The 144,179-nt window shown below is 47.0% G+C and overlaps 1 protein-coding gene across 2 annotated transcripts; it reads right to left on the bottom strand.

The window, feature by feature from the left end:
* Positions 1-2,448: 2,448 nt before the first annotated feature.
* DCST2 (DC-STAMP domain containing 2) lies at positions 2,449-87,162 on the bottom strand. Of its 2 annotated transcripts, XM_086947375.1 has the most exons (15): positions 86,895-87,162; positions 85,253-85,423; positions 83,354-83,455; positions 77,071-77,265; positions 76,518-76,583; positions 75,239-75,452; positions 74,550-74,707; positions 72,469-72,633; positions 70,599-70,766; positions 66,251-66,351; positions 43,019-43,149; positions 27,631-27,767; positions 19,818-19,911; positions 4,250-4,396; positions 2,449-3,411 (listed from the first exon to the last, which is right to left on the bottom strand). In XM_086947375.1, the coding sequence occupies exons 1-15, from the start codon at positions 87,160-87,162 to the stop codon at positions 2,862-2,864; spliced, it is 2,667 nt and encodes an 888-aa protein (XP_086803501.1). In that variant the 3' UTR covers positions 2,449-2,861. The 2 variants fall into 2 exon arrangements, with proteins under 2 accessions (XP_086803501.1, XP_086803502.1); XM_086947376.1 differs by lacking the exons at positions 72,469-72,633; positions 86,895-87,162 and having other exon boundaries at positions 85,253-85,410.
* Between the last annotated feature and the right edge of the window lie 57,017 nt (positions 87,163-144,179).

Here is a 144,179-nt window from a genome sequence, read left to right on the forward strand (position 1 = left end):
CCCAAGAGGCATGCGGTGTTGGAAGACCGCAGTCCCAGACTAAGGGATGAGAATACCTTCTTGCTGTACTGCTCATACCTCTTGGATTCCCTGTCCGGCGGAGCCGACTGGAATGCGGTCTGGGAATTGCAAGCCTGGATAACCAGACTCTCGGGGGTGGAGTGGGTGGACAGGAAACATGGGTCGCCCGGGGCCGGGCGGTGGCGTCTGGCCACGTTCCTATCTACGGGTGAACCCGTAACGGGCCTGGACCAAGTGCCCAAAAGAACGTCGGTCAAGGCCTCAATAAACGGCAGCAGAGGCTCGGCCGAGCTTGACTGCGGTTTAAGCACCTCAGTGAGGAGGTTAGTCCTCACGGCCGCGACTGGAAGCTCAAGGCCCAAGGCCTTGGCTGCCCTCATCAACACCACACTGTAGGTTGCCCCCTCCTCCGTAGCCACGATAGGAGGCGAGACAAAGCCAGTGTCTGGTGATGTGTCCAGACCATTGGCAGCCCCAAGTCCACCGGTCCAGTTCTCTTGAGACTGACACTCTCGGGTCCGAGGGTCCTCAGACCCCTCCCAATACTCCTCTTCACCCATCCCCTAATAATCAGGGTTGTCAAACGATGAGGCTTGTTCATAGAAGCTAAACTCCCCAAGCGGCGTCGAAAGCGTCGCCCAGCGGCGCCGTTCCGACGTGGGAACCGGAGCGAGGGAGGCATCGGGTGACGGCGCCGCCCGGGGATGGCGCTGGAGGTGACACCTGAGGGACCGGCGCCTGTGAGGTCGTTAGGTCAACCGGGGACGACGCGGATCCAGTGGGGCCCTGCGGCGCCGGGCCCGAAGGTGCCGGCGGCGCTGGCGCCAAAGCACCCGAAGGCGTCGGGCCAAAGCCCCCGACCCGCTAGCGGCCCCAGACTGGTCCGCTGGGCCGGAAGGCGCAGCGGAACCCATCGGGGAAGAGAGGTTCCTCATGGCCATGAGGAAGCGCTCTATCTCCCCCGACGTCGCGTCCTGCCCAGGGACCGGAGATGTGGAGCAGGCCGCGACGACCGCAACTCCGACAGAGCCGCGTGGGCGGTGTCACCCGAATCCCCCGGCCGCGGCACGCGAGCGTCGGGGGGGGGGGGCGGCAGAAGAGCGATGACGTCTCTTCGACTTCTTGTGCTTACCTGACTTCGACCCGGAGGAGTGATACCGAGTCTCCGAGCTGTGATGGCTCCGACTGACGGAGTTCGAGACGCTTGCGGGACCGCTCCCGCCTAGCTTTCGAAGTCGGGGCCCGGCAGTCGGGGCAGGCCTTGTCGTCGTGGTCGACGCCGAGACAGTGGAGACACCGACGGTGAGGGTCGGTGACCGACATCAGTCGGTCGCAATCCTCACAAGGTTTGAAACCAGGCATCCCTATCGGCACCGTCCGGAGTCGCAAGACTCAAGAAAAATGATCAAAAGGGATCAAAAAAGTTTAGTCAAAAAGTGACTACGGTACTGCTTTTTCCAGATCTGCACTGCTGGCACGGAAAAAAGAAGAACTGACGTCAGCACGCAGAGGCTTCGTCTAAGTAATCCGACGACGTCAACACGGCGCCCACTACGCCGACGACTGACGCAGAGCAGCAGACCACGCCTACCGATGCGCAAGGGTACTGTTACGCAAAAATTTCCGGATCCAGTCTGACGCCTGGGGATATTCTAAGGTAAGGAATCTATCACTAACGTGTCTCTTTCAGATAGGGATTTTTGCAGTTACAAAGAGACGTTTGTGGTTTTATTTAGAGTATGAAGGGGATGAAAAAAGAAGTGACAGATTTCCCATCTGCTGTATTTAGATCAATGCATTCTTAATTGGGCAGATTGGACCTCTATCACATTTTGGTGGATGTCCTTTATCAACCAGACTCTAAGCAAGGCTGCAAGTCACTTTGGGGCAGGCCTTCCATATTATAGATTATCCTAAGAATTATATAGGTCAAGCCAGGAGAGGTTCCCTTTTATAATCATCCTCCTAAGTAGCATTCTTTGTTCCAGTTGTGGCCTTCCTTTGAATCCTATCTAACATTTGTTGGAGTGGCTGGCCTCCTAATTTAGGGTTTTAGGACCGGTAGGTCTACCAGCCACTCCGGTAGAAAGTTCCTCTTACTGGTTTCGTGGAGGGAACTTCTCAGAGACCGGAAGAGCTACCGCTCAGAGACAAGACAACTAGTTAGTTTTTGCCAAAGCCAGTTGTAGATCAGCACAAATGTGTCTTGCTCAAACCCGGTTAACTGTCCAGACCAAAACTGCAACTAAGGTTAGGAGTGTCCTTCCCCACTCCCTAATCACTGTTCAACAATAAATGTAGTCTACCATCTGTTTTATATTACTCTGTCAATAAGTACTGATGGCAAAGACATTGCTGTTTGATATGTGTGCATATTTCCCATCTAAATATAGCCCCAAGAAACCAGTGTGATCCGTACAGGAAGTTGGGGTAGGATGAATATTTATTAATAGCATAGCAGTGGTCAACCTGTTGGCTACGTCTACTGCAGAAGCATTATACAACGTTTCCCACTTTATCAAAAACTCACTGCTGTCTTCAATGTTGGGCATTATTCGGACTGACGTTCCGGTCTGCCTTCTGCGGCTCCGTGACAGTGAGAAGACCGGCAGCGAGAGGTCATATCTTACAAAGTGACCCAATCATAGATGATGTATTTGCAACAATATTACTCAGCCGTTTGTGTGCTTGCTCTCTCGACTGCCATATTTTCGGTGGCTAGAAGCCTGAGTAATTTGAGTGTTTTATAAGAACACAAGTTCCATCCGGTTGACTGAAACAGAAGGTAGACTTGCTTAATTTTAGGGAGTCCCAATAAGCCTATAGCTAAATTCACTTTGTCATTCCTCCATCAGAATGACAATGTCAACGGGTTGAATATAAATGAGGTCAGACTCTGAGCTGTCGCTTACAGATGTAGATTCTTCTGGTTCCAAACTGATTTCCTCCTTTTCAGGGCTGTAGTACTTGTGTCTTCGGTCTGCATCTCGTGCCCTCACATACTGGGTCCGGCCCTCCGTTTCCGGGCTGTCATACTCTGTTTCCAAGCTGGTCTCCTCCACTGGTGAGCCGGCGTCTTTCTTTTTCTTCACGGTGTGGTCTTCTGGAAGGCTGGTGTCTTTCCGAATCGGCTTGCTTTCCTTCACCGGACTGCTGGTGCTCTTCACTCTCCGTTTAGTTCTTCCAACTGGAATACTTTTATCCTCTACCCGCATGCTGATGCCTTCCTGGTCTTTCATTTTTGGCTCTTTCCAAAAGTTTTTCAACTGGCTTGGAGTAACCAGTTCATCAAGCTTCTTCGGTGGCGGAACAGTTTGAGGTTCATAGCTGTCGGAAATATCGTCCTCATCACTAGGCTCAGGCCTGTCTTGATATGAAAAATCCAATTCGCTTCAAAGCAAGAAGAAGAGAGATATGTTTATCACAAAGTTGAGCCACAGGCAGAGTTAACTTTACATGTAGGTTAATAGGGAAGACCTGCACAGAAAGGATGCTAGGGATCAGACAACGTTGTCAAGTGTGTAAGGAATGAGAACCCTGGGGAAATTGGTGCAAGCTAGAGGAGTCGTTGACTGATCTGCCACAAGTCAATACCTACCTTCATAGGACATGAAGTTGTTGCAAAGTCTCCAGGCTTCTCTATTGTCTATAGCCAATTTCACATCTTGCTCGGGGTACAGAGCACGCGTCGGAAACTATTGTGCTTTGTCTCCTCTGTGTTTCCCTTCTCAATAGTGGTATTCTGTCACTATTATCAGAGCCCACAAATAACTGGGGGAGCATTTTGCCAAAAACTTTTCTCCCAAGGGTTCAGTAATTCCCCTCCCTACCCAGTGACTATGAATGATAGTTTGTAGGTGATGACTGGAAACACTGGAGTAATCCAAAGACGAGGTAAATATTCTTAGTGCATTCCAGAACCCTGTTTCTAAGCTTTATGCTGTTGTACAGAGATACATACACCTGCTGTGAAAATTAGCCTTGGCTCTGCCTCATCCTCTACCCAGATTCAAATGTGAGGGGATGTTCTTTCTCAGTGCTAGTCTTGGTTTATCACAGACTACAAACAGGGAACAGCTGCTCCCTCTGTGGCACTCAACCAGATGTAAAAAGAAATTGATTTTAGAAAAGCTCTACTCAAGCAAGCCCCCTCACTGGTTCACAAAGCCTGGGAGGTGACGAGGGACTTTGCTATATACTAGGATGTCTTGGTTTACATCACGCTCACCTTTCAGAGCTGTCGCTGCTCATGTCAACTTCTTCGAGTCGCGTCTTCAGGATCTGTTGCATTTTTTTCCGCTTGGTCACCTCCTTCGGTTGCATGGAGTTTGCAGCCTTCACCCAAGTACTGAGCAGTTCGTCATCACTAGAGTCACTGCAGAGACAGATTTTGGAGAAGTCAAGGATTCAGCGTTGGAACATTCCCTGATTATTGTTACTGGTCCTACAGTGGAGATGGGGTGTTGTTGCAGTCCTGGGGTTTGAGGGTGAAAGCTATCAAATCTAGCTGCAAAAATCTGCCTCCTTTATTAGCATTTTAGCTGTAAGTACTTGGTGCAATACAGAAGCTAGAAACAGAGGGGCATATTATCAAGGGCGATATCTACGCTTTAGCAGGACTTTTTCCTGCGAAAGCGGAGATATTTTTATCGAACTATTAGCAAGATGTCGCTAACAGCAGTAAGCAACAGCTTGTAGGCGATAGCTACAGGTTTGGGGCCCGCTTTGCATGTCAGCGATGTTTATCGCTAATGTAATGCAAAGTGGGCGTACCCAACCTGTTAGCGACTGAAAGCAGTCGCTAACACAGCTATCGCCTATTAGCAAGGCTGGCGAAGCGATAATAAAACTCGCGCTAAGCGCGATTATTGCCTGCTCAGACCACTTCTTAACCTGTATATCCAATGGGAGGAGGATATTCAGGTTAAATCCCTATTAGCGATAATGCCTGAATATCGCTGGATTTCCAGCGATATTCACGCATTGAGCCGCTATCGCCGGATATTTTATCGCTTTGGAGATAAACGTTGCTAATAGCACGTTATCCCTGCGATAATATCCGGCAATAAAAAAAAAAATGCGCTAAGCACATTTAGCGATAATATCGCTATTTGTTGCTAATATGCCCCAAAATACTTTCAAGTGGAAGAAAATAGCTGTGTCTGAACTTGCTTGTGTAAGTCTTTCTCTTTTACTTATCTGAAGAGTTTTCTAGTCCAAGCAGCATGATTGCTCACATGAGTCTAATACTTACTCTACTGGGTGAGATGGACATTACCTGGGACCGTCCCTGCCTTGCTCTGGTACCCTTGGCATTGGTTTTTCTACCCCTGGTCTTTTGTGACAAAAGTCAGTGTCAGGAACAGAAACCTAGTGGATCAATTTTGTCTGCAGTTTCAACGTTTTCAATTTACCCTAGCTCCTTGGTAGCAAAGATGAGCCTAGTGATAGGCAAATGGTTGGTCCACGAGCCACCATGTAATGTTGTAGAGAGTCAAACTATGCAAGAAGTCACAAGGCAAATGGTTGGTCCACGAGCCACCCTTAATTGTTGTAGAGTCAAGCTATGCACGAAGTCACAACCGCTACCTTTGGCATTTTGGTGACTTCAGATTTAGTTATGTTGCAATGCATTTCTATGACAGTAAGGCACCACTGTGTATTGAGGCCACAGCGAGGAGCCAATGGTACTCTTAGTAAGAGAACTATTTGTGTATGTGTCTCACCTCATAGCCGCCTCTCTCACATTCAATTTGCGCGTGTGTGTGTATATATATATATATATATATATATATATTTATATATATATATATGTGTGTGTGTATAACTATAACTACCTATTGGCTCTATGGAAGAGAGAAACCCCCCCTCCTCCTCTCTCTGGCTCAGTGGAAATAGATGCCAACTGGCTTGACATCTGGGTTTGCAACAAATCCAATAAACTTGCACTGGCCTCCTCACGCACATCCTGCATAAATAATCCAGCTGGACCCTAGTTCAGACAGTCTCAGGTATGAGAAGAAACATTAAACAGAAGTAAGAACAGCTAATAAAATACACCACTTTGAAGACCGGGTAGAGGAGGCAGGCAATAAATCAAGGGAAATCTTCAGATTTGTTAAAAAATGTGTCCCCGGAGGCTTAAGCCAAAATTTATCAACATACAGCAGAATGGTGAGACCAGCTGGATTTGCCTTTCCAAAATAAGATCACAACCATTCCAGATAGGTTTTCATTGGACACTCAGTTTGTGGAGAGTCTGATGGATATAGTATGCTCCAACACTGCTACAACCACTATGGCTACACTTTCAAACTTCCAGCCTATTCTTTTGGAGGGTGCCCTGGCAGCTATACGAGGCCTCCAATCAAGATCGTTTAAAAAAACGGAGTATGCAGATCCTTAGGAAACCAAAAGTGACTAGGGCTGATTTTGCAGGTGACTGTCTATCAGGAAGAAGGAAAGGGAATTCCTCCTTTCGGATTTAGGGCCTTCACACACCCAGCCAGCTGGGTGTCATGCTTCATCATTGGGCATGCTCCTCGTTGGGTCGGCGCTGCAATACCCGACGGGCACCCTCAGTGGGGGCTCTTTGGCAGAGATCATTTTAATCCTTGCCGTAAGGGTGAGTGCATGTAAGGGGTCCTATAGTGTAGAAGTGTAGTGATGTGTTGTGTGTAAAAGGGAAGTAAAAATAAGGAGAGGGAGGATCAAGGCAACTAATTTAATAATCCTGTCTCCAACCTTGGTTAAAAGAGAAGTGGTGGCGACTGTCCATAGTAATGTTATAGTCAGTTTCTCATAAAAACTCATGTGGTCAACATGTTTCTGGCCTTGTATGTCCCATTCGGGATCAAGCGACAATTCTTCAGGACCTATGACTAGTAAATTATTATGATCTACACTAAATGACTGAAAGTGTGGTAAAGTAACCTGCATATTACCAGTCTTCTTCGCACCTGTGGTGTTCAGTGTCCGTGGGTGCAGTAGACAATATAGGAGAGAGCACAATTGTATAAAAACAGTAGTATAAAAACCCAGTAGTCACTAATGGTCTGACAAACGTGGTCGGGTTGTCACAGCCCCACTAGTCTACATGTATACTCATTCATTTCTTGCACAACACTGTGTTATTATTTGTATGCAAAGAAATTCAATTTATATGTGTAATATAGTATGGAGCTTGTAAGGTGTGATAAGGTAAAAAAAAAAAACACAGCCAAAAATGGTGGCGGTGGGTAGAGGAGTAGCAGAAGTGAGCACTCGCATAAATGAAGTGTAAGATTTGCCCCTTCAGGATTGCGGCAGCAAGTGGACACGTTTGTGTCAAATCAAGATCTCCATCTGATCCTTGTCCTTTGAACCTGCTAGCACTGGGGACCCCACTATTAACCCATTGGTAAAGAGGGTGCTTAATGCTTCATTGTCTGAAACAATAGTCCCTGTTTCATGGAAGCAGGCAAAAATTCAGCCCCTGTTAAAAACAGAAAACCTCTGCGGACCCTAGTGAACATTCAGACTATAGGCCAATTTCCCTACTGCTTCCCTGTCTAAGATACTGGAAAAAATGTAAATCAGCAGTTCTCTCAGTATATTGAAATTAATGAAATGTTCTGATTATGCTCGACTAACCCTGGGCATAATACTACGCTAAGCTAGCGGAGCAATTTGGCCTAAAGACTCCATAGGCCCTTGAGGGAATAGTCCAGAACTTGGGTGTTAAACTTGATAACTCCCTCTCTTTTCAACCACAAATCAAATTAGTGGTTGGTACATGCTTCGGGCTTCTAAATATATTTAGAAATGTTCTTACATTGCTTCTCTTTCTCTGCAAGACAGGCGTTTGTCCAGGCACTCATAACTTCCAGGCTTGATTATGGAGATGCCCTACTTATGGGTCTCCGAGACTATCTGCCCACCAGGCTTCATTTAGTCCAGAAGCCTGGTTAGCAGCCCTCATTCTCCTTAGCCTGACTTCAAGAATATGTGTCCCTGCACCTGTGTGCCCTTCATTGGGACCCGATCATGAAGAGAATTATCTTCAAAACCTTAGTTTTGGTCCTCAAAGCAATACACCATACAGGTGCAGGCTATCTGTGGGTTAGATTCAGTTTTTATGCTCCCTCTAGAAACCTGTGACCAGCCAACAGCCTTCTAGCCAGGATTCCTAAGATTCAACACATGAGAACTAGCGGACGGACCTTCTCCTATCTTGGACCAACGGCATGGAACAAACTTCCTGTTGAGCTAAGCTTAGTGGACGCTACCTGATTGTTCAAGGAAAGGCTGAAAATATGGCTTTTCCAATAAGATTAAATTCTCTGACTGCACTTTGTAGGTGACCGAAAAGCATGTGCATTCTACAAGTCGCATTTCATTCATTCATTCATAGTTTCGTGCTTGTGAAGAAGCTTTCTTCCTTCCTGAAGACCTTGTGTCTCTGAGGATAATCTGAACACCTGTGACCTTTGTATTGACTGGATCCTGTTCAGAAATGTGATCTTGAGCCTCAAAACTAGATATCCCAAAATATGCAATACTGCAAAAACCCAAAAGCCTTTGCAGTGTCAGTGAATGTTTCATGACCTTGCAAAGCTTCTTCTACACGTTTACCAAAAACAGTGAGTCCATCAAAAGGCATATCTAGGATTTTAGATTGGGCGTCAGTACAGAAGGCTGTAGACTTTCACCAGCCTTGCCTTCTTAATACAGTACCTCCTACCGACTGGAAAAAAACCTGTTTTTGAGGAATCAATTACTGCGTCAATAATGGAGGAATAAGTTAGCTCTCCTTCTTTTACGTGAGCCCCTTCCGTTTCCCTCTTATTCTCAGGAATGAGTTTGAGTAATGTAGTGATGCCATGCCACATTTGGTGATGGTAATGACCTAGAATTGCCAGGCCATGAGCTGTCTTATTTGAGGTTGCTGCTATAGACGAAATTCTTCGGCCCAGATCATCAATGCAAGAGGATGGTGCTTCTCTGAGCGACTGAAGAAATGGCTGAATTTGGTTTAGTATGACCAGTGAGGCAAGCTGGAGCTGAATCTGGAGCCTTATATTTTTTCTCCAGACGAGTTATCACTGCTGGAACAGTAGCAAGTATCTTCATTGATTTCAAACCCTCCGAGCAGACATAATCAAGAAAGGGTATGGACGTAACAGATTCCTGAGGTCTAAAGCCATAAAGAAACCATGGTTGATCTAAAGACGTCATTGGTAGGTTGAATTTCTCTGCAGCTCTTTCAATCCTGTGGAATTGGCCAGTCCTCATTTCCACGTGGGACAATGAATTCCCGACCATTATCATATTTTCTGTCCCCATTTGGTAAAACATCCTCCATGTCCTCTCCATGAATAGATACTCTTGGCGATGGAGGAGCAAGAGGTAACAGTGATGGCTGCAGAGGTGGTGAAACCGGTAAAGGAGCAGACTGAGGAGGTGACAGAATGGGTATAGCAGGTAGCCCCATGTAAGGATTAGTAGTTGGCTGCTGTGGTAATAACTTTTTGAAAGTATCCATCATCTGTTGCAACGTCGTTAAAACACAATCAGCACTTGCACTACATATGGTTCTCTATAATATCATGGTAGTTTGGTTTCTTCCACATACCAATTTAAGTACTCTCAGACTTAAATACTCCTGCTGGTAAACATATTCACAGTAAGACTTCTTCTTGTCCATTTCTTCCTTTCCAAAATCTGGGATATATATTACATCTAATTGTGTTGGGCGGGAAGCTGTCAGTGAGGTATAAATAATCACTAGCCCTTTTCTTCTTGACCTGACTGCAATATTTGAGCTGAAGGTGTGGTCACTTTTGAACGGAGTGGCCAATGATGTGGACCGAAATAGGGAGGCTGTAAGCCTTGGTTCAATAATATGGATATTTGAGAAATTGCTGCATCTGAGTCACGGGAGAATGTTGCGTTGAAAGTCACGTTACCCGTGAAGAAGGGAATTATCCCAAAATGCATTGGATAGATTTTAAGTGGCTGCGAGATAATATACCATCAACCCTCTAGTGCTGCAGAAAAAGCCTGGATTGGCACATTTGAAGTATGAAAAGTGGATACAACAAGTTAAATAACTTTGGACTAAAATTAAGAGAATCTTTGTACTAAAAGAATGGAATAAAATGGTGAAAATTGGAAAAAACTTTGGATTCATTTACCTATGTGGCAGTGTATCTTGTTTGGGGACCTGACAAGGCCTCATTTTCTTAAAAAATAATCACTAGCCTTTTTCTTCTTGACCTGACTGCAATATTTGAGCTGAAGGTAAATTTATCATCATTAATGACGAAAAAACATCTCCTGTTTTTTGTCAACTGTGTGGCTCTCAAAGGTGAGGTCGTCGACATTGATATGTTAGTCATCAACTGTCGCCGTCGACTATGTCATAGTTGTCTACAACGGAGTTGATGTTGGCAGTCTCATTATCAACACGGTTTCCTTTGAAGATGAGTCTTTTGAAAATGTCTTTTTTACAAAGGTAAACCCTCTCTATAGCACTTAAAGGCATTTTTATCTGGTTTGTTATCAGAGGCAGTGGCTGCTAGCACTGTACCAAATGAATCCTGCTCAGCGAACTGTACAGTCTCCTCTTATTTGCTTCCTTCATGGAAGTGATTGTAGGGGATGTTTTCATGGATTCCTCCCTTGTGGAGGGGGCATCTTTTTTAGAAGAAGGAAAATTCGCTTTATCCAGAAGGAATAATGCCAACCTCCTTTCTATATCCTTAAGTGTTTTAGTTGAGAAAAACTTACAAATATTGCATTCCGAGGGCTATTAATTGGTTCAAGGCAATAAATGCACAGAGTATGGGTCATCAGTGTAAATCTTCTTGTGTCCGCCAGATGAACAAGGTTTAAAAAGAGATTTCTTCTTTTCGACAGCCGTTGTGGCAGTTGGTTGTTCGATCCAATGGTCTCCAAGGTCCAGATAGTATAATAATCTATCCTAAAAACAACTCACAGTGCCAAAGAATAGGGCTGGTAGACCGATATAGTAACAATTTCAGGTTCACTGAAAGGTTAAGTCAGAGCTCTGAGGGAACTCCCTCACACACGACGTGCAGTAGAAATCTCAGCTATGGTGGCCTCTAGAGGAAGTAGGAGAGCTTATACTTCCACCTTACTGGTTGAAGTTTTGGTTCTTTCAAATGAAGTGGATGTATTGCTAAACATGCTATGTTGTTTCAGCCTATGGCCATTTTACACTATATAATGAATGCTGTATATTTTACACTGTATACTGCTATTTTGATGTACCGGGGATTCTCAGCCTAACAACGGGGACTGATTCAAGCAAGTGATATATATAAAAGATCTAATGTTGGAGTGATCTACACATACACACCAAAAAACATTGTTATTTGCAGTAACATTTTCATTCTGGAATTTACGGTCGAATCACTCATCTGTGATTCACAGATCCTCCACATCCCTGAATTCAAAACAAAATATCCACTCGCCAATGCCGTGAAGCTCTTCTTGTGCATGTAATTTCACCTTTTTTTCAGCAGCAGGGATCACTGCCCTTATCCTCAAATGGCTACTGCAACAACATTTTCTATTGTGTCTTATCAGATTGACCAGATTTGAGAGTAAACTAATGATCTCCACTTCTACATTGGACATGGGGAAAATATGGTTCCTGGTCCAATCAAATTTCTTTTTACATTTTTGATTGACAGATTTACCAAATCCAATACGGCAAATAACTGTTCTTTATTTCTATACATTTCTCTGACCTCATATAAGCCCAAGTTATTGCCTGTTTTGCAGTAAGTAATTGTAACAAAACGGAAAAAAGGGTTGTGATTTGTATGAGACGACTTAGCTTCATCTCCATTTTTTGTGAAAACCTATCTTGTAATTTTTGCTGTTATTGCAACAGTATTTGCCCCTCCAAACCATGAAATTACAATGAACAGGGTGTTCAATACTTTTGCCTCCCCATACCTTTATCTTCATTGACATGTCTTCAAGAAATTCTCCAGGATAAAGTAAATGAGTATTAATATAACCAGGTTTGTCAAACAACAAACAAAATTATAAGATTCATAAGATGCCATTTTATTAAGACAAGGGATTTTATTCAGAAAAAAAGTGATTCCTATTTAAATGAAAAAGATTCAATGTCTGTAAATTTTGAAACAGTGCAAATAGATTTAGTAACTTGTGCAATCAATGCGCAGAAAAACAAATCAGTAACAGCAAACACAGGGATATCTTTTGATCAATATATTCTTCATTTATAATTCAAAATTCATAGGGTACAGTCAACACTGAAGTTGATTTCAATGCATACAAATGACAAAGGTACAGTGCACTTTAACCTATAATTCATAAGTAAAAAGATCCATTCCTAATATAATCCAAAAGAGTGACGTATATCTTCATAAATAAAACAGTCACTTCAAGTACATCAATACTTGAGGAAATGGACAGTACAGTCGACGTTTCGGTCTTCTATTGTGTTAATCCCTCAGACCATCTTCAGGACAACAGAATCTGCATTTAGCAATGACCCTTTTAACAGATGAGTCAATCTATAAGATCTTGTCAGTATTATATGGACTCCAAAGGGACTCAATGGACCATTTTTTCTACCGAGAGGGACTACCACCCGCTGTTTCATCTGCCAGATTTGAATATTGGCTGCAGGAAATATCGAATTAAAAGATCAAGGAGGACGCATTGAAAATTGATACGCCATAAGATTTCGGCATCATTGCTCTGTCAATAAAAACATCAGAGCAAGGCCAGGAGCACCAGTGGGTGCCTTTAGAGTCCATATAATACTGTCAAGATCTTATAGGCCCAGAGAAGGGGGGTTGTGTGCTCCCTCCCTCTTTGACTAATGGCCAGGCCTAGAGGGGTGGGGTCCCCAGAGAAGAAACGGGCCTGGGGAGGGTGGAAAAGAAGGCGCCCTCCCCATTAATTGTGTAGGTCCCGGGAGATGGGGTGGCCCAGAAATCGTCCTGGAGTGGAGTGGCAGCATGCCCCAACCCTAATTAAAATATAACCAGGCCCCGGGAGATTGGGGTCCCCGGGTTTGAAATTGTTCCACTGAGAGAGGCTAATTGGCCCCTCCTGCATAAATTAAGCACTAGGCCCTGGGGGATGGGGTCCACGGGGATGAAATCGGCATGGGGAGTGGAGCATCGTAGCACCCCTCCCCCATTAATAATTGTATAGGCCCCGGGGGATGGAGTCCCTGGGCCAAGAAATCGTCCGGGATTGGGGGGGGGGCGCTGCGTGCCTCCCCACCCCCCCATTAAAATATGGCCATGCCTCAGGAGGGCCAAGGGGCCAAAATCAGCCAGGGAGAGGGGCTGTGTGTACCTCTCCCCCAGAAATTAAGTGGTGGGCCCTTGGGGGATGGGGACGGCCTGGGAAGGGTGGTCATATACCCCCTTCACTTAAAAAAAGTGGTGGGGGGCTGCATGTTTCCCTACCGGGTTGGCTGCCAGGCCCTGTGTCCAACCCCCTGCAGCGCATGCCAATTTGATAATAACATTGGCGCCAACTGACAAATCTGCATTAGATGTAGCAGAGTTTCGCCCATGGTCAAATGTATCCGTTTCAGATTCCATGCAGGTTTATAAAGGAAGATCAAAGTTATAAAGAGTAATCTAATAGTAGCATTTCCCATTTTAAGACACATTACATTTATTCATTCTTGCTACACTAAATCGAGCTGAATGGATTTGCATCAAACTTGGGATGAAGGAACAAGTTACTTCCCTTCGGTAACGATATATCTGTAAGAAACAGTAGTTAGTATTAGATTCCTTACCTTAGAATATCCCCAGGCGTCAGACTGGATCCGGAAATTTTTGCGTAGCAGTACCCTTGCACGTCGGCAGGTGTTGTCTGCGGCTCCGCGTACATCGTCGTTGGCGCCGTGATGACGTCGTCGGGAGTACTTAGAAGCCGCCTCCGCGCGCTGACGTCAGTTCTTAGACACAGCTTTTCCGCACCAGAAAGCAGAGCCATGTTAAAAACGAACACTAGTGCCATTGAAACTAGGGCCCTGAAAGGGGATGACCTTAACCCAAGATATCGGTTCGCAGAACTGGGAGGATGGGTGGGGCGGTAAGGAATCTAATACTAACTACTGTTTCTTACAGATATATTGTTACCGAAGGTAAGTAACTTGTTCATCTGAAAGTAACAGGTTAGTATTAAATTCCTTACCTTAGAATAGATACCCCAGCAATACCAACCCCGGTGGTGGGTCTGCGAACCAATAATCACACCAGAAAGTCCTGGAGGACGGAACGCCCAAAGAAGCCATCCCTCCGGACTTGACTGTCTAGGCAGTAGTGTCTTGCTAACGTGTGCAGCGAGGCCCACGTAGCTGCCTGACAAATGTCCTGCAAGGGGACTCTCTGACCCAGGGCAGTAGTAGCCGCCGTGGCCCGGGTGGAATGGGCCCTCAGCCCAATAGGAGGTTCCTTCTTAGACAAGGAGTAGCATGCCTTGATACACAACACAACCCACCGAGAGATGGTCTGCTTGTGTACCGCCCGTCCCTTCTTAGCACCCACGTAACCAACAAAGAGTTGGTCATCCACCCGGAACTGGCGAGTGCAATCGAGATAAAACGAGAGCGCACATTTTGGGTCCAGACGGTGGAGCCACTCTTCCTCTTTTGAGGGATGCAGAGGCGGAAAGAAGGTGGGCAAGGAGATAGACTGCCCGATGTGGAAGGCCGTGACAACCTTGGGCAGGAAAGAGGGTCTAGTCCGCAACACAACCTTGTCCGGATGGACAGAAAGGAAAGGAGGTTTGGAGGAAAGAGCCTGGAGCTCACTCACTCTCCTGGCAGAGGTGATGGCAACCAGGAAAGCAGTCTTCAGAGTAAGAAGGCGGAGAGGACAGTTGTGAAGTGGCTCAAAGGGAGCGCACATCAGATAAGTAAGAACCAGGTTCAAGTCCCACTGAGGCATCACAAATGGAACAGGTGGAAACGTGTGTGTGATGCCCTTCAGAAAACGAGTTACAATAGGGGACTTGAACAAAGATGGTTGATCAAGCAGCCTTAGAAAGGCTGAAAGGGCAGAAAGGTAGCCCTTGATAGTGCCCAGAGCAGAGCCCTGCTGGGCAAGAGAAAGAAGGAAGAGAAGAACCTCAGAAAGAGGGGCAGAGAGAGGATCCACAGCCTTTGCTGTGCACCATGCCACAAATCTGTTCCACCTGCAGGCGTATACCGACTTTGTGGAGGGCCGCCTGGCCGCCAGAATGATATTATAGACTTCAGGAGGCAAGTCAAATGGCCTCAACTGTCGCTGCTCAATCTCCAAGCATGAAGGTGGAGACTGGACAGGTTCGGGTGGAGGACCATCCCCTGCTGCTGCGACTGAAGGTCCTCCTGAAGAGGCAGACTAATTGGGGGATCGACTGACATGCTGAGTAGCTCGGGATACCAGTATCTTCATGCCCAGTCCGGAGCCACAAGGATGACTTGGGCCTAGTCGCGTTTGATCTTCTTCAGCACTCTGGGCAGGAGTGGTATAGGCGGAAAGGCGTACAACAGACCGCAACTCCACTCGCGTCAAAAAGCGTCTCCAAACGAGTGCCGCCTTGGAAATTCCAACGCGCAGAACTGATGGCATTGCGCGTTCTCTTCGGTGGCGAATAGATCTAACCAAGGCTCTCCCCACTGCAGAAAGAGACCTTGCGCCACGTCCGAGTTCAGACGCCATGCGTGATCCATCATGCACCGGCGGCTGAGTTTGTCTGCCCTGGCGTTCAGAGAACCTGCCAGGTGTTGAACCATCAGGGTTACGCCCTGATGTTCCAGCCACTGCCAGAGGCGCAGAGCCTCCTGGCAGAGGGTCCACGACCCCACCCCGCCCTGTTTGTTGCAGTACCACATGGCGGTGGTGTTGTCCGTGAACACCTGCACTGCACTCCCTCGGACAGAGGGGAGGAATGCCTTCAGTGCAAGACGAATCGCCCGCAGCTCCAAAAGGTTGATATGGAGCCGGGACTCCGCCGGAGACCAGAGGCCTCTGATCTCCGCCTCTGCCATGTGGCCTCCCCAGCCCTGGAGGAACGCGTGCGTCACAACTACGTGCTCCGGTTGGGGAAGGGAGAGGGATCTGCCGCTGACCCAATCGCGGTCCGTGAGCCACCACTGCAGCTGTCTCACAGTGCCCTCTGAAATCAGGACATGGTTGGACAGGTTGCCCTGATGCTGGGTCCACTGAAACTTCAGGTCCCACTGCAGAGCCCGCATTCGCCAACGGGTGTGATGCACCAGAAGGATGCAAGAAGCCATCAGACCCAGAAGCTGCAGCGTCAACTTGACCGAGACTCGGGATAAAGGCTGAAAGATCGGAATCAGAGCCTGAATATCCCGAACCCGCTGCTTGGGGGGATAAACCTGAAACTGCGCTGAGTCGAGAACCGCTCCGATGAAGAGGAGCTTTTGAGAGGGACACAGGTGTGACTTCGGCACGTTGATGGAGAACCCCAGCAGGTGCAGGAGGTCCGCCGTCGTCTGGAGGTGGCTGACGACTGTCTGGGGCGAGCCCGCCTTCAACAACCAGTCGTCGAGGTAGGGGAAGACTGAAACCCCTAACCTGCGCAGATGAGCTGCGACCACCGCCATCACTTTCGTGAACACCTGTGGGGCGCTAGTATGGCCGAAGGGGAGCACAGTAAACTGAAAGTGCTTGAGGCCTTCCGCGAACCGCAGGTAGCGCTGGTGGGCCGGCAGGACGGGTATGTGGAAATAAGCGTCCTGCAAGTCCAACGCTACCATCCAGTCTCCTGGGTCCAAGGCAGCCAAGACCTGAGCCAGTGTCAGCATTTTGAACTTCTCCTTCCGGAGGAAGCCGTTGATGTTCTGTATATCCAAGATAGGGCGTAGGCCCCCTTTGCCCTTCTTGGGTACCAGGAAGTAGTGGGAGTAGCAACCACACCCTACTTCTGGCCCAGGAACGCGCTCGATGGCCCCCTTGGCCAAGACGGCTGTAACTTCCTCCTGCAGAAGCCGCAAATGATCCCCCAAAACGCAGTGGTATTTTGGTGGCATGGCTGGAGGGGTCGTCTCGAAGGGGAGGGAGTAGCCCCTTCGGACGATTTGCAGCACCCACCTGTCCGATTTGACAGTGCGCCAGTGGGAGTGGTGATGGCAAACCCTGCCCCCCACTGGCGTCACTTGGGCCTGAAAGCACGGACTAGGAAGGTTTTGAGGCGGATGCTGAGGGAGAAGGTGTGGACTGGCCTCGCCGTTGTCCCCGACCGCCTCTACGGCGGTTTCCACGGCCGCCACCGTGTTGGATGTTAGTCTTCGGTGCGTGGCTGGCAGCACGTGTAGGAGCGCCCCTTCCTTGGCCACGAAAGGAGCGAAAGGCACCCATTTGCTGGCGCGGGGGCGAGAGGCCCAAGGACTTGGCCGTAGCCCTGGAGTCCTTAAAGCGCTCAAGCGAATGGTCTGCCTTGTTGCCGAAAAGGCGACGGCCATCAAACGGCATGTCCATGAGTGTATTCTGGACATCCGCAGAAAAGTTGGCGTACCTCAACCAGGCATGGCGACAAATCGCCACCGTCGTTGCCATCGCTCTGCCCAGTGAGTCGGTGGTATCCAGTCGACACCGGATGGAAAAACGTGCCACATCTCGACCCTCCGCAAGGGCATAGGCGAGTTTAGCCTTGACCTCCGCCGGGCATTGTAGCAGCACGTCCGCGACCGTGTCCTACAGGGAGTGGGTGTAGCGGCCCAAGAGGCATGCGGTGTTGGAAGACCGCAGTCCCAAACTAAGGGTGGAGAATATTTTCTTCCAATAATTCTCATACCTCTTGGATTCCCGATCAGGCGGAGCCGACGGGAATGCGGTCTGGGAGTTAGAGGCCTGGATGACCAGGCTCTCTGGGGTGGGGTGGGGTGGGGTGGGGTGGACAGGAAAGCAGGGTCGCCCGGGGCCGGGCTGTGGGTTCTGGCCACGTTCCTATCTACAGGCTGTCCTGTAGCGGGCCTGGACTAAGTGCCCAAAAGAACGTCAGTTAAGGCCTCATTAAACGGCAGCAGAGGCTCAGCTGAGCTTGACTGCGGTTTAAGGACCTCAGTGAGGAGGTTAGTCCTCATGGCCGCGACGGGGAGATCAAGGGCCAAGGCCTTGGCCACCTGCGTCAACACCACACTGAATGATGCCCCCTCCTCCGTAGCCACGGTAGGAGGTGAAACAAAACCAGTGTCTGGCGAAGTGTCCAGACCACTGGCATCCCCAAGACCAGTCCAGTCCTCCTGGGACTGACACTCACGTGTCAGAGGGTCCTCAGACCCCTCCCAATACTCATCACCCATCCCTTGATAATCGGGGTTGTCAAATGATGGGGCCGGTTCATTGAAGTAAAACTCCCCAAGCGGCGTCGAGAGCGGCGCCGCTCCGGAACCGTGTCGATAGGAGGTATCGGGGACGGCGCTGCCTGAGGACGGCGCTGGAGGTGACACCTGAGGGACCGGCGCCGGTGAGGTCATCAGGTCGACCGGTGACTATACGGATCCAGAAGCGGATCCAGTGGGGCCCTGCAGCGCCGGGCCCGAGGGTGCCAGCTGCATCGTGGCCGAAGCACCTACCGGCGTCGGAGCCGAAGCACCCAAACCGCTAGGGCCCCCAGACGGGTCCGCTGGGCCCGGAGGCGCCGCGGAGCCCACCGGAGGAGTGAGGGACCTCATGGCCATGAGGAAACACTCGACCTCCTCCGGCGTCGCTTGCTGCCCAGGGACCGGAGGGTATGGGGCAGGTCGCGACGCCCACGACTCTGACGGAGCCGCGTGGGCTGTGTCACCCGAACCCCCGGCTGTGTCGCGCGAGCATCGGGGGGGAGTCAGAAGAGCGATGAAGTCTCTTCGACTTCCGGTGCTTACCTGACGACTTAGAACCTGAGGAGTGATGGCGACCCCCGGAGCTATGATGGCTTCAACCCCGCGACCTGTCCCCCGGACCGGGACCTCTCGTGGCGCGGGCCGACTGCCGGAGTTCGAGCCGCTTGCGGGACCGCTCCCGCCTAGCTTTTGAAGTCAGGGCCCGGCAGTCGGAGCAGGTCTTGTCGTCGTGATCGACGCTGAGACAGTGGAGGCACCGGCGGTGAGGGTCGGTGACCGACATCAGTCGGTCGCAGTCCCCACAGGGCTTGAAACCTGGCATCCCTACCGGCACTGTTCTGAGTCGAAGACTCGAAAAAAAAAAGATCAAAAGAGATCACAAAAAAGTTTAGTCAAAAAGTTACTAAGGTAACACTTTTTCCGGATCTGCGCTGCTGCCGCGGAAAAAAGAAAAACTGACCTCAGCGCGTGGAGGCGGCGTCTAAGTACTCCGATGACGTCATCACGGCGCCCACAACGTTGACGACGGACGCGGAGCCGCAGACGATGCCTGCCGACGCGCAAGGGTACTGCTACGCAAAAATTTCCGGATCCAGTCTGACGCCTAGGGATATTCTACGGTAAGGAATCTAATACTAACCTGTTTCTTTCAGATGCTGCCCTTTACTTGTGTCTTGGGGTAAATCTGTTCAGTAGTTTTTTGCATATTTGTCCCCTCGCATTATTCCTCTGAAGACTTTTGTTCTTTAATTTCTAAAAGATGTAAGGGTGTGGCATAGAGTGTAAACTTGCTTCTGTTCAATTGTCCTTTCATAGGAACAGCCTTCCATAAAAACTCGTCATCTCATTATAGACCAGACCACCTCTGCACATTACGCACAGATGAACTCCCCCCTCGATCAAGAATGGACTCACTCATCACCACTGCTATCTTAACGTCACTTACATCTCCATGTCCGCCATGTTGTCATAGGTCAATGGGCCGAGACAGAGGCTGCAAACGTTGCCCAGTTGGCTGAAGCAGTCCTTGCAGTAGAACCCTGCAGAGATCAGAAGAGACAGTAGTTGGCAACGCTCTTGAAAAGCTCAAAGATTATCAGGGCAACTTTCTGACTTGGCACAGCTGGCCAAACACTTCAAAGCACAGGGCAACTACTGAGTAACCATCATACATGCCACCAATGAGTACTCTAATAACATTTCAAAGACAATACACCAGGCAGTGCAGTGCAGTATACTAACACTAAGCCTAGCCAGTTGGAACCTGGACAATATTACATTTTTAATATTACGTTTCATACGGTTGCTGAAAAAAGCGTAACAAATACTTTATTAGTTAATGTGAATAGTTCAATGATTATATCAATTACATTACATAATTCGATACATTTATTCGGCTAGTTAAGAACAGCCATAAAAGTATGGCTTTAATGCTCAGAAAGCAGTAAAAATTCTCAGAACTCACTGGAAGCATAGGAAGCTCCCAGGCTGCATTGCAAACACACAGTCTAACAAGACTGAAAAGCTAACCTGTAGCTGAATAGCAAAAAACTGACACTGTGCCTTTAAGGCACTCATGACCCCCTGTATCCCATCATGCCCCAGGAGTGGCAGTTAGGTCAGTTGTTCTTTTCGGAGACTGAAAAACAAACCCAATAACACATAGGTTAACAATATCTCCTTATTAAAGAGTATCCTTTGCCCGGGGAGGCGGGAGGGTTGCTTATGACTTTGATGAGGATACCCCTGGAAGAGAACTAGGATTACAGGTAAGTAACTAATCCTTCTCTTCCAGGGGATCCTCATCAATAGTCATAAGCATTAGAATAGAATAGCGAGCCTCTCCTCATCCCTGCGGGCAAAGGAAAGATAAGACAGAAATCTCATCAATAAGCCTGAGTAGACAAACCGACTACCCAAACAGATTCCTCAAGGAGGCTTGCCCTACTTGAGTATCGGTCCTGGAATCAGAGTCGAGGCAGTAATGCCTCGTAAAGGTATGCACTGATTTCCAGGTCGCAGCCTTGCATATTTCCGACATGGGAACGTCATGCAAGAAAGCCACTGTAACCGCCTTCCCTCTAGTGGAATGCGCTTTAGGAGACATCAACAAAGGTTTTCCTGCTAGTTGATAGGCCAACTTAATGCAAGAGACAATCCACCTGGAAATGGACCTCTTTGCTGCTGGAAAGCCAGTCCTCATTGCACCATAGTTCACAAACAGTTGGTCCGTTTTCCTAATCCCTTTAGTCTTTTCCAAATAAAACTTAAGCACTCTTTTAAGATCTAAGGAGTGAAGTGACCGCTCGGCCGGGGTCGTAGGATTTGGAAAAAAGGAAGGGAGGGAAATAGACTGATTTATATGAAAATCAGAGATGACCTTAGGCAAGAAGGATGGGTGAGCCCTTAGTACTACCCTGTTATGGTGGAATACAGTATAAGGTTCCTTTGCACAGAACGCTTGTATCTCACTGACTCTGCGTGCAGAGGTAATTGCCACCAAAAAAGCTGCCTTCCAAGAGAGATGTTGTAAGGAAGCCTTGTGGATGGGCTCGAAAGGTGGAGACATTAACCTTGATAGAACTAGGTTTAATTCCCACGGAGGAGAAGGATTTCGCACAGGGGGATACACTTTCTTCAATCCCTGGAGGAAATCCTTGACCACTGGAACCTGAAAAAAAGACACCTGGTCAGGTGACTTCCTATAAGCCACAATAGCTGACAAATGCACTCTAATGGAAGCGTACTTCAAACCAGCTGTTGCGAGGGAAAGGAGGTATGGTAAGATGACGTCCTCCTGCCCCTTAATCGGATCCAAATGATGATCCCTACACCACAAGTAAAACCTTTTCCACTTGAAGGCATAGGATGCTCTCGTGGAAGGCCTCTTAGCCTCCTTCAAAATGCTCATGCAGTCTGGAGGCAGGTTCAAATGTCCGTATTGCAGGACCTCAGGAGCCATGCTGTTAGGTTCAATGATGGGAGGTTGGGATGCATTATCCTCCCGTTCATTTTGCTCAACAGGTCCGGTCTGCAAGGGAGTCGTTTGTGTGGACACACAGACAGATGTAGAAGGTCCGGATACCACAACTGCCGAGGCCAGTCCGGAGCAATCAGGATCATCTCCATGTTCGTCCTGAGGAGCTTGGAAACCACTCTCGGAATCAGAGCCAGGGGAGGAAACGCGTATGCGAACATCCCTGCCCAATCCAACAGAAGAGCGTTCCCCTGCGTCCCTGGTCTGTGGAACCTGGACGCGAAGGCGTGGCACTTGGTGTTTTCGTCGTCTGCAAACAAGTCTATGGATGGACGTCCCCAGCAACGAAAAAGCTCTTCTACTACTTCGTCGTTTAGCACCCAGTCTGGCTGATCTTCGAAGTGCCTGCTGAGTGCGTCTGCTTTGACGTTCAACTCGCCCGGAAGATGCACCGCCACTACTGTGAGACCTCGAGCGAGAATCCAATGCCATATTGCCTGAGCCTCTCGAGACAGTGGGCGAGATTTTGTGCCTCCTTGCTTGTTCAGATAGAACATGGTTGTCATATTGTCCGCCTGAACCAGGACTGAGTTGGATGTGATCGCTGGCAGGAACGCTTTGAGAGCCAGGAATACCGCTCTGAGTTCCAGCATGTTGATGTGGTATGTCTGCTCCTGCGCAGACCACCGGCCTTGAATCTGAAGCGGACCCATGTGTGCTCCCCAGCCGTGCAGGGAGGCATCTGTCACTATAGATTGGGACGGAATGGGCTGGTGAAACGGCACTCCCACCATCACATTGTGTCTCCGAGTCCACCATCTGATGGACTCTTTTGTCGCCTGGGAAAGATGGATTCGATCCTCCCAACGTCCTGTTGCCTGGTCCCACTGATCCTCCAGAGCCTGTTGCAGAGGACGCATTCTCAGCCTGGCGTTTGGGATGAGAAAGATGCAGGACGCCATGGACCCCAGTAGAGACGCCACTTGTCATGCCTTTGGGGGCCGAGACTCTAGCAGAATCCCGCATTTCAGGTTCATGGAAGAAAGTCTCTCCGCCGAAGGAAACGATTTTCCCACGCTTGTGTCCAGAACGGAGCCTAGGTAGTGGATGGATTGCGTAGGCCGCTGGACTGATTTCTCCAGGTTCACATGGAGGCCGAGTCTGTGAAGCTGTTGCAGGTACAGAAGCATATCTTGCGCTACCCGTCCCGGAGATGGACCCTTTAGGAGCCAGTCGTCCAGATATGGGTAAACGAAGAGACCCTTCTTGTGAAGAAAAGCCGCCACCACTGCCATGCATTTGGTGAAGACTCGTGGTGCGGACTTGAGACCGAAGGGTAACACCTTGAAATTGGTAGTGTTTGCTTCCCACAACAAACCTCAGGTACTTGCGATGTTGTTGCGCAATAGGGATGTGAAAGTACGCATCTTGTAGATCCACCGAACACATCCAATCTCCGGCTTGTAGATGAGGACATATTTGGTGAAGCGCCAACATGCGGAACTTTTCCTTGACGATAACCTTGTTTAGGAGTCGTAGGTCGAGTATGGGCCTGAACTTGTCCTCCTGGTCTTTTTTGGGGACAAGGAAATACCTGGAGTAAACTCCTTTTCCTCTCTGAGCGATAGGAACTTCCTCTATCGCTCTTTTTTGCAGCAGGATTTTTACCTTTCGTCGGAGCAAGCTTAGTTGGTGAGGGCAAGAGCTCTTCGGAGGGATGCTCTTTGGGAGAGCACGGAAACGTATCCTGTATCCATTGCGCAGTATATTCAGCACCCACTGATCTCTTGTGATGCTGACCCACTCTGCCAGGTGTTGTGAAGCACTTCCTCCCACTGGAGTGGGCAACGGCGTCAGAGGAAGCCACTGTTCAGGCCTTACCTCCTCTCGTGGTGTTGGAGGACTGCTGGTGGCCTCCCCTGCCCCTGCTGGGCTTGCCACGAAACTGGGGTTTCCCTTGAGTTTTGTTCTGGGACCACTGAGGGGTTTGAACCCTCTGTTGGGCCCCTCTCCCCCTGTTGGATTTGAAGCGGCGCTTGAATTCCTTTTTCTTTTCCAAGCCCACCGCCTTCACCGTGTCCAGCTCAGTCTTCATTCGGGTCATCTCTTCGTCCGCGTGTTCCCCGAAGAGAGCGGAACCCGAAAAGGGGAGATTTAGAATCCGATGCTGAGCATCCGGTTTTAGACCTGTAAGGCGCAACCAGGCCGATCTTCTGGCACAAACTCCATGGGAATAGGAATGAGCCGAAAGCACCGCCCCATCCGCGGCCGTGCTGATCATCTGGTTTGCCAACCAGACACCCCTCCGTAACAGTTTCCTCAAAGTCTTGCTGGTCCTCTTTCGGTAGCTTGACTTTGAATCTTTCCATCGAGTCCCATAAGGCTCTGTCATACCGACCCAGGAGCGCAGCTGCACTGGTGACCTTAAGAGTGGAAGCAGCAGAGTTGCAAACCTTCCGACCCCAGGAGTCTTGGGTCTTGCTGTCCTTATCTGGCGGGACTGAAGATGAACCAGCAACCGCATGTGTCTTCCTCGCCGCTGCCACGATGACAGAGTCTGCCGGAGGGTCAGACTTCACAAACACCGGGTCAGAAGCCGCCGGTTTGTACTTCTTCTGAATGCGTGCCGGTACTGCTCTGATTGCTGCTGGGGTTAGGAAAACCTCCTTGACAGGGTCCATAATCCCCGGAACCAAAGGCAGCAGAGGTCTGGAGATGGCCTTCTTGTGTAAGGTTTCAAAAATGACTGTCGTCGTTACTTGAGGGACAGACATTTCGATGTTCAGTTTAAGCGCACCTCTCTGCAGAACATCCAGATACGTGCCAATATCATCCACTAGGGAGGACCTGGACGTTGGACTGTCCGTCAAAGTCGGTGAGTAGTCCCTCTTGGACGATCTGGTAGACGAAGTGGAGGAGGTAGACGGAGTACGTCTATGTCGATGGTGAGAACTACGACTTCGCTCCCGCGACCTCCTTGAGCGCTCCTCTCGTCTAGGGGAGCGAGATCTGACCCGATCTCTTGTCCGATGTTCCCTTCTAGGGGATCGGGACGCCCTGGGGGATCTGGCTGGCGACCGCACGGGAGATCTGCCCCGGGGAGATCGAGACCTCTTCCGACCTTCTAGTCTAGGTTCCCTTGTAGGAGATCTAGATCTTCTCCGACCTTCCAGTCTAGGTTCCCTTGTAGGCGAACGGGACCTTCTTGGCGCTTTGGTGGGTAGCGTCAGAGGGGATGTGCGTCTGGGAGGGCTACGCTTGTCCATCTCTTCCACCAGGTTTTGGAGAGGTGACCTGTGGTGTGGGCTGGCATACTCCTGCATACGCTTGGTAGGCCCCTCGTCTCTCCAATGGTCCAAGGACCTGTACCATCTAGGTGACAGCCTGATGCGCCCCGCTGAAGGATCTGGACGACGTTCAGGAGTCCTGTGTATAGGGCTTCTGGACCTTGAATGCCCAGTAGAGGAGCCCGAGGACCGATAAGATGAATGGTGAGAAGCAGATTCTGTCACCATGACCGTATCGGAGTGTCTCGACGTCGAGCGTTCTTTTCTCGCAGCCGAACGCCTTCGAGGAGTCGGAGGATCAAACAATCTCGACCTCGAATGTCCATGAGAGGGTCTGTAGTCTCTCGACGTCGAGCGGCGATGAGCAGCCGCCGACGGCGCTTTCTGCCTCGACTTCGAACGGCGGTGTCCGGTCGCCGACGGGGACCTCTGCCTTGATGCCGAACGACGATGTCCTGTCGTCGACGGAGGCTTCTCTCTCGATGTCGAACGGCCTCGCCCTGTCGTCGACGGAGCTTTCTGCCTCGACGTCGAACGGCGATGGCCAGCCGCCGACGGAGATCCATGTCTCGACGTCAGATGCATGTGCGACGACGGCGGAGGGGTTTTGGGCACCCTCGACGCCGAGCGCTGCTGCCGCACCGACGGAGACCGCGTCCTCGACGCCGATCGACGAGCCACTGTCGATGGCGGAGGAGTCACACTTCTCGACGCCGGTCGTCGCCTGGTTGACGACGGCGAGGTGACGTCCCTCGACGCCGGTCGTCGCCTGGTTGACGACGGCGGAGGAGTAATAGATCTCGACGCCGACCGTCGCCCGGTTGACGGCGGCGGAGTAGCCTTCCTCGACGCCGATCGCCGCCCGGTTGATGACGGCGGAGGGGATTTCGCCGACGGAGCTGGTGCCTTCGACGTCGTCGACGTACCTGGTCTTCGTCTCGACGGCGAGCCCGCCGTCGACGGCAGTTTCGAAGAGGAAAATTCCACCTGTGGATCTTTTCTCAGCGCCGAGCTCGACGCTGAAGTTGAAGGGCATGAAGACTTCTTCTTTGAAGAGGAATGGGTCTTCTTGGAGCCCTTCTTCACTGGAGATCTCCCTCTCGAAGCTCTGTGAGCCAGGCCATAAATTCGAATTCTCTCCCTGTCCTTGAGAGTCCTTCCTGACAGGTTCTCACAATGAGGACAGGTGTCTGGATCATGATCCTCAGGCAGGCAAACGATACAGACGTCGTGGCTGTCTGTCTTGGCCTTCTTGTTGCTACAAGAAGGACATTTATCAAAGAGTGAAGGCATTTTTAGAGAAAAATGCTCTCCAAACTGCTCAAAACAAGCAGTATCTTACTTGACTAGATGTAAGACGTCGAAGTAAGAGCAAAAGTTGTCAAAAAGAAGCAATTTTTCTGTCAAAAACCAGAAAAATAGTGGAGCTGTGTAACCAGGGTCCTTCACTGAAGGAGCCGGAAAGAACAACTGACCTAACTGCCACTCCTGGGGCATGATGGGATACAGGGGGTCATGAGTGCCTTAAAGGCACAGTTTCAGTTTTTTGCTATTCAGCTACAGGTTAGCTTTTCAGTCTTGTTAGACTGTGTGTTTGCAATGCAGCCTGGGAGCATCCTATGCTTCCAGTGAGTTCTGAGAATTTCTACTGCTTTCTGAGCATTAAAACAATTTCTAAACAATCTTTAGTGTTGTTTCTCCTGTTTCTAATGCTTATTATTCATGTATGGTGGAAATTCTTCACAGCATATTTCAGCTCTAATGTGATTTGGCTGCTATTGCTTGTTTTTTATATATATATTATTTATATATATATGTGTATATATATGTGGGGCACATATAATATAGTGTTTCCGGGGTCCCGCACATGGACGGGAATATTCTAATGCTTATGACTATTGATGAGGATCCCCTGGAAGAGAACTAATATTCCCTTCCATGTGGTCTATCCAGAATTGCTAGGGTCGGCTAGACCAATTCCTGCACTCACGCAGGAAAGACCTCCTCTCAAGAGAGATGTTAAATTCCCCAAAATGCAATGATCCTCAGCAGTTTGTGCCCGAATATCAGAGCTACAAACACCTTACACTCTCTTAGGAATGCCATTATACCATGCATAATTTCACTCTCCTTCCTGTGAATTGTCTCATTGTGGATCCTTAATGTGGTGAGTGGACCTGGAAAAATCACATCCTACCCACTATTGCTTTAATAAATGCATCTCACATATTGTTGAGCAGCAGTAGCACACCTAAAACTTTGTTGCATTCTCTAATCCTATTTTATATCTTGCTTTTCCTCTTCTCACATGATCTGGATCATCATACATGGATTTAAACCCATTCCATTATGTCTAGCCTCTTTCTAGCTCAGTTATGGATGTCCCTGCTAATGCAGGTTTACCTCATTTAATATGGTTAGCAATATGTCAGAGGTTTAACTCTAAGCTTAGCTGGTGCTGAGGGTTACTATGTGTCACCATCCCACTTTCTTACCTTTACATCCAGGAGTTATGCAGGGTACGAAAAACTCCCTATTGCTAGGCTCAGAAGCCAGTCCACATGCTAAACAGTACTGCTTCTTGGGCTTTATTAACCGTAGTAACTTCTTCAAGCAGCCGGATCCTTTTAGCCTGCAGAGAACAGGTTTAAGACATAGGTTGGGAAGTGAGACTCATTTGTGCAATCCTCCATTCTGTGTCTGACTGCTACTTGTTCCTCCACACACAGTCAAACTCTTTCCAATATGTAAAGCCAGTTACAGAAGACACATCTACTCAACACATCCCACTATCACTCCAAATAAATAAAAACAGTAGCAGAAGACCTATCTACTAAGCAAATCCCACTTTCACCCCAAATAGATACAAAGTTACAGAAGACTTATCTGCTCAAAACGTCCCACTCTCCCTCCAAACAGATAAAAACAGTTGCAGAAGACACATCTACTAAACAAATCCCACTGTCGCTCCAAATAGATACAAACAGTTACAGAAGACACATCTACTCAACAAAATCCCACTCTCGCTCTAAATAGATAAAAACTGTCGCAGAAGGCACATCTACTAAACAAATCCCACTCCTAATCCAAATAGATAAAAACAGTTGCAGAAGACACATCTACTAAACAAATCTCACTCTTGCTCCAAATAGATAAAAACAGTTGCAGAAGACACATGGAGTAGTTTCTGTCCTGTAACTCCAGTTCTGTAGTAGGGGTATCTCTGTTATAGTCATAATCTAGTGAATAGTCCCGCCCATGTGCGTGGACCCCGGCAATCAAAAATAATCTCTTAAACTGTCTAACAATGCAGTCCTGCACAGACACTTAAGAGAGAATTTAAAGACATATAATGCAGCCTATATCCACAGGCTACACTGTCCAGTACTTCAACTAGACATTCCACCAAAACCACACACAGCACAGCCTGCCAAGTTTTCTCCATAGAGAAACACTTCCCCTTTAAACAGCAAAGCCTTTGGAATGATAGAGAGGAAGGGAAGGACAGACAAGCCCCATAGGCTGCCATTATGTGGCTCAAAAAGGGATACTGTGCCTTTAAGGAAACTTTCCAGAACTTTCTCAGTATCCCAGAATGCCCAGCAGGTCCCATTTACTTTCAGTTCTTTTTGAAGGCGTATAACGCCAGACCTGTAGCATTCCGAACATAAACATCTGTCTCCACCGGGGAGGAGGGAAGGCGCTTATGACTATAACAGAGATACATAACAGTGTGATCAATGGAGCATTGATTACATCCCTTAGGCACTCAATCTGGTGTATTCCTCCTGAATTATTCTTAGAGAAATGAGTACGTTTCAACAGTTTTTATTTTCACTTCAGTAAATGGTATTCATTTCATATCCATTTGCAAAGTTTTTCCAAAAACTTTGCCCACTTCAAAGATATATGTTATTGCATCCAGCTCCAATGCATTTCGGGCAACCGCCCTTCATCGGGGAGCATCTAAAGTAAAGACGATATAGGATAGTAACCATCATGGAAAAAATATAGGCAATGTATAAAGTGAAAAAAGTGAAGAGAAGGTGAAAAAAGTTCCTTGACCCGGTCGGGGCACCAAGATGTTTAATCCCTTCCATGCTCATGACGAGCTCAGCTCGTCATGCAGTACACTGGAGCTGTGCTCATGACAAGGTGGGCTTGTCATGAATAATGAGATCCTGCATTTCTCAGCACACAGTGGGAATTGCCTTAGCAGCCAAGGTGTTAATAGCGTGGTGTGATAGACTCAATATAATCTGACAGATACACAGTGAATAGACTAAGGTGTATAGCGATTCCAAGTATAGCAAGGTGAAGAAAAGTAGCGTGTGGGTAGAATGAGAGGTGAAAGAATAACAAGGCTAAAACCGGTTTGAAGCAAGGTTTAAAGCAGTGTAAAGTCGTACCCGGTTACCGAGTGTGCTATACGAGCGGTGACAGCGCGCAGAATGCGATGCTCTAGGATTGCAATTACTTACGGTGTTAGGAAGTTTCGGGAGGTTCCACGGTCGGCAAATGTTTAACCGGAAGCGTGAGTCTGTGCTTCATAAACAAAAGCCGGGGAGTGTATGGGTCATGTGATCGGAGGGTATAGAGCCAGAAAGAGGACTAGTGTAAGCGTGAAATAAAGGAAGGGAAATCGGAAAGAACTACATGCAAAACTAATAAGTAGTAATAAGAATTAGTCAATATTTAAAAGGAACAAATGTAAAGGAACAAATCATAAGGTAAGGAGATGAATTACATTAATATTCACAGTATACTATTAAAGATGATTAACCACAAGAAGGAGTCAAATCAGAACCATGTTGCACAAAAGTGTGCTGTCATACAAAATTACAGTAAGATTATAAATAACATGAAAACTCAATACGTTCATTTAAACCATGGGGCTTAATTGAATTGAGTTTGTAAATCCAGTGATTCTCTCGTTGTAATAACATCCTGTTATTATCTCTGCCCTCTGTCTTTTTAATGATTTCCAATGCCATGAACTTGAGTTGGGCTATGTTGTGATTAATTTCCATAAAATGTGACACTACTGATGATTTTAGGTTTTTGGTTTGGATGTTAGATTTGTGTTCATTAAGACGGGTCTTTAACTTGCATTCCGTATTTCCGATATAAACCTTACCACACGGGCATTTGAGAAGGTAAATGAGATTGTTGGAATCACACGTAGCCGTGACTTTCAGGTTGATGTTGTAGCCTTTCATGGGATGAGTGAGTTTATTGCCAGGAATTATATTGTGGCAGTTATTGCAGTTGTTGCAGGATCTAGTTCCTTTTGAGATGGAAGGGTGTTCCATGGGTTGTTTTAGAATTTCGCCCAAGTTTTTCCCCCTGGTATGGGCAAATATAGGTCTAGCTTTAAACAGGTCTTAAAAGTCTGTCTCCAACTCTAAGATTGGCCAATGTTTTAGTATGATGTTTTTGAACATCGAACTAACGTTGGAGTATTTAGATACTATGACCATCCGGTCACTCTCCTTTTTCTTTTTAGGTTGTCATAACAAATTGTGTCGATCTAATTCGTCCACCTCATTTATTGCTTGTTTAAGTAAATCTTCTGGATAGTTTCTCTCTTTGAAACGATCTATCATTTCATCCATTCTTATTTTTGCCAAATTAGGATCAGAGGTAATGCGTTTGACTCTAAGTAATTGGGATTTGGGTAGGTGTTTTTTCAGGGATGTCTGGTGGAAGCTGGTATAGAGTAACATATTGTTACGGTCAGTTGATTTTCGAAAAATGTCAGTTAAAATTTGGTCATTTTTTATGCGGACATCCAAGAATGTTATGGTTTTAGAGTCTATGGTCCAGGTAAACTGGATTCGTTGATTGGCTGAATTTAGGGTCGTCAGAGCAAGTTCAAGATTCTCCTGTGTGTCTTTCCAAAGTATGAATAGATCGTCTATGTAACAAACATACATTTTGAGGTGATTTTTCCACATGGGATTAGACCAGATGTTGGCCTGTTCAAATTCTCCCATAAAGATATTAGTGTATACTGGAGCCGCGCTGTTTCCCATGCTAGTGCCCACTAGTTGCAGAAACCAATTGTCTTTGTATGTAAAATAGCTATGATATAGGGTGAACATAACTAATTCCATCAAAAATACTTTCATGGTTTCATCCACATCTAGTTTCAGGATAGCTTGTTCCATAGATTCTATACCTTCCTGGTGCGGAATAGAGGTATATAATGAGCTAACATCAGCAGTGCATAACCATAGTTCTTCGTTTGGGTCTATTTGAATGTCTTCAAGCTTTATCAAGAAATCTTTAGTGTCACGAATGTAGCTGGTCAAAGATTGAACAATGGGTTGGAGATGACGGTCCAGGAACTGGCCTATGGGTTGATGTATACTGCCACAGGTGGATACAATGGGTCGAATAGGTGGGTCCATAAGATCTTTATGGATCTTAGGTACTGCGTATATGTTTGGGCTTCTGGGGTTGGATTTCATCAGAAAGTTCTTAGTTTTTTGATTGATCACACCAAGTGTTAATGCCTTATCAACAATTTCTTGTAGTATCCTCATGTATTCTGTGGTAGGATTGCCTGGTAGTTGTATATAAGTGGTTTCATCTGATAGGTGGTCGCTAAGTTTTTGATGATACATTGTTGAGTTCATAACGACTAGTGCGCCGCCCTTGTCCGCTTTTGTGTAAATTATATCCTGATTGTTAGCAATTTTTTTGAGTGTATCACGGTCTTTTTGTGTGATATTTTTGTACGAGCTTCTCTTAAAATTGATTGATAACAAATATTGTTTGACCAATTCTTTAAATAAATCGATGGTTTTGTGACTCTGAGGGGCTTGGAAAGAGCTAAACGTTTTGAGACCCATTAAGGGATCTGGTACTTTTTCCCCCGAAGGTGGCATTATGTTCGTGAAGAAATGGCGTAGTTTCAACTTTCTAATCAGTTTAAATGTGCTAATTTCAAGCTCTAGTAGATCAGTTCTGGGCGTTGGTACGAAGGAAGTGCCTTTCTGAAGTAATTTGATCTCCTGTTCAGTAAAGGTATATTTAGATATGTTTATGACTAGCTGGCGTTCGGTTTCTTCTTGTTGTCTTTTTTTGGTTGAGTTACACTCCTTGTTTGAGGTGGTCCAGTCTTTTGTTTTGCGCCTCCTGGATCGTCTGATTCTACGACCTGTTCTAAAAAATCGGTATTGAGTGAGCTAGTAGATGTACTTGGTGTTTGTTCATTTGTAACAACTGGTCGTGTCGGAGGTCCTGGTTTTCTTTGGCGGTTTGTGGTGTCGCTATCTGAGGATGAAGTTTCGGTGTTTTGGGTATAGGGGCGATTTCTCCTCTTTTGGGCATACACTTCCTCCCAGGAGTAAACCTCACCCGATTTATAGTCCAAAGTATCACGACGAACTTTTCTCACAACTGTATACAGGACACAATCCACCTCGAAATAGACTGTTTTGAAGTAGCAAGACCTGTCCTGACCGATCCATAGTTGATAAACAATTGGTCTGACCTACGAATATCCTTGGTTTTATCCAGATAAAATTTCAACACCCTCCTGACATCCAGGGAATGAAGAGACCTTTCCGCTGGAGAGGAAGGATTCTGAAAAAACGTAGGTAAAGTTATGGTCTGGTTAACATGGAAATCAGAAATAACCTTAGGAAGAAATTTAGGGTGAGTACGCATAACAACCTTAGCAGTATAAGGTTCTTGGCAACACAACGCCTGAATTTCACTCACCCTGCGGGCCGATGTAATGGCCACGAGGAACGCCGCCTTCCAGGACAGGTGCTGCAACGAAGCCTTATGAATAGGTTCAAAAGGTTCTTTCATCAATCTGGACAGCACCACATTCAATTCCCATGAAGGCGAAGGAAGCCGGACAGGAGGAAACACTTTCTACAAGCCTTCCAAAAAATCCTTGATCACAGGGATCTGGAAGAAGGAGGTCTGTGAAGGGCACTTCCTGTAGGCAGTCAGCGCAGCGAGAGGAACCTTAATGGAATGAAAATTAAGGCCAGACTGCGCCAAATGTAAAAGGTACGGAAGGATGACATCTTCCTTACATGTCGTTGGATCATAGTTCTTGGACTTGCACCAGATGCAAAATCTCTTCCACTTGTACACATAAGAAGTCCTAGTGGAAGGTCTCTTGGCTTCCTTCAGTATGTCCATACAATCTGCAGGGAGATTCAAATGGCCATATTGTACTATCTCAGGAGCCATGCTGCCAAACTCAAAGACGAGAGATTGGGGTGCACCATCTGCCCCCCGAACTTCCTGAGAAGGTCTGGCCGACATGGCAGTCGTAGGTGAGGCTGAAGAGACTGGTGGAGCAGGTCCGTGAACCACCACTGCCTGGGCCATTCCGGAGCAATGAGGATCATCCGCGCCCGAGACTGGTCCAGCTGGATGAGCACCGCCGGAATCAGGGGAATGGGTGAAAAAGCGTACAGGAAGCTGTTCGACCAGTTGATCCATAACGCGTTCCCCAACGTCCCCGGTTGGTAATACCTCGAGGCGAAGTCGCAGCATTTGCTGTTTTCGGCGGTGGGGAACAGATCCACGTCGGGAGTGCCCCACACGGCGAAGATATCTTTGAGCACTTTGTCGTTTATGACCCACTCGTGGTTTTCTTGCAGCAGCCTGCTGAGGGCGTCCGCCTGAACATTCTGTACACCGGGCAGATGAGTCGCCGTTATCGTCAATCCTCTGACTAGCAGCCAGTGCCAGATCGCCTGCGCCTCCTGCGACAGTGTGCGCGATCTCGAGCCTCCCTGCTTGTCGACGTAATACCTAGTGGCCGTATTGTCAGTCTGTACAAGCAAGGAGCTGGGCTGGAAGGACGGAAGAAAGGCCTTCAGTGCCAAGTGAACAGCTCCGAGTTCCAGGAAATTGATGTGATAGGTGGACTCCGCCGGAGACCACGTTCCCTAGATCTATAGATGGTCTGAATGCGCTCCCCAGCCCAGGAGAGACGCATCCGTCACGATAGTCCGAGTCGGATATCCTTGTGGAAAGGAACCCCTCTGAGGATATTCTCTGCCGAGCACCACCATCTCAGGGACTGTTGGGCGTGAAGAGACAACTGAATCCGGTCATCACAACACCCTTTCCTCTGGCTCAACTGGTCCTCCAAACATTCCTGTAGCAGCCTCATGTGTAGGCGTGCGTGCGGAGTGAGGATGATCCAAAAGGCTATCGATCCCAGTAGAGAAGACACCGTCCTCACTGTTGTAGATGGAGCAGCTATGAGAGCCTGAGCCTTCCGAAGGATGAATAAGCGTCTCTCCTCCGAGGTAGACACGCTTCTCGACAACGTATTGATGGAGGCTCCCAAGTACTGCAGGCACTGTACCTGAATCGGGACAGACTTGGACAGATTTATGTGCAACCCCAGAGGGCTCAGCAGGACGGCCGTCCTGTTGAAGTGCAATTGCGCTTCTTGGAAGGTGGAGGCTTTGATCAACCAATCGTCCAGGTACGGGTAAACAAACACCTTGTTCTTTCTCGGGTGCGCTGCTACCACAGTCATGCATTTTGAAAAAGTCCTGGGTGCAGACTTCAGTCCAAACGGTAGTACGGTGTACTGATAGTGATTGGTGCCGATGAGGAAGTGCAGGAACGTCCGATGTTTCGGTGCAATGGGCACCTGGAGGTACGAATCCTGCAGTTCCATAGCGCACAGCCAGTCTCCTTTTTGCAGCTTAGGATAAATCCGGCGCAAAGACAGCAACCATCAGTTTGCTTAACGCAAAACCAGAATGGGCCTGAACTCGTTCTGGTCCTTCTCTCGCACCGAAAGCACTGTGAGTACAGACCCTCTCTTAGAGACCTAGGGACATATTATCTCCCTTCTTCATAACAGGGTAACGGCCTCCGCTCAGAACTCGCACAGCTGGACCTGCGAGCGAACCGGTGGAATTGCTGAGGATGGCTGACAAACGAAGACTGTCTTAGACCCGGCCGGCCTTTGTTTGCCGAGGAGCATCAAGCTCTCCCGCGTATGTGCACAATATACTTGTGAATTATTAAATGGCGGCCCGCGACCACAGACAAATCCTGGGAGGAAAAACGCCGCTGGAAAGGGCGGAAGGCCTTATGCCATTCTCCACGCTTCCACAAACCTACAGCCTTCAAAAGTCTCCGATTCAGACTTCATGCGGACCGCTCACTACCCTCATGGCAGCCCAAGGGTTGCCCAAAGAACGGGAGAGTAGAAGCCCACTGCTGTGCCGCAGGCTGCAGAGATGTCAGACGAATACAAGTATGGTAACGTAGGACAAACCCAAGGCAATACCTGGGGGTCGCCAGGAGAGAAAAACTCCGCTCCAACACCAATGATTAGATCTGAAACTATCAGGCCCTTTAGACTATCTCTTGTAAGGCTTCCCTCCTGTCTCTCGGGAAGGGGAACCACAAATCGGTGAAGAAACACCCCCACACGGGGTTCTTACGACAACGGCCCAGCAACAGCGGGCCACAGCATGCTGTCTGCATGCCGTCACCCCTGTGACCAAGTCAGGAGTACGTTCGAAGCCAGAACTTCCTGGCAGGTGGTAGTGGACAGTAAAGTACCGCCCACCAGTGAACAACCCGCTAGGAGGAACATTTGTAAGAGTAGGAGAGCACCTCCCCGTACTCATGGAAGATGCATCCCTGGCATCAAGGCACGGGGGTTCGCAGACTGAGGGGCCAAAGGCCCCTGAGGTTGTGGGTGGGAGAGGGACCAGAGACGATTCTGAAACAACCTCGGTGGTCACACCAGTGATGGCAGAGCAGAAGGCGACCTAGACGATGAGTAGGTATGCAAATACTCAAAACTAAGCATAAGGACCAACGTCCCTTGCTTACAAGTGGTAAGTAGCCACAGACTCCCCATCAGAAGGGTTCCTCGACGCTGATCAACTGCTCGGCGTCGAGAGTGGACGTTGCCGGGAACACGAAGTCCCCTCCTACGATGAGAGGCTCACCACGGAGCGAGGCCTGGAACAAGACCCAGGCTTCAAGCGCCGGCAATGATTCTGCGGCGGTAACCGATGACGTCGACCTCACTACGATGTCACCATCACCATCACTATGACATTGACTTTGACTGTCTCTACGACATTGACCAACACCTTGACGTCAAGACGTCACTAGGATGTCAAACCCTCTCACTTCGACATCAAGCAGCACTGTACCGAGACGCCTAGCCATCCATGACGGTGACGTCTGGACAGCAGGCTCAATCGACCAAAGCCCCAAAATGAGCATGACTGCCCTTCGACGTCGAGCATGACTGCCCTTCGACGTCGAGCATGACTGCCCTTCGACGTCGAGGCACTCCAGAGGCACTCCATGACGTCGAGGCACTCCATGACGTCGAGGCACTCCATGACGTCGAGGCACTCCATGATGTCGAGGCACTCCATGACGTCGAGGCACTCCATGATCTCCATGACGTCGAGTCTCTCCATGATGTCGAGGCACTCCATGACGTCGAGGCACTCCATGACGTCGAGGCACTCCATGACGTCGATGTTGTTCAACGTCTCGTCGACCTGAGTCCTGGGTTGACAGAGAGTATACCTGCTCTCGACATCGCCGTCCTTGCCGCTGACCGGAACCGCGTCATAGTTCAGAGGCGCTCCTACTGGGGAGAACCCCAGAGGTCACAGCATGGGACTCTGTAGAGGACCTACCATCTCCTTACCCAGAGGCTGAAGATGCCTTCAAACTTCCCTGCTCCAAACCTGGGAGCCGAAGCCTCCTGGAAAAGAAGGTACAGAGAAGACAGGTGTCAAAAGACACAGGCAAGCACAGAATACAAACCCTGTGAGCTTCAGCTTTGGTCTTTAATTCAACTGCAGGCAAGCACTTGTCAGAAAGAAATAGTATAAAGACAAGAAGACTGCCGAAATTCTGCCAAAAAAACACAGCAGAATGTAGATAAAGGCCAAAGACATCGAGTGAAGCTGCCAAAAATCCAGAAATACCAAAAATTGAATTAAAAAAAGCTCAAATTGAAGAGCTAATGCTCCAGGGTCCTGCTAGCAGGAGCCTTCAAAAAGTACTGAAAGTAAATGGGACCTGCTGGGCATTCTGAGATACTGAGAAAGTTCTGGAAAGTTTCCTTAAAGGCACGGTATCCCTTTTTGAGCCACATAATGGCAGCCTATGGGGCTTGTCTGTCTTGCTCTTCCTCTCTATCATTCCAGAGGCTTTGCTGTTTAAAGGGGAAGTTTTTCTCTATGGAGAAAACTTGGCAGGCTGTGCTGTGTGTGGTGCTGTGTGTGGTTTTGGTGGAATGTCTAGTCGAAGTACTGGACAGTGTAGCCTGTGGATATAGGCTGCATCATATGTCTTTAAATTCTCTCTTAAGTGTCTGTGCAGGACTGCATTGTTAAACAGCTTAAGAGATTATTTTTGATTGCTCCGGGGTCCACGCTCACGAGCGGGACTATTCACTAGATTATAACTATACACAGAGATCCCCTACTACTGAACTACTAAACAAATCCCACTGTCGCTCCAAATAGATAAAAACAGTTATAGACGACATATCTACTAAACAAATCCCACTTTCACTCCAAACAGATAAAAATAGTTACAGAAGACATATCTACTCAACAAATCCCACTCTCCCTCCAAAAGGATAAAAACAGTTACAGAAGACACATCTACTAAACAAACCCCACTCTTGCTCCAAATAGATAAAAACAGTTGCAGAAGACATAGCTAGTAAATGATCTAAAGAAAGTCCAACAGTAATATGCATTTTCAGGCAGGGATACTGAACACGCTCATCATTCAACCATCTGGCGACATGGTACCCAGTATATTACTCAAGAAGGAGGTTTGTAATCTAGAAGAAAATGCTGCTCCCCACATTGGCCTTAAACAATCCAAACTGCAAAAGTATAACCTCACAAAGCATTGTTCATATATTTAAATGTGAACACTTACACATTTACAGAGAGAAAGCTTTTTTGCATTAATTTTTTGTTTCTTATCACCTTTCTTTTAACTCATTTAAAGGCTTCCATTATGGAGGGAGACCAACATGTCACCCTCACTTTACATCGTCCCACTCAAGTACACATCCACCCTCTCTACCCACACTTGTCCCAGTTACATATTTTGTAACTTTTTTGCATCCTAAAGTTTTGTACATTTCCCCATTCCGAGTCTGGTTCCGCCTTTCCCTCCTTGCTTATCTTCCTTGGTCAGACATCTGTGTTTTCTGTCTTGCCCATGTTGGACTTCAAATCATTTTTCTAATTATTCAACTTCCTTTACTGATTTTTTTAACTTTTAAACATTTTACTTTACAATTTCTGAACTTTTTAATACATTAAAATTGTAGTGCACTCTATTTTGGCGCATTCAAATTTTTATAAAACATTTGACAATCTTTAATGATTTACTTCTTTTTAAAGCATTCTTAAAATTCTGGTAAATTATGTGGGATCTTTGGGTTTTTAGAGCAAAGTATGGGTTTGCAATTACAGCTGTGCACAGTGGTCTCCTGTGATGTAAGGTCCTCAGAGAACCCCTAACCCGTTTGAGTGTGAGTGGTGTGATGTTATTAGTTGAATCTTTCCTATGGTTGTGTTTTGTAGGTGTGGTTTGTCCTGCAATTGTCTTCTAAACGTCTGAGAAGTTGGTGTGGTGTTGTGTTTAAGTAGTCTATGGGGGTGTATCACAGTGGGTGGGTGTGTCTCTGACCTTTCAGCTAACACATGACTGCTGGGGGGGTGTAGTCTTATTGCGCCTTGTGCTGGCTAGCATGGTTGCTGCACTTTTTAGGCCTAACGTGCATAGATTTGCAGGCTTTCGATATGCTGTGTAACTGATTGATTAGGATTTGGATTCTGGTGGAGTTATAGCAGATTATATTTTCTCTAAATAGAATATAGGCTACTTGTGTTGTCCAACTGGATAGAGGCTCCTCATAAACATGAGACTGGTCCCACAAGAGGTCCATTAACAAAGAAAGAACATTTCTAGTCGAGGAGACAGGCTTGACTGGTTATTATGTTTGCTCTTTGGCTCCTTAGGCATTTGGGATTTGACAATGCCCATCCTTTATGAGGAAGGGGCTTCAGGGAATGAGTGATCTTCATGATGTTGATTCTTCTTTTCAGGTTGCGATTCCAATTATTCCTGAGGGCGATTTTTGTTATTAGTCAAAATGCAAACAGAGAGCGTCAGATAGTCGGATAACTACCCTTCAGGGTCCTGGAATTCATACAGGTACAATACCGAACAAACATGACCTATAATTTTGGGTTTCAGACATTAAAAAAAGACATTATCCTGCAATCTAATGGTCTATTTCAAACTCCATGATGACAGCACCAACTTTCTCGCATTGATTGGACAACTTGTTCTAACTCCTAGAGTTCACAATTTCCATCTCCTCTAAGTTTATGAGATTACTGTGGAAAAGGTTAATGAAAAGTCAAACCCTTGTCAATCTTTCCTTGCTTCCCAAAGGATAGTAAATTACCATTTTACAGTGTTCTTTAAGGTGACTACATTTGCTCCATCTCCACAAAGATTTTATCACATTGCCATCAACACTGCACCTTCCTCTTTGCCGCTGTTTTGATATATATACTTCCAAACTGATAGTGAATAACAAATTTGAGGAATATGTACAAGACATTTACAGAATAGTCTTATTGTGAAGTCCAGTTCTTCAATTGTGGCATCTATGGTTTTTGTCCTATGACCATTCCTCTTAAATAACCATAAACAATTGATAACCCTCAACCCTTATAAATGAAATTCTAGAAGTAGTACAGAAAGTTATAATCACCTAAAGTGAACAGTGAGGAGCTTATTAATTGCTTTACGTAAAGCCATTGTTTGTTAGCCACAATTATCTTCCATGACTGATCAGCAACATTTGATAGTCAAACACTCTGTCCAATTCAACTAAGTTATAGCTCTCAAAATTGCTAGTACACCCATGAAAGGCCTGCCTCGCTAACCTCTCCTTCACAGTCTCAGGTTCTTCACACTGGTCTTTGGTCACCTCTCTTATCGTAGGAGAGATACTCTTTCCGGGTTAGGATAAGAGCAGAACATGAAAATATAAGAACTGAAGGGGGTGACATTTATTAGCAGAAAGAGCAAGCTAATGCTCTGGGAAATCTACTTCAAACAATAGGACTTCTTGGTTCCACCTAGAGAGATGTAAAGGGACAGCATGCAAATGCAACACAACAGGTGACTGATTCTGTGGTTTTTCTGGTGAGCTCACAAAATATATAATACAAACTACTACTGGTTGTCTTCTGCACATTGGGCCTTTAACATATTTTCTCACATGAAATTTGTGGTTTGTTTTGCAACCTCTGCCTGAAGCTCATACTCCTTGGCACACCAATGCCAAAGACACCATGGCGGACTTACTCTTAGTGTTGCACTGTGATAAAAGTAACAGTGGACACAAATTTTTAAATGGCTCATTTTATACCTGTGTAAAAGATTCTTACGGGTGCTGAAATTGCACAATGATTAATTTGTGACATTTGCTAGCTTTACGGTCATAAACATTCAATTAGATCAGACTTTGGCTCGTGACACGACCAGCAACGGCCTCCGATTGTCAGCCAATCTAATGGACATATTTAACATCCTAATTTGGACCAGAACAATATCTTCAATGCTTTAACCATGAAGGTCAAAGCAAGTGGATCAAATAGGCACACAAGTACTGGAATTTCCATATGGTGTTTAGTCCGAATATTGGAAACAAAATATCATGGGACAATATTTTGTGCCAAGAATATCGAGGACAAAGCTATCGCGAAGGTAAATTTCTATAGGTAGGTACGTTTTTCTATATATAACTCCACATATATGTACCGTGACAATATATATATATATATATATCTCCAAGGTACGTAGATGTGGAGTTAAGAATAGTAAATCTATACTTACCTACTTGCACTTACCTTCTCGATATTTTGGTCCTCAATATTTTTGACACAATATTCTGTCCACGCGATATTTTTGATTCCGATATTCTGTCAGTGATCCCTCCATGCAACGGCACTCCTAGTGCTAATAACCAGTCACCATTCATTTTTTTTACAAAGGGATTCATCTGCATTTGTACTGTGGAAGTTGACATTGTGAAGAAATTAACAAAAAACAAGATTGCTTTTTTTAAATTATTCATCAGCTCTAGATAACTCTAAGGAAAAGTGCGAAATATCACTGTACACCCGAGCCTCACTCCACTGGCAATCGGGTCTGAGTGCCCTTCTGTATTTTCCCCTTCCTGATTTCTATGAACCAAACTTTGTTCTTGCTGCTTCATTTCTATTTGTGGTTAGGTCAAGTCATGAAAACTCCTACCCTTCGGCTAAATACACTTGTTTGATTGGTGGAATATCCATGCAGTTTTTAACCGCTCTGAGATCCAACCTTTCGTGGACGACATATGTCAGTGTACACATTTAGCCTTTCATCTGTTCTGGTGAACTAGGTGCCTAGATATGATGTCGTTTAAATTCGTGACTCACAGTTTATTTCCCAGAGCGACCTCAATATAATTGCCTGGACATGGTCCCTAGTGAGTGATCATTCTTGGTAAACTGACTCATTAGTCCCAGCTCTTGCACTGATTCCTTGATTTTTCCAGGACTTTTTTTCTTGGAAAAAGCCCACTTCTACAGAAATCTATATTGTAATCCTGGGTTACCCCTATATCACTGGCATTTCCGGTCTCATATCTGCCTGTGGTTTGTGTGGGGCTGTTGTTTATCGTGTGGGGTGGATGCTGGCTTCCCAGTGGCCCCTGCAGTTGGCGAGTAGCAGTGATACACTTGCATGGGTAGTGGCCCATCTACTGTACGGCATCATTGGCTGTTGGTCATGGTGCAACGCGTTGAGTCTTGCGAAACAGTAACTGATTCCAAAATGGAACGCCTTGTCCGATTTCATGATCATCAATCCACAATACCTCATGCTTGTTTCTGCTCAGGTGACTATACTGAATAGTAAGTAAGGAAACCACTGACACAGGAGCTGCGTAAAGAAAGGCTTCGGTTTCCCATTTTCGAACAGATTCATCATACCTTACGATAAGTTTTTCAACCTTATGTCCTCCTTGACTGCTGTAGTTAGTGTTGTAATCCACATGGTTCTACAGTTCATTCAGGGGGTTTTGCACTTATCAGCTTTTGGCTGTTGAAGGAAGGTCTGTCCTCTGCCGCGTGATTTCTTGGTTCTAATGATCTGATATCTAGATATGGGGAGGTGTATTAATTATTTATTATTACCCCACTACCAGCAGCATCATTTTACTCCTAATACTATCCTATTGTATCTAATAGTGAGCTGGAAACAGCCACCAGGTGAGGACTACATTGGAGGAAAATAGGTCTATGATTTGGTCCATGATGCAATGCCTCATTGCGACTGTGTTGCGTGTAAAAACCTATTTATTGCTACCTGATTAACGGTGTATGAAGTAAATGCCTACCATGTATGTGTTGTTACTGTTTGAAACACCCTATGTGTGTTTTTTTGTTCATGTCAAAACAAAACAAAATTACTCCCAAAACAAAGTGAGTTGAAAAGGTGTCTTCGAGCTACTGCAACCATCCTTTGACAAATGTCCACTGACTGACATTTCTTGAGTTTGACTGAGGGTGCGGGGAGGTAAGCAAGATGTAGACTTTCAATCCGAGCACCCCCATCTCACAGCGGCAGTGTAACATAACCATTTAATACTTAATACTTCATGTAGACAGTCTGGCAAATGACAAAACTCACTCATAGGCTCACATGAGTAGGAGCTACTGGGAGTCCCATCCCACCTCGCCCTGCTGCCCACATGAACGGCGTCCTGCTCTTGTGAGATAAGGAGCTTGAGTGGGAGATACTCACTTGCGACGTATTATTTTCAGAGGGTTGAATGTTGGCTCATCCAGTGAATTCTTTGCAACTTTGGTCACCATGTTATTGGGCACACCCAGTCGTTTCATCGCGATGCTGTTGTACAAGAAGCAAATCCGTTCCTGGGGCAGAATCATATGGAGCTGAGGTTAGCATGGTGAGAGCGGAATATGGAGGGGAACCCTGCCCATGGAGCATGTCAACAGAGGCGGCTCAGAATATGTGTAGGACCAGACACAGTGAGGGGGATGGGATCAGCAAGAGGGGCTAGAATACAGTGAAAAGCAGATACATACCAGAGTCATCCAAGGAGCACCATCATGTTGGCAAACTGTTACAGTGCAGGTTGTCCAAAGAAGCAGTGGACAGGATACAGGGAAACCAGCCTTATGCAGTCAGTAAAAGTGGCTGACCCACAACAAGAACCAAGCACACACAGGGATCAGCACAAGGATGTCAGAATATAAGTAGTGTCAGCCAAGGGTAAGCAGGGATGAGCCTGGCATTAGAGTGAATGGGATACCATGTAGGGAGAGGGTGCATGTGGGGAACGACAATCAAAGGTAGCGCTGATCAGATAGGGAACCTTATATAGAGGAAATCAGAAAAGTTTACCTGGAACATGTTAAGCATGGATAAGCATAATTTGTCCGCCTATCTGAGCATGAATGTAGAGATAACTGGGGACAGAACAGAGTCAGCAGACACAGGCTGGACATTGAGGAGAAGGTGAACGGCAGGGATCAGCAGAGGTGGGTTGGAGTATAGAGAATTGAGACATAGTGTAGATGGGACCGCAGAAACGAGGCAGAATAAAGCTAACTGGACAAATAAAGAGGCCACCAGAAAGAGGGCCATGAGAGAGAGGCCAGGCCATAGAGATCCAACTGGACAAAGAAAGAGGGCCATCAGAGATGGGCCAGACCATAGATAGCCAACTGGACAAAGAAAGAACGCCATCAGAGATAGGCCAGACCATAGAGAGAATTAGATACAAAGCTGAGGACTGGGATGGAGAACAGAGGGTAGTGGACACAGGCAGGCTGCTAGATGAAGTTAGCTAGAATATAGAGAATCGGGCTTAGAGGGCTGCAGGAGAGCAGATGTGCATCAGAAAATAGAGAAAACAGGACACAGAGAGGAGGTCAGCTGATATGTGCCCTAGTAGGGCGAATCTGACACCGAGAAGGGCAATGAAAGATTTTACTCCAATGTAGTGACTTGCTACTTTATCCTTTAAATGTATTCAACACAGACTACATCAGACAGCTCTGACCCACACAATTAAGGCCTGCATTCAAGCCCTAATACTCTGCCAACTGCTTCTACCCCAAGTGGACTTCCCCATGGTTGTATACCTTGAAAACATGCATTGGCATCACACAGAGGATGAAACACTCACACACCACAAGTGCAACACATACCCCTCTTAACACAACACAAAAGATAAACACAAATGCAAAACTAGTCAAATGAAAATTCACTACATTCTCTTTCTTGCTCCATCTTACCATTACCTTGCCTGCCCTTCACAATCCATTCCATATTCCAACAAGCATAATTGGCTAGCACCACATATCCTTTTGCAGCTTTCCATGTCTTCCAAAGTTAACGGAAAAAACTACAGACGGTCAGAGTCTGACTCCTACATCATCACTTTTGTAACCCATTTTTTCATGCACTTTTACTTATTATGGTACTTTTTAGGTCTTCTCTATTCAATCCCGTAGGGATGGTAGGCGAGATTTATAGTAAGCGTTTCGAAAAGTCTACCCACTGCGGATCGAGTACAGTTCATGTGAGCCAGGCGTGTGCACCGGAATTCGCTCCCCCTACCCCTCCCACAAAGCAAGACAAGAACATCAAAGCGACCGCGGCCGCTCTGATTCCATTTGCCACCAGGCACTTCACGCGCTCCTCAGGTCATAAACAGGACCATCTGCTCGTGAATCGGAATGGTGGCATGGTTGCCCAGCCCCCCTCCCAGCGCTGCCTTTCCTCTGCCATTCTATGGTTTCCAATACGTCTTACTAAAAGTGCACTTTCCCTGCTCCCTAACACAGGCTTCTCCACTATAACCCTCTTTTCGTTAATTTTACTCAGCTCTCACCTTTAACCCAGCCCACAGACACACACACACAGACCCCACACACACCCCGCCCCCCCTCTCCGCGCATTTGCCGAGAGCTTCACTGACACTTTCACTTTAAATCGGTTCTGTAAACGCAAAATGCGTTCATTGACTGTAATATGTCAAAGTATTTTAAGGTAAATTTCACACCGTTTTGATTTAAAGTGGAACAATGCATGTGCCTAAATAGTAGAACAGCTTTTTCGGATGAAATTGGCGGCGAAAACTCTCCGTGAGAAAATTAGTCTCAAGAACCAAGAAAAGTTTTGGTGACGTCATTTTGCAGCACTCATCTTAAAAAATCGTAAATCCTACTTGCTACAAATAAATATAACTGAATTTGAGCAGGAATGGTGAAATGTTAAAAGTCACTCTGACAACAACAATGCTTTTGCTAGGTGGAAGTTCAATCTGTCACATCACGGCACGCAAGAAACATTTTTTTTTGGGGGGGGAGGGAATAGTTGTGCAAGCACGAGGTGCCTAATAGACAGCGTGCTCTTCCCCTGTAAACGGAAACATAACATTTTGCAATCCCAAATGTGTAGGAATGTACGGAGTGAGCGCTCGGAGAACAGACGTCACGCGGAATGACAGATGAGAACAGCATGGGGGAAATTCTCCTGCTAACTTAAAAACGGCTCTTGGGATGGCTTCACGGAGGAGGAATGTGCTTAGCCCATATAATTTCATTCTATCGGACCTGAACCAGCGCCAAGTAAATGAAAACAACTTCTTTTAGAGACACCGTGGCCCAACCTCACTTACGCTCACACCCTCACTCACCCTCACACCCTCATACCTTCACCCCTCACCCTCACACACCCTCACACACCAACACCCTCACACCCCCTCATCCTCACACCCCCTCACCCTCAGATCCCCTCACCCTCACACCCTTACTCCCCCTCTCACCCACCCTCTCACCCTCACACACCCTCTCACCCTCACATCCTCACCCACCCTCTCACCCTGACCCACCCTGTCACCCCCTCACCCTCACACCCCTCACCCTCACCCCCCTCACCCCCACACCCCCTCATCCTCAAGCCCTCACCCCCCTCACTCACACCCCCTCACCCTCACACCCCTCACCCTCTATCACCCTCACACACCCTCTCACCCTCACACCCCCTCACCCTCAAACCCCCTCACCCTCACCATCACACACCCTCACACCCCCTCAAACACTTTCTCACACTCACACCACCTCACCCTCACACCCACTCACCCTCACACTCACACCCACACCCCTACCCCTCACCCTCACACCCCCTCACCCTCACCCACCCTCCCCCCTGTCACCCTCATTCCCATCACCCTCACCCCCATCAACCACCCTCACCCCTGTCACCCTCACTCCCATCACCCTCACCCCATCACCCTCCCTCACCATCACACCCCCTCACCCACACACTCACAATCCGACAACCTCACCCTCACACCCACTCACCCTCACAACCCCACACCCCACACTCTCACCCTCACACAGCCCCTCACCCTCACACCCCCTCACCCTCACTCACCCTCACACCCCCTCACACCCCCTCACCCTCACCCCCTCACCCCCTCACCCTCACACCCCCTCACCCTCACAACCCTCTCACCCTCACACACCCTCACCCTTACCCTCACACACCCTCATCACACCCCTCACCCTCACACCCCCTCACCCTCACATCCCCTCACCCTCACACACCCCTCACCCTCACACACCCTCTCACCCTCACTCACCCTCTCACCCTCACAGACCCTCTCACCCTCACCCACTCTCTCACCCTCACCCTCTCTCTCCCCCTCACCCACCCTCACCCTCGCACCCCCTCACCCTCACACCCCCTCACCCGCACCCCACCTCACCCGTACACCCACTCACCCCCACACCCCTCACCCCCTCACCCTCACCCCCTCACTCTCCCTCACTCTCACACCCCTTCACCCTCACACACCCTCACCCTCACACACTCTCACACACCCTCACCAGCATAGCATAACAAAACATAGCATAGCATAACAAAACACAGCATAGCATACCATAACAAAACAGCATAGGATAGCAAAACATAGCATAGAATAGGAAAACAAAGGATAGGATAGCAAAATAAAACATAGCATAAAACAAAACATAGCTTAGCAAAACACAACAAAGCATAGCATAGCATAACAAAACACAACAAAACATAGCATAGCATAACAAAACATAGCATAGCAAACCATAACAAAAAAGCATAGGATAGCAAAACATAGCATAGAATAGGAAAACAAAGCATAGTAGAGCAAAACAAAACATAGCATAACAAAAGAAAACATAGCATTGTATAACAAAACACCTCTCACCCTCAAACCCCCTCACTCTCACACCCTCACTCTCACACACCCTCGCCCTCACCACCCCCACACACCCTCTCACTCCCACACCCCCTCACCCTAACACCCTCACACCCCCTCACCCTAACACCCTCCCTCACCCTCACACACTCTCACACAGCCTCACCAGCATAGCATAACAAAACATTGCATAGCATAGCATAACAAAACACAGCATAGCATACCATAACAAACAAGCATAGGATAGCAAAACATAGCATAGAATAGGAAAACAAACCATAGGATAGCTAAACAAAACATAGCATAACAAAACAAAACATAGCTTAGCAAAACACAACAAAGCATAGCATAGCATAACAAAACACAACAAAACATAGCATAGCATAACAAAACATAGCATAACGAAACAAAGCATAGCAAGACAAAACATAGCATTGTATAACAAAACACCCCCTCACCCTCACACCCCCTCACCCTCTATCACCCTCACATACCCTCTCACCCTCACACCCCCTCTCCCTCAAACCCCCTCACCCTCACACCCACTCACCCTCACACTCACACCCACACCCCTACCTCTCACTCTCACACCCCCTCACCCTCACCCACCCTCACCCCTGTCACCCTCATTCCCATCACCCTCACCCCCATCACCCACCCTCACCCCTGTCACCCTCACTCCCATCACCCTCACCCCATCACCCTCCCTCACCATCACACCCCCTCGCCCACACCCTCACAACCCCACAACCTCACCCTCACACCCACTCACCCTCACAACCCCACACTCTCACCCTCACACAGCCCCTCACCCTCACACCCCCTCACCCTAACTCACCCTCACACCCCCTCACCCTCACACCCCCTCACCCCCTCACCCCCTCACCCTCACACCCCCTCACCCTCACAACCCTCTCACCCTCACTCACCCTCACCCTTACCCTCACACACCCTCATCACACCCCTCACCCTCACACCCCCTCACATCCCCTCACCCTCACACACCCCTCACCCTCACACACGCTCTCACCCTCACTCACCCTCTCACCCTCACAGACCCTCTCACCCTCACACACTCTCTCACCCTCCCCCTCTCTCTCCCCCTCACCCACCCTCACCCTCGCACCCCCTCACCCTCACACCCCCTCACCCGCACCCCACCTCACCCGTACACACACTCACCCCCACACCCCTCACCCTCACCCCCCTCACCCTCACCCCCTCACCCTCACCCCCTCACTCTCCCTCACTCTCACACCCCTTCACCCTCACACACCCTCACCCTCACACACCCTCACCAGCATAGCATAACAAAACATAGCATAACAAAACACAGCATAGCATACCATAACAAAACAGCATAGGATAGCAAAACATAGCATAGAATAGGAAAACAAAGGATAGGATAGCAAAACAAAACATAGCATAAAACAAAACATAGCTTAGCAAAACACAACAAAGAATAGCATAGCATAACAAAACACAACAAAACATAGCATAGCATAACAAAACATAGCATAGCATACCATAACAAAAAAGCATAGGATAGCAAAACATAGCATAGAATAGGAAAACAAAACAAAGCATAGTAGAGCAAAACAAAACATAGCATAACAAAAGAAAACATAGCATTGTATAACAAAACACCTCTCACCCTCAAACCCCCTCACTCTCACACCCTCACTCTCACACACCCTCGCCCTCACCACCACCACACACCCTCTCACTCCCACACCCCCTCACCCTAACACCCTCACCCTCACACCCCCTCACCCTAACACCCTCCCTCACCCTCACACACTCTCACACAGCCTCACCAGCATAGCATAACAAAACATTGCATAGCATAGCATAACAAAACACAGCATAGCATACCATAACAAAAAAGCATAGGATAGCAAAACATAGCATAGAATAGGAAAACAAAGCATAGGATAGCTAAACAAAACATAGCATAACAAAACAAAACATAGCTTAGCAAAACACAACATAGCATAACAAAACACAACAAAACATAGCATAGCATAACAAAACATAGCATAACGAAACAAAGCATAGCAAAACAAAACATAGCATCGTATAACAAAACACCCCCTCACCCTCTATCACCCTCACACACCCTCTCACCCTCACACCCCCTCACCCTCAAACCCCCTCACCCTCACCATCACACACCCTCACACCCCCTCAAACACTTTCTCACACTCACACCCCCTCACCCTCAAACCCACTCACCCTCACACTCACACCCACACCCCTACCCCTCACCCTCACACCCCCTCACCCTCACCCACCCTCACCCCTGTCACCCTCATTCCCATCACCCTCACCCCCATCACCCACCCTCACCCCTGTCACCCTCACTCCCATCACCCTCACCCCATCACCCTCCCTCACCATCACACCCCCTCGCCCACACCCTCACAACCCCACAACCTCACCCTCACACCCACTCACCCTCACAACCCCACACCCCCACACTCTCACCCTCACACAGCCCCTCACCCTCACACCCCCTCACCCTAACTCACCCTCACACCCTCACACCCCCTCACCCTCACCCCCTCACCCTCACACCCCCTCACCCTCACAACCCTCTCACCCTCACACACCCTCACTCACCCTCACCCTTACCCTCACACACCCTCATCACACCCCTCAACCTCACACCCCCTCACCCTCACATCCCCTCACCCTCACACACCCCTCACCCTCACACACCCTCTCACCCTCACTCACCCTCTCACCCTCACAGACCCTATCACCCTCACACACTCTCTCACCCTCACCCTCTCTCTCCCCCTCACCCACCCTCACCCTCGCACCCCCTCACCCTCACACCCCCTCACCCGCACCCCACCTCACCCGTACACCCACTCACCCCCACACCCCTCACCCCCCTCACCCTCACCCTCACCCCCTCACTCTCACTCACTCTCACACCCCTTCACCCTCACACACCCTCACCCTCACACACCCTCACCAGCATAGCATAACAAAACATAGCATAGCATAACAAAACACAGCATAGCACACCATAACAAAACAGCATAGGATAGCAAAACATAGCATAGAATAGGAAAACAAAGGATAGGATAGCAAAACAAAACATAGCATAAAACAAAACATAGCTTAGCAAAACACAACAAAGCATAGCATAGCATAACAAAACACAACAAAACATAGCATAGCATAACAAAACATAGCATAGCATACCATAACAAAAAAGCATAGGATAGCAAAACATAGCATAGAATAGGAAAACAAAGCATAGTAGAGCAAAACAAAACATAGCATAACAAAAGAAAACATAGCATTGTATAACAAAACACCTCTCACCCTCAAACCCCCTCACTCTCACACCCTCACTCTCACACACCCTCACCCTCACACACCCTCACCCTCACCACCCCCACACACCCTCTCACTCCCACACCCCCTCACCCTAACACCCTCACCCTCACACCCCCTCACCCTAACACCCTCACCCTCACACCCCCTCACCCTCACACACTCTCACACAGCCTCACCAGCATAGCATAACAAAACATTGCATAGCATAACAATACACAGCATAGCATACCATAACAAAAAAGCATAGGATAGCAAAACATAGCATAGAATAGGAAAACAAAGCATAGGATAGCAAAACAAAACATAGCATAACAAAACAAACCATAGCTTAGCAAAACACAACAAAGCATAGCATAGCATAACAAAACATAGCATAACGAAACAAAGCATAGCAAAACAAAACATAGCATCGTATAACAAAACACCTCTCACCCTCACACCCCCTCACCCCCCTCACTCTCACACCCTCACTCTCACACACACCCTCACCCTCACACACCCTCTCACCCTCACACCCCCTCACCCTCATACCCCCCACACACCCTCTCACCCTCACAGCCCCTCACCCTCGTCACCTCCTCACCCTCACACATCCTCACTCACCCTCACACTCCCCCTCACCCTCACACCCCCTCACCTTCACAACCCCTTACCCTCACAACCCCACGCCCTCACACACCCTCACCCTCACACCCCCTCACCTTCACACACACCCTCACCCCCCTTCACCCTCACTCCCCCTCACCCTCACTCCCCCTCACCCCCCTCACCCTCACACCTCCGCACCCTCACACCTCCTCACCCTCACACCTCCTCACCCTCACACATCCTCACTCACCCTCACACTCCCTCACCCTCGCAACCCTCTCGCCCTCACACACCCTCATCCCCCTCACCCTCACACACCCTCACCCTCACACCCCCTCACCCTCACACACCCTCACCCTCACACCCCTCACCCTCACACACCCTCACCCTCACACTCTCACCCTCACCCCCCTCACCCTCACACACCCTTACTCTCACACCTGCTCATCCTCACTACCCTCACACACCCTCACCCTCACACCCCTTCACCCTCACTCACCCTCACACAGTCCCTTGCTCACTTTGCCACTGGATTCAAGCAAGCCTGGCTGAAGACGGCTGTAATGCCAGAAACTGGTTCTAGGAAGCTTGTTTCCGGTTCAGGGAAGGCATGGCTTGGCAGTTCGGGCTGGACTGTTCCTATGAGGCACAAGGTCAAACTGTTTTGCCTATGGCCATGTCTGAACTGGGTGGCAGAGTGGGCTAAAGAACGGTGATGGATTAAACCCAGATCTGTTGACTGGGTGTGAGTGTTTGATTGGTTCAGATGCTCCATCCATCACCACCCCCTTTTGTACCGCTTTAGACCATCGGCATCTACTTCAGATTTTCTTTACCCTTGACATCCAAAATCCACCCTGTAGACTCTTCCCAACCATCACCATCCTACCCATAAATCCCCTATCTTTTGTCAGTTTCTTTGCCTTTTCAGCATTGTTTGACTTCAACGAACAAGTTATTTACCCTTTTGCAACGCCTTATCTGGTAGAGACTCCAACTAACTACAGATTCCTTACCGTAGAAATATCCTCAGGCGTCGAACAGGGTCTGGAAATTTTTGCTCCCAAGCTGTATCCATTGCGCCAGTAGGCGGCATTGCTCAGCTACGGGTGGCGTAGTTGGCGTCGTCTAAGTGACATTTGCACTGCCTATATAGGTGCCCACCAGGCGAGCTGACGTCCATAACTTTTAGCCACCATCCATGCCAGCAGCCCGGAGCCATGAAGTACACTGACCACTGGTATGCAAAACTAGGGTCCTGAAAGGGGAAACGCACTGTCCCTAGAAATACGGTCGCAGAGTGGGGAGAATGGGTGGGTCAGTAAGGAATCTGTGGCTATATAGCGTCTCTACTGGATAACGCATTACTGAAGATAAGTAAATTGCTCATCTGATTGAGACTTCTAACCACAGATTCCTTACCTTAGAACAGATTCCCAAACAATACCTCTTCAGAGGTGGGTCTGTGGACCAATTTCACAGGAGGAAGTTCTGCAGGACCGAATGGGCAAAATGCCATCCCTGAGAACCTGACTGTCCAGGCAGTAGTGCTTTGTAAACGTGTGGAGGGAAGCCAACGTTGCTGCCTGGCAGATATCCAGAACCAGAACTCTGCGTGCCAAAGAAGTAGTCACAGATTTGGCTCTGCTGGAATGAGCACGCAAACACTCGGGTTGCTTTTTAGCTAATGAGCAGCAGATCTTAATACAGAGGATGAACCTTCTGGAAATAGTAAGTTTCTGCATGGCCAGACCATTCTTTGTCCCAACATACCCCATGAAGAGTTGGTCGTCCACCTGGAACTCTTGTGTACGAGCAAGGTAAAGCGCCAATACTCTTTTTAGATCCAGGTGGTGGAGTCACTCTTTTTCTTTAGAGGGATATGGGGGAGTGTAAACAGTAGGAAAGGTGATGGATTGGCTTACGTGAAATGAAGTGACCACTTTCGGAAGAAAGGAGGCACTTGTGCAAAGCACTAGTTTGTCAGGAAAGATGGAGAGGTATGGAGGCTTATATGAAAAGGCCTATAGCTCACTGATCCTCCAGGCTGATGTTATCACCATGAGGCAGGCTGCCTTGATGGTAAGGAGCCTGAGAGGGCAATTATGAAGTGGCCCAAAGGGAGCGCACATGAGAACTGTGAAAAGAAGATTCAGATCCCATTATGGCTTAAAAAAAGGGTGAAGGAGGGAACATCTGTTGAAGACCTTTTGAGAATCTATTTAGGAGATTTAAAAAGCGATTACTTATCAGACAACTGCAAAAAAGCAGAGCTAGCAGAGAGACAGCACTTCAGAGTGCCCAGAGCACAGCCCTGCCGGGCAAGTGAAATAATAAAAAGAAGCAGAACATGAGAAAGGGTGGCAAAAAGGGGTTCAGTGTGACCTTCTGCACACCATGACACAAATCTGTTCCAATGCAGTTGTAAACCATTCTTGAGGATGAGGAACGCCTGGTTGCCAAGAAAACGTCCCAGACTTCCGAAAGGAGGTTAAAAGCTGTGAACTGCCGCTGCTAAATTTACATGCAAGAAGGCGAAGAGCTAACAGGTTCTCCTCTGCGGCTGTGACAGAAGATCCTCCTGAAGGGGCAGCCTCATCGGAGGACTGAAGTCCGTGCTCAATAGCTTGGGATACCGGACTCTCCATGTCCAGTCTGGAGCCACAAGGATTACTTGGGACCAGTTGTTCCTGATCTTCTTGAGAACTCTGGGCACGGGTGGAAAGGTGTACAGGAGACCAGACCTCTACTGAAGATGAGAAGTGTCTCAGCGTGAGAGCCACCTTGGAAATTCCAGAGTGCACAACTCCTGGCATTGCTCGTTCTCGGCAGTGGCAAACAGATCTAACCAAGGCTCTCCCTTCTGTTCAAAGAGACCTTGTACCACCTCTGGATGGATACACCATTGGTGATCCTCTGGGCATCTTCAGATGAGTTAGTCCACTCTGGCATTCAGAGAGCCCGCCAGGTGTTGAACAACCAGGGATAAGCACTTATGTTTCCGCCATGTCCAAAGACACATGGCCTCTTGACAAAGGGTCCACTACCCCACCACAAGCTGTTTGTTGCAGTACCACATGACGATGGTGTTGTCTGTGAATATCTGCACCACCCTTCCATTGATGGAGGGTAGAATGCCTTTCAATGCCAATCTGATTGCTCAGAGGTCCAGCAGATTTATGTGGAGTTGGGGGCGGAGCTAGCCAGCGTCGATGGCGGACGCGTGAGCCTTTGGCTCCTTGCCTTAGCCCCGGAAAAATCCTGCTAATTTATCCTTCGAAGTGTCCAATCTTCCATATTCGGCTCTACTACGCTCACTGACACCCCAAGGCAACAATGGGTGGCTTCCAGACCCTGGCTGGCGAGTTCCTCCGAGTGGATTGAGGCGAGGATCTTTGGCGATCTGGCGGCGGCGGACTGGGCCTGAAGCCGCGGACTATCCTGGAAAGCAGGCCGAGCGACGTCACCTGACGTGCGGCCGCGGAGCACGGTAGAGGCGGTGTGGTGACCGGCCAGGCCGAAATCAAGCGTTTACCTGTCCGGAGCGCCCCCCCTTCTTGGCTGCCACCCCCCTTCGTGAACATTTGCCCTCGAACGAAGTGGGTCCTTGGTGGTGAGGAAACTGTGCATTTGAACTACGTAGTGGCGCCTCCGCAGCCACGGAGTGATCGCAGGCGCATATCAGCTCCGATGTGTCCTGGAGTCCCCACGGCCCTCCACTACACCTGAGTGGTAGGTCCGGCGCCGAGCCTTTTGCACTGATAGCACCCGGTGCCGAGTGCGGATCCTGCTAGAGTGGTTGGAGACTGTTGGACCAAACTAACGGGCGCCATCTTGGGTGCCTCGCGCCGCCAACACAGGCCCAGAGACCTCGCCGTCAGGAGAGACTCACACGCTACCCTTGCCGACTGGAGGCAGCGAGGTGCCCATTGTTTCTGCGTTCGCCTGCTGCCAGAGAAGAACATGGGGAAGAACGACGCCACACAGGCAAAACTCTCCTTTGATCGGTGTCGACCGAAGGGAACGGATGCTACGGCCCCGGAGGCATCCCCGAAGGGGGCCACTGCGACTGGCCCGGCGTGCACAGAGCTCCTGGACATGTTGGCTGCTATGGAAAAGGGCATACAGGACAGTATCGCGTCTGTTGGCTCTAAAATTGACGCACTGTCGTACCGCATGGACCGCATGGCGGAACGAGTCGACAAGCACGCGGAGCGCCTGGACATGGCGGAACGGCATCTCACGGAGGCAGAGGAGGCGCAGACCGAATGGGACAAGGACAGAAAACAATTCGGTAGACTCCTTCAGGTAATTCGAGATAAGGCAGAGGATTTGGAGGCGCGCTCGCGCAGGTCCAATATCCGCATCACGGGAGTTGCGGAGACCACTCAGACCGGCAAAATGGAACTCTATGTAGAGAAACTGTTGAAGATTTTGCTCGGAGAGGAAGCCTTTTCCCCCATGTTTATCATGGAACGGGCACACCGCACGCTGGGCCCACAACCGCAGCCGGGCGCGCCTCCTCGTCCCATCATTGCGAAGCTTCTCAATTACCGCGATAGGGACACTGCTTTGCGCCTGGCGAGAGACAAGGGTAAGCTGCAACATGAGGGCATGGACATCTCCCTTTACCCAGATTTCACGGCTAAAGTCCAGGAGGAACGGAGACAATTTGCGCCGTACAAAAAACAACTACGTATGCTGGGCCTGGACTACACGATGCTGTACCCCGCCAAACTCCACATCAATACAGGGGGGCACTCCTACTTTTTCACGGATCCCAGAGACCTCCAGAAGTCCTTGAAGGAATGGACTCGGGAGCGCAAGGAGGCTCGGAAGAACCAGGAAGACGATGCTGGTTCAGTCTCGCACATGGACGGGCAAGACTAGATGGGTCCTAATGGAGTATTTAGCTCTCCTCAACGTGGAGGGGATGCTATTTCTCAAATGGAGGAGCTGAACCACCTCCTTGGGGGGCGGTAAGTCTGGATAGCACTATGACTGTCAGTACTGTTTGATGGTGCAGCATACGAATCGAGTAGATTTGCGCTATGGCGGTTGTTGAAAAGGGGGGAAGCCACCGCTGCTTGGGAGTATGCACAGTCCAGTGTACAATGATTGGGGGGTTGGTGGGATTGGGGAGCGCATTGGTGTGATTTACTATGGACACTGAACAAATAGCGGGGCCGGGCTGGAGAGCCGAACTGACTTTATGCGATTGAGCAGTTGGTGGTGCGGTTCCTTACAGGCGTGCTCTGCCCTGGTGCCTTTGGCTGAGTGACTCCCTGGGGAGTAGAGTTTCGAAACGACCTACAAATTGCTATTTTTGGGTTGATGGGGGTAGTTCTTGGGGCCTGTCTGACCTGGTTGGGGGTGGTCGGCTGTGGGTGGGTGGGGGAGCGGGTGGTGGGGTTGGGGGAGGCTACTGACGGAGGTTCTTGTTTCAATGGGTTTGGGGAGTTTGCAATTGCATTTAGTGGACTGCTCTGTGGAACTGTACCCGAATTGAAATGCCGGCTGGCTACAACGGGGAAATGTGTACTGCTGCGTTTTGTTCTCGCCATCCCTGGTGATACCATGGTTCAAATGTCCTTGCTATGTCGAATGCTACTTTGAATGTTCCCACACATTCCCCACACACTCTGAAAATGATGACATGGAACGCGCGGGCCTGAACGATTACCGCAAGTTGAGGAAGGTCCTTAGCTACCTACACCGACATCATGTTGATTTGGCCCTATTGCAGGAAACCCATTTGCCTATCAACAGTAGGATGTTACAGTCTCGTGGGTTGGCGGGACATATCGTAGCGGCTGGCTTCACAACACATTCTCGGGGAGTATTAATCTGGGTCAGCCCTTCCTCACAATTGAAATTGATCCCGGTAATGGCAGATACGGAGGGTCGATATGTCCTGGCTAGGTGTGGGTAAGGGACTTGACCTGTTGATAGTTAATGTTTACGGCCCCAATTATGATAACCCTGAATTCTATGCTGCCCTGTCCGCACACTGTAGGTCTTATGCACAACCTGGGATGTTATAGGGAGGGGATTTTAATTTTGTCTTTGACCCTGAGAGGGATCGCTCTGCGGGCCCTGCTCGGCGCCCGGTGGCCTCCGCCGCCTACATGAGAGCCGAGCTGGTTAAGCTCGACCTGATAGATGTCTGGAGGGACAAACACCCCTCGAAGGGCGGCTTTACACACTATTCGGCCTACCATAACGTCCACACTAGAATAGATTATTAGTTGGCGACTCCTCTGGTCCTGAGCAGTATTGTCACTTGCGAGGTTCTCCCACGCACCCTCTCGGACCACTCCCCCATTCTGTTGCATCTTTCCACTGCTAGGAAGGGTATACCGGCCTTCACCTGGAGGTTCCCCCCCTTCGCCCTGTTGGATGATGTCTTTCGGGGCGAACTGGCGGAAGATATTGAAAAAATTTTTGCTACTAATCTGGGCTCTGTTGATTACTTTTTCACGGTCTGGGAGACATTCAAGGTTTTTATTAGAGGCATGGCTATGTCAAAACACTCCAGTATGCTGCACACCATTAGGCGGGAGCTGACCGCATTAGAAGCTCAGCTGGCGGACCTGGAGAGCCGCCACCTACTGGATCCTGGCACTGACAATGGCTCGGCGCTCACCCCTTTACTGTCAGAGTATCAGTCACTAGCAGACAGGGAGATTCTCTATATGGGTAAATACGCCACTGCCCGGGTCTACGGGGAGGGAGATAGGCCGGGCGCCCTTCTGGCTCGTATTGTTAAGGGCTCTCGGAGACCTCTAGTGATAGATGAGTTGAGATCCCCGGAGGGCGACGTGGTCGCGGATGAGGAACAAATTCTATCGACTTTCAGACGCTACTATGCCGAACTTTATCAGTCCAAAACACAGGGCGTTGAGAGCGAAATTGACGATTACCTGGACCATATCGCCATGCCTTTCCTGCGGAATTCGGACAGGGAATTTTTGATGGCCCCCTTTCATGGGGACGAAATTTTGGAGGCCCTTGCCGGCATGAGAGCAGGTAGTGCACCGGGTTCCGACGGGCTCACGGTAGGCTTCTATAAGGCCTACAAAGACATCTTGCTCCCACACCTGATCACCCTCTTCGACACGATCTGTGAGGACGGTGAGATGCCCCTCACCATGCGTGAGGCGTTGCTGGTCACTATACCGAAGCCGGGGAAACCCCCGGACCTCTGCAGTTCGTACAGGCCTCTTAGTCTGCTAAATGTGGACGCAAAGATTTACGCCAAAGTACTTGCCAATCGACTGGCTCTCTTGGTCCCGGAGCTGGTTGCGCCTGAACAGTCAGGATTCGTTCCGTGCAGAAATTTAACTTACAACATACGTACGGTGCTGGGTACGATGCAACATGTCCGACAGGAGAACCGGGCGCTAGCGATATTCCTGGACATGGAGAAGGCATTTGACTCTGTCGAATGGCCTTTCATGATCAGAGTGCTACGGAAGCTGGGCTTGGGCGAACCGTTTCTGCAGAGGATTGGGGCGCTGTACCACCGCCCGTCAGCCAGACTGAAATTGGGAGACAGGGTGTCGGAACCGATTTATATTGGTAGGGGGACTAGGCAGGGCTGCCCCCTATCGCCTTTACTCTATGCGCTGGTGGCGGAACCCCTAGCTTGTGCCATACGGGAGTACCACAGTCTGGAGGGGATAAGCTTTCCCACCTACAAAATAGGGATATCGACGTACGCGGATGACACCTTGCTATATGTCCGAAACCCGGAGTCGAATCTGACCGCAGTTCTCTGGGTGGTGGTCCGCTTTGGCTCACTCTCAGGTCTACGGGTGAATTGGGACAAATCCATCGCTTTCCCTCTCACTCCAGTGACACGTCCCTTCGACATGGAGTACCCTCTGAAGTGGTCCACTGACTCAGTCAGGTACTTGGGCATTCGACTGCATACTGACCCGGAGGTCTTGGTCCGGGATAACTATGGCGTAGCCTTCAATAAATTAGTCGATGATGTGGACACTTGGTGTAAACTCCCGCTATCCCTCCTAGGCAGGATCGCCATCATGAAAATGATCGTGCTGCCCAGGTTCCTGTTCCTTTTCATAAATATTCCAGTGGTGCTGTCGAAGTCCTTTTTTAGACAGCTCACACAAGTCTTGATCCGACTGGCCTGGGGCGGCAAACAAACTAGAGTACAGTGGGCGACACTTATTCTCCCCTGTGAGATGGGGGGTCTTGGTGCCCCGGACTTGGAGCGCTACTACCGAGTGGCGCAAGCTGCTCATCTGCACTCGTTGGTCCACGGCGACGCACGCACGCCGCATCTCATCCTAGAAAAACTGTTTGCGGACCCGCTCCCCTTGCCTGCCACGATCTGCCTTCCGGTGGATCGCTCTGTCGGGCGGATGGATTCCCTTAAGGCAACCAACCATGCATGGCATGCCCTGGCGCGGGCTCGTGGCTGTACTATATTGTACTCCCCACTGATGCCGATAGACTGGGCGCTCTGGCTGGACCCCCTGGGTGAAAAGGGCGTTGTCGAGGCTCTTCGCTCTCTCGGAATCGCGAAAATGGAGGACTTGTTCACCGAGAGTACACTAAAAACCTGGGATCAGCTCACACCCACGGCATCGGGCCCCTCATTGCTTCAGAAATTCCAGTTTCACAGGCTCCGCTCGGCGTTCCGGGAGGTTCTGGGCTCTGCTATGGAGGAACCTGAGGAGGTTCCTGAACTGACCTATATCATTAAATCTAAAACACCTGCTAAATTAATCTCGCAAGTCAACAAGTTGGGAGTGGCGCATCAGCGCTTGCTACACTCTAAAGCTAGAGCAGCATGGCAGGACGATCTGCAATCGCCCATTGATGACAATATGTGGCGATACTGCTGCTCCAGCACGCGCAAAATCTCCCTTAATGGCAGGCACAGGTTGGTGCATTTCAAGTTCCTTCAGCGGGTGTATTACACCCCCGAACGATTACATCGATATGGCCTCCGTCCCTCGGCGGAGTGTGAGCGTTGCCGAACGCCGGTTGCCGACTTTTTCCACATGGCATGGCTCTGCCCTGGCGTACATGCTTTTTGGGGGGAGGTATTTACTGAACTCGATCAGATATTGGGGGAGACACTGCCCCGCTCACCAGAACTGGCGCTCCTAGGTTACTCTAAGCCACTCCCCCATCTCTGCGTCGTCTGGTCGATATGGCGTTGTTGATAGCCAGGAGAGTGGTGGCGGCCTGTTGGATGCGAGGGCCTCTTCCTGCCAAGACAAGGTGGACAAGGGATCTACAGTATTGCTGTACTCAAACAGAGCTGTACAGCGAATTGCTTCCGCCTAGGAGCAGACCGAAAAACTTTTGGGACCTCTACAAAGAACACTTACAAAAGGGAGAGGAAGTCGGTTCGGAAACCTCGGAGGTGGTAGACCTCCAGGACCAAGTATTGGAGTAGTGGGTTGGACATACATGGGTTTCTCCCCATGGGGCAAGGAGGGGAGGGGGCGATGGGGTGGGTGTGGGTAGACTTGGAGTCCGGGGTCTCACGGGGGCGTGGTGGGGTGGCTACAGGGGGAACAATCATAAGGGGGTTGGGGTTAGGACAGGGCGCACTGCAGACACACCATGTTTTACTCACGATTGGGAGGGTGTAGAAATTCCACAGACACACTCACGGGAGGGAGGGGGGAGTTGGGATGGGAGTTTGGGTAGTTTTCTTTGACCTTTTCCTCAACATAAGACCTTGCAACCAAGTTTACATCAGGAGATGGCCAGTTGTCGCACTGCACCACACGCTACCTCCAGAGAGGTATCACTATTGGTTATACTGGATCAGGGCCACTACACCACGCCGCCGGGCCCCCGGGATACCGGCTACTATGGCTGTGTACAGTTTTTATTTTCTCTTTGGCCACAATGTTATTGTGATATGTACTTCCATGCAATGTGAATTTGTAAGTGCCTCAGTGACGACAATGGCTTTGCTGTTAATAAAGGTCTTAAAAAAAAATAAAAAAATAAAGATTTATGTGGAGTTCGGAATTCGCCGGAGAGGAGTGCCCTCTGATCTCCACTTCTCCCAGATGGCCATCCCACCCAACAAGTGACGCATCTATCATTTCTGTATGATCTGGGTGGGGAAGACAGAGGGTTCTGCCCCTGACCCAATCGCGGTTTGTGAGCCACCGCTGCAGGTCTTTTGCAGTTTCCTCTGAGATGTAGACCATGTCGGAGAGATTCCCCTGATTCTGCGCCCACTGGAACTTCAGGTCCTACTGCAGAGACCACTTTTGCCTTCTGGCATGTGGCACTAGCAAGATGCAGGATGCCATGAGGCCAGCAGCCTCAGTCAGTCTCCAGGATAGAGGCTGAAACATTGGTATCATACCTTGAATATCCTGAACTCGCCATTCAGGAGGATCGGCCCAAAACTGCACTGTGTCCAGAACAGTTCTGATGTAAGCGAGCGTCTGAGTGGGAGTCAGGTGTGGCTTCTGCATGTTGATAGTGAACCCCAGCGAGTGCAGAAGGTCTGCCGTAGTCTGGAGGTGGGAGAAGACTGCCATCACCTTGGTGGACACCCGAGAGATGCTGGTAAGGCCAAAGGGAAGCACAGTGAACTGAAAGTGCTCATGGCCAACAGTGAACTGCACGGGAATGTGGTAGTATGAGTCCTGTAAGTCCAATGATACCATCCAGTCTCCTGGGTCCTGGGCAGACAGGACCTGAGCCAAGGTGAGAATTTTGAACTTCTCCTTCTTGAGGAAGTAATTGAGAGGGTGAAGGTCTAGGATAGGATGAAGGCCTCCGCCCTTTTTTGGTACCAAGAAATAGCGGGAATAGCAACCATGGCCTACTTCTGGCGTGGGCACCCTCACTATGGCTTCTTTCGGCCAAGAGAGCCACAACTTCCTGGTGGAGATACAGAGATGATTTTCCATCAGCTAGTTGTGAGATGGTGACATGGGGGAGGGACAGTCATGAAGGGGAGGGAGTAGCCCCTTCGGACAATATGCAAAACACACCTGTCTGAGGTTATGGACCGCCAGCGTGGCAGGTGGTGGCGGCGAATCCTGCCGCCAACTGCGTCCCCATGATGGTACAAGGGCAGATGAAGAGTGTTTGGAGGTTGTGACTGCCATTTGATTGGGTGAACTAGCTACTCGACCCACGGGTTTATGGGTACCATGCCTTCGGCCACGCAGAGGCTGGGGAGCATGAGTGGCGCAATGGCTGACAGAGTAGAGGAGCGGTTGGAAGCCCCATTCGTAGCAACAAAAGGAGGATTGTGGTGGGCAAGGGCTATAGATAAGCCCAAAACCCTGGTCATAGCCCTACTGTCCTTAAAATGATCCAGTGCTGAATCCGCCTTGTCTCCGTAGAGATGAGAGTCATCAAAGAGCATGGCTATAAGAGATGATTGAACATCCCAAGAAAAAACAGTCTTTCTCAACCAGGCACAGTACCGTAAGTGCACCATCGACCAAACCGTTCTGTCTAGAGAGTTGATGGTGTCCAATCCACATCTTATTGTGAACATTGCTGCATCTCTCCCATTGGCAACAGAACAGGAGAGTATGGCCCGGGACCGATGGCAGCACCTGCACAACCGTATCTCAAAAGGCATGCAGTGTTCACAGACCGCAGTGCCAAGCTGGTAGAAGAAAACATCTTCTTCCCCAAAGCATCCAGCCTCTTGGATTCTCTATCTGGAGGTGCCGTAGGGTGTGTGCCAGAGTTTACAGGGGACGTAGAGGCTTGGAACACCAAGGTCTCCGGGCTAGGGTGTTGGGTGAGGTAGTTTGGGTCCCCTGGTGAGGGGCAGTGGTGGGCAACTGTCCCATTCACAGGAGCCCTAGTGCTGGACTTGGACGAGGTACCAGAAGTGTCCAGTCCACTGACTACACCCAGATCCTCACACAGTCCATGTTTGCATTGTAAAGGCTGGCATTCTTCATGGACCAGCGACCCCTCCCATTCCTCCCCACGTCCCAGGCCAATAAGAATAGGGCTCAGGCTCCGGCCGGGAAGGCATGTCTCCAGTCAGCAGCAGAGTTGGCATTGGGCGACACCCCTCTTGGTCCATATCAGAGTTGGAAATTTGAAAGGAGATAATGCCGCCCATGGGTGCCATTGGCACTGGAAGCGTTGTCTTCGGGACCGGCGCTGAGAAAGGTCGAGATAGTACGACTGGTGCTGGTCTTGATTCATTTGTTAATCCCTGGAGCCCGACTGGCACTGAGGTCCGAGCTGCTGGAGAGGATCCAGCTGGGGCTCCTTCCGAACCACAGGGCACAACGGTACACCAGAGGAAATGAGCCCCCCAAACCTGGGTGGCGCCTATATAGGCATCACAAATGTCACTTCCGGCACGGACGACGCAGAGCCAAACTACACCACCTACCAGCACACAGGGGTACTGCTCACAAAAACATTTCTGACGCCTGGGTATAATTCTAAAGTAAGGAATCTGTGGCTAGAAGTATTTATCAGATAACATGAGATTTCACCCTGGATACTGCTTGGCACTCGCCAAATAACTTCAGTGGCCAAATCGCTGCTGCATAGCAGTACATTCGTCTCCCATTCTTGTTCGCATAACCTGATTTTTTTGTTGATTTACCATGAACTATGGTCACTCTCCGCACACTACTTCTTTCTTTCAATTAATTTGAATGTTACCACAAGAAATGTTTAGTCCACTAATCTTTTCGGTCATTCACTATTTACACAGACTTTGCTGACATATCTTATCTTGTAAATTGCTGAAAAAAGCTTGTGCAAGTGTGGAATGTGTTGCTTTTAACAATTTCTCCCATTATACTGTGTTTATAAGGTCTAACAGCACATGATCGTTCATATGTACGTCTGTATCCCACTGAATTTGCACTTTGCCTACATAAGCAACACAACTACCACTGCTCTTGTGAACCCCTGATTTTGTGAAACATTGTATCATTCCAAGACACTGTTGGACCAATCCATTCCACTGATTATCTCAATACAGTATTTCTAGCCCCCACTTACCATGCTTCTGTCCCTCCGATTCAGGTAAAACATATGCACACCATGGTACCAAAACAACATAGTTAAAGTCTTTCGACGAGTTGTCGCTCTAGCCTAGGAGGTACTTGGTACACTTTAAAACTATCCCCCATATTACTCATGGCAATATAATTTCCTTGGACTAGGCAATAAATCGAAGACGGGGGATATGTCAATGAACAATTCCAGCAAATATAATATTTCTTAAATGATGTAGCAAATAACAGTAAAATGATGAAAAGGAAGTCACAGTTATCCTATAGGGGCATGGACTACATGAAACAAATATATATACACCCCAATATGGGTCATGGCTACCCTGCAGTGTGTACACTGGAGTAGGCTGTACACCGCCTCTAAGTAGGTGGTGTGGCAATAGTAGGCAAACAGACTTGTCCCTGCCCTGGCTTGCAAATGGAACATAAGTATTCTGTGCAGTAGGCCATGTGGTGTCGCAAACTTAAGGTTCTTTACCAATATAGTGCAGGTCTGTGTTATTAGTGGAAGGTTGAACAAAGTACTTCATGCAAACCGAACTGTCCATCAAAACCTGCCCCTACGTTCAAGCATCTGTCCTCTTCCAAGCGTCACCTCTCCGGGATGAAACTGCTTATTACAACATGTGATGATGTTATGCAAAGGGCAGAGCAGTCACACATGACAAACGGAAATGCATCACCAGATAAATAAAAGTGGGATGCTTTTGAACCTTCCAGAAAATAGAGAGTATTGCACATGGACACAGGTTAGACAAAAGGTGGGGAGAATCAGATGCAGAGGAGAAAGCAGAAAGCAGAGGCGTCTGGGAGGTTGGAGAGAGAACTGGCCAAAGAGTGGGCGGCAGTGGAAGTGAATACAGGGTACTGGAATCAGAACTGTGGGTCAGAAAATGACAGCCAGACACAACAGCGAAGTTAGAGGAGGCGGGCTGTAGTGTAGATGGAAACAAAGACTCAAAGCCTGGGTCAGAGGAGGTGCGCTGTGGTGTTGATGGAAACAAAGACACAAAGCTTGGGTCAGAGGAGGTGCGCTGTGGTGTTGATGGAAACAAAGACACAAAGCCTGGGTCAGAGGAGGTGCGCTGTAGTGTAGATGGAAACAAAGACACAAAGCCTTGGTCAGAGGAGGTGCGCTGTGGTGTAGATGGAAACAAAGACACAAAGCCTGGGTCAGAGGAGGTGCGCTGTGGTGTAGATGGAAACAAAGAAGGTGCGCTGTGGTGTAGATGGAAACAAAGACACAAAGCCTGGGTCAGAGGAGGTGTGCTGTGGTGTAGATGGAAACAAAGACACAAAGCCTTGGTCAGAGGAGGTGCGCTGTGGTGTAGATGGAAACAAAGACACAAAGCCTGGGTCAGAGGAGGTGCGCTGTGGTGTAGATGGAAACAAAGAAGGTGCGCTGTGGTGTAGATGGAAACAAAGACACAAAGCCTGGGTCAGAGGAGGTGTGCTGTGGTGTAGATGGAAACAAAGACACAAAGCCTGGGTCAGAGGAGGTGTGCTGTGGTGTAGATGGAAACAAAGACACAAAGCCTGGGTCAGAGGAGTGAGGGCTTCAATATGGCGTGAAGGAGACCAGGTTGTGGTTCAGCAAAGGTGGGCTGCGGTTCTGAAGAGCATCCAGTGTCTACTGCTCACTGGCCATGTGTCAAAGCCATCTGCCCCCACGCTGTGCAGCGGCTGTTTCCACATTTTCTGTGGCTGGATTTTATTCAGCCCACCTAGTCCAACATAGGTACCCCCTGCTCCCAGTCTAGGGAATGAGCAGAACAGACTGCCCCGCTGTGGGCTACTCACCAGCTCCCTGTCTGGGTAGTATGCAGCACAGACTACCCTCTGCAGTCTGTAGACATAGGCTCCAAACAAGGCCACAAAGAAAGAGACTCCATACAAGAGACCTGGATGCAGGGAAAGAAACAATAATACATTTTAGAACACTGGAATGTAGGAAACACCGCTAAAGACAATTTATTATCTCTGAAGGCAACATTTGAAATCTTCGGTTCCCTAACTCATGGACCCCGAGTGGCCCTCAGTATTGGAGAGCCCTGTACACATCCCTAGGAATGCGCGCCTACGCCAAATACAATACTACATTATACAGAGAGCATACCTGACACCTGGAAATTTGAACCTATATTCTGGCTGGGTGGACGCCACCTGTCCCCGTTGCTCCCTCATAGACGCCTATTTACTGCATGTGTTTTGTTGGGATGCTCCAACCTGCACAGGTGTTGGACAGAGGTGGCAGACACTCTCACCCAATGTACAGACCGCACCCTTCCATTTGAATAGAAACTGTACATTTTGCATTTATACAGTGGCAGCTCGCATAGGCTGCGGGAGGTGGGGCGGCGGTAGTAAACACGGACATACGACGGAACGTCGGAAAGTAATTATTGCTACCCTCAGCGAACGCCACTGTATAGGGGTACACACTAAAAGAAGAGGCTACTGACCGCCAAAAAGTTGATTTGTGAAAACAGGAAGCGGACATAAATGTGCGGGTCCAATATTGCCCCTTAGACACACAATTGTTTCCCTTACCTGTGTGACAATACAGGAGATACACCATGCAGGAGGACCAGGGAACGCTCTTACTATCACGCAACCACCTATTATGTTTTAAGTTGCCCCTGTTACATTAGTACCCGACTTCCCAGGTCACAGACAGCTACACAGAATCGATATGCAACATACATGCATGCGCTGAGGCACCTACATAAACACCAATGATAAATACTCAAGACATAAGTGCCCATTGCAGCCGCATATACACGGCGCAGTTGGCAATGTGAATCTATTTTGCTTAAAGCTGCCGTGATGTATACTTGATTTTAATGACCCCATCAAATGACCACTATTAAGAGGAATGTTTATTGTGTATTTCGGTCCTGTTTAAGAAAACCTAATAATAAAAACAGATTTTAAAATAAAATAAATAGGAAGGAAAGTTACGTCATGGGTGATTGGTTGAGGATGCAAACGGGGTAGACATTTTGAGATCTTAGGGCGAGTGGATCCGCGTAGCATTGTGAGCAGGTGCCTAAAAGAGAGGCTCACTTTTCTTCAGCTTCCTGAAGTCCCTGTTTTTAGAGGTTAGGAAGCATGGGTGGTTGTCTCCGGTGAGTCGAGCTATATAGGAAGCGTAAGTGAAAACATAGTCTAGTTCTAGACATTGTAGAGAGGATTGCATAAGTCAGTGGGCCACTTGAGGTACATCATCCTTCAAGAGTCTGATGTACCTGCAAAGCTGGAATAATGATGAAGGGCCATGTCGGAATCAGTTCTTTCAGCCTTTCCATTCCTGCTGTTCTTTTGAAAAGTTGTAAATCTACACCCGCAGGTTTGCCACCTTGCATGCCTCCAAACTATAAGCCATTCCCATTCACAAATCTTTCAGAAGTGTGCCATTGGTTGCCAGGCTAACCTCTGACAAACTGTTGTGAATCACTATTGGTGCGAATTCTGAAGTATTTCTGCTTACGTAATTGGACATGTTGCAAAGTTGGTCATGGTGAAAGGGGGCCACTTTTTTCTCCATGGTGGGAATCCGCAACCACAACCACTACTAGACTGTAATGCTGCGCCGTCTATAATTACGCCCTAGGATTCAGCTGGAGTGTTTGGGATGACATACCTCAAACACATTCTTGGTTTGGTAATTGGGTATGAGGGCCAGAGTCTGTGTTGTGTCTGTGTTGAGTTTTCTTACTGTTCTTATTTCAATAACAGGTTTTAACTTGTTCATTTTTTGGATTGCAATCTTAAATACATATATAGTCACGTTAACTACCAAAGTACCCACTGAAGTACTCCTTGAATGGGTGCAAATTTACTACTTTTTGGATTTCAGAAACATTGGTAGTAGTAGTCTTGGAAAGCTGCTCAGTCTCTAGTTTAAAGCATACCACGGCAATCAAATACCCAAAAGGATATGGGATGAATTGTTGGAAATAGTCTAATCAGTGGCAATTGCTCAGGGTAGCATTCCAAGGCATCGTTTTTCATCCATTGTTCTAGGCAAAGGACCACCTGATGCAAATCAGAAGAGAGCCTGTTCCTCGTGGAAACAGCCCCTCCCTTAACCGTGGTCATCTCAACCACCCCACCCTACAGCCCACTGCTTCTTTAGTTGGGAAATTTAAGATTCACACCCTCCAATCTAACTGGCCAAGCTACACTCCCAAGAAGGCTGCACAGAAAGGAGAGGGTGAATGAGGCATGGAATATCAATCACTCAAGCAGTATTTGTAAAGTGCAAAACTGTCCCTCCTAGTGGTGTCTGGGCGTGGTGTCTCTGTTGAAGAGCCAGGTCTTGAGTCTCTCTCTGAAGTCTGCCAGTGAGGGGGTTGTACGGAGCTGGAGGGAAAGGTCGTTCCAGTTCTTGGCAGCGATGTAGGAGAAGGAGCGGCCACCACTTCGGCTGCAATGGGTACAGGGGTTGTGCGAGGGACGAGGAGCGCAGGTGTCTGCAGGGTTGATGTAAGTTGGGTCGATGGTTGATATAGGCAGGTCCTAGGTCATGGAGGGCTTTGTAGGCATGCACGAAGATCTTGAACTGGCACCTTTTCTGGATGGGGAGCGAGTGGAGGTCTTTCAGGTGGGGGGCAATGTGGGTTCGTTTGGGGAGGTCCAGGATGTGGCTGCAGCGAGGACTATGCAACGCGGGAGGGTAGAGGAGTTTGAGGAGAGGAACGCATGAAAGGGAAAGCAGCAGCACACAAAGGAGAAAGCTGTAAAGCATGTGGGGTTTGTATTTGGCCAGTGGGAGGCTCATGAGGAAAAAAGCCGGGAAACACACACACACTCTCCTAGAGTGCTTGACCGAAATAAAAATAAGAAGTTCCTAGAAGTGAGCAATGGAAGTATAAAAGTAAGCCAATCAAAAGGATTATAAAGAGGTTGTGGTCTTGGGTAAGGGCAAACACAAGAAGTGGAGGGAAAGTCATCAAATAAGAAGCAAAGTAAATGAGAAAGACAATAAAAGCCAACCAATGAGAAACATTTGGTGGGCGGTAACAGCCCTCTAAATTCACAATATGTATTCCACAGCCAGATTGCTCTCTGGTAGGTGAGACTTACAAAAGTGACACAGTGCATGATGTTTTTGCTCAGAACCTGCTTCCTGGCTGCGTGTGAGCTTTATGAAAACAACAAACGAACGCCGTCGCACGAATGTGAAAAAAAGAAAAAATTAGTTTACTTTTTGTACGTCACACATAATTTCCATATATGAAATTCAAACCGATGTGTGGAACCTGGTGATTACATTTTTAAACTGGGATTACAGATTAAATAAAATGTGCTTGTTGATATCCGTTTTAAAGAGTTAACAACTTGCTGTTAATGTGTTTCTTTCCTCCATTTGCGCTCTTAAAACATGGAGATGTTATTATTGTGCGGTTAAGAGATCAAAAGGCGACCTGCTCCTGGCACAGAGGGCTTCTGCCAGTGGGATAGAGGGTTGACACACCCTGAGGCAGTGCTTAATTTGTAAAAAAAAAACATATGTTTTGGGGCACTCATCAGGAGGCCACTGCAGCTTACACCACTCATTGCCCCTGCTATGCTGCCAATGACAGTGACAACACAACTACTAACCATTCCACTCCTACAAGTGTGACAATTTGGACTATTCCAGGCCCCGAAAGCTACTAGAATGGCTTGAGAGGCAGGTATAAGTCATTTTTAATCTATATTCAATTAAAAAGTAACTGTTGTAGTGGACATATCTAACTTAGCCATACAGCGCCATCTTGTGGCCCACTGTCAAAAGCGCTGGTGTTGACAATTAAATGCCGGTGCCCAGCCCCGGAAACCACCAGCTCAAATTAAGCACTGCCTTAAGGTCATATTTCGTTAAGTATATTGGAGGCCATACAGTCTTGGAAAATGCGAGCAAACAAAGATGACCCCACAAACACCCCACAGACTCTACCTGGGCATGGGGCTGAGGACGATGGAGCAGGGTCTCTCCATCCTCTCGCGTCCATCTATGACTTGTGCCTTCTCCGTCTCTATCCTTCACATCTGGCACCCTTACCCATGACCTCACTGTTCTTTCCCAGATGCCGCTTGTCCAATTCTGCCATCCCAAACCCCTGATTCCCTGGCTCTCTGCCCTGTTGCCCCACTGTCTCACCTATGATGAGGTATCCTTTGTAGTCCGGCTCTGAAGGCTGCAAGAAGCACTTCTGGGATACAACGCTGATGTTGCTCACCTGGAGCTCATCGAACGACTTCACAATGTCTCTGAAAATGTCGGTGGTATATCCCTCACCCTGGACTTGGACAGAGATGCTGACAGGGGCTGCAGAAGAACACACAGAGAGTTTAGTGACATCAGGGTAGAGCTAACCAATGAACTGGGTCCTATAAAAAGACACCAACATAACCACAATGGGCCTGCAGAGAAACAACTCTATCCAGATGTGCTTTATTCTTGTACCTTCATACCTCAGGTTTTACGTGCCTTGTACATTTATATTTAAGACAGTGGCTCCACCAGGTTCATTTCAGTCCAACATGTATAGTGAAATAAGGCAACACAAATTAGAGTTCAATCTGCAAAGAAAATGCATATTCAAAAGTATACAGCCAACTGGACTGTAGAAAGGAAAGCGATTTCTCAAAAATGGAAGCAGTGTTAATCAGACGTCTGAAAGAGGCGCCATTGCTTCAAGCCCCCACACTTGTGCTGTATCATTTACAGATTACAAAGCACGACTAGGCTGTTTATCAAAAACGTGGCAAATAAAACCACTCATTCCAGCAAACAGTCCTTTCCTCAGTCCTTCTCCTGCTGCTCATTCTTCTGATTTCAGCTCTTTGTCTCCCGCCTTTTCAAACATTCTCACTCTCCATTCTTTCAGTTCTCCTGCCTCCTGGTCGCAGTCCTTCTCTCTTCCTCCTTCTATTTGCAAAAGTCCTTCTTCTCTTTTTTGCCTTCCCTAAGTTTGTATCCCCCTCTTATCTTTCCAAAGCCCTCCCTTCTATTCCATCAGGTCTTTCTCCCATGTTCCCTTTCCTTTGCCCTTCTCCACCAAAGTCACTCCCCTATCCCCTTCATGCCGCCTTTCTCTATCCATCTTTTTCTTTCCTTTAACTTTTCTTCCTTCCTCTCATTTCCTCAACAGGAGTTCTCCTTCTCTTTCCTCAAGCCCCTTCTCCCACATATACTGCTTATTGCACACAAACACATTTGCCCTAGGCTGACTGGACAGGACTTCCAAGCCCCACTGGAGTCCTCCATCCACCATTCCCAGCTGTAGAGAACAACATCTGGGCTGCAGACAGACAGACACTCAGATATATCTAGGCTGACTTTAAATCTTCCCCCTGTAACTAGGGAAATGACTGTCCCTATCTTCTACCCAGGTGGACCTGTTATGATACTCCCACCTCTTGGGCTGCAGGAGGGTGGAAGACCTCTCTCCCTTCACCCTCTTGTGGCCTGGCACAGCCTAAAAAATCCATTACAACTCAACCTATTCTTGTTCCTTTCTATGTAATCTCAAACTTCTCCCTCAGGCCCACCTTTCTCCCCCTTCTCCTGTGATGTCCACATGAAACCGTTCTCAAGCCTTTCCACGTAAGGCTTGCAATGTACCCAGTCTTTCGCCACCTGTCTCTGGCCATCCGTCTATCGTTGTCCATATGGAAATGCAACCTCCAGAGATGGTCACAAAACTACATGAGGCCTTTGGATGTGGAATCAATACTCACCAAGAGGCCCCAGAAGGCTCTTGGAAGTTGAACGATCCCTTCAGAGGAGGCCTCAAGATCTGAACACAATAATCCAGATTATACTGGGCTCTGTAAACTCTCATTTCTTTTGATTGACCCTTCTGTTTCTACCCAAGCTATACAAAATGGAATGAAGCTATACTCTATTTTGGAATCTAAGGCGAGTCTTTATCAGATTCAGGATGCAAGAGGGTGGTCAACGTGACGAGAAAGCATACACAGGAGAAAAAATAAAGATTACGACAGGCCAAGGCCGGGTGTCTCACCTTTGGCAACGATCTCTCGCTGCAAATGGAAGCGCACCATATCGAGGATCCAGTAAATAATGTAGTCCATAATCACAAAGAAGAGGACGATGATCATTTGTCGTAGGACTTTGGTGATGGCGAGTGTGTAGAGTCTCTTTTCCTTCAGGGTCATGAAGCATGAGCCTGGATAGGATGAGGAAGGAAAGAACCAAAAGTAAGGTCAAGGAGAAGAAACCTAGGATACATGAACTAAGAAATATGAATCAGGCCTGTTGACATCTAAGCGTCAAACATTGGCCGATCCTTCAAAAATATGGTTAAGCAACTTTTGGAAGAGGTTTCACCTAAAAAAATTTGGAACACCTTGGGCATGGTAGGGTAACGGCTGCTTTTTCCAAACTGAGGAATGGGGGGGTTGTTGTTGAATCAGCTTTGATCTGTACTATTTAAATCCTATCATCCCGTCTACGAGGTAGGACATTAGAGCCACAAGTAGAAGCGTACACAGGCCTGAGGCCTCATGGTCAATCTTCTATGTCTCCAAAGCATTATATTTTGCCCTGACATGAAAATCAGAGTGCTGGACAACGTGGGATTACTAGTGGGTGATCCCCAATTGTTCCCAGCGGCAGTTGAGGGATTTTGGTAGTGTAAATACTTGGATAGCTGGAAAGCAGGGTCTAGGGGAAAGAGTTAGCACTATTTATTCACTTGAATTCACATTTGAAGTGAGCAACTCTAACTGGAGCTCGGACAGGATGCAGGACACAGCGAGAACCATCCGATTATTTTTTGCATTTGACAGTATGAGGCCTTAGCAGGATGGTCGTTACTCAGACACAAACATGGAAGTCGAAGTTGAGGGAGGCTACATACATACTTCAATTGTCATAGTGGTTAGTGAAATAAACCAATTCTCTAGTCACCTATTTCTTCGGCATTCCTTTTTGTGTTTTTTTAACCAGTAGGGATCTGGAGAACAAGAACATGCGTCTAGGAAGGACCAGTCCTGGTACTGATGGGTATTAGCAAACACAACAAGATAATGAACCGAGTGCTGAAACTTTTCAACCTCTCACCCCACTCACAGATCTGGGTATAATCCATTGTTCTTTTGTTCTCTATGCCACCCCAGTTTGGACCCAGCCATATGCAAATCAGTCTTAACCCTGTTCGCCATGGGAACAGTCCAGACGAACTGCCAGGTCAGGTCCTCCCTGGACCGGAAACAAGCATCTTGGGACCGGATTCGGGGTATTACCCCTCATCAGCTAGACTAGCTTGAATCCAGTGACAAAGCGAGCAAGGGAACCACGTCTGATGGGTATTAGCCATTCGTACTGGCCAATACAGAAAGAACAGGTTTATTGCTCACTTGGATTGAGATTTTCACAGTCTGAGGAAACTCATGACCAAAAGACAGGAAATCTCTGAGGACCTCCATGCCTAACACTTGCAGATTACATCTAAAATTCATGACTTGTCAGGAACAGCAGAAGAAATTTGCCAATGTTACGTTCACCAGTGATACAGAACAAAGTGGAGAGCCCTTTGGACTGGAAGGCTGGTGACTCAAAATACTTCAATATGGCTGGCTACGGGGACTGATTGACAGAATGAGCTAATTGCAAAAGGTTACTGACTGGCTCAGATGTAATGTATGGTGTTATTAGATGATTCACTTCACATCAGTCAAGTCCATGTTTGACCGCCTCTTGTTATCTGGCCAAGACAATATCTGGAGACAGCCCATCTGCAAATGATGACTCAGAGTTATGACGCCAGTTCTATTGAATATGGACGTGTTGTCAGGATGTACAACGTACCTTGCTCAGAGAAATATTTAAGCAGCCTTAAAGAAACCACCCTCCTAAGAACCACTGTTAAGGAAATAACGTTGGCCTACTGTCAAAGATTCACCCTTAAATTAAAAAAAATTTAATTCATTCCAAACGTCTGCCTGGTGAAGACCAAGCAGGCTGGTGGCAAAAGTGGAATGGAAACTCTACTTCTACCAGTCTGACCCTTGCTACCAAGGATGTTGCAGCCAATCAGCTCTTCCATGGGGCACGTGCAAATGGAGCACTGCGTTAACTTACCGGGTCGGAGATATTTTCGACTCTCTGATGACAGCAAAGGCAGGATGGTGCTCCGGCCATGCCGAGCCCTCATGAAATCAATTTCCAGGAAGGCTCTGGTTATGTAGATATTGTCAAAGTTATCATCATACAGATAATACTTGCGGTAGAGCAGCGCCCTAAGAGGGAGAAGACAACCAGTCAGGGATGAGGTAACTAGGAAGCAATATACTAAGCACATTCTCTAGAAGTCCCAATCCCTTTGCGTTTGAAGTGTTTAGAGGTTGCAGTCTTTACAGAGGTGTAGTTAGCAAAGGTGTGCACTCTTGGGTCCTATGCAGCCCCTCCCCCACTCGTTAGACCACTTCTTCTCAAGCCACATCTCATCACTGCGATATATAGAAAAATGATGAAAACACTGGCATGACAGGGGTGGAACCTCCATAGTTATGGAAAACCAGGCTTGAAAATCATGTTGAGGTAAACAGACCAACAGCTCGGCAGACAGTCACAGACAGACAACCACAGATGCATACACACACACACACCTGCCCATTCCATTGATCACTGTCCTGTGGAGGGAAATCATACAATTGACTGACATGATGCTTCTCTAAAAGATCAGCGCTGCTGAGACACCTGGTCAGTTTGCTTTTTTTTCAATCCTCAAGACCTCACCTCATTCATGCAGTAGCCTTCCCCACACGCACCTGTAATAGATGTAGACGGTAATGATGGAGGCCACAGAGGCGAACACGGTGATGAACTCCTTGTAAGGGCGCATCCGTTCATTGACGTCCGCCATGATGTCTGCGGCTATCTGTGAGAGAGACTTGCTTGCGCTGAAGTCGATGTCGAACTTGTGGGTGATGGTGATATTGAAGTCAAACTGTCTCCTGATGAACGCGATGACCTTCATGATGGCTGCGCCGGATAGCAGTGCAGACGAAAGAGCGGTAGAGGTCAGAAGCTTGTAAAGCATTGGGACACTTATGAGTTGGTCCATTGAGCATGAAGGGCCTACTCATGGCAGGAGAGTGTTTATCCTCACACAAACCCCACACAAAGGAGACTACCCAAACTTGATGAAATATATGTCTTTAAACAGTAATCCTCATCTTCTCCTCCTCTAAGGGTGATCTACTCAGTGCTTTAAATATCCTACAGCCTCTGGCTACATCATAGTTTGCTAGTAGTTAGACCCTCGCTTAGCTCCAACTGACTTTCAGTTGGAGCTAAGCGAGGGTCTCCTGACTCTGTGAAATAGCATGCTGGGGACACTGTGAACTTCAACTGGGCCATGTAATGATATTGTGAGAGTACGTGAATGCATCTTGGGAGCCTTGTAATAGTCTTTTCAGAGCTACATGTGGTTTTTTGGTGTCTTTGGGAGGCTCTTCTGGTCATACGTGACCGTAGATTGCAAGCTGCACGTGGACCTATTTCGATCTATGTAAGGATCTCCTAAAAGTAGTGTGAGGATCAATTAAAAGTTTAGCTCTATGAGAGGGATTACTGTGAGTTATAACATGGTGTGCAGGAGGTCAGAGTTCCTCCCCAACTACAAATACAGCTGCAAGACATTCTTCTTCTCTACCTTGGCATTAATCTGTCCTCTATATTTACTAGAAATCTTTAGGCTTCCTTTTTTAACACTCTCCTGTGTGGGATCTGGTAGGATCTAGTGGTAACCTCATCTGCAGTAAAATCTGAGCTGTAACCTTGGTTTTCACTGTGCAGCCCAACTCTTGCCTTGCTGATGAGGCCATGTCCACCTGAACAATCAGGCTTTGGGCTGTATTTTATGCCTTTCTATTGTATCTAGGGCTCATACCTGCCATCCACTTACCACACCATTCTCACACACCATTCATAGGCTACGCCTTCTCAGAGGAACCCTCCCAACATCTCCACATGGCCAGCGTGTCTCTGGACAGCAGTCCAAACCTTAATTGTAGAGATTAAGATAATATTTTTTATTCTACTTACGTTCTCCAACTTTCCTCCTGATAAAGCCCTGAATGATGTGTGGAATGATACAGAATAGGAGAAGCACTGTCGGAAATAAAAGCAAATAAAATCATTGTAGCCGAACAACTATGTCAGCTTGGCCAATGTACAAACTCTCCCTTGACCCTTTAAACACAGGCTTGAGTGGGCAGAAAATGTGGATACGATTGCAAGAACTCCTAAAAAACAGATAGCTGCCGGCCCAAAAATGCTTCACCGGCTCTTTTAAATCGAGATAAATTCCAATACAGCTATCGGTCCTAAAATCTTGTTGGGCACAGGGCATACATACCTAAGGGTATAAAACTCGCTAACTCATAATAAGGCCAAGCGGTTAGGTCTTCCTAAAAATTAATTTTCTATTTATATTAGATTTTCTTTTTAACATTGGACGGCACGTTTATCAACAATAAAATAATTTTACAGCCGACTGAGATACCAAGTGACGTTTTGTTCTGTAAATCAGATTCAGAGGAGTAGTTTCCTAAAAGGCACATGGGTACAGTCAATGTACCTGTGGGATTCTACTCACATTTTGCCACCCAGCAAAGCAATTTGAAGAGGAGCACAATATAGCAGAGGAAGAAGAGGAATGGGATGACCCGCATGCAAGAGTCAAAGCCATCATCGAAGATTTTGCAGCACTTGTAGAAGGGTTTCCCCAACTCCTCGTTGCAGATGTCGCCAATCTGCATCAAGAAATACCAGATGTTCCGAAGCGCCCGCACTGTGGAAGCAAAGGAGATCATCAGGAGCAGCAATAAATAGTCAACTACAAGTTCTGTTCTGACTACTCAAAGACACAATCCATAAATGACTAATCTCCCAAACAAATTCTGAGCTCCAAGATTTGGAGACCGAGCCACCTTTTACTCAGAAAAGAAATCTATCCTCCAAGGTTGAAGATATATCTGCCTGGTCTAGATGTAAGAAGATGGGCTCTGAAGTTGTGAAATAAATGCACCTTCTAACACCTCCTCTGCTGTGCCATCCTCAACCAAGTCATTTCATTTCCTTTTTTTAGCTTCTCCGGTTGGTTACAAGGACAGACCATTTGACTCCATCAAAGATGTAAGCTGACCCACTGTGGTGCCCAGAACAGATTTTAGAAACCGTGGTCTAGAAGGAAAAGTTACTTACTTGTAATCCTAGTTCTTTGTCAAGTGTATTCTCTCTCAATTAATAAAATATAGCATACAGAATAGAACCTTTTCAAAAATGTCTATTAATGATACAAAAAACGAACCATGTAAAAGGGGTAACATTTATTGTTTTTTGAGCAATTAGCCAAAATTAGGTACAAACCAGGGTATTCGGCTGAAGACACCACTCTAGCAAGAGTGTAATTCAAGCAAAACAAAAGGAAAGGGTTCCACAATTCAAAACAGACACACATTATGATCTCAAACCTTGCTCCTGTCAGACTCTTGGAAGAATGCACTATCCCATCATGCCTAACAAGTTGTTGTTGGAGCAAAGCAAAGATATAAATCTAAAGAAATAGGGTCAAAGTCTGTAGCTGTACAAGAGGGGAGGTGAGTGGGGCTTTTATGAAGTCATAGAGAATGGACATAAAGAATTACGATTACAAGTAAGTACGTTTTCAATCTTCAACATGGAACTCTCTGCGATATTCATAACAGGCAGAATAGAGCAGCAAGCTAATCCAAACGTAAAGTGCTATTAGCGTAATAAAATAAATGTAACTCTTATTCAATGAGTTATGAGGAGAAGCCTGGTATATGTATTAGGATACAAGCCAGACAAATCTGGCAAAAGTGTGGACTGGTCTCAAAGTTACGACCTTACAAATACAGATATTTCTCATCAAAGCTACAATAGCCACCTTCACCCTAGGGTTTACAAAGAAAAGATCTATTCGCTTTTTCATAACAAGTAAAATATAAGAAACTAGCTACTAAGTTATCACCAAAATTGATAAAGAGCTGTTTGACCATGTGTATTTCTTTAGAGTTGTCCCAATAACATACAGCCCTCCTCCACATTAGACAGTAAATATCTATCAGTCGGTCGGAGATGTTGGATTCAGCAAAAAAGTAGGGAAGCAAACAGCCTGGTTAATGTGAACATCAGAAACAACTTTTTGGAGAACAGAAAGGTAAATGCTAAATGATACTGTATTCTGTTAGAATATTGTTTATGGGTCATCAAGTCACACAGCCTTAAGTTCACTTACCACTAAAAAAAATCAACTTTCCACAAGAGGTGATATAAATCAGCCTTATGCTTTGGGTCAAAGCTGCGACCTATCAATCTAGCTTGCCCTTTATTCAGTTTCCTAGAAGGAGATGGCCTTCCAACTGGAAGAAACTCTATTCTAAGACCCACCAGGAAATCCTCAATCACTGGAATAGTGAAAAAGTATGCCTTAAAGGAGATATAAGGTAAGCAGCAGCAGCAGCATCAGTTAAATATACTCCAATAGGAGGAGCACTGTAAATTAGATTTTGCCAAGTATAGATATTGTAATATCATCTTTTCCTGGAATGTTCTTAGTGCACCTCCTTGCTATGCACTACAAGCCCAACATCTTTCATTTGAGGACATCTGGAGACCTTCTGGAAAGACATTTCACTTCCCTAATGATGGCCATGCAAACACCAGGTAAATACGACATGCCCGTACAGCCAAGCCTCAGGAGCCAGGGAGTCAAGTCAACCAACAGAAAAAGGAGAGCGAAAGATTCTGCCCAACATCCTGAAAAGCAGATCCAACCTGATCGGCAGCCTCTTATGCATTAGAAGGGACCATAGGAGCCAGGTTCACCTAATAATTGGTGGGAACCAGGTCAAATGAGCACTTCCATGGAAAGGTGAGAATCCGAGGATGCCCCACAGGATGCCCTTACTCACACGAAAGAGACCCGGAAAGAAAGAACGAGACCTAAATCAATAGCAATAAATAGGCACTATTTTTATTCGTTTTGCGTAGCACCAACCACAATATGCATTGCAGATTTTCATACATAAACCATATGCAGCGATTTTATCGCTCAGATTGATCATGCAATGTTTTAATGGTGCATTGAGGAAGCCTTTTGCGTGTATGAACACTTTAGCAAATAATAATTCGTTATTTTCCCGATTGGGCATGTGATTAGAATATTTAATTTATTTCACTAACCTAAATCATATGCTGATTTTGCACATAGTGAGGAGTTGACCTTATGAATGGGTCGAAATTACATTTTAAAACAAGGAGTACACTTTCTTGATGACTTTTAAAAGGGCAGTTTTTTAATACATAAAGTAAATGGTATACATTGAAAGTTGTAAATCTTGGTTTCTAAATATCAGAGAGATGTCTTCTAGGTCTCTGACACCCCACCTCAGTCCCATTTAGTAATGCTGATCACTCTTTCACACCTTTTGACTTGTCTTTCTGAAAGCAGGCGCCTGGAAATCCAGGAGTCTCACACATGCTCCGCAAGTAAACAATGAGAAACATTATGGCCTGACATTTGGCGACGTATGATAAATTATTGGTGGGGGACAAGTCGATCAAGCCCTTATAACCTGGTGACTATGAAGGTGAAGAAGGTCTGCATATGAGCAGCGGTGAGGCCAGTCCAAGCGATGAGAATTGTCTTTGCTTTGCTGAGTCTCAACCTGGTAATCAATCTGGGAAGAAGTGGGATTGGAGGAAAAGCACAAAACAATCCTCTGAACTAACTCATTAAAATTAGCAACCTGGAGATGTAAAAGGGGCATTTGCATTCTTGGTTTACAAATAAGTACCCCTCAACAGGAGAAAATGTTTGCCAGCAGGTCATCATTTAGAAACCAGTCTTCTGACCAGTGGCACGCAACTCATCTGCTTTTGTGCTTTGCCACCCTGGTTGATGCATCACCATCAACCAAGTGCCTCCTGTCAACATCCAGGGCCTCATCACCTGAAATTCTTTATTGAGCATCCTAAAGCTTATACTCCAGGTTTGTAAAGATAGTACATATTGTCAGTGTGAAGAAGAAGAGGTCCTGACTGAATCACCAGCAGGAAAGACTTGACAGGAAGCGAATGCCCGATCATACAACTCTATTGGCGGGTAGTGGTTTGGAGAATGTCTTGGGTGCTAGCTCTGGAGGTTCCCCTAGACGCAAAGTGGCTCCTTTTAACGATAACAGGGGAGGAAGTCTGGCCAAAGTATCAGAAGATCTAGCTGGTGGTTGCAGCGGGAGTGGCTAAACGTCATAGTGCGCAGGCCTGGGGCGCAGTGTCTCCCCCTCGAAAAGAAGGCTGGAAGCCTGAGCTAGACTGGTGCCAACAAGCGGAACTAGTGGTCTATCAATGGTAGGGGTTGCCCGCAGAAGTGGGAAAAGTGTGGGGCAGCTGGCGCAACTTTCAAGTGTACCAGGTATGGGGGGGAGGTGGGTTGGAGCCGCAGAGGGAAGGGGTGGCACGGTCATCTAGATGTCTAATACTCTGTGAACTACAAAATGTCACTGGCCATAAAGGCTCCATTTCAAATGTACAATCATGCTCTACTTTTACTACGTGCTGCTTTAACTGAATCGCATACTGAAAGTTCGCTTCCATACATTGCTGTGCTTACTGAATGCTGAGCGATCTTTCAATAAAAAGAGTTTAAAAAAAAAAGTTAGTCAACCTCATTGAAGCACAGTAACAGTAGTCATGCACGCGTCAACACTGAGTCACTGTTCATGCATCATTCACTGTCGTATAAGGTATTATGTACTCAGACATTTTAGAGACCTGTCATCTTAGCACTTCATGGTTTGCTCGATACTTTAAGTTTACACTTCAAATAGTTAAGATGCTAATGGACACCCCTAACCCTGAGGATGTTTTCGATAGCTCAAACTTGCCAATTGTCCTACTGACTCTTTCACAAACCCTTTCGACCACATTTTTTTCCCCCAACTTCAAAGCAAACAGTAGTAAAGGTACACATGACAATCAAAACATTTAATAGAGGACAGGACCTCAGTTACACGCTCAACAACACTGGTTTTGTAAACTCCTTTGGGTTCTTTTAACAAGCCTTGTTCCTAGCACTCATACTCAGCGGCGAACAATATTAGCGTTGTACCAACATTTATAAGCTTGTAACTATATTCCATCATGACAGTACCTGTGACAACAAAAAAAACACAAAAATTGATGGGCGGAGTGCTTGCAAAGGTCTCAATTACTGGCAATCGCTTACCCAGCATTTCAGTCCACCATGGTCATTGATTCCAGACAGGGAGCAACCAAATCAATCTTGGTTCTGCTCCAATGGGAACAGTCCAACTCACACTTTCAGGCCACACTCCCAGTGAGTGAGAACATAAGCAGACTTGTGGACTTCATCGGTGAGGCGCAGCTTGGAAGCTATGCCGCAGAGAGCCCAGGACATTTGACTGGTCAGCCTCACTGCACCATAGGATTCAAGCTACTTTTGCGATTGAATTTTGAAAATAGCCAAAAATATGCACTGATCCACTATCCACGTATACGTGGGCTTGCAACATAACTGTTTGTAATCATCTTGGATATGTCTGACTTTTCAGTTACTTTTTTTTAACAAATCTCTTTATTGATTGTTGTGTTTCATTTCAAATATCGTAAAGGAACAATAACCAAAGTGCACCAAACAGTACATATCTGGGAGTGCTCAAAGCATCAGTACAATTCAGAATCGCAGGCGGCCATCTTCATCTCTCCGCACTTAACCAATGGTGTTCAACGCTACATTTTAATCTACTTGGGGGCTACTCACCTGTGTGCAATTTTACTTTTTTCACCTAGGGACTAAATAAAGATTTGGAATAACAGTAACTAACAGTGGTAATAGTTCAATGTCAGGGAAAATTACCAAAGTAAAGGGTTGGCTTTTGCACAACTGAAAATCACTTGTTTTTAAAAAAAAATTATGAGGACTCTAGCATTTTAATTATGCTTATCATTTTTAGGTCAGGCTTTAGTTCAACCATTGGCTTGATACTTTGCCAATCAAATCTCAGCTCAGCCCAGTGGATTATTCATCTATCACCTAGTGCTATTGGCTGCTACAATGATTTCTTCCACCTCCAATCGAGTGCTTGCTTTGAACTGCAAAAGGGACTACTTATTAGCACATTCATTAACCCCGGATGCATTGGCTTTGGCAGTGATTCTAGTGGGCATGGTTCGCTCAGGAGACCAGCCACTGAAATTGACAGCCATCACTCTGACCTTTAGTTTGTATTGGTTTTTCACACACCACTGAACATAAGAAGGTCTGAAAATTCTGCAAGTCCCAGCCGAGGTCACAGAAAGATGCAGATTCAGTAGAAAAAGTTTTTGGGTGACAAAACAAACCAATACTTCACAGAGAGAAAATGTACCCCAAAAAGACGACTCGACGTAAAGGTATTGTTGAGTGGGTAACAGGGTGCCCAGTTAGTGAAGTAGACCAACTGATGTGCAAGGGAAATTTTATAACATCGAGAAACATCCACGCATGACTATGCTACATTTAACTACAGAAAATGAATGTTGTTTGTAAAAGACTACGGCTATGGCAGAGTACTTGCCAAAGTGGCTCGCCCTAATAGTAGTTTGCCAGACATTTTGGCAGTGATCCTGTCACCAAGAGATGTTTTTTCTTCCAGCAATCTCCCCGGGAAAGGTTTAAGTGATGTCATTCCGCTGAACTCCTTTCGCATATAATATCGCTTTGGTTTCTGGATCAAGTGAACATGGCCAAGTAACTTTACGTTTGCATTCGTGCAGATTTATAGAACCCTGTGAAATATTGTTGGCACTTAGGGATTATGGAAGAAACAGAGAAAGGTTGCAGGAGCCCTTACCGACGTGCTTGATGGCGTTCCCCACTGCCTTGAAGAGCTGCCGTACTCTGTCCGCAACCTTCTTACCCTTAAGCATGAGCGCCTTCAGTTTGTTCAGCACACCTGAGGAGAATGAAGGACCATGCTGTCATTGGAGACCACTATATCCTGATCTATGGATGCAATGATCCATCTTACTGTACTCTTACACACCCAGGCAGGAGTATCCATCATCCACCAAATTCACAACAGAAAGGCCTGTGGTTGTGGTTGACCATGAAGAAGCAGATCCCAGCTAGCTGCACTCAATGACCCCACCTTGCCTCATTTCCTATTTTCCCCTGTAGGTCCCCTTCCTGCTCTTAGCATGACAATCCAGTGGATAAGAGAAATTTGATATTTATTCCAACTAGACTCTTCAGGCTTGGTTCAGAGCTGAATGATAATGGATTGGACTTCAAAGTTAGTCCTCAATACTATGCCTACAATGGAGGAAATTCAACAGTGGATTAGCCTCTGGATTACGCATGCCCTCAAGACATTGGCAAATTTTACTACAACACCCAATTTTAAATGTGAACTTTTGTTTTCTCTTTTCTTTATTTCACACATCCAAAGGTATGCTCAAGTCTTCAAGGTGCACTCTTCAAAAACAATTCCTTGTTTGAAAAACAATGGGCCATATTATCAAGAAAAGGCGATACATTATTGCTGCTTTTATCGGCAGGAAACTGCTGCTAAAGTGGCGATAATGGCCTTGATAATATGCCCTTGTGAATTCCCATAGAAGCACAGGTTAACACCAGAACCTGGGCTTCTATGGGAATTCACAAGGGCATATTATCAAGCCCATTATCACAGCTTTAGGGGCAGTTTCCTGCCGATAAAAGTGGCGATAATGTATCGCCCTTTCTTGATAATATGGCCCAATATCTTTTATTCAATACACAACCAAACACTGTAATATAAATATTAATTCTTTTATCTAGGTGCACAAGTGACAATAAATTATTCCGGTTATTGTTTTAATGTTACAAAAGCCCCAAAGGGCATTAATGGTTTGTTATGTTACGTTAGTTATGCTATGTTACGTATGCTATTGTGTACCCTGCTATACTCTGTTGTCTTATGTTTTGTTAGTGCCATATGGATTGTGTATATTCAGCCACTGGCTTGGACTTGCAGGTCTGGGTACAATTCATTCACAAATGTTGTAAAGCGGATTATAGTCGGATTCTGCTTGTGAGTAGATGTTATAAGCGCTGTGGTTGTGTCTGTTGCTCTCTTGAATGATCTGTGGGTGATATTATTGGGAGTTCTATGAATGAGACCAGAGGGCTAATACATCTTCTAGCTCAGTTGGCATGCAAACTGCCTGGCAGAAGAATATTTATGTGAGATAATTGTTGTTAAAAAGTGATGTTGGATACTATGAAAGCCAGCCAGAGCCATTCTTTGGTGAAGTTGGATGTACATTAGCAGTTCTATCTTGATAGGCTTGATAGGCAACTAACCCTCATACAGCTTCTCAGGCCTGACTAAAGGCATGAGGCACCCTGGAGATGGGAGTCATGCCAGATTGTGTTTTTTCAGTGCCGGCATCATTGCTTGGAACTCATTCCCATCTGCGATAACACTCTCAACTGCTCTGTTAAGCTCCAGAAACATCAGAAGTGCTTCACATTTGGTAAAATAGTTCTTAAGATCATCACCAAAAGGCCCTTGTAAGGTGATGGACACAGCACAGATGGTGTCACAGCCTCAGTTACTGACGTCTGTAAATCCCTCCAACAAATTACGCCTGTATCGATGTCAAGGTTGTGTGCCTAAGTCCATCGTTCATTAGGTTGTAGATTCTTGAGTGACTTTAGTAGACACCCCTCTCTCTGAGTGCAGTAAATGAAAGAGGACCCATCTTACCCATAAGAGGTTGAGTGATTCTGTCCACCAGTTCTTTGGTCTGGTTTAGCGCCACTTCTGCGTTGCATGACACAGAGACAGCAGCGTGGTTGAAGTTCACAAGGATGTTACACAATGGACCTTCCATCGCAAGGGTGAATGCTGCCAACAGGATGAAAGTCTTGCCCTGATCTGGGGTAAACCAGATGAAACACAGGTTATCTTTGTATACCTCCAAGGAGGCATGTCTTCATTCATTTTCAGACTGAATGCCGTTTAAGTCACTCAACCCTAAATGGCATGCGTCGCTTATATTTTTAGCACTAAGAGCGTCTGGCCGGTAAATATGCATAAGGGTTCACTTTTGTTTCTGAGCCTCAATGAGACTTACCACTGATTGTGTGGCACCATAAAAGTGAATAAGTGTGATCTAGGCTAACTGATGGAATGAAACTAAAGTATATTCAAAATCCCATGCATCATGAGGACGTGTGGCTGGCATGAGAAAAAGTTACCTCTAGCCCTAAGACAATCATATTCGGCTTCAAATCCCTGAGAAGTCCATACAATAGTAATGTCTTAATTTTTGAGGCCTTTAGAGGTTTCCTGCAGACCATGGTCACAGGTCTGACATGATTTTACGCAGCCTGTTCCACTCCTGAAGGCATACTGGCACTGAAGGGAGAATGAGAATCTGATAGTGAATGAAAGTTGAACAGTAAGGGGACATATGAGGAGGACAAAGCAGAGTGGTAAAGACAGATGAAAGATTCAGTGAGGTCAACTCAGACAGTTTTGCTGATGATCTTGATTACAGCAGTACTACAAATCAACAAAGGGTTTAAAAAGAGAGACAAACAGGCGGTAGCAGACATCTTCAGATATACAGCTCCAGGAGACGGTTTCAAAATCAACCCGGCTAGGAAGCAGCACACAGCACTAAAGCTGAGGCCTGTCACCACCAATGAGCCCATATGCATTGTGCACGCGAGTGCCGTATCCACTGATGGGAGTGATGGACATAACAGTGGTGTGACTGGAGAGTAAAGGTCAATAGGAACTGAATAGCATGGTAGTGATAAGACACTGATGGATGGAAGTGACTGAAAGCTAGTTCCAGGAGGACAAAAGGAACTTCATGGCCAGATGCTAGTGGGTAAGACTAAAATGCCTGTCTGACTCAGGAGTGATGAACAAGAGATGATTAGTATACATTGATGAGAGGAGCTGAGCAGAAAGGGACAGCTTGGCTGTATGAGTGTGAATCACGTGATGTACAATAGAAACTACATGGCCAGATCTTTGTGGAGAGTTAGGTTTGGACAGCTCAAGAGAGGTGGGTAATAGAGGCTGTAAGACCTGGCGGGATGAATAATAGATGCTGCCAGGATAGGGGCTGGTGGACACTACAGCTTGCATGGTTTGGAAGAGGTGGTCAATAAAGGCTACATCACCTGTGCTTATTGGTCAATACAGACTACTTTCTTCTGTTACATTTTGATATAATGGGCTGCGAGGCCTAGCAGTAATGGACAAATAGGGTTGCGTGGTCTGAGACTGAAGGAATATAGAGACTACCTGTCTTGGGAGTGATTGACAGCACACGCTGAGTGCCTATGTGGGACGGCAAATGATTGGACTTTGATGTCCCACTGTCACCTACCTGAGAAGATCTGGGGTATCATCAGCAGCATGGTGGCCCGCACCTTCACGGAGAAACCCATTCCCAAGCCAACAAAGACACCAATGGTAATGGTAGCGAGCATGCAGTACCAGATGTTGTAGCTCTCCACAAACATGAGGACCAAACCATATATTGTGGTGAAGAGGAGGCCAAAGACGAAACCACCAAAGCTGCGTATGATCTGCTTGAGTCGGGTATCCTCTGGATCTTCGTGCCTCACTCTCCTTATCCTTCCAACTGGCCTCATAGCCATCTTCACTCTTTCTTACCTAGTTTTCTCTCTTCTCCCTCCCTTCATTATAACCAGAGATGGCATAATTCTCTGGCAGCATAGTTGACATTTGATTCCAAAGCTGTGAATCAGGGGTGCAAAATAATTGTCAGAAAATGGGAAATTCTAATAGAAAATTGACTCTTCTTTAAAAATAGAAAAACTTATCAGAGAATAGAAAAAGAAGTAACAAAAAGGGGTCTATTTTTCGTGGAATTAGAAAACATGGAGAAGGATTTCAAACAAAAAGTCACAATTCAAGTAGAAATATGAATATTTCATCCAAAAGCGTAATTATCACATTATTATAGGGAGATTGACATTAGAAAGTTTAATACGGTTCTCAATTTTTCCTGTTATCTTTTCCAACTTTCCTCTTATCAGAAATCTCATGAGATAGGACACTTTTCAAGATTAAGTATATTTAATCAGGAAAGGGGAAACGGTTATCAGGAAGGTAAACTTTTTTATTTTTAATAAAAAGACAGGAAAAGGGAACATCTCACGTTGTGGAAATATTTTTAAAATAAAGAAATCATTTTATTAAAAACAATATTATCAGAAATAAAGTGAAAAGAAGTTTAATTACAGAAACATAGGAGGGCAAATGGGGGATCTGCTCAAACTTCCTTCGGATGAGGAAGCAACTGTACCCTCAGTCGAAGATCCGACTTAGACCCTCAAAGGAAAGCGCCCGCTCACACTCTAAAGGAGAGATAACCACTTTCATCCTGGAGATTGGTCCTCCCCATGACCATTAGAGGAGGGAGCTTGCTTCACTTTCAAGGTGAGTTAGATCCTATTACCAATAAGCAGAGGAAGCTCCTTGCCTTTCTCCATACGCGGGAGATTTAATTTGCACTGCACAGACGCCTCTCGTACTCGTTGCAGGAGGTTTCCCCCTCGATTCAGAGGAGAAACCTTTCTTCATCTCAATGAAGAGGACAGATCCTCACACTCCACAATTGGATGTCCAACTTTCCCTATAGCGAAGAAAGATACCCTCACCAGTTAAAAGAGAACAGTAAGCTCCTTTCAAGGTCTAGAGCATCTAGCTCCCCTGGGATATTCAAGGGAGCATCTTTCATCCTCTGGAACCCAAGGTTCTCCTGGCATATCGGAAGAGGATACTTGCTTTACCTTCTGGAGAAGATTGTTCTCCATACCATTTAAAGGAGAGTAAAGGTAAAGATTTTAAACTGACTTTCTTATTAAATGAAACAATTCCTGGACCTGGATCAAGTGTATCTAACTTACCATGTGAACCAAGTATTGAATAACCTGTTGTAGGAGTCCGTGCCTTAGGGTCTTGGTACATCACACTCCAGGGAAACTATTGACAGTGTCACCTACTTACAGACGGATGTGCCAGAGTTCCGGTGCACTTGTGATGCACTTACCATTCCAGAGTCTGGAGTTCCAGTGTTCTGTAGCATTAAGATTCTGAGAGAGATGCTCACATTGGAAGTGCCCCAGAGGAACAAGAAAGTAAAATAAAATACAATCAGACAACTAGATCCTATTACAATAAACACAACTCAACAATGTGCTTGGAGGTTCCGCCTACACTAATAAAAAACTTCATGATGTAAATGTAATAGTGAATGGGGTGTTACCTTTCCCATAGATGTTCTACTGCTCAGTCTAATGTTGTCATGCAGTTTGGGGTGTTGCCCATGTCAACCAGAGACCTAGGCAGCTAAACACATAAGGAGATAGAGGATAAGCAGTGTGGTACATAGCTAACCACTGATAAGGTGTTTCTACTGTGCTTACCACTTGCCTACCCATTCTATAAAGAACACATTATTTTCTGCAACCTGGGTCTCAACTGTTCCTTGTACTGCTAAAATACATGTGAGGAAGTAACATAGGGATAACCAACACTGGAACCCACTGTTGGTTCAAAGGGGACGTGATCTTTGGTTTCAGTTAGAGTGGAGTCCATGAAAGACCTTACAGCATTCATCCATCTTTGCATGTCTTGACGCTCCCTCCTCCCACTCCAATCAAGAAGACCTTAGAGGCATCCTGCATAAAAACAACACCCACAAGAGCCTCAATTATCAAGCACATTTCCATGCGGTCCTTAACTAGAGTGAATATCAAAAATGTCATTAGTATTGTTCCATATCACACAGACCGCAGGGGTTGCGATACAGACCAGCATCTGTCCCTCATTGTTCTCCTGTCCCGGCCAGCCTGGGCGGTCCAGATTCAGGTCCACTGATCTGTCTGAGTTACTGTTCCAGGGAGCCAAAGAGTGGCCTGGCATATTGAAGCCTCCAGCATCAAAAGGTATTGGGGCTTGGACCAGGCTCCCTCTTTTAATGTTCTTACCCTTATTGTATAAGCAGCCCCTGCCAGAGGGATTGCAGTACCACCAGGCATCTAATAAAGAGCCTGTATGCTGATGTGGCAACACTGAAAAAGGACCACTATCCGAGCACTCAAACAATTCATTTTCCAGCATGAAATCAAGCATGCCATTAAGATGGCAACTCCAAGTTCAGAAGATGTTCATGTGCATTTTAGAGCTTTGTATTAAAGGTTACATGCTATATCTTGATTGGGTGAAATGGCAGGACTCTAAAATAATCAGGGATCATTCCCTACTTGAAACCAAATGACATATTTTAGGAACATCAATGGTTGATTTCTGCACGTGGTTGTAGGTGGTGTCAATGAATCGGGAGGAGTAGGAAAACGCACTATCAAATCTCAGGATCGCCAACGTGTTTCCCTGCTGACATACTGATGACTGATGATAAGATCATCGGGTCTGCCCTCCACCAGGAGGGAAAGTCTCACACCAGAGATAGTTTGGGATCCATGATAAAGAAACTGTGTTGAAAATGACCTCCTACCTCCGAAAACATGTGGCTTTATTAAAAATGGGTTAAAGATGAGGTTATAAGTGAGAAGGAATGTGTGTAGGGAGAGATTAGGTGTCCCGCACAGACCCAATGATGGTGCCATCAGCCAACAGTATGTCAGCGGGGAAACATGCCATGACAGAACATCACTGTTTAGGGTCCCACAACAATTTCCATGGAGATCCTCTGATTTGATACTTTGTTTTCCCACTCCTCTTGATTTATTGATATTACCTGGGAAGCCGAGAGGGACCACAGCAAGCTTCTTCCTCCCCCATTGATTCTTTGAACGGTTGCAGTTGGTGGCCACCAGCATTCGTTTTTGGGGGGCCAGGGTTTATTTTTCATCATCATACCAGAGCAGGAAGGGAAAGGCAGATAAAGGAGACAGACGGTGGAAAAGAAGTAGAGAAAAAGAGAGACAAAGTGAGAAAATAGGAAAGAGCTGTACCTGCAAGAGTAAGAGAAAATAACCAGGCATGAGATGGAATCAAGACTAACCAGCCTGGGTATTTGGCAACCCCTGCATTCAGCATTGTTAACGACGGGCTGGTAAGAAAAACTATGGACCCCTCCACACAAAATTTTGCAAATTAAGCACCAATTACCATGAGAAAATATTGTTTGAATTGCCTTCAGTCCTAAAATGTACTTCAATTCTGTTAGATTCCAAGTTGGCCCTAACCTGACTTCTGTGAATCTACTCTCTACAAAACACAAAACTCAAACTTCAAAGGCCTTGACACCTGCCATTCAGAGCATGTAGAGGAAGAAATGCGTTACTTACCTGTAACTGCAGTTATCCAGTATTGGTATCTTTCATAGATTCACATGCCTGAATCATTCCCCGTCGTCGGGGTGCGAGTCCCCGGTATATAAAATAGTAATGTCCTAAAGACATATATATATACGAATAGGCCAGAGGCCTCACATTAGTAACCTATCTGAGTCCTTTTGTAAAAAAGGACCAAACTTTGGCCAGGAGCCAATCAGCTACTACCACCCTCTAGAACCTTCCTGGAAGGAACCCTAGTCCCTCAGATTTTCATAAGCACCGTGCTAAGTAGTACCTACTGAGAGAACCAAGGTGAGCCCTTCCAGGGGAGGCGGGTGGGTTGCATGTGAATCTATGAAAGATACCAATACTGGATAACTGCAGTTACAGGTAAGTAACGCATTTCTTATCCAGTATTATGGGTATCTTTCATAGATTCACATGCCTGAATCAGAGTAGCGAGTAGTAGGCAGCACATTTCGCATAATATAGTATGTAAGACACCTGATAATAACTTATCAATAGTGCAGCAAAAGAAACTGCAAACAGTAGCAAGATAAGAAATGTGCAATCAGTAAAATTGGAAAGGTGGGATGAAAGGAAGAAGGCTCACCTCTAATGGAATAGATGACGGAGCACCGCCTGTCCCACTGCTGCATACTTCATAAGTTCAGAATCCAAGCAGTAGTGCTTGGTGAACGTATGTGGAGTTTTCCATGTCGCCGCTCTGCAAATGTCGACAATGGGCACCCCAGAAAAAAGCGCCAAGGAGGTGGAAACCGCTCTAGTGGAATGAGCCCGAACCTTGGCTGGCAGAGGATGACCCGCTTGTTAGTGGCAGAAGGCGATAGCTGCAGAGATCCATCTTGAAATGCTCTGCTTTGTCAATGGTAGGCCCTTCCTTGGCCTGCTGAAGGCAATAAACAATTGGTTGGATTTTCGAAATTGTTCTGTTCTATGAAGGTAGAAGTTTAGACATCTCTTTAGATCTAAGGAATGTAGAGATCTTTCTGCTGTAGAGGATGGATTAGGGAAGAAAGATCTCAGGACAATAGGTTCATTCAGATGAAAGGCAGACGGAACCTTTGGTATGAATTTGGGGTTAGTCCGTAGAATGACTCTGTCCTGTTTAAACTGAAGGAACGGGTCCTGAATACAGAAAGCCTGTAGCTCACTCACCCTCCTTACTGACGTGAGAGCCAGCAAGAGAGCTGTTTTCCATGACAAGTATTTGAGATCCGTTTTATGTATCAGCTCGAAGGGGTGCTTCATCAACTGTGCCAGGACAAGATTGAGCTGTCATGTAGGCGGTAAAGGTCTCACTGGAGGATAAGTCCTGAATAAGCCTTTTATAAACTGCTTGATCAGTCTATTGGACCATAGAGAAGCACCAGACGAAGAGCGTCTGAATCGAGATATGGCTGCCAGATGGACTTTGATTGAGGCATGGGCCAGTCCCGAGTTGGCTAGGTGAAGCAGGCAGGGCAGCAGTTGTGCCGGAGATGACGAGAACGGGTGCAGTTTGTTAGCTTTACACCATAAACAGAATCTCTTCCACATAAGGGAATATGTCTTATTGGTACTGTCAGCCCGGGCCCGGGCTAGGACAACCCTGCAGTCCTGAGGGATATCTAAGTCCTGGAACTCTCTGAACTCAGGAGCCAAGCCGATAATCTGAGAGATGTCAGATCTGGATGCTGGACTTGTCCCTGGTTCATGGTGAGGAGATGCGGGTAAGGCCTGAAAGGAATCGGAGGCTCCAGCGATAGAAGGTGGAGTTCTGTAAACCAGTGTTGGCATGGCCACGCTGGGGCTACCAGGATCAAAGTGCAATGCTCTGCTTTCAGTTTCCGAAGGACCCTGGGGATCAGGGGAAATGGTGGAAAAGCATAGGCAAAGACGTTGCACCATGTCATCGAAAATGCATCCCCGAGAGACCCTTTCTGGGGAAGCCAGCTTGCGTAATGTTGGCATTTTGCGTTGATCTTTGTCGCAAACAGATCCAGGGGAGGTCTGCCCCATCTGGAGAACACTGCGTCGAGGGCATGTTGGTCGAGCTCCCACTCATGGCAGATGGAGCGTTGCCTGCTTAGAGAGTCCGCCAGGGTGTTGTCTGCTCCTGGGACGTACTCCGCCCTCAGCGAGATGTTGTGTTGGAGTAGCCACTTCCAAATTCGCTGCGATTCTTGAGACAACGTCATGGATCGAGTTCCCCCTTGCTTGTTTAAGTAGTGCATTGTGGTGGTGTTGTCCGTCCTCACAAGCACTGGGGAGTTCCTGATTCTGGGCAGGAAAGCTCGAAGAGCCAGGTATACTGCCCTCAGCTCTAAAAGATTGATGTGGAGCAGTTTCTCTGCTGGCGACCACTGACCATGTATCCGAAGTTCCTGCAGGAACGCACCCCATCCCTTCAAAGATGCATCTGTTGTTATCACGTGAGGGGAGACTGGAAGCAGGAATAGAAGGCCCTGGTTCAGGTTTTTTATTTGAAGCCACCAGTGCAGGGCGTTCACCATGAACGGGGTGATCCTAAGTCGATCGTCGAAGGATCCCGTACTTTGAATACACTGAGCTGATAATGCTTCCTGTAAGGGACGCATACGAAGGCGGCAGTGTGTAATTAGGAGGATTTTGGAGGACATCATTCCGAGCAGTGACTTGAGAAGTTGCACCTTGATGGTCTTTTTGAGCTGAATGTGTGCTGCCAGCGACCTCAGTTTGGCCTGACGTTCCTGTGATGGAAAGGCCTTCTCTTGATGTGTGTCCAGCATTGCACCCAGGAAAGTGAGGCGTTGAGAGGGCTGTGGTACTGACTTTTCCTGATTGAGTGTAAGTCCTAGACTCTTGAAGAGCTGAAGACAGGCGTTGGAAGACCTGTGCACACCTTCTAGAGTAGGAGACTTGATGAGCCAGTCGTCCAGGTAGGGGAATACCTGGTGATGCTGTTGGCGAAGGTAGGCTGCCACTGGAGATAGGCATTTTGTAAAAATGCGTGGCGCCGACTTCAGGCCGAAAGGCAACACTCTGAACTGGTAATGTCTGCCCGCCACAGTGAATCTTAAGAATTGGCGGTGACTTTTGTGGATGAGTATGTGGAAATAGGCATCCTGGAGGTCTAAGGACACCATGAAATCCCTGGAATTGAGTAGTTGTAACACCTCTTGAATGGATACCATCCGGAACGATTGTTTTTTGAGGTATGTGTTGAGGTTCCTTAGATCCAGTGTAGGTCTCCATTTCTTCTCCTTTTTCCGTATCACGAAGAACCGTGAGTATAATCCTTTCCCCCTCTGACCTCTGGGAACTCTCTCTACGGCTCCTTTTTGAAGCATTAGTGGAGAGTTCCGCTTGAAGAAGATGAAGATTCTTGTGTGGCATGGGACCTGGAGGGTTCGAAGGAGGAGTGTCCACGAACTCCAGAGTATGCCCGAACCGAACCAGTTGGAGAACCCAACGATCCGTAGTTATTTTTTGCCAATTGTGGAGGAAGTTGGAAATTTTTCCTCCAACTACGTAACATGAAGAAGAAGCGGAGGCCTGTTTGAGAAAGCAGTCACTGTCTTCTGGGGGGATCTTTCTTTCCTCCTCTCCCTCGAAAGGAGGACTTATTGTAAGAAGACTGGCCCTGTTGCTGCCTCTGTTGGTTTGAGGTTTGTATTGCTGGGACGAGCCGAAGGTGGATTTGTACCCCTGGTATCCACCTCTTGTTTGCTGGCCTCTTCCTCTGGAGCCTCGAAAGGAAGTATTCTTGTACTGGAGTGTTCCCAGGGATCTTGCGGTCTCTGTATCTTTCTTGATACCCTGGAGCATCTCGTCGATATGCTTCCTGAAGAGAAGTTCGCCGTCGAACGGCATATCCAGTACCTTGGCTTGGACTTCCGGCCGGAAAGATGTAGCTTTTAGCCAGCCTTGGCGCCTAAGGACAGCCGCCCCCGCCAGCTGGCGAAATCCTGTTGAGGCGATATCCATCGCCACATCAATAATCTCCAAGGCGGACCGCTCTCCTTCAAGGAGGATTTTCTTGACTTCTTCTTTCTGCTCCTCTGGCAGTGATCCTAGGTATGGTGCTACATCTGCCCACATCTGGCGATTGTAGGGTCCCAGGAGCGCAAGCGAGTTTGCTGCTCTGACGTTAATGGCCTACATCGAGGAGAACCTCTTCCCGATGTTATCGAGTTTACGGCCTTCCTTGTCCGGAGGCGCAGTCAGTGCAGCAGCCGGATTGTTGGATTTCCGCTGCGCGGCCTGTGTGATCACGGAGTCCGGTTTAGTTTGGCCTGTAAGGCATGCCGGTGCCTTGTCCGGGGCCTTGTATTTCTTATCAAGTCTGGCCGGCACTGGAAGTAGAGATGAGGGTTGCGTGGTCATTTCTATTTTGAACCTTGCTGCTGCACTTTCTATAATATTGTGAAACCCCCCGATGTCCTCTGGAGGGGAGTCCGCCTGTGCCTGGTCTGGGGAAGCGGGATGTGAGATGACGTATTCGTTCCACTCGTCCTCCTGTATTTCTCCCTCTTCCTGTTGACCCTCCTCGTCTTCTTCCACTGCTTCCTCTTCGTCCGAGGATTGTTGCGGAGGCAGAGACACAGGATCTGGGGTAATCACCAGTGGAGGTGGTCTATGGCGAGGAGGAGGGGCAGATGATACAGCCTAAGGTGGCACCACTGGAGGTGGCGGAGCAGGTGGGAACCGCTGTTTGTAGTCCGCTATAAGGAATTTGAGGTCCGTGACAATTGAAGCCGGGAGGCTCACCATAGGCTGTGAAGGAGGCTAACGATATTCCTCTTGATATGGAATGTCTTCCTGATCCATGTCTTCGTTGTCCGAACTCTCATGTACCTTAACAAGTAGCTGTGATGGGCTTGTTGCAGTTGGGAACATGGCACCATCGTCATAGTCCTCAGTCTCCAGTAGATTGGCCAGCGGCAGTGGCTGGACTCTGCTAGGAGACGTCGCTTCTGGCATCATTGTATGCGTTGACATTTTGAAATGTGTATAAACATACTATAGCTTGGGAGAGCCTTCCGTCGACGGGCCCGTCGACGGGGTGGTCGTCGACGGCAAGAAACTGTGGGCCACCGCACACTTCTCTGTTGTTTTCTCCGACGACGATGTCGTAGACGATATTGTCGTCGACGGTGTTTTCTTCGTCGACGGCAGTGTTGGCGTCTTCGTCTACGGTACTGTCGTCGACGGCTTCGTCGACGGTTTCGTCTACGGCTTCATCGACGCTGGTGTCGACGGCTTCGTCGACGCTGGAGTCGACGTCGATGGCTTCGTCGTCGATGGCCTCGTCGACGAGGTGGTCGTCAACGTCGAAGGGAATTTCGTCGACGACGATGGCTTCGGCTTCGTCGACGAAGGAGCTGTCGACGACGGAGGCATGGTCGACGATTTTTTGACTGGAATAACAGATGTTAAAGACCTACCAGACGACGACGAAGTTGAAGTAGATGTCGTCAGGGCGGTGAAGGCAGACGCTGTCGACGTAGAGATGGTGACTGTCGACGCTGTCACAGGCATGGCAGAAGACACTAGCAAAGGCTTTTTGAAGGTAGTTTCCTGAAGAGAAGTCTTCACTGCCATGGTCTTTAGACGACCCTCTGAAGACTTAGGCGTCTTCTTTTGAGGAGGCATATTAGATGGACCTGGAGAAGTCTGTCTCGGCCTTTTAGAAGAGGAGTGTGAGCTCCTAAAGGAACACTCGCTCTCACCTGAGGAGACTGCTTGATCCTTGTCCTTCAGTCTCTGAAGCCACAGAAGCAGGCGTCCCTCTCTGTCTTTAAGAGTCTTGACAGAGAAAGTGCGACAGACTTTACAGTCCTTGGCAGAATGGTCAGGGTAGAGACAGTAGAGGCAGTCTTCATGCTTGTCATCTACATGCAGTCTCAGCTTCTTACACGAGGCGCAAGGTCTAAAGAGCCCTTTTTTAGGAGTGGTAGACATAGCAGACTCTAGCCCTCCTTCACAAGAGTAAATAGCAAGAGAAAAATATGGATAAAATCCAGAAAAACCAGAAACCTGAGCAGAGCTCAGTGGAGACTCCCTTAGCACGACGTGCGGTAGAAAATCTGAGGGACTAGGGCTCCTTCCAGGAAGGTTCTAGAGGGTGGTAGTAGCTGATTGGCTCCTGGCCAAAGTTTGGTCCTTTTTTACATAAGGACTCAGATAAGTTACTAATGTGAGGCCTCTGGCCTATTAGTATATATATATGTCTTTAGGACATTACTATTTTATATACCGGGGACTCCCACCCCGACGACGGGGAATGATTCAGGCATGTGAATCTATGAAAGATACCCATAATACTGGATAATCCTGTCATAGCTGCCCCACAAATCAAGCAAACACATGCTGTAACTCTTCTCACAAGTACCTGTGGTATCAGGTGCCCCTATAGTACAGGTCCTGCACATGCAGCACCCTCTATAGCTGCATGTCCTGCACATCTCAGAATCACTTACTCTGCAAGCCCTGCATCTCCCTCTCTCTTCCTGACCTACTCTGAAGGCGCAATACGTCCCTTGCTTACTAACACGGTATGTTCCTGGTAACCATTGCCACTTATGCTACAGATTATATACAGGTTGCAAATTTCCCATGTCCATTTGAAGACTTATCTACTATACCTGCCTATCGCCTTTACAAATTCCTGCACAGCATGATCTGGTGATCTGAGGCACTGGAATGAGTTGGTCAACAGAGGCAATTCTCAATTTCTAAAATGGAGGTGTTTTTATAGTTTTCTGGGCTTATTCCAGCTCCATCATGGCTGTTGTGAAAAGTCAATAAGGGTTCAGAATTCAATCAAACTGTCAAGTTGATCAGTGTATCACAAATTAGTGTTACCTTTCCTGAACTAGCTCAAGTTGTTCCATAATTCTCATGTTCCATAATTGTTCCATATTTTTTATGTACCTTAGTTCTATTCAGAGGGTGGGAGCATCAGCATTCTTCTCTTGGCTGTTACTGGCAGTTCTTCTTAGCTGGATCCATCTTCTGAACGAAGATTCACATCATTCAAGAGGTGATTCTACTTCGCAAAGGCTAGTTCTGCAGTATTTCTGTATTGAGGTTCAAATGCAACGTGGAAAAGAAGGTATTTAAAGAGCGCAAGATAGAAGGATCTAACTTGGTATAAACATGAAGCCTTAAAGGGCTATTCAGAATACCAGCATATACGCCGTGAAAAAAGCAGAAGAACACATATGGGGCACTAAATGGATGAAACAAATTGACCAGCGAAGTGCAGGAATAATAGGTATCGCAAACATCTTGAAGCTTTTTTGTTTTTAATATCCCCATATAATCTACAATAAATGTCACTTTGGAGAATCAATGGGGATTTTAACCTCTTGTGCTGGATTCCAATATTGCTATAAGGCGATACACATATATCCACCCCAAGTACTCTTTAAACATTTCAGAGCCCATCTGCCCCCCTACCCCAAGTATGTCGGATGGGAGTTAGCCAAACCTGATAATGAAGCAAGCCACCTAGGTTAGGTATGTAACAGTTTGTCCCTATTTTTATGAAGCCCACTCTTTACAATTGACTTCTCAAAGTCTTCACAATTTCTGGGGTTACGATCAAGTACTGACAGGCAATTATAATTCTTTAATATCTTGTTGGAGGACACAATCCTAGGATGGCCAGATCCTCTTGTCCCTTCTTCTTCTTGATAATGGTTTGTATGAACACCAAAAGGCTGTAATGCAACTGGTTTTTAAAAAAATGGGTAGAAAGTGAATGTCATGGCCCACAGACATAACTTCTTAGGAAGGGGTCAATTGTCAGGTGAACCTAATGGAACATCAGTATGTGTTTTAAGGGCTTTAGACTTTATGTTCAATTACAGTTTATTCCACAAATGAATGATTAGGGACAAGTAAGTTAATAAAATATCTAATTTAAAGTTACCAGAACAACGTTTACTGATAGCCGGTCGGGCTCTGAAAGAGAGAGCACAGATACCACCCCAGGCTGACGCGGTGTGCAGGAGTGTCACGGAGATCCAGCGGTGCTGGGTGAGTGAGGGGAACAAAGCCTGTCAGGGCCCATAGCTGTGGCTGGGGACTATCTGCTGCTTGATGTCTGCCGCAGACAATCTGGTGAGCCAGAGGTGAGTCACCGGGAACCACTGAGACTATTGCGGCTGTCATTGCTAAGAAAACACCGCATGAGGCACAGCAGAGCGTTGAGGAGGCAACGCGTGAATGTTTGCTTGATTGGCCCACAATTTCGATGGGCCCCAAAAATAGGGCAGAAATGTAGAGCAAACCAGGAAGGCCTCACAACACCCCCGGGTCTGTAACTCAGCACAGAGGCGATAGCCATTAACAATTAGAGACAGAGGGCAACATTGGAAATCGAGGCGCCTGACCCCAAAATGGCACCTGCAGAAGATCGTCACCAGGGGTCAAAAGCAATCACCTAAAGGGAGGGCCCTTTTGCTTCTTCAGCGTTGAGGCCGCATTACTGATTGAAGTAGCTGCTACAGGCCTCACGGGAAAACCTCGTTTGGCATCTCAAGCAACAGAGAGGGATATTGAGGCGCCTCGCCTGATCCTATTATGGCCGCCGTCTCTCCCCCTGACACCTATAAAACTGAAATTCTCTCCTCCTCAGGAGGCAAGTGGACACTGGCTACGGCCTCAAGCTGCCCCATGGCACAACAAACACCCCCCACCCCCAGCGAAAGATTAAAATGGAACCTGCCGATGTTATCCCCTGGGGCAGAAACCCTTGCCTGACCCCAAGATGGCTGCCACTGTGGTACTTTTTTTTCTTTTATTTTTTACAGAGTTTAATATAGCGTGAATTTGACAGAAGGTATTGGGTATCAGAACGCTTTACATACCACCAGTTGCTTTACATGAGGACACATTCATGTTTGTTAGGCACATGGAGATTAAGTGATTTGCCCAGAATCACAGGATGTTCAGTGTCATTGCTGAGACTCGAACCCGGTTCCCCAGATTCTAGGTCAACCACCCGAGCCGTTAGGCCAACTCCTCTCCCCTACTTACCACTTTAGAATGAAATTGATTGTGCATTCAGACAGAAGTATATGCAGCCAAAGATAGTTTGAATTTATTAGGTTGGCCTCAACAAAATGCTGAAGAAGATAGACTCCATCCAATACAACCAAGATATTGGTTATGAGGATGTAATAGAAGATGAACAAGATGAAGGGTCAAGGTGGGAATATTTATTTTGAATAATCACCTTTAATGCTTTCAACATTAGGTGAAACCCTAAGTGATGATCAATTTGACTTTTTAGCTAGTCTGCACAGGTCTTCATCAGTTAAGTAAGATGGGTAATGAAGCAGAGTACCTTCAGTGGCCATCTGTAGTAAGGACATGAATCAAATATTTCTCTTTAGCTCTTACAATAAAAGGCATACCAAGGTGGCAGGCAAGGGCTCGTTGTGGCACCTACTGCTCTACATCACCAGCTAGATTTACAGTTCTGGGCCATTATTTTAAAGGGTTGACACATATTAGTGATGTCACTATCTAAAACACACTAGTATAGACAAAACATGGCTAGTAGAAGGTCAACATACCTGCATATTGCACAATGCTGCAGCTCCTCATCCAGGCTGTGCAAAATCCTAGAAATATACAAGCACTGGAAATGTCCTGGGCTATGAATGAAAGTGGCTTCTGTGTCACTTATGGGTTTATGCACTCAATAAGTCTTTGTACATGCACTCTGTCACTCATCTTTGGGTACATGAATTCATCCATCCATCCATCGAGTCATCTGACAAAATTGCAATAAAACGCACACAAATGAAAACCTTATGCAATGTAAATTAAAAGAATACAAGTAGAAAAAAAGGAAAATAAACAATGCCCTCTAAATACTTATTATAGCAGCAGGTGTCAAACAAATTACTCACCTTTAGTAACATCTTAGCTGGTAGAGACTCTATCTGGCAGTAGATTCTTTACCCTAGAACTATCCCTAGGCATCAAGACCGGATTTTTTTTATGAACAGTACCCCATAACACATGTAGACTCCACACTGAGTTATTAGCGTCATCCACGACAGAGGGGGTGTTTCCTGTGTTTATAAACTCACCACCCAGCTGCGCTGATGCCAGTAACTTTTCGTGACTTTCCATGTTAGAAGCACAGAGTCACAAAGTAAACTGACCTCTGGTGTGGAAAACTATGGGCCTGAAAGGGGAAAGCCCTGTCCCATGAAATCTGTATACTGAGCTGGGAGGATGTATGGGTCCGTTAAATATATGCAGATAGATAGATTCTCTACAATATAAGGCATTTCAGAAGGTAAGTCACTTGTTCATCTGATAGAGACTTCTAGCTGCAGATTCCTTACCTTAGAATAGACACCCAAGCAATACCTCCCCAGAGGTGGATTTGCGCACCAATTTCACAAGAGGAAGTCCTGCAGGACGGAACAGGCAAAGTGCCCAATCCCTACGGACTTGACTGCCCAGACAGTAGCATTTGGTAAATGTGTGCAGGAAAGCCCATGTTGCTGGCTGGCAGATGTCCAGGACCGGAACTCTGCAAGTTAACGCAGTAGTAGCAGCTTTAGCTCTGGTGGAATAAGCATGCAAACCCTCAGAGGGTTGCTTCTTAACAAATGCATAGCAGAATTTGATGCAGAGAATGATCTATTGTTAGATAATTCTCTTCTGCACCACCTATCCATTCTTCGCTCCGACATACCTCACAAAGAGTTGGTTGTCCATCCAGAACTCTTTCGTACGGTCAAGGTCTTTTTGGGTCAAGACAGTGATGTAGCTCCTGTTCCTTAGATGGATGGGGCAGAGTGTAAAAAGAAGGCAGAGTGATAGATTGGCCTAGGTAAAATCATTGACCACTTTCAGGAGAGAAAAAGCTCTTGTCCAAAACACCAGTTTGTCTGGGTAGATGTAAAAATAAGGGGCTGAAGATCACTGACCATCCGAGCAGATGTTATTGCGATAAGGAAGGCCATCTTGATGGAAAGGAGCCTGACAGGAAATTTATGCAAGGGAAAAAAGAGAGGTCACATCAGGACCAGATTAAGGTCCCAGTAATCCATAAAGAAAGGAATGGGAGGAAACAAATATACCAAACCTTTCCAAAACCTATGTACAATAGGGAATTTGAAAAGGGAAGGTTGGCCAGGCAGTTGAAGGAAAGCAGAGATTGCAGAAAGGTATCCCTTAACAGTGTCTAGAGCACATCCCTGCTGGGTAAGGGAAAGTACAAACAGGAGAACATGAGACTTGCACTAGCCTTCCCTGGATGGAGGGTAGAAAGGCTTTCAAAGCTAATCAGATAGTTCGGCACTCCAACTGGTTGAAGTGGAGTCCAGATTCTGCCAGAGACCAGAGTCCTCTGATCTCCACCTCTCCCAGATGACTGCCTCATCCCAGGAGGGTGGCATCAGTCACCACTGTGAGCTCTGCAAGGGGAAGAGAGATCGGTCCATAAGCCACCACTGTAGGTACTTTGCAGTTCCCTCCGAGATCCGGGCCATGTCGAAGAGATTCCCCTGATACTTCATGTCTGAAAGCAGAGCCCACATATGCCAACGGGCATGTGTCACAAGCATGATGCAGGAGGCCATGAGGCCCATCAGTCTTACCAAAATCCACGAAAGAGGCTGAAATGATGGCATCATAGCCTCGATAAACTGGACTCACCGTTTGAGTGGATAGGCCCGAAACTGCATTGTGTCCAGAACAGCTCAGCCGAAAGGGAGCATCTGAGAGGGAGTCAGGTGTGACTTTGGCACACTGATAGTGAACCTTAGCAAGTGCAATAGGTCCCTCATAGTCTGGAGGTGGGAGACAACAGCCTGGGGCACGCCTGCCTTTAACAGCCAGTTGTTAGGTTGGGGAAGACTGGCACCCCTGATTGCTGCAGTTGAGCCACAACCACAGCCATCACTTTTGTGAACACCTGAGGGGCACTGGCGAGGCACAAGGGAACACGTCGAAATGAAAATGCTTGTTGCCCACCGTGAATCGCAGGTAATGCCTGTAGGCAGACCGGACTGGAATATAAAAATATGCATCTTGCATGTCCAATGCCACCACCCAGACTCCAGGGTCCAGGTCAGGCAGGACCTGAGCAAGAGTGAGTATACTGAAGTACTTCTTCTTGAGGTCGAGGATAGGACAAAGGCCTCCATCCATCTTGAGCACCATAAAGTAGCGGGAATAGGACCCACAATCTATTTCCTGCATCAGCGCTTTCTCTATGGCTCCTTTGGCAAAAGAGCAGTCGCTTCCTGGAGGATAAGAGATAGGTGGTCCCCAGTCAGCATGTAGTAAGTAGGTGGCATGGTAGGAGAGGTAGTCTTGAAGGGGAGGGAGTAACCCCTTCGGACAATCTGCAAAACCCACCTGTCCAATGTAATGGATTGGCAGCGGGGCAGGTGCTGGGGAATCCTGCCAACCACTTGGGGCTCATGATAGTAAATGGTCAGACTAGGAGGGTTTTGAGGCTGAGGCTGCTGGGGAGTTGAGGGACTGACTTGACCACTGGCCATCCGACCCACAGGCTGGTAGGAACCCAATCCGTGGCCACACAGAGGCTGGAAGGCTTGCATATCGCAGTGGCTGGGTGGGTAAGATGTGGCTATATGCCCCTTCTGTGGCCAAGAATGGAGCGAAAGGCGGATTGAGGGTGATGAGTGGCCATAAAAAGGCCCTGGCCGTAGCCCTGCTGTCCTTTAAGCGCTCAAGTGCTGAATCTGCCTCGTCTCTGAAGAGACGCGAACAAAAGAAGGGTCTGTACCTGAGTGAGGAATGGACAGCACAAGAAAAGCCAGTAGTCCGCAACAAAGCATGGCATCACAGGGCCACTTTAAACAAAACCGCTCTGCCTAGTGAGTTGGTGGTGTCTAGTTGACAGCCAATGGTGAACTTAGCTTCATCTTTTCCATCTGCAACAGCCGGGGACAGCACGGCCTGGGCCTATTACAGGACCACTGGCGGCACCTGTACAACCGTATCCCACAGAGCTTAGAAAAGCATCCCAAAAGGCAAGAAATGTTCACGGATTGCAATGCCAGGCTGGTAGAAGAACATATTTCCTTGTCTATAGTTGTCCAACCTCTTGGATTCCCAATCCAGAGGTGCTATTGGGAATGCTCCAGGTTTTTTGTGTGATATGGATGCCCGGACCATCAAGCTCTCAGAAGTGGGGTGTTGGGTGAGGACGTTTGGGTACCGTGTGGCAGTGGCAATGGACAATCGACACTATCACAGGAGTTCTTGTGCTGGGCTAAGTGCCTCTTTGAAAGTAAGAAGCGGTTCTGATGAGGACACTCCTGTCAGAAACACTTGAGTCAAGAAGTTAGTCATGACTGCCAAAGTCTTGACTGCTAAAGTCTTGACTGCCACCGAAGGCAAAATAAGGTCCAGGACTTCAGCTGTCCTCTGCACCACCATTGTGAAGGAAACCCCCTCCTCCGTAGCCACAATAGGGGGAAAAAGAATGCCAGTACCTGGAGAAGTATCCAGTCTACTGGCTTCACCCAGATCCTTACACTACCTCATTTTTTCTTCATAAGGCTGGAATTCTTCAGGCTCCAGCGACCTCTCCTATTCCTACCCGAATCTTAGGCCCTAAAAATAGGGCCCAGGCTCCTACATAGAAGGCATGGCTCCAGTAGGTGTCAGACAACACCCTAGTTGACGTCAGACAACACCCCTCCGGCTCAGTTTCGGAGTCAGATGGTGCCACCGGCAGCCTCTGCCTCGGAATCAGAGAAAGTAGAAGGTGGCATGACCGGTGCTGTTCCCATTACATCTGTGGATCCCTGGGGCCGACTGAAGCTGGAGTCATTGACGTGGATGAAGTAGGAGCCCCTCCCAAACCTGCGGGGCCCGAAGGTTTGACAGAGGGAATGGGCCGCCTAAATTTGAGGTGCATGGCCTCATAGAATTCTTTGAATTGGGCAGGGGTCATTCCGGCTCCCAGAAATTTGAGAAGGTGCAGAGTCGGTCCAGGCACTGACTCAACCGTGGGCCCAGACCTTGAGAGTTGATGCTCCCTCGTCTCATAGGCTGACGGACAAGGAGAAGTTGAAGCACAGTTCGACTTCTTTTTCTTTCTGTTGGGAGTCGACTTACCTAAATGGCTCAAAACCTTTGAGTGCGACGATGAACTCAGACTCCACGACCACTACTGGGACATTCTCCCGACCAGGACCTCAATCAAAACAGCTTCATGCGTCAAATCACAAGAATCTTGAGAGAGCGCTTCCTTGAGACCTTCCGGTTCATGGAAATACAGTCAGAGCAGGCCTTTGGGTCATGGTCCCGTTGGAGGTGATGGAGCGAGGTGGTAAAATCAAAATTTTGTGCACCCCTCTCGAAATCAATGTTCCATAACATTAATATTTCACTAATAGTGTGATGTGATAAGATAATCAACCATAGTATAAAGATGCATACACGAACATATGGGAGTACTAATCTTGCTTGCATGATGCAATAAAATTAACTAATATGTGTTGTTGTGATGTGAACTAATGCACAGCTTAATTATAAACAAACGCAATTTAAATGTGCTTATTATACACGTTTTGTGCCAGAAAATCGTTGGAGATGTAAGTATAAAGCGCATATATGTGGCTTATTTGCTAGGTAACAACTAATAGGGAAATATTAGAATGGTGGGAGGTAAACGGAAGGGTTTCCTTACCACAATTAACATGAATTTGTGTTTGTTTCTATGATAGTTCTAAAATGTGGCCTATGAGGCCTAGTACGAAAATGGCCACTCTGAGTCACTGCGAGCGAGTATTGATTTGCGCATGTACATCCCAGGCCTACCAGCGCGAGTGAGCTGACTGTGCTTGGATGGGAGGTTCAAGGACGCCTTGCCCCGGAACCTAGGATGGGTGCCAGGCATGGACGATGTAATGCTCGGAGCCTGAGAACTTTTCCTTATGTTTCAAGTGAAGGAAGCGCCTAGGCCACAAACTGTCCTAAACGAAGCCCCTTTATTTTTCTGCTGATTCATCGTGAAAAACATACTGTAATGATGAGGAAGTGCTCATCTACCCCAAATTTGTCCAATCAGAACTCGAATTGGTGATGTTAGTTACTTTTAGATAGATTAAGTTAGGAAAATAGTGTATAAAACCCCCTGATTTTGCTTAGAGGTAGTCGCTCTTTCGATTTCCTCTGCAGATGCTGCCGGACTGAAGATCGATTTCTGGATGTAAGACTTTGCTTAGTGACTGTTTATTTTTCTTTGCAAGACTGTTAGGATAAGATGAGGTGTTAGCTAGGTATGTTAGGAGAGAGTGAATTTGGAACTATCTGTTCTTTGCTAAACTTTACTGAACTTTTAAATAAATGTCTATTTCTGAGATTTCAAATAAATGATCATTTTGAAATAAAGTTAAAAGATTCTTATTAAATAAAGAAATAAATAAATGTCTAAATGTTGGACATACTAAAAGTTTGCTTTGAATAAAAATTAGATAAATGGAGAAGTAAAAGCTGGTCTTTGGTTTTCCTACGCCTAGTTTTCGTTCTAGCAGATCCATTGCCATTATGGTGGGTGTGTCTGAATAAAATGGTGTTTAAAATGAAGCCATGGTAAATTGCTTTACATTGCAGGTGTAAATAAAAATAGTTAAATAGGTTTAGACACTCCGCCAATGTTAAAGTAGGACTCCGGGTACGTTGGCCAAATCTGTGAAGCCAAATTAAATGAACAGAGTAAGTGTGCAGTGTAATGGGCCCCACTGTTGAATGAATGTGTGTTCTGAGGATTCGGGAAATGGCCATTATTGATTTAGAATATATTTTTGGAGTCCCGCTGTAGCAGAGGCACCAGAGGCAAACAAGAAGTGAGGTTGTCACCCACATGTGACAGTGACAGGCAAGGTAGGGCTTGAAGCCGGACTTTTGTGATGACATACCTTCCACACCAGGAGGTAAGACCTCAAAAGACTTCAACAAAAAGTTTAAAAAAGCATGATCAAAAAGGGACTAAGGGTTGCACCCATATAGGCACAATGAGCTTAATGTTTAGCGCGGACAACAACACCACGCAGAGCCGAATGACACCATCTACCACTGCTCACAATAAGTTTGCGGATCCAGTCTGATGCCTGAGGAAAATTCAACGGTAAGGAATTTGCGGCTATATGTCTCTATCAGATATTGTTTTATGGTTCCAGTATGGCCACCATGATTAGGACCAATGTGTTAGTCATTTTGAAATGATAAAAAAATGATAAAAAAACAATGATACACTATGGACAACAGAATTCCATAATGGTCACCTGGTTTAGAGGGTGTGGCCACATGGGATGTGGTGGACTGGAGGTGAAATGAGCAGCAAGCAAGTGACCCGTTAACACTGCCTTGGAGTTCTGGGGTAGCCTCCTTTTAAAAGTTTAAATAAAAGAGGAGAAACAAAACATTAAAGAGGAACTATAAAAGGAGACTGGCTTACTGTCTTTGCTGTGACTCTCAATAATAAACAGATCAAACACATGGCATCTTAAATAACTTTTCCTAGTGAACCAATCAGCCGTAATAGCTGCTATCCCTGGCTTCTCATCATAACCAACTCAAGGCATACTGCATTAAGCTTAAGCTATCCCACAAAACAACCATCACACATACAGTCATAAAATGACACCTGTATACAAAATTAAAGCTGGCAAGGCAAAAGATTACCTCTCCTAAGGAGACCTAATAAGAATTCTCACAGTGCAAATCGTGTATACTCACAGTTTGTCAGAGAGGTAACCATCACCAAAACCCTTGTCACTATGGTAATATGTGAGATTGCAAGGAACAAAATACCTATCTGTAGGCGTTAATAAATAGTAATATTCCACCTTTAATTGCACATTGACTTTAACTTTTTCATAATAAACAGCCCTGTGACCTTTATCATTGGTTTGGCTCCATCACCAACTCACACCTACTGTTTTAGGCATAAGAGTTCCTGCAGGATGACTATCAGGCATACAGTCATTAAATTTACAAATGTAGACAAAATTACAGTCAATAAAGCAAAATACTACCACGCCTAAAAAATCCTAATAAGGGATAGCATAGGGCATATTTTTAGTCCCCACACTGGGTCACCAACACCAAAAACATTGCCCACTACAGAAATCTGTGAGATTCCATGTAACTAAACATTAGACTACAGACTTTATCAGAGTGTAATACCAATCTATCCTTAAAAGGCTATTTCTTTTAGAACATGTTTTTCCAGATTCATAGGTCAGACCTACTGGCTTTGCCATAACATCTCATAATAAACATATTAAACCTATGGAATAAGCATGTCTTTTTACAATGAACCGATAAGGCTATAAACATAACCAATGGCTTTACACCTTAACCAACACGGGACTCTTCAAGTGCACATAAATGTCCAACGATCATACATACAGTAATTAAATGTACCAAAAAAGAAAGTTTGCAAAACAATCTACAATCCCTCTCAATAGTGCCTAACAAGTATCATAACAGTGAAATCCCTCAGAGTTTGTGAGGATGGGTGGCCATCACCCAAACCCTTACCTACCATGTTCATTTGTGAGATAACATGTATGTAACAAATCTCCTGTAAGACAATGTGATACCAACCAGCTGTTAAAGACCTATTGCCTTTAACGAATGTGTTTCAGAATAATTAAGCTAGGGCTACTGCCTTTGTGATGAATTTTCACAACAAGCATATCAGACTAATTGTATTAGACAGTTTCCCAGAGCACCACTAAGGCATATAGTTTATCATCATAACCAACTTAGGCTTTCTTTTTCGAGCAAAGGCAACCATCAAACACACAGTCATGCAATTAGAAAGTTATATAAAATTACAGATGACTAAGCAAAATGTTAACTCTCTTAGGGGGGTCGTACAAGGATTCTCACAGAGCAAATCTTGTATATTCACGGTTTGTCACAGGGTGTAATGAATAACAAAACCTGTGCCTACTATTTATTTATTTATTAAGGTCAATTGTGAGATTTCATGTTACAAAATACCCATCTGTAGGCTTTTATATAGAGCTATAACAATCCACTCTGAAATGCCTATTAACTTTAACATTTGCTTTTCATAATAAACTCAAAAGACCTACTACTAATCGTAACATTTCACAATAGACAGATCAGACCTATAGCCGTGATCGTTTGCTTGCCACTATAACCACTCTATCCTGCTCCATTGAGTACAGGCTTTGCCACAAGTCAAAGTGCAATACAAACACCCTTTATAATGGAAGCACACAACTCAAACAGTCCTCTACTCAGGGAAACGAACATGTGAGCCCTTTTTGTTGGTCAAATAAGATCCAGCAACAGCTACCATAAGTGCATATAAATGAGTGTAGCCCATACTGCTCTCAAACACACAGCTGCACTCTGAAGTCTAAAGTTAATGATGAAAGAGGAAGATGATCTGTGATGCTCCCAGAGAAAAAGAAACACAGAATTTTGTTTACTTATTCAAGCCACTTAATTATTATTACAGTGCCATGTGTGTGCCCCCCGAAATTGATACAGGGTCAAAAAAAGATAGAAAGCAAAAAAAGATTAGAGAGGGAGAGGATAGCAAAGGAAGACAGACAAGAAAAAGAAGTATCAACAATGCCTTAGACTCTTCAGGAGGGCTGCGGGAAAAGACTGGCAAAAGACTCTGGACTCACTTGAGGATCCTGGATGGAAAAGCCAATGGGAACCTCAAACCTAACCATGGAATCAAGAGAAGAGAGAGACAACACGCCAAAGGCGAACACAGAGGAGAAAGACAAATAGACCGAAGACCACTGTCCAGAACAGCGGCGGCATAGCCAGGTGGGTGTGTTGCAAAGGGAACAAATCAATACTAAGGGGTAATTAGACAGTATGGAGGGTGATGAGATTAAACAAGACAGAAACTCACCTGCATATGGATTTTGGTAGTGGGAAAGGACAGAAAAAATTACCGCACTAAAACTGAATCCCCTAAAGTACTTGGCAGCATAAAGTGGGGAAGAGATTATATTTATTAATATTTTGGTTTAAGTTATTTTTCTCCCTTTTAATCACCCCAGCGAAATATATGCGAGAGAAATTCTCAAGGGATGCAACCCAGACATCTAATAACAATACACAAGGTTTCCCTTTATTTGTTCTTTTTCAAAAGACAACAAAAAGGATGGCGAAAGAGAGTAAGTAGAGGGATATCAGATAAGAGAACAATTTAATAATTTTCTTTATACCTTTATTTTCAATTTGCTTGTACTTACCTGGCGTTTTGTATCTTTTGCACTTGAAGGGAAATTGGCATACAGGGTAAACTGGAATATAGGCCTAGCAAGGAAGAAGAAAGTCTAGTTTGAAAATACTCCACGACAAACTGTGTAGTCTAGACTGAGAACACTGTTGTAAGAAATTAACAAACCCTACCTACTGTAATGGAGTCCACTAGTATATTTAAATCCATTTCCGACAGGCAGGACATGTAAGCTGCAGTATTTGCTACGTTTGAACACACATACTTGTACTTATCAATCTGCAGAATTGTGGAACAACATTCTCTAAAGTCTAGGAAGGGCCACTTTGGATTTAAAGACCTGAAAAAGAGAGCTGGTGATTGTACTGCAACAGCCAAAGAACAAAAATTCTAAATATTAGACGGCGCCTGAATGCATGCTAACTAACCATTGGTCAAAAATGAAAAATGTGAGAGCCTCCTAGCTAAAAAAGTTGCACAAAAGGCAGCCATACCGTAAAAGTAGAAGTGGTAACCATCCGCCCTTGTTTTACAATCCTCAATATGCAAACAAGTTCATTACTTAAAAACCTTGGGATCTGTTACAGGCACAAGGAGCAGAAATGACTGCATGACAAGAAAATCCTAACACATTTTAACAGCCACTTCCATACCTACCATACCTACCAAGGCTCTAATAAGCTTGAAGCCCTGAAGACGGCATTTCATCTTCAGGATTTTTGCAATCGCAACACCAGACCTCCGTCACTCATGTGAGTTCCAATGCTTTCTCAAGAATCCAACTAGAAAACTGGTTGGGGTGTGCTCCTTTGCAGCAATGAAATGAGAGAGATGTTTAGAAAAACTCTATTTCATTTAATGCTAAAGTGTTATAAAAATCTCGAAATACCTGGTAATGGTTTTTAGTCCACACAGAGCTACAGCGAAGTAGGTGAGTAGTAAGAAGGGATACCTTTCACATCAAACTCCTGGCAGGAAATTTGACAGGTCTGGCAGGAAACTGCTGGCCGGAAATTTGACAGCTCTGGCAGGAAACTGCTGGCCGGAAATTTGACAGCTCTAGTCTTAAATTTGACAGGTCTGGCAGGAAACGGCTGGCAGGAAACTTGACAGGTCTAGTCTTAAATTTGACAGGTCTGGCAGAAAACGGCTGGCCGGAAATTTGACAGGTCTGGCAGCAACTTGCTGGCCTTAAATTTGACAGGGCTTGGGCGCAGACTGCTGGCCGCAAACAAGTGACAGGTGGCACTAGTGTTGACAAGGGTACGCAGCTGTCCCAGAAGGGGGCGTATGAGTCACAGGGGGGGGCAGGTTGTTTTTGGAGACAGAGGCGTGGCAGAACCGCCCTGTAGACCTGTGTCTATGTTGGGGTGTAGAGGTATATGCCTCTTTTAGGGGTTGGGGTTTCTTAGAATACATATAAGCCTGTGTCAGGAGCATGTTATAGCAAGCAGCCACTGGACTACGTGAAGGGTCGCCATGGCAGAAAGGAAGAGCTACAACCCATTCGTTAGAAAACATTGGTTTGGTGGCTCACAGATCCCCATCAGTAGCTATTACAGAACCACAAGCCCTTTGGTAATGGGCGAGAATGCTCAACCAGAAGAACCTAAGGATATGGGCTGCAACGTTACAGCTTTTGGCTGTGGGTTTGCTAAGCAGTGGCCACACCAGGTGTCCCCGATTAAGCGATACAGCAGCTCTAGCGAGTGTTCGAGGGACGGCTTGGTGTCTGAGCAAAGCATGCTCTTGGAGTTGGAGGATGAGAAAGAATCCATAGTTCCGCCTAATACACCCGTCTATGAAGACTTGGGTTTTCACAAGGGTGTTGTGCCTGAGAATGTTCCTATTCAAAAGCCTGATACAAGCGTGGAAGATGAGGGGGCATCGGCTGTTATTAGCGCCTCTCAAGATGTCAGAACCGCGGCTGATGGGACATCGCAGGATATTACCGACTCTCAAGATGGCAGAGCAGCCGCAGAGGGTGGTGAAAATGGTGGTGGTGAGTCAAAATCTTAGGAGCAACCATTTTGCATAAGGATGTATTTTATTTCTTCAACTATCGAACGTTAAGCTTTTGTTTTTTTAAAAATGTTGTTTGTGCACCCTCTTGAGAGCAACACCGCTGGGATAGACCTACTTCAAAACTCCCCAAGAAAATCAAAAGATACCAGCTCCTAACACACACATCTATGAAACCATGGATGTTCAGATGACGAGTCCACCGAAGGTAGTTGTGCAACAGCCTGATACAAGCGTGGAAGATGAGGGATCACCAATGGATATTACCGACTCTCAAGATTTCAGAGCCGCTGCAGAGGGTGGTGAAAATGTGGTGGTCTAAGTCAAAAAAAAAATGTTAGGCGTAGACCCTTTACATGAAAGTTTGTTGTCTTTTTACCGCTAACGGGTTGTCAATATTTATCTTTTGAACCTAGGATGCAATACCGAAAATAATTGATGCACAAGGGCAGACTGCAAAAGGTCGCAGCTTGAATCTGTCTTGTATAAGTTGTGCAAAGCAGACTGGGAGTTCCGCAAATTCGAGTTCACCTGTGTCTATGGAGTGTGAAGATGGCTCTAAGAACGCCGACTCTGAAAAAGCAACGCCAGGGTTCAACAGAGACCCCATATCAAGTGTTAAACGTTTCGTAGCTGTGGTTGTACACACATGCATCAAAAGGGACTATTACAGCCTGTGTTTCGGCCATCATATTAGAGTCCCGCAACAGGGGGCGGACGAGTGTCTAGCCGGATCATACAGAGACTGTGTAACCCGGTACATATGTAGTATGCTAGACCCGTACAAGATGTATAAGCTGCTATGGGTGGTGCACGGCCTGAGCGCTGAAAATAGTTTTGTCCACCCGAACATGCTGAAGATCATAACGGCGACAGTCAAGGAGATACGCTATGCCAACGACCCCTACGCAAAACAAAGAAGTATGCCGTGCACAGGTGTGGGCTGTGACAAAAAGATGGCACAAAGACTCATAGAAAGGCGCATGTGTAATCTGTATCTAAAAGACAGAAATGTGATATCCATGGCACCACAAAGGCTATTTTATAATAGATAAGTCCTGATGTATTGCTAAGTGCTAGCGTGTATTTAAAGTAGAGTCGTAGAATGTTACACCCAAAAACCGTATATGTGTGTTAAACCGTACTTACTATGCATACTGTGAAAAGATATGAAACCCCCCTTTGTCTGTGATTTGGTAATACTCATTATTTTTTAATAAAATGTTCTTACACAAAACAAGCGTCTTTCATTTCCTGTACTGTAATGACTGCTAACATGTCGGAGGGCCTGTTAAGAAAACTTTAATATGATACAAGAGGGGTGGCAGCTTTGGAAGCGGCGCCGCTCTATATAGAAGGGCTGTGGCTGAAAAGGAGTCGGTAAGCAGAGAAGCTGTGAAGACATGGTTATCAGGGTAGGAGGCGTATTCACTACATAAACCAGCCAGAAGACGCTTTAAGAGGCGTCCTACAATCGTTAATGCGTGTATAGATTATCAGTGGCAAGCGGACATAATCAGCCTTCAAGATATAGCAAAACATAACAACGGCGCCTGTTATATATTAACAGTCATAGATGTGTTGTCCAAGTACGCGTACGCAGAGGCGCTGCGTGATAAAAGTGGAGCTAGCGTCACAGCCGCTTTTAAAGCCATCTTCGATAAGGGGCGTATTCCTCAAAAACTACAAACAGACGCAGGAAAAGAATTCTTAAACAAGTAATTTCAGAAATTATTAAAGCAACAGTGTTCAACATTTTGTAACACACACTGAGGTAAAAGCAGACGTTGTAGAAAGGTTTAACATAACTTTAAAGTCTAAGATGTGGCGGTATTTTACGGCCAACAATACATACAGATACGTCGATGTTCTACAGGCTTTTTTAGCTGTATATAATGTCAGTTATCATAGCAGGGCCGGCTCTAGGCATGTGCAAACTGTGCACCTGCACAGGGCCACCAAACCCCAGGGGCCACCACGCCAATATATATCCTTAATATATTAATCCTCTGAGGATGGATACATATTTGCGTGGTGGCCCCTGGCAGGGATTTGGCGGCCTCAGGCTCTGTTCCACTACTAAACACCCTGACCCCCTCCCCTCTTTACTGGCCTGCGCGCTCCGCCCCGCCCGGACCACCTCTTCCGGGCCCCCTACCTACGCTCCTTGCCCAGGGCCACCATGAGCCTAGAGCCGGTCCTGATCATAGGACCATCAAAATGGCACCTGAAGAGGTAACACCTAGTAATTCGTTAACTGTTTGGAGAAACGTGTATGGTCCTAACTTCGGGACAAAGGTGAAGAAGTCTGTTTTTAAAAATGGTGATCACGTAAGGATTTCAAAACTGAAAGGAGTCTTCACGAAGGGTTACCAATAGACCTTTAGTGATGAAATATTTATAGTGGAAAGTGTGGAGCTTAAGGAAGGGCTATATATTTACAGGTTAAAGGACTACGATGGGGAAACGGTGTTGGGATCCTTTTACAAGGAAGAGTTACAAAAGGTGCCCTATGATCCAAACCGTGTGTATAGGGTTGAAAAGGTTCTGAAAAGGAAAGGTACAGGTGCTAAGAACCAGGCATATGTCAAATGGCGCGGCAGGCCTGAGAAATTTAACAGTTGGGTGTTGGCCAGCTCCCTGAAGGGTGTGTGAGCTAAAAGCCGCTGCTACGATGGAGACTACACCCTTTTATATAACCTTTCCATCCAACGCTTCTAAGGACATGTTCCCCAACAATCAGATTTCTAATTACACCGTCAAATTGGCTAAGGCTGTGGACCTGAAGGGGGACTGGGAGGTTGCCCTAACAGAAATCCAATACCCTAGAACATGGAATACATTTACCGCGGTCGAAACCAAGTTTCACATCAAGAGGGAACAGGACCCCACGGGCATTCATACATCCTTCCCGCCCGGCTACTACCCACACGTTTCAAGCATTATCGAAGCCATCAACAAATCCATAGCCGGTATAGAACCACATCCGAATATTCATCTGGTGTTAGATAATGTGAGAAGGAAGGTGTTTCTTAAATCCATAAATCGAAACACCCTGTTTAACTGCTCAGGTAAATTAAGAAGGATTTTAGGGACAGTATAACATGTGAAAAGCCCCGTGGAACAAGATCACACGTGCCCCGATATTAATGGGGGGTTCTACACGCTCTACGTGTACAGCGATATTGTAGAGTCTCAGAGGATAGGTGATAGTTACTCGCCGTTGTTAAGGTGGGTGCTTGTACAGGGTGATAATAATACCATGGTCAACATTCAATTTAACAAACCTGACTACGTCGCAGTTTCTAAAAACCAATTTGACACTATTTCAATTATGATCTACGATGATCAGTCCTTTAAATACGGGAAAGTTATTGTCAAGCTTCATTTAAGGCCTAGACACCTTAGAGGGTATTAAGCAGCCATCATGGTGGTTATGAAAACCTACGGAGATCCGTCTATGTACAGAGACTATTACAGAAGTCAAGCTGGTTATGGAGGACCACCGTACTTTCAAGGTTCACCTGTTATGTACGGGGCTGGATTAGGAGGATTCTTTAGGAGTCTGTTAAGAAGAGCCATGCCTTTCCTGAGAAGAGGCTATGAAATTGCAAAACCTCATGTTAAGGCGGCTGCCACGAACATTGCCCAGGAGGTGGTGGGGTCTGTTACATCGGCGGTTGCAGAGCGCATGAACAAGCAACCTCAAGAAGGAGCTGGTTTGATGTATAAACCACGTGCGAGTGTTAGAAGGAAACAGCGTGTTTCCAGACGTCAGGGGCCGCCTACCCCCTATAAAAAAAGGAGGACCATTTCAATACGCCCTCAAAAAAGAAGAGCTCCAAGATGGAAGAGAGCTGCGAAGAAGCGAACCCGCTCTAAAGTAAATATTTTTTAAAGCCTTGTAAACACAGCCATGGCCTTCGTACATTGTGGATCTGGAGAGTGCGCCAAATCAGAGTTAGACTTGTTTAGTCTAAAACCCACGCAGATAAGCATCGAAAACAGCTTCTTCATGGAGGTATCACCTTTAGCAGCATTGACACCGCTGGCACCTATAGAGTTTTATGTGTCAGGGGCCACAGATATGTATTTGGATCTCAACAACACTCTGCTGCATCTTATGTGTAAAATCGTAAAAGCGGATGGGACCGACATTGACGACGGCTCTAAAGTGGCACCAATCGCTTACCCTCTAGCTACCATGTTTAATCAAGTGGACATCACCCTAGGCGACCGACTCATCACCCAGAACGATAACATGTACGCCTACAGAGCCTACATCAAGAGCATTCTAAATTACAGTAGCGATGCCCTTGACACACAACTTTCAGCTGGTCTCTTTCACAGGGATACACACGGCCAGTTTGAAATCACAGCTCTGGATGGTGATAATAAGGGCTTTATAAAAAGAGCTCAACATGCTGCAGCCAGCCGTACCTTTGACCTCCTGGGGCGCATACATTTGGACCTCTTCTTCCAAGATAAACTGCTCATCAAAGGAATTGATCTTAAGATCAAGCTCAATCGCAACAAGGACTCATTCTGCCTCATCAACAGGGATGCGGAACAGTACAAGCTGAACATACTGTCCGCGAGCCTGTTTGTAAAGAGAGTGAAAGTGTCCCCGAGCGTCAGGTTAGCGCATGCCGAAGCTTTGCAAATATCCAACGCCAAGTATGCTGTGGAAAGAGTAGCTCTGAAGGTATTCAGCATCCCTGCAGGTACCCGCTTAACACCACAGCAGAATTTATTTCTGGGGAAACTACCAAAGCTCATCATCATAGGGTTTGTGGACAATACAGCTTTTAGTGGCACCTATGCCATAAACCCCTTCAATTTTAAACACTACAACATCAACTACCCAGGGCTGGTCCACGAGGGCAATGTGATTCCTGCAAAACCCTACACACCCAGTTTTGCATCCGGTCATTACATCAGGGAATATCAAGGACTGGTTTCGATAACAGGAAAGCATCAAAGGGACTGCGGTGTAGCGGTGTCAAGAGAAGGCTATGGACGTGGATACACGTTGTTTGCATTCGACCTGACACCAGACATGGAAGATGGCGATCACTACAACCTGGTCAAAAATGGGAATCTAAAAGCTGAAATACGATTTGCAGCTCCACTGACGGCTAATGTGAACATGGTCGTATTCTCTGTATTCGACAGCATCATTCAGATCAACCACGCAAGGCAGATTTTGTTTGACTATCTTTAAAACATTTGTGAAATGGATACTGTGCAGATACGTGACTTCTTAAGCAGACATAAATACGCTAGGAAATACTTTTTGGGTGTTTTCCTAGCGATGGGTTACCAACCGAAATAGGGGCAGAAAGACCACGCACCCTAGTCTTTAACACAGACCCGCATGACCAGGCTGGGACACATTGGGCAGCCATGTTTATAGATGTTGACAAGGTTACTGTATTGACAGTACCACAGAGTTCCCTGAGCACAGACTCTATACACCACCTATATTCAAGTTTGTGAAAAAAGCTGCAGCGGTGGTGGAGTATAACAAGCTAAGGGTTCAGGATTCCATGGCCATCACATGCGGTGAACACTGTATTTATTTATCAGTAAAATGTCACAGGGTGTTTCGTTTAGTAATTTCTTAAATCTATATTCGAGGGATCTTGTTAACAATGACATTATAGTTGCGAAATATGTAAAAGAAAACACCAGGGTATCGGTCAGACCTGTGAAAACAGAATATGTACCTTGTCAAAACTGTAAGAGTTTATAACAGTTGTATGCTTAATGTTGAACGTATATAATAAAGACATTATATTTTTAAAAACATGCATTCAGACTCGTTATTTCAATATACATGCACCATAAAATGTTTTTTGAAAGACGACTGAGACGGTTTGTAAAGTTATAACAGGGTGTTTATTACAAACATGTAGTTGACAAAACTTTATTGAAGAAACCTAGGAATAAAAATCACACAAACACACACACAATTATTCAAAAATTCTTTAGAAACATCAAGGAGTAATCCATGTGAGGGGTGGTTGGGGCATTGTCTTTTTTTTTCGAGATGTCGCTGGCTGTGCAGGGGTAGACCAAGTAGGGGATAGCCTTCGGACTTCAGAATCTGTAGGCGTTGGTAGTAGGGGGCTCTTCAAATTGTCTAGCAGTCTTCGGTGTTCATTATTACCAACGATCGTGGAGGGTATATTGAGTTCAGCAGCGGCTCGAAGAAACTGCTCCCACCCTCTCGGGGCATTTTGAGGCGTTAGGATTTTGAGGTGTGTGAGACCTTTGACTAGGTCGTACATGTGCGGCCCTGCAACCGGTTGGCCCTTGTAGAGGAACCCGCCTCGCTCATTCCAAGAGGTTAGGTCTTTAGAAGCGGCTAGTTTACTCATTAGCATCTGCGCAGCCCCTCTGTGCCTTTGACCTATATTTTTTAGGAGATCTCCAATAAAGGTATCTGAGGCTGTCGCATCATCGGGAGGCGGTTGTATGGACTGAGGGTCGTTGGCAGGAGCAGCTGGTTGTTCAGAGTCTGGGATATATAGAGTCAGCTCATTCTTCTCGGTATTCCACTGGGTGTAGTAATTTAAGAATTTTTTGAGAGTGCTGGTGTAAAGGTTAGCCTTGTCGCAGGGGTTTAGATCAGTCCTGCTCAAAATATCTTTAATTTCAGTATCAAGGCGTAGAGTCTCATTTCTACGGATATCCCAGGCGTTGTCCGAGGAAGACCCCATTTGCTCCATTTGCTGCCTAGGAACCAGATGAAAACAAGTTACTTACCTGTAACTTTGGTTCCCCAATATTGGTAACTTTCATAGATTCCCATGCTTTGTATCATTCCCGGTTGTCGGAATGGGAGCCTCGGTAGTATCACAACCATTGAAACAAAAGAGAAAAAATAGGCCTAGGCCTCATCTCCTTTTGTATCCTATCACCCTCTTTGTGCAAAAGAGACCAAACTTTTGTCAAGACCAATCAGAGCAGCCTCACCTCCTAGAACCTTCCTGAGAGAGCTCAGAGCCTCAGATTTTCGTAGCCGTTGTGCAAACCGCCACTATCTCTGTCAAAAAACTGAGCTTTCCCAGGGGAGGAGGGTGGGCGCATGGGAATCTATGAAAGTTACCAATACTGGGGAACCAAAGTTACAGGTAAGTAACTTGTTTTCTTGCCCCAGTATTGGAACTTTCATAGATTCCCATGCTTTGTATCAGAGTAGCTAGCAGTAATAACCAAGACACATTTTGTAGATACATGGCATCACATAACCATAAAGCATATAAACTTATAGCATAGCAAACAAGAAACAAAATGTGCTCACCAGGATGGAGGGCTTGTAGGGAAAGCTCACCTCTCAATGGAAAAGATTCTGCAGAACTGCTCGACCAACAGCCGCGTCGTCTCGTCCTGCAGACTCCAGGCAGTAGTGCTTCTTGAAGGTATGTGTACTGCTCCAAGTTGCTGCCCTGCATATGTCCTTAATGGCGACCCCAGAGAAAAGAGCCACCGACGATGCCACAGACTTTGTGGAATGTGCATGGACTTTTCTGTCCAAAGGCTTGCGCGCCTCCTGATGGCAGAATTGAATCGCACTGGAGATCCAGCGGGAAATGCCACTCTTTGCCAAAGGAAACCCCTTCTGTGGTGCGCTGTAGGACACAAACAATTGGGATGATTTCCGAAAGGGTCGTGTGCGCTCTAAGTAGAATTTTAAGCATCTTTGAACGTCCAAAGAATGTAATGTGCGTTCCACAGGCGTTGAAGGGCACGGAAAGAAAGACTTTAAAATCAAAGGTTCATTCAAGTGGAACTCAGATGGCACCTTAGGAATAAATTTCGGATTGGTGCGAAGGATAAGCACATCTTTTTTGAATTGCAGGAATGGATGCACTATGGAGAGGGCTTGAAGCTCACTCACTCTTCTCGCTGATGTCAGAGCTAAGAGGAGGGCAAGTTTCCAAGACAGGAATTTCATGTCCGCCTTGTGCACCGGCTCAAACGGAGTTTTCATGAGTTGAGCCAGGACAAGATTGAGTTGCCAAACTGGTGGAGGAGGGCGAATTGGAGGATACATTCGAAACAAGCCTTTTAAGAATTGTTTAATAATCCAAGAGGACCATAAGGAAGGGCCTGAAGAACTGCGCCTAAACCTCGATATGGCTGCAAGATGTACCTTAACAGATGAATGCGCCAACCCAGACTTTGCCAATGATAGTATATATGGAAAAAGTTGATGAGGCAGAGATTTGTAAGGATGGAGATCTTGTCTCTGACACCACAGGCAGAACCTCTTCCATTTAGCCTTGTAAGTCTTATTAGTGCTCGGTGCTCGAGCTTGGGACAAAACGTCTCTACATTCCTGGGAGAGATTCAGATGACGGAACTCTCTGTGTTCAGGAGCCACGCTGTCAAGTGCAGTGATTTCGGATCCGGATGGTAAACTTGTCCTTGATTCCTCGACAATAGGGAGGGAATTGGTCGTAAGCGAATCGGATGAGCTTGGGAGAGTAGAAGGAGTTCTGTGTACCAAAATTGCCCGGTCCAAGCTGGTGCAATGAGAATCATCTTGCATGGTTCCGCTTTCATTTTCCTGAGTATTCGAGGAATGAGGGGAATTAGCGGAAAAGCGTAAAAGAATGCGCTGTACCAGGGAATCGAAAGGGCGTTCCCCAGAGATCCCTGATGGTGAACTTTGCTTGCGTAAAACCGGCATTTTGCGTTCACCGGAGAGGCAAAAAGGTCGATGGTTGGTGTCCCCCAGACCGAAAACACACTCTCCAAATGGACTGATTCAACTCCCATTTGTGATTCACCTCTGTCTGGCGACTCAGGGCATCCGCCTTGACATTGAGAGAGCCTGCCAGATGTTCGGCTCTCAAGCTGATGTTGTGTAGAATCGCGTAATCCTAGATCCTCTGAGCTTCTTTGGACAGAGTTTGAGATCTCGTTCCTCCTTGCTTGTTGACGTAGTGCATGGCCGTCGTATTGTCCGTCTTGACCAGCACTATATGATTTCGGACGCTGGGAAGGAAAGCCTGCAAAGCCAAATGAATGGCTGCTAGCTCCAAAAAATGTATATGGCACTGACGCGGTTCTGGACTCCAGTGCCCGCTGACTTGAAGCTCTCGGAGCACCGCTCCCCAGCCTTCCAAAGAGGCATCCGATGTCATGACCAGAGGGGATGGTGAAACTCTGAACGTCAGACCCTGTGCGATATTGTCCTGCACTAGCCACCATTCGCATGCCTTTCTCATTTTTGGTGTCACCAACACCTTGTCGTTGAATGATCCCTCTGCTTGGCACCATTGTTTGTCTAGCTCTTCCTGCAGAGGACGCATTTGCAGCCTGCAATGAGGTATTAATGGTATGCAGGATGACATCGACCCGAGCAGGGACTTGTATTGTCTGACTGAAAGGCATTTCTTGTGGAACAGTTGGCGAGCCGATATGATCAACTTCTGTTGACGTTCTTCTGAAGGACGAGCTGTGCATTGCGTCGTGTCTAAAATGGCCCCAAGGAACCTTGTGGATCTGGAGGGCTGTAGAACTGACTTTTGTTTGTTCAATTGAAGGCCCAGGTGACTGAACAACTGAATGCAAGCCGAAACCGCTTGAGAGGTGTCCTTGAAAGATGGTATCAAGTTCGGCTCCAAACTTCCTCGGGGCTGTGATGAGAGTCCAATCCCGGCCCTACCGAACGACCTCAGAGCTCCTGGGTAAAAACACAGAACTACTAAGATAGTGCAGCAGGCCGCGGGAAAGGAAGGGGACAGCGGGGAGGGAGATCTGTAACGATAAAGAACAAGATATTAAAGCACCCTTTCTCCCTATACTATAGCAATGTGCTCTATAATCTCTAAACCCAGCGCCTCCCCCTCACTGAAAGTCTTTCAATACCTGTAAAGAAAAATACACAAAGATCATATCCAATGGAGACAGGAGACTGTTGTGGGGTGAAGAACTGGGCCCAACTGTGGATACAAAACAAAACACGATTCACTCCCTCTACTTCTAGGACTAGATTGTCAGTTGTTGTTTCAAAACATAAATCACTACACATACCCCAATGTAATACGTATGTTTCTTTCAATGGGCAGCCACACAGTTCCCTTGTTTGACCTTTACAATACCCCTCCTGTCTCCTGTTAGAACGAGAGAAGCAAATTATAATGAACACAGCATTCCTCCTCTGATTCACTTCCGGAAGACACAGTAAGAAAACAATTCCCACTGGGTTCTCAGAGTTAACTCTCACTCTGAGATGGGTCGTCAAAACTTGCGCCCTAAGAAGAACTGCCAGATAGCACTCCTTGAGGGCTTGAAAGGGCGAGGCTCAAATAATGCTCCAGGTGAGTCCTATCGCCACAGTGCAAGCTTTCATGTAATCACACTATATACAATTATATACACCTTGGAAGTCTCAGTTCAATTATGTTCTATAATCAGGTCCTTTTCCATAAGAACTAATGTGCAGCCACCGCAGTCTGTAACTGCCCATTCAAAAACACTGAGCTTTTGAGTATCACGGCACTGATTGCCTCTCTGAACCAATGCACCGGGTTGTGGGTGTGTTGTTGGGATCGAAGCTACCAACGCCACACACCCCACCGAAATCAGAGTACTCACGGTTATGGAGGATAAGGAGTCGCCCGACACCTCTTACCGCCTCCAAACACGGAAATCCGGAAAACGCCACCGCAAACGGAATTATCGGCGTTTCACCGCCGTTTGAACACAACCTTTATTTCCCGGTATGCGTGCGCAGCTCGCGTCTGAAACGCGACGTCAGTGCGGCATGCCGGGAATTGTACTTTTTGATCCATTTGGCGGCCCACGAGCGTTTGGCGGCCTGGGACATGACAGATGGAGCCTTGACGAGCCAGTTGTCCAAATAAGGGAAAACCTCCAGGGATTGTTTTCGTAGAAAAGCTGCTACTGGTGCCAACACTTTGGTGAATACTCGAGGTGCAGACCGAAGGCCAAACGGAAGCACCTTAAATTGGAAATGGCTCTTTCCCACTGTGAATCGCAGATATTGTCTGTGAGCTGGGTGTATTGGAATGTGGAAATACGCATCTTCTAAATCCAGAGACGCCAAATAGTCGCCTGGGTTCAAAAGAGGAAGAATTTCTTGGAGAGTGACCATCCTGAAAGAGAGTTTGATGAGATAAGTGTTGAGCTCTCGTAGGTCTAGTATGGGGCGCCAAGTCTCTGCCGTCTTCCGAACCAGGAAGAACCTGGAATAAAAACCTCTGCTCCTCTGAGAGAGAGGTACCGGTTCTATTGCCCCCTTGAGGAACAATTAGTGGGCTTCGAGGTGGAGCAGTCCCAGATGTTTCGTGCGGGCGGCGCCTGGAGCTCTCGTTGGAGGAAGGTCTTGGAACTCCAACGTATGGCCACTCTGAACAATATTCAGGACCCACTGGTCCGATGTTATACACTTCCAGCTGTTCAGGCAAAATGATAGCCTGCCCCCCCACTGATGTGACTGGGAGGGGAGGAACAGTAGGTAGAGCCAGGAGGCTGCTATTGTCTCTTGGTGTTGTCGCGTCCCTGACGGTTCTGACGCCCTCGTGGAGGTTGGCGAGAGTAAGACGCCGATTGCCCCTGCCGTTGATTTGAATACTGAGTCTTATAAGATTGCGAAGACTGAGAGGAATATCTCTGTTGGGTGTTGCCTCTGTATGAAGAGAAACCTCTGCCACGAGCGCCTTTAAATGGGACCTTACGGTAGTTGAGTGATCCTAAAGACTTCGCTGTGTCCGGATCCTTTTTTATATTCTGCAGGGCATCATCAACATGCTTACCTCAAATGGGAGGTCCAGGATCTTATTTTGGACCTCCTGACGAAACCAGGTGGCTCTCAACCAACCTTGGCGACGAAGCACAGCTGACCCTGCCAATGCTCGAAAAGCCGTGGACGCTATGTCCATAGCACAGTCGATAACTTCAGAGGATGATTTTTCTCCCTCCATCAGAACTCTCTTTGCTTCTTCCCTCGCGGAGTCTGGCAGTTGTTCCACAAACGGCTCCATGTCACACCACATCTGGCGATCCTATCTGCCTAGAATGGCGAGAGCATTTGCTGCTCGAACCAGTTAGCTGGCCATGGAAGAAAACCTCTTCCCCACGTTATCCAGGCGCCTACCATCAGTCAAAGGTGTTGATGGGTTCTTGGACTTGCTTTGAGCCGCCTGTGATATCACCGAATCAGGCTTCGGCTGCCCAAGAAGACAAGCTGGAATGCCATCTGGTGCCTTATACTTCTTTTCCAACCTGGGGAGAACCGGAATCACAGTGGCTGGATTTTGCATTATCTTCATACCTTCCTCCCACACATGCTCGATAATAGGAATGGATTTGACCGATCTTCTGTACTGATCCTTAAAGTCCTACAGGAAACATTCAGACTCTTCCTTCGAAATTGGTAGTCCAAACCTCTGTGCAGCTCTCTCCATGAGGTTATGGAACCCCCCTATATCAACCGGAGGGGAAATAGAAGTATCCCGACCAGTGTCATCTGGATCTTGAAACCCACTGTCCCCTTGATCCAAGCCTGGGTCCTGCAATGGATCAGTCAAGGGATCCACCTGTACCTCATCATCCGAAGAGGTATCCTGCTGAAAAGGACCCTAGGAATGACCGTTGGTGGTATGAGAGACACCACTTGTGACGGAGGAAGTTCGACCACTGGCTGCGCTTGCGGCAACGCCTGAGGTGGAGGTTGCGTAGACTGCATTGACTGTTCCGAAAGAAACCTGTTCCTATAGTCCTGCAGCATCAACTGCAGGTCAGAAATTAAAGAGGCGGGCATGGCCACAATGTCCTGCCCTAAACCAGGTGGACGTAGTCCTTGTGGAACATATTGATGCACCCGTTGGTCACATTGCTCATAGTATTCCTCTGTGTCAGTCTCCTGCAATTTTATATTTAAGTCTGAGGGACTGTAGGCATCCCCAAAATGGCCTTCATTTTCCTCCTCCTCCTCCGAACCATCATCTAGAAGCAATGTCGGTGGATCTGTCGAAACTCGTCGAGGAGACGTCATCTCAGGTGTAATTTTCATTCTCTGCAGAGGAAATTGCAGTTTTTTACCAGTCGACTCCTTCGTCGACGGAGCCGTCGTCGACGGTGCGGAGGTCGTCGACGGTATTGTCGACGGAGTCGCCGACGGCATAGAAGACCTCGTCGACGGAGTCTTGGTCGTCGTTGACGGGATGATCGTCGACGGTCTCATAGACGAACTCGTCGTCATCACCATCATTGTCGTCGTCGAAGTCGTCGTCGACGTAGTTTTCGTCGTCGACGATGCCGTCGACAGCAGCTTTCCGGAGACCACCATCGTCGACGTTGAAGAAGTTATCGTCGACGAACCAGGAACCTTGAACGACGACAAAGTCCTCGACGCTGAAACCGCTACCGACGACTAGCCCGTCGACGGAGCCAAGGAAGCAGCGGGAATTTTACCAGAAGTAATCGTCGTCGAGGTACCTGATGTTTTTGTCATGGACGGACGCTGTTTTTTCTCAGGCACGGTCCCTGGAGTGCCTGTAGAGTGTTTGTCACCAGTCCTTTCCTTTTTGGACGGAGGAGAAGTGATAGAAACCTCCTTTTTGTCCTTAGAAGCTGTAACTAATCCAGCAGCCTGTCCCTGCCTCTCCTTTTCACTTCCGTGAGGAGATTGAAGGGGACTAGCCCTCTTAGACCTGTCAGAGATCTTATGAGGGGCCTTAGAAGGGGGCTCAGCTGAAGAAGAACCAGGAGGAGACCTACCCCTTTTCTTGGATCTGTGAGAGGAAGGCAGAGATGTCGAATCCTCTTCATCCGATGAGAGAACCTCCTTCCGAGTCTTCATTTTTTGAAGCCAGGTCAAAAGCCGTCCCTTTCTGTCACGAAGTGTCTTAGTAGAGAAGGTTCTACAAATGTTGCAGTCTGTGGCCTTGTGGTCAGGGTATAAGCAATAGATACAGCTGTCATGCTTATCCTCCACAAAAATACACTTTTTTCCACAAGACGCACAGGACCTGAATAAGGCCTTCTTCTCCTTGTCAGACATGTCCTGATTGAAGTAGAAAACGTGAAGAAATAAACAGTTAGAATGAGAAAAACTGAGCAGAGCTCAGTGGAGACTCCCTAGCACAACGTGCGGTAGAAAAATCTGAGGCTCTGAGCTCTCTCAGGAAGGTTCATGGGGATGAGGCTGCTCTGATTTGTCCTGACATAAGTTTGGTCTCTTTTGCACAAACAGGGTGATAGGATACAAAAGGAGATGAGGCCTAGGCCTATTTTTTCTCTTTTGTTTCTATGGTTGTGATACTACCGAGGCTCCCATTCCGACGACGGGGAATGATACAAAGCATGGGAATCTATGAAAGTTCCAATACTGGGGGAAACATTTTTGTGGCATGATCCATCACCGACCCGCGAGGAGGCTTGTAATTACATGTATAGCTATCCCCAGCAAGTTACCTATAAAACCTTCAGATTGTTTCACCAGTTTCTTCTTGGTGAGGAGTGAGGCCCTTTTATTACTGAGCTTCTTGATAAGCCCCCTCTTCTTCTTCAAAACCTGTAACTGACGCTTTGATATAGGGGCGTTGCCTTTTATGGTGTTTAGGGCTATTTCTGAAATGGCAGCCACTAAATCGTCAGAAGCGGTGCCCAGGATGGCCTTTCGGTATTGGGGGCTGGCTGTAACAAGCATTTTCAGGAGAGCTAAATTGCGGCGTAGGTGTGCAGACATGGTCACCACTGAACGTTATAAGGGCCGGCCTGTAAATGGTTCTAAAAGACATCAGCGCTGCTTTTTATAGGTCCTGGTCTTGGGCTTTGGGGTGTAAACTACAGGTAGCTCTGGGGGAAAAATATCAACCCTTAGTCTATAGTCTTCTAGGGTTTCATTTTTTAAGTCTACCATAAGGTACCCGTGGGGTTTTGCTGTAGCGTCGTTAAAGGCCTCCATGAAGAAGTGTGTGTTTCCAGGGTACATCTGTTTAACGATGACGGCTATTTGCTGTTTGTCACGAGGGTTTTTAAATAAAACAAGGTATGAAGCGTTGAGTGCTATAGACCTACTGTTCTTGCCTTTGTAAAACAAGTTCTGCACAATGCCGCAGATGCTTAGATTGCGATGATGTGAATATTGAGTAAAAGCTCTCTCTAACTCGGGATGATCACCACCTTCACGCATCAGATCATCAACAATTATCATATTTACAAGGGTTGATGGTAGTAGCTCATCATCGTTGAGGTTTTTCAGTATACCCTCTATAAATTTGATATGGGGGAAGCGACCGCCCAAGTCGGTATAAAGAGGCTGCCAGCATGAATAAAGCCACACAATGTTGTTAGGGGTTTGTGATAAATCAGAGTCAGCATTTTCTAAGAGCTTTTTTATAAAGTAGCTTTTGCCGCAGTTTCAGGGTCCTGCTAGCACGCAGGAGAACGGATGCTGTAACCTAGTGTCCATGCTGTGGCGGGTGTCTCTCTAATGGGTCTAATAACCATAAGGCAGTGTTTTATAGTCGGTGGTCAGGACCCTTTTATCAAAAACAACTTGCAATGTTTTATGTAGAGGCTGGGTTGTGATTTCCCACTTCTTTTTGGATCTGACTATGCAGGGCTAGTTCACGACTATGGTTTTAACATTCTCAGAATCGTCTGCTGTAGCGTATTCATGCACCAGATTCTTCAAACTATCAAAATTGATTTTTAGGGTGTTGCTGACATTTAATGTTATCCCTTTGACCTTCATACACACCTTGTTCTTGTTGGTACGGTAACTGTATGTTTTAGGCCCTGAGACAGTATATTCTTTTATATACTCATCCTTATCTAGCTCACTGGTTAGATTACCCAGATAATCTCCCAGAGGAGGGTCTTCATCCCCCGGCTTGCTCAGAAAAATCACAGAATCTGTATCGTGATACAAGCAGCGATCCGGGAGCTTATCCATAACCCCTTAAAGCTCTAGACGAGCGTGGGCTGTCGTGAAGCAGGCTATGAAAATGTTTATGTTGTTACTTGATGTGGGGTACTCTTGGGCATATTTCTAACACAAATCCGCGGTATCGTCATCGATAAACTCGCAGCTGGACACCTCGTAGCATGGGGCAAACAGGTACTTGAACAGTTCATCAGGATCTGATATTAAGGTAGTATTTGAAAGGTTTGTGCGCTGTGCAAATTTTCCCCATAAGGAGTTGAGACAGAGTTTGGCTAACTGGCGGCGGGCAGGATTGACCTCTATCAGATGGGGGCGTAAACGGATATCCTCGTGAGCGTAGTTGTCGTCGATGTATTTCTGTTTTGCATCCTGACTAGTACACCATTCAGGATACCCTGAGGCCTCCTGTTTGTCTCTGAGAAACAAATTATTGTAGGGGGCAAAGAGTTGTGTTGTAGTGCTCTTAAAATGCCACACTTCGTGTACTCTACCGAGCCCGTACCCTTTCTCTAAGGCAGCATGTACCTCGATTCCACACCAGGTCCCTGTGAGCATCCTTTGTTCATCGGTGTGTCTACAGCCGTCAACCTCTTTAAGCATCACACATGTTCGACAGAGGGGAGACATCAGCTTGCCATCGACTCTGCATGGTAACACCGGGAAGTAAAGCTGCTTTGGAGGATAGATTTCACATTTGATAAGCCCAAAGTATTCGTCTAGGGGCTTAAAATCTCTATAGATGATGGTGGGATGACCCAGTGGGTACAACTTCATCTTGTTCACAAAAGGGTACAGACTGGTGAAATCATAGTAGTGTATTTTCTCACCCTCACCAGCGGCCTTGTACAGTTGTATGGCATTTGTACGCCCCCCAAATAAGGCATTGCGGGGCTCCAGAGGTGTGGGTAAATCACGAGTCTTAAGAAAAGAGCAGAGGTCTGTGTCGGTTTTTAACATGTCTATCCACTCGTGCTCCCAAAGAACTCTCATAGCAAAGCCCTGGTTTTCAACATACTGGGCCTTTGTCAGAGTACGTCTGTATAAGTGTTCAAATTTGGCACCCAGCATTTTGTTATGCTCGTGGGGTTTGTAACACTTGGGGCAGCCGAGGTAAAAACAGCCGTTGAATTCAAAGGCCGTCGGCACACTCTTAATTACAGAGTACCTGTCCAGGTAATAGGGGCCCAAACGGTATTCACCACCCTGTAAGGCATGCTGAATTTGTATGTCTTCCTTCTCAGAGACGTGCATGAGCCATTGGATAGAGGGGGTTGAATAACGTTTCTGTTTACCGTTATAGAGGTCTGGCGGTACTAGAGCAGTAGTTTCTGGCATTAAAAACCTGTGTTTGTAGATGGACATACACATGGATGCCAGAGTGACGTTTTGAAATGGGTCTATGTATTCGATCGCGTGCCGCATTTCAGGGGTTTTGGACATCAAGGCCTTGACTTTCTTAGTCACTGTCTTAGGTTTCAAGACCGTGACTTCTTTAGTCATAGACAACACAACATCTCTGAAGAGGTTACAAGCTTGCCGCAGGATCATTACATCAGCCTGACAATAAGCTTTCAACTCTGTTTGAAAGTGAAACTCCTTTTCATGGAGTACCATTGTACAAAGCTCACTTTCTCATCAGGCATCATGTATTCAACCCCGTAGCTGTCAGGAGGAGGCATAGGCCCCACATAATTCTGATTAGCCCAGGTGTTAAAAAAGTGTGGAAAATAACCTTTACACCCTGGGAACCCAAAGGCCTTTGGCAGCTTGCTCAATTTCATGGGTAGGAAATTCAGGGTGTCTATGAACCGTATTTTAAAAGGGCATATCGTCATCAGCATCAGTTTAGACCCCTGGGTTATGAGTTCCACCTGTATCTTTTCACGAATCATTTTTCGCAGAATAAAGAAGGAGTCATAGGCTTTTGAGTTGTGGGCGAGCATGGTATACCCTTGGAATTTGGCTTGAATGAAAGTGCTTAGGAAATCACCAACACACGCTCGCCCCTCAAACTCCCAGCTGGCGTCGGAAGTTAGATGGCGTGCGTAAATATAGTTAGGCTGGTGTAACCCCGTCTCTTGTGTTCACTCTATATCAAACACTATATAGTCTTCGGTCTTGGTCTGAGGTAGACCTTTAACCATATAACACTGGTGGTTGGTGCCGGCCTTGTAAGACACATGGCAACAGGGACATATCATACCTTTGCACTTGTGATCCACTGCCACATACCGCCCACACTGCTGCAGTCCTTTTTAGGGACGCAGTTGAAAGATTTCTCGTGTATGCTCAAGCAGTTTTGCGAGCGACAAAACATCCTACATGTGCCGCACCTCGCCTTCAGGGTAGCGTCTTCTATACACCCGTCCCTCTGACACATCTTACAATGCATTTCACACTGGTGGTATGTTTTATTGTTGTATATATGGTCGCAGTGGGCGCACACATACTTGGCCCCCAGAAAACCTTTAAGGTTCAAGATGCCGTAAAAATGATTTTCGATGTGGAAGACATATACAGTCTTGTTTCTCACAGGTTCCCCGGTTGTAAAGTACTGCCAGGAACCGCTGTGATAAAGAACTTTCACTGTAACGGCGAAATAGTTCTCAAAAAGACCTATATCGCCAAAGCCGACCAGGCGGTCAGGAGGTATTTCAAGAACCTCATGGGCTTCAGCAGCTCTAGACATGATGACAGCGTCAGGGGTCTTGCGAGCCATCAGCAGACCCACGATGCTGGCCGCCAGACATGTATTGGCTGCGGCGTTGTTAAAGTTGAGCAGCCACTGCTGTTTCTTACCAATTATTTGACTGTATAGTATGCTCTTTAAAGGTCTGGAAACACCCCCCTCATGCCCCGTACAATGAGGGCTATGACATAGGTGACTAGTTCAGCCTTACTCTGTAAAAGCCTTGAGAGGTTTTCTAAAAATTGCACAGCGTCAAAAACATCTTGCGTCTTCCGCCTGGTGAACAACGGCGTGTCAAAACCCTGCCCCTGGAAGCGGAGTTGGAAAAAGTCATTAGGACCCACATTGTGTAACAACCTTTCTATGAGCTCCTGCACAGCCTGATGTATAGCTCGAACACCATGATCGGATGATGTTATTTGGTGTAGGTTAACAAATCTAAACTCCTCATAGTGTTCTACGGCCCTAAACCTCCCTACATTGCGAGTGTAACTTCTAACACTCTCTAAAAACAAGGGCTCTGGACCCTCATCAGAAGGAGTGTGATTTGCGGAGGTGTTCTCTGCTGTGTCATTTTGGGAGGTCAGGGTGGGACATGTCTCAGGGGTCCTTGTAAACCTGCGGGTAGCGCATATTCTCGCCTTCTTCAGCTTATGTATTAAAAGCCGGCGTTGCTTTGTACTATTAAACCACTTTTGTTTTTTTTTACGCACCCATGCTTTACTAGATACCAAGCTCCAGCCTGTCTGAACAGGTAGGTCGGTGTCGCTGTACGTCTTGTTCATGGAGGCCGTCGCTACAGATACGCCCATAGGCCCTTCTGAATGTTTCTGTGTTTGGAGTTTTAAAGCCAGCCCCCCAACCCTCTTCAAATGGCCGACCCTCGGTATGTTAGATCCTTACCCTATGTATTGTCGTTGGTGAAATGCTGGTTTATATGTTTCAGACGTTGGTCTTGAAGCTATGGGACCTTGTTTGAAGGGGCCTAGGGAAACAGATGTGTCTTGTTTGAAGGGGTCTAGGGAAACAGTTGTGTCTTGTCTGCGGGGTTGTGGGGCAGCAGATGGACATTGCTTGAGCAGTTGTAAGAAGCGTACAGACTTTGTCACTAACCTCTGGAACTTACGGGTATATTTTGGGGGCCTCTTATGAGCATCAGTGGCTGTGGGGGTCTTTAGGGGTTGGTGTTGCCATAGCCACGCCCGTATACCGTGTATGTCGTCACAGCCGCCTGACACGCCTGTATTATCACTTTTTTACACAACCCAACCCTTTCCACGACCTTCTGTTGAGCTTTCTGTTGGGCCGCCCTCTTGAAGCCGGTATTGGAAAATCCCAGCTCAATTTTCATTTTTGCGCCGCTCGCCTGCCGTTTTAATTTTCAAACAGCCATCTGTATCTCTTTTACATGACCCCCCACTACATCTAGGGTGTTTACAGACCCATCTTGTACCTGCTTAGGGGGGCCCACCTTGCGCGGCCTTATAAATGGATGCAACTCCTCAGGGCCCTCTATACTGCTAACAGCCTTAGCCCCATTCTGTAACGCCTCCTCAGGACCATCTATACTGCTACCCGCCTTATCCCCATTCTGTAATGCCTGCTCAGGACCGTCTATACTGCCAACAGTCTTAGCCCCATTCTTTAACGCCAGTGCCTTTAGTGTTCTAGAAATAGGGACCCACTGCGAACGCCCTGGTGCGTACAGGAGCGGATCATTGCAAACTTTGTATGGAAAAAGCGGATGTACCCACTGGGCCCCCGTGGTATTGTTATCCCCACATATTGCGGGGGGCGATGTGGGGCTTACGACGGCCACGGGGCTGGACACAGGACTGTACACAGGGCTGGCTGCTGGGCTGGACACGGGACTGTACACGGGGTTGGCCGCTGGGCTGGACACAGGACTGTACACAGAGTTGGCAGCGGGGCTGGACACGGGACTGTACACAGTGTTGGCTGCGGGGCTGGACACGGGACTGTACACGGGGTTGGCAGCAGGGCTGGTAGGCTTGTATGCCCAGGAGGGGTACTAGGGGACAAAGGGTATGAGGATTGTGAGGAGCTGTCGTTGTAATCATGGGGCCTAGCTGAAATGTCTGTGCCAGGGTGTAGTGACTGGTTACAGGGGTTCTGTAAACCCTCTGTGCTCAAAGACCCCTGGTACACCGCTTCTGGGGTTCTACCTAGGCTGTCTACCACCCCCCTCAGCACTGTGAGACTGCTGTATTCATGATGGAAGGACCTTCTAGGGGTTGCGTATTATCACCTGTTGAGACCCTAGGCAGGGCCTGAACACTTACAACCGGCTTTATGGCCTGCTCAGGGGCGTGCACCTCTACATGAACAGTTATTTTATTTGGCACTGTCTGGGGTTTTCAGGACGCAGGGTGGATCCATCGTTGCATTAGGGCTGCTGAGGGCCTCTGTTATCTGTAGCTTAGGGACCCCCGGTTTCAGCTTCAGATATTTTCTTGAGAGGCGCATTGTTTTAGGGGGTTGTGGCGGTGCCACCTCTTCTACACCCCCGGTACAACTACCGCCTCCTTGGGGCTCATGGGTGTATAGGCCTCATTCAAGGGCTTAGCATCCCTTTTTACAGATAAGTCTAAGGGGTTAGACGGATGCTCAGGGGTCCTCGGTTTCTTCTTCTTCTCAGGGCTTAAAGGCTTTGCCTGGACCTCTGGGAGCACCGTAGCCGACTTCTATAGGTTTAAGGGTTCTGTTTGAGGTTCTGTGAATACCTTGGTGGACTTCACATGTTTTAAGGGGTTAGGAAGGTTCTCTGAGTCCCTATGTTTCTTCTTAAGGGAGACAGTGTTTGAGACACCTTTCCCTTTTGATACCCTGAGAGGGCTCAGACCCTTTGGAGCTGTTTTACACAGACCCTGCCCTGTGTTATCTGTGTTTGTAAACACTCCACCACTGCTGCCCCCACCCCTGTGCAGAATAGATTGTTGTAGAGGATTTTTTATCATGTTGTTTGGTGTGTAGTACGTAGAGAGTTTCTCCTGGCGTACACGCTTACTCACGCCTTTTGCACCGCTTCTGTTGTTCTGGACGGTTGCTGTTATATCCCTTAAGGGCTGCGCTGACCTCTCTTCAGCAGCATGTTTCTGAGACGCTTCTAAAATATAAACAGAAAAAATATATATATTAGAGGAAGCATAAAACAACACATACGATCACCACCAGCCTAAGTTCTACACAGCCACCTTTTTATATAGACATTTTTATATATACAAGGCGCTACACCCTTCTGCTTGAGAGTCTGTAACACCAATAGTACTTTTCACACCCTTTTGTAACAAACACACCTGATAGAAGTCTTTTTGCAGCTCCTTTCTTTGACGGAGGTCCCACTTTAGAAGGTAAAGCTTTCCTCTTCAAAGGGCTTTCTTTTGAACATCGCGCCGCCTCTTGTACCTTGACGCCGTTCGGGCATAATGTAGGGGTCCCTGTAAAGAAAAAATAATACCCAGCCTTAGCCAGCTTTCTGAGGATTACCTCTATACACCCTTAGGGTTAGGTCTTTGGCCTACCCTCAACTCCTCTCAGCGTCTTAACAGTTTAAATAACAGGGCCCTTTTTGATTACATGTAGTAATTGTAGTGCTTTGCACATTGCTCATAGCTCCTTGAGCATCGAGGTACACCGTTATATCTTCAAGAACTTGCTGTAGGTCGGGATCATAAGCTGTAAAATTATACATACATGAGACCCATTATTAGAAAAAAGAGAACTTCTGCGTTATTGGTGTAAAAAATACGTAGAACCACACAGCTCAAAATATATATGTATACCTGGCTGAGGTGCTGTCAAGTCTACGGCGTTGCTAGTTATTACAGGGGTGTCCAGCGCAGGGGGTACATTGGTAACAGCTGCTTTTGCAGAGTCTGGCATCTGTATTAAACAACAACAACAAAAAAAGCAGCGGTTTTAGAAAACGCCTTTCTTCAACAAAAGTATCACAACTTCAAACAATTCAGGTATACATTTTTAAAAAAAATCTGTTAGGAGGGGGTGCAACAACAGACATTTTTAAAAAAGCGTTGAATGTGCTGCGCTAAAACATATGTTTAAAAGAAACAACCTGCGACATATCCTTTGCTTATGGGTAAATCATTTTAGGTACACCTGGTCTTTCTGGCCCACAACCACTACCCTTATGTACCTGTTACTCTTTTGTAACACGTCACTTATCTCTTGTAACAACCTGTTTTGCGCCCTCTTACATTTTGCGTGCTTTTGATACTTGCGCCAGTCCTGTGATCCTTATTCCTCAAGTTTTGCACCAGGGGCTTATGTAAGGCGCCTTGTAACATGCACATTTGTAACATGCACACCTCACTTTTCTCTTGTAACACACTGTTTGCTACCTCTTGTATTGCTTCCCATTGTGTATGTAATTTTTTCTCTTGCGTTTGCGTGTCTACCCTGTATTGCAGTATTTTACCTCTACCTGTAACCTGCACACAAGTCACTTTTTTTTCCTGGTTAATGCACCAGTTGCTACCTCTTGTATTGCTCACGATTGCCACTTATGCCGCATGTAACAGTGTTTGTTTTTGTAATTTGCGCACTTGTAATGTTCTTGTGTATCATTACTGTTCCGATTGTGAAGCGCTCTGACACTTTCAGGTAAAGTTTGCGCTAGAAAAAAACACACACCGGGGCTGAAGGAGCAAAGTCCGCCCCTTCATGCATTTTTTTTTCTGTTTGTATCTTTTATGTGACGCATGTAATCCTGAGTCCCTATGTATTGCAATTGGGTCTTATGTAAAGCGCTCTGACACAGGGGTGTACAGTTCGCGCTAACTCAATAAATAAAGAAAATAAAAACCACACACACCAGGGCTGCAGGGCAAGGTCCGCCCCTTCAGTGACGAGTTGCTGACATCACTGGCGGGGGCGGACCTTGCGCAGCAGTCCCGGGGAAGAAGCTTCCCAGCCGCCATGCCCCGAGGCCGTAGGGATCCACGTGGGCTCCTTGGAAATGCCCCTGGACCCTACGGCTGAGAAACACTACAACGAAGCCCACACCCCAGGGGTAATTTTAAAAACAAAACGTCGCAAAACTCGGCACTTGGGGGCCCGGAGCCCCACGAACATCAGAGCCCAACACCCCTGAGCAGTGCCACGGAGAAGCGGGCTCGGGGCGATTTCTATTTTAAAAAGAGGCACAAAACGGCACACGGGCCCCGGAGCCCAGAGAACACCGGAGCCCAGAGAACATCGGAGCCCCAGCACCCTCACCCCGAGCAGCGCCTACCTCAAGAGGGCTCGGGGTCATTTTGAAAAAGAAAATGCGGCAAACGGGGCACGGAGCCCCCAGGAACCTACGGACCCCTCACTGTGAGCAGCGCCTACCACAAGCGGGCTCGGGGCTATTTTTTTTTTAAAAAGCGGAAAAAGTCTGAACTCGGGCCCACAGAGCCCCCGGGACACCAGGAACATAGCACCCTTACCCCGAGCAGCGCCCTGGAGAAGCGGGCTCGGGTCATTTTTAAAAGAAAACGCAGCAAACGGGGCACGGAGCCCCCAGGGACACACAGACCCCTCACCCTGAGTAGCGCCTACCACAAGCGGGCTCGGGCTATTTTTTTTTAAAAAGTGGCAAAAGTCTGAACTCTGGCCCACAGAGCCCCCAGGACACCAGGAACACAGCACCCTCACCCAGAGCAGCGCCCTGGAGAAGCGGGCTCAGGGTCATTTTTAAAAGAAAACGCAGCAAACGGGGCACGGAGCCCCCAGGAACCCACGGACCCCTCACCCTGAGCAGCGCCTACCACAAGCGGGCTTGGGGGCTTATTTTAAACATAATGGAGCCTCAGACCCCAGAGCCTGACCACGGAGCCCTCTTGCAACACCCTCGAGCCGCGCCAGATGCATGCGGGCTCGAGGGCTTATTTTAAACAAAAACGCTGCACTAGGGCCCTAGAGCCCCAAGGACACACAGAGCCAATGCCACAGCACCCCCCGAGCAGCGCCTTGTGCAAGCGGGCTCGGGGGCATTTAAAAAAAAAAGCTTCAAAACTCGGGCATTCGTGCCCGGTGGCCCCGGGACACCCAGAGACAGCCCCACAACACCGCCAAAGGACTATGGCGCCCCACCAGGAGCCTCCCCTTGACAACTGGACACAAGGCTTATTTTTTTTTTTAAATACAAGGCCCTCAGGACCCAAGGAGCAGCAAGGACACCGGAGCCCCTATGGACCTGTAGGTGCGTTGGTGAAGGTGATACCTAATAGCAGTAAGAGCTTAATAAGTATGAAAGCACATATTGGTAGCGTGGACAGGATTACGATACAAAGAGACACAGACTCGCACTCTGCTGGCGTGGACCGGAAGTACCGTACTACTCTTGTCTGTTTATTTATAGCCTTCTGGCCACGCCTGGCCAGAAGGTGTCACAATGTGTGATAGTGCTTCCGGGGCTCCGTGGAGACCCTCGGAGCACTAGAGCGCTACACCCTCCAACTCTCAACAATGGCTTGGTGAGTACAATAGTGCATTATTTATTTTGAATTGTATGCAAATGTATATTATTTAAAGACCCTCTGCTAAGCTTGCAATACCAACGCCTCAAAGCGTCTAACATTTTATTAACATTAAATGTAAAACATTCTGGTAAAATCGTTTCTATGCTCTGTAAAATACACGTTTCCCTCTACAGGGACCCTCCTAAGGCCTATAACATTACGCCCCATAAATACAAACCCTGCAAACTCTACGCCAGCCCTACACCACCACCTCCATTAACATTAAATACCTACACACATAACTTTAAACTAAATCCTTCAACAAAACCTTTATTCACTTTAAACACATTTACATTACAATTCACGTCTTGTAAAAACTTCATTGTCACCATTATTCCCATTAAACACAACACATTAAAGATTAACAGTTTACAAACCATACTACATAGTACTATTTAACATTTTTTTAAACTACAGATTTGTATACTTTAAATACCACATAAACACACATCATTGCGCCATCCATTATTTACCTTCCTTAAACTGTCGCAGGCGGCGTCAATCTGTGATAAGTTGCTCAGGTCCATTCTTGCCTTAAGTTCCAAGGGTTGGCTCTGTGCCTCCAAGACAATCCACGAAAGTCGCTCCCCAAGGGCTTTGAAGGGTTTGTTGGTGCAGAAATCCTCAAGGTATAGCAAAGCAATCCAGGCCAGTCACTCCCAAAGGTTTTTTGACTTGGTTGTTGGTGCAGAAATCCACAAGGTGCAGCAAAGCAATCCACGCCAGTCGCTCCTCAAGGGTTTTTTGAATGGTTGTTTGGCAGTGTTCCTTAAGGGGGCTTTTTATACTTGCCCAAGCATGCTAATTAGAAGCCCCCACACCCTTTATGACTTGAGGGGGTTTAGAACAATGTCATGGGGTCTTTGGATGGGAACTTTTTTTCTATCCTTGTACAGTTTATGCTGTATACATATGTTACTTGAACTCATGACCTATCTTGGGAAGAGTAGGGTTATCACCGGTGCTTGGGGGGCCATCGCAAACATATCTAAATCTTCTGGACACTTTTATAATGGGCCTCGTATGTTAAAGCTGTTTGGTCCTTCTCCTGGGAAGTAGGGACCCCGGGAACCGGCTCTTGTCCCAGCACTAAACCCATCACCTGTCATCTTTCCTGCCAGGCATGTCAAGTTTGGGACTAGCCTGTCATCTTTCCTGCCAGGCATGTCAAGTTTGGGACTAGCCTGTCATCTTTCCTGCCAGGCATGTCAAGTTTGGGACTAGCCTGTCATCTTTCCTGCCAGACCTGTCAAGTTTGGGACTAGGGGCTTTGGGGGTGTGTGAATTACATCCTAACAGCTGGCACCCTGTTTCAGGTTCTCATGGGAAGCTTTGGCTCTACACGACATCTGTCTTTTTCAACATCTCAAAGCTCAGGGGAGGCTTTGGTTTATTATTTTATAAGTCAAGTCAAGTCAAGTCAAGTTAAAATTTGTATAGCGCACTACTCACCCAGAGGGTCTCAAGGCGCTTGAGGGAGGGGGGGTACGTTATTTATCAAATATCCAAGTTTTGAGTTGTTTTCTGAAGGAGAGGTGGTTCTGTGTAAGGCGGAGGTGGGGGGGAGAGAATTCCAGGTTTTGGCCGCTAAGTAGGAGAAAGATCTTCCTCCCATGGTGGATCTTTGGATGCGTGGAATCGCGGCGAGGGCTTGATTGGACGATTGTAGTTGGCGGGTGGGGGTGTAGAAGGTCAGGCGCGTGTTGAGGTATTTGGGTCCTAGGTCGTAGAGGGCTTTGTGTGCGTGGGTGAGGAGACGGAACGTTATTCTCTTGTTGACGGGGAGCCAGTGGAGGTGACCGGATATGTGATTGTGGCGGGGGATGTCAAGGATGAGTCTGGCGGAGGCGTTCTGAATGCGTTGGAGTTTTTTCTGCAATTTGGCCGTGGTTCCGGCGTAGAGGGTGTTTCCGGAGTCCAGTCGGCTTGTGACAAGTGCATGGGTGACCGTCTTTCTTGTTTCTGTAGGGATCCAACGGATGATCTTTTTGAGCATACGTAGGATGTTAATGCATGATGATGAGACGGCGTTGACTTGCCTGGTCATCGAGAAGGAGGAGTCCAGGATGAAGCCCAGGTTGCGTGCATGGTCCGTTGGTTTGGGTGCGCTGCCCAGGGCCGGTGGCCACCATGAGTCATCCCAGGAAGAGGGGGTTGATCCTAGGATGAGGACTTCCGTCTTGTCTGAATTTAGTTTTAAACGGCTGTTCTTCATCCACTCGGCTACGTCTTTTATCCCTTCGTGTAGGTTGGTTTTGGCAATGTTTGGGTCTTTGGTGAGGGAGATCTGAAAGGGGGAGGCGGACTTTCTGGGTTCTTCCGGTGAGGAACGAGATGATCCAGTCCAATGCTTTTCCTTGTATCCCGACGTTGCTGAGGCGTTTTATGAGGGTGCTATTTCAGACCGTGTCGAATGCTGCGGAGAGGTCCAGTAGGATGAGGGCAGCTGTTTCTCCGTTGTCAAGTAGTGTTCGAATGTCGTCTGTGGCTGCGATGAGGGCGGTCTCGGTGCTGTGTTTGGCTCGGAAGCCGGACTGTGATGGGTCAAGGGAGCTGTTAGACTCGAGGAAGGCGGCGAGCTGACTGTTGACGGTATTCTCAATGATTTTGGCAGGGAATGGGAGGAGCAAAATGGGGCGGTAGTTCTTAAGTTCGGTGGGGTCTGCTGTGGGTTTCTTCAGGAGGGCGCTGAGTTCGGCATGTTTCCAGCTTTCCGGGATGGTGGCGGTGTTGAGGGAGCAGTTGATGGTATCTCGGAGATGGGGTGCGATGATGGAGTCGGCTTTGTTGAAGATGTGGTGGGGGCATGGGTCGGTTGGCGATCCGGAGTGGATGGAGTTCATCAAGCGGATGGTGTCCTCAGTGCTGATTGGGTTCCAGGCGCAAAGGTTGGTGGTGGGGGGCTTCGGTTCGGAGGTAGGGGGGGTGGGCTGGTCGCCGAAGCTGTTATGTATGTCAGTGATTTTGCTGTGGAACAACAAGGCTAGAGAGTCGCAGAGGTCTTGAGAGGGAGTGATGTGGTTGGTGCCAGCACTGGGATTGGTAAACTCTTTGACGATGTTGAAGAGTTCCTTGCTGTTGTGGGCGTTGTTGTCGAGGCGATCCTTGAATGCTGATTTCTTGGTGAATCGGATCAGCTGATGGTGTTTGCGGGTGGCGTTCTTGAGGGCGGTCATGTTGTCTGTGGTTGGGTTTTTTCGCCAGGCTTTCTCGAGGGTGCGGCATATCTTTTTGCATTTCTTAATTTCGTCATTGAACCAGGGGGCTTTTTTGATACCTGGCTTGTTATGATTGATTTTCAAGGGTGCTAATTCGTCAGCGCTGTGGGTGATCCATTGTGTGAGGTTGATGGCTGCTTGATTTGGGTCCGATGATTTGGCGGGAGGGTTTTGGTAAAGCGATGTGGTGAGCTGGTCGGTGGTAATTTTGTTCCAGTTTCTACGGGGGATTTGTTGTGGGTGGTGGTGGGTCGTGTTTTTTCTGTAATTGAAGTGGACGCAGCAGTGGTCCGTCCAATGGAGTCCTGTGGCGTGATTGAAGGAGATGTGCTTGCTGGAGGAGAAGATTGGGTCAAGCGTGTGTCCGGCGTAGTGGGTGGGGGTGTTTACTAGTTGTTTGAGTCCGAGATTGGCGAGGTTGTCCAGAAGGGTGGTGGTGTTGCTGTCGTTGTTCTTTTCCAGGTGGAAGTTGAGGTCCCCTAGTAGAATGTAGTCCTCGGAGGGGAGGGCGTGTGGGCTGATGAAGTCGGTGATGTCTTCGCTGAATTGTGTGCGGGGTCCTGGTGGTCTGTAGATGAGGGTGCCTCTGAGTGTGGTCTTAGGGTCGGTGTGAATCTGGAAGTGAAGGTGTTCGGCGGCTGCAAGGTTGTCGTCGGAACTGGTTGTGATGCGGATGGTGTTCTTATGGACGATGGCTATGCCTCCTCCTGTTTGGTTGATGCGGTCCTTTCGAATGATCTTGTAACCGTCCGGGATGGCTATAGCGATGCCGGGCGCTGATGAGGCGTTCATCCAGGTTTCTGTAAGAAAGGCGACGTCCGGCGTAGTGGTGTCGAGTAGGTTCCATAGTTCAGTGGCGTGTTTGTGGACAGAGCGGGTGTTGAGCAGGATGCACTTCAGGTGGTTAGTGTCGGAGCTCTGTTTGGCGTTTGTGGATTTAGTGTGGGTCCTGATGCAGTCGAACTTGCAGGAGTGGCAGGTGAAGAGTCCATGGGTGTGTCCAGGGGCGGCTAGGTGGCAGTCTGGGAGACGGCCGGAGTTGAGTGCAGAGAGGGTTGTGGCGTCGTACGTTATGCGGGTGGAGTGGACTTTGCGGGGACCAGGGGGCCTGGCGCTGGGCGCGGTCCAGGCGCGGACGGGTGTAGACGGGCTTACCTTTGGCGCGCCTTCGGCGCGCATAGTGCGCGCCCCCTGCTCGTGACCGCTGCGCGTATGTTGCTCTGACATAAGTGGATGGTGAAGGGGGGCGGAGCGAGGGAGGAGCAGCTGGGAGGTGGGAGCGGGGTGGAGAGATGGGCTAGGAGGCACAACAACAAGATGGCAGCAAAAACAAAAGCGAAACAGGACGAGATTGGGGCACAATCTGAAATATCGCTATGATATGGGCAGTGGCACTGACACAATCAGGCACAGAAAATTAATATTAGCAATGCGAGCAATGCAATTAATTAATAGCAGCAGTGAACAGTATAGCGCTACGATACAGTCAATGCGAGTAATGCACAAATAATAATAAGCGGCAGTGAGCGGTATAGTGCTACGATATAGTCAATGCGAGCAATGCACAAATAATAATAAGCGGCAGTGAGCAGTATAGCGCTACGATACCCAGTTGATCAGGGAGCATGAGGAGCGACCGCTTCTGAACAAGTCAGGACGGTCAAGGCCAAACCTTCCTGGTAAAGTGAACATGGTTTGTGCTTTTTAAAACATACTATGGGTTTCCCACCAATTTCATTTTTAAAGCTCCCCACATAAAAAAAACACCTCCCACACCCTGGGCTGGGCACTCAGGACTACCCCGCAGCTGTTCAGCCAACAGCTGTCTGCAACCCCCAGTTTTAAACATGCCCAGACATTTTCCTCCTACATACACGCACTTTTCTACACACTTTTAAACACATACACAATTACCCAGGGTTTGCAGCCAAACCTATTACTTTTGGGACTAACCCTACATGTCACCCATTTTGTAAAAACCCAAGTGTTTGCGGCCATCAGTCTGCGCCCAGGCCCTGTCAAATTTAAGGCCAACAAGTTGCTGCCAGACCTGTCAAATTTCCTGCCAGCTGTTTCCTGCCAGAGCTGTCAAATTTAAGCCTAGAGCTGTCAAATTTCCGGCCAGCAGTTTCCTGCCAGACCTGTCAAATTTCCTGCCAGGAGTTTGATGCGAAAGGTATCCCTTCTTACTACTACTTAGGTGAGTAGAGGAACATGAAGGGTTCCTTTTCCAAGCAGTGAGTTAGACAGATAGGGCTTGACTCACAAAGGGACTTACGAGTAGTAAAGTTACTATGAGGGCAGAGTCCCAGCACTCAGGGCGGAATCGCTGCACTAAGAACTGCAGTGCGGAGACTCCGCACTCGTAACTTTACTACAAGTAAGTACCTTTATGACTCAGGCCCTCAGGCACACCCAGGGATGTTCCTATTCCATGTAGTGAGCCTGGAGGTGAGTAGATCCTCTAGCTGGGCTCCAGTGACAAAGAAGTCTAGGCATGCCTGCTGGTGTGCTCCAGCTCATGCAGAGCACCAGTGACGTGGGACTGATATTCTTCGGGTCTCTATGTCATGCAGTCATAGAGGTGGCTGGGACACGAATGCGTGTAGTTGCTCTTTAACCCATGAAGTAATACAATGTGAGGAGTGGGTAGACATGTCGGGAGATGTTCTTTATCCATGTGGTGATACGGTGGAATAGTCGTGTAGGTGGTGATGTTCTTAATCCATGCCGTGATACAGTGGGAGTGATATGTACGCGTTTGTTTTTTATCCATGCGGTGATACAGTCAGTATAACATGTAAGGGTATGTTCTTTATCCATGCGGTGATACAGCCAGCTAGACATGTAAGGGTATGCTCCTTATCCATGCGGTGATACAGTTAGATAAATATGTAAGGGTATGTTCCTTATCCATGCGGTGATGCAGTCAGATAAACATGTAAGCGTATGTTCCTTATCCATGCGGTGATACAGCCAGATAGACATGTATGGGTATGTTCTTTATCCATGCAGTCATACAGTCAGATAAATATGTAAGGGTATGTTCCTTATCCATGCGGTGATACCGATAGACATGTAAGGGTATGCTCCTTATCCATGCGGTGATACAGTCAGATAAATATGTAAGGGTATGTTCCTTATCCATGCAGTGATACAGTCAGATAAATATGTAAGGGTATGTTCCTTATCCATGCGGTGATACAGCCAGATAGACATATAAGGGTATGCTCCTTATCCATGCGGTGATACAGTCAGATAAATATGTAAAGGTATGTTCCTTATCCATGCGGTGATACAGTCAGATAAATATGTAAGGGTATGTTCCTTATCCTTGCGGTGATACAGATAGACATGTAAGGGTATGCTCCTTATCCATGCCGTGATACAGTCAGATAAATATGTAAAGGTATGTTCCTTATCCATGCGGTGATACAGTCAGATAAATATGTAAGGGTATGTTCTTTATCCTTGCGGTGATACAGGTAGACATGTAAGGGTATGCTCCTTATACATGCGGTGATACAGTCAGATAAATATGTAACGGTATGTTCCTTATCCATGCGGTGATACAGTCAGATAGACGTGTAAGGGTATGTTCCTTATCCATGTGGTGATACAGTCAGATAGACATGTAAGGGTATGTTCTTTATCCAAGCAGTGATACAGTCAGATAAATATGTAAGGGTAT

This window comes from Lissotriton vulgaris, chromosome 12 (assembly GCF_964263255.1).
Source record: "Lissotriton vulgaris chromosome 12, aLisVul1.2, whole genome shotgun sequence".
NCBI lineage: Eukaryota > Metazoa > Chordata > Amphibia > Caudata > Salamandridae > Lissotriton > Lissotriton vulgaris.

Excerpts from the sequence above, each read along its gene's own strand:
- DCST2 (XM_086947375.1), bottom strand. The coding sequence starts at position 87,162 with ATGAGGCCAGTTGGAAGGATAAGGAGAGTGAGGCACGAAGATCCAGAG. Across the intron at positions 72,634-74,549 it reads TCGAAAATATCTCCGACCCG|GCTCATGCTTCATGACCCTG; the intron begins GTAAGTTAACGC and ends CATCCTATCCAG. Across the intron at positions 66,352-70,598 it reads CAAAGGATACCTCATCATAG|GTCTCTTGTATGGAGTCTCT; the intron begins GTGAGACAGTGG and ends CCCTGCATCCAG.